This window comes from Hydra viridissima, unplaced genomic scaffold (genome assembly GCF_058129835.1).
Source record: "Hydra viridissima isolate aposymbiotic clone 2 unplaced genomic scaffold, HvirCarnegie_v1 scaffold_7, whole genome shotgun sequence".
Lineage (NCBI taxonomy): Eukaryota > Metazoa > Cnidaria > Hydrozoa > Anthoathecata > Hydridae > Hydra > Hydra viridissima.
Genome location: NW_028324306.1, coordinates 15,092,161 through 15,216,582, shown reverse-complemented (window position 1 = coordinate 15,216,582; position 124,422 = coordinate 15,092,161). Strand labels below are relative to the sequence as shown.

Here is a 124,422-nt window from a genome sequence, read left to right as displayed (position 1 = left end):
GATACTTGAAGGCAATTAACACACTGAGTAAAATTTACAGGCACTAAACAAAGAAATTAAACTAATTGGCAATATATTACCTGGTTTTTAGGCTTCACTTTTATGGGGAGGCACGTTATCTAGATCTGAAGATAGTGTTGGATTTTCTTTTTCACGTTCAATTCCTTCTTCGTTTTTAGTATCAATATTGTTTAGACCTTGTGATGAATGAGCACTTGACTGGCTTGCAAACATTTTCGAAATATTTTACTTTTTTATGCACGTCTGATTTTAATTTCAAAGTTTTAAATTTACAACTTTTCTAACATCATTTTAAGAAACGGAAAAGGAAACAGTTCTAATAACAAACAATGATGCTTTACGATCGATTTTAGTGGTATTTGCTTACCTTGAATTTTCGTAACAACAAACCAGAGTTGACCATTTCAAGTAAAGGGTGAGAGACAGTAATTTTGTCAACCGGATTGCGTGAATAGCATGAGGAAACATATTAAATTTTGTTTAACTGCCAAACGGCCAAGTTTAAAAATGTAACTATTGCGATTAACACTAGATGCCCCAGGTTTTTTATATGCCTATAAACCCTAAAGTAGATTGATCAATCCAACTTAATCGCAACTTAACGCGCATCTCTTAATGTGTTAAGTAGTTTATTCATTTTTCAGTAAATAATATCAAAATAAGTTATAATATATCAATTTTTAAACGTTAAGATTTTGGCTTCGACAAAGTGTCAAAGTCGTGTTTGGATCAATTAATCCACCTGGGCTTCTAGTGTTAATACGATTATTTTCCATTTAGGAAATTTTTTAAAAAGTATCAATTAACTTTGAACGAAATAGAACTTTTTCATAGAATAGCCGACAGAAGCGTTCGGGAATTATTTTTTTAACGGGTAATCGGGTTCGGAAACCGGTAGGATCAATAACTATTGGGTACCAATAAAATTATTTTTGGCTTTTATCAGTGTCTGGTACCCATTCGGGTCGGATCTTATTCGGTTTCAATCGGGAACAAGACATTCTCTAGGACAAAGTTCGAAGTTTTTTGAAGTTGAACTTTTTTTTCTTTATTTTTCAAATTCGAATTTGATATTCATTTTAGGAAGAAGATCCCATGCTTAGTGTTTACTTATATGTCCACTTCCTAAGCACTTGAAGCAAAGTTTTTAATAATAATGATAATAATAATAATAATAATAATAATAATAATAATAATAATAATAATAATAATAATAATAATAATAATAATAATAATAATAATAATAATAATAATAATAATGATAATAATAATAACAATAATAATAATAATAATAATAATAATAATAATAATAATAATAATAATAATAATAATAATAGTAATAATAATAATAATAACAACAATAACAATAATAAAAATAATAATAATAATAATAATAATAACAATAATAAAAATAATAATAATAATAATAATAATAATAATAATAATAATAATAATAACAGTAATAATAATAAAAATAGTAATAATAATAATAATAATAATAATATAATAATAATAATAATAATAATAATAATAATAATAATAGTAATAATAATAATAATAACAACAATAACAATAATAAAAATAATAATAATAATAATAATAACAATAATAAAAATAATAATAATAATAATAATAATAATAACAATAATAATAATAATAATAATAATAATAATAATAACAAAAACAACAACAATAATAAAAATAATAATAACAATAATAATAATAATAATAATAAAAATAGTAATAATAATAATGATAATAATAGTTCATTGACAGGATCCAGGTTAAGTGGGAACAAGTTACTCATTCTAAAGATTGTAAAGCATTTTATTAAATCAAAGTTATGCGAATAAATTTTTTTTTTCTTTAAAAACTTCGAGTAACGTTGCTGTGATAGCTTCGTGTTTGTTATTGCATGTTTATTTTCAGTTCCCTTATGAAGTTTTCTTTAGAACTTATGTAGATAATATCTATATTTTATTGAAATATAATAACTAAACATTGCTTTTTGTTTCAATTAAATCAGTCTTACTTTTTTCCAGACTTTTGAGAAAGTGAGACAGACCATGCGCTCCTATTTTGAAAGTGTTTCCACAATAATGGATAAATCTTACAACGCAAATCTTTGAGTGAGTATAATTTACAAAAATTGGCAGTGTGTTGTTAAATTTGTGCTACATATAACGTTTCTTTTTAAGCTTTCAAGGGTGTTTTTTAAAAAAAGTGTCCCAGCTTTGCACACCCTGGTTGTGATTTTACGTTTAATTGGTTTTACTAAAGCAATTCTTTTGTTGCCAATATTCTCTTTGACTGAGACTGAGGTGTTTCTATACCTAATGTTTATGTAACTCAAGTTCAAAATTTAGTAAAGAATTTTTAGTACTTCAATTGGACTGAGTTCGACAGTTTCAACTTTGTCAAAATCATTTTTCTCTTTCGTTTATTTAATCGATTTGTTCTCTATGAAAACATCAAAGTATCCTCTAGCTAAAATACTTACACCAAACTTACCCCCTATTCGCAAAGCTAATGTTTATTGCTAGTAATATGCGGCATGTTTAAACATTATAACTGGCAGTCCATATTCATAATCCAAAACAGGACCCTTTGAAAAGAATCTTACACAACTTATAAACTGAGCGCAATAAGTTGTTTTCTTCTATTACATTCTAGAAGCAGCTTTTTCTAAATGATGGCTTAAAAAATATTAATAGTATTTAAAATCTTAGAGGAATTGTCAGATTTTGGATAGTTGCTCGGAGAAAGCATTAAAAAAAATATGCAACTGCTTTTTATTCTAGCGATTTATGCAAAAATATAGTAGGACTTGTCTTATAGTGTTTTTCAAAGTTATTTTCCAAGTTTCTACTGCTTCAAAATTAAAACTTTAATCCAAGGTAACCGTGAAAAGTATCCCACAAGTGCGAATTTGCGCAGTATAACTTGCGCAGTAAGCTAAATTCTTTAACAAGCTGGGCCTCGAAGTTCATGCTTTGTGGAGTCTTATATATCCATTTTTTAGTTGAAATAATATTGCCAGGAAGCTGTTCTTAAGTGCTGAATGTAAAGATCCATTCAGCAATTGAACACCTGATAAGTATGAATTACCGCAAGCAGGAACGCATCCGCCTTAAACACCTGCAAACATTTCAATAAACATCTTTTTGTTTTTTCCATATAAATAACCCGATATTGTTACCCTAAATATTAATACTAATATTCATATGATCAACGGTTCGTACCAAGCAACTTTGCTTTTTTAAAGAAAGTTTTTAGGTTCGCACTATTGATATTTGGAGTGGAATGACATTTAAAAATGTGGACATCATGCGTTTAGTGCTGAAATAACTGGATTTGGTTTTCACTGATGAAATCAAGAAGTCCGTAGAACAAACCTCATGAGTTTTACATAATGAGAAAACGCCATTTACCAACGCCATGTAAATATAACCTAAAATGTGTTAGGCTGCAATTTTAAGGCTCTATGTATGTATGTATGTATGTATGTATGCATGTACATATGTGTGTGTATGTATGTATTTATGTATGTATGTATGTAATGTGTAAAAAGATATTCAAAAACTAAAAACATTATTAAAATTGCATTTTACATTCCCTTTTATTCTTTTATAACCATATTTGAGGGCGGGATGCTGCCAGTTTTTAATCATAATTTTTAGTTTTAATATTGATCAAAATCGCGTTACATAATCGATTGAACTTTATTTCTCTCTAATCATTTTATAAGTGACCTTCAAATATAAAAACTACTTTACATGTTTTACCTTACAATAGTGTTACTTACCGAACGTTAAAATATATGTAAAATAGTTACTTCATGTTATTTTAGGATAAAATAAGTTTTAAGTTTCGGTTTCATTCAAACTTCGGTTACAGTTTTTCTAAACCGAATCTTCGGTAATTCGATTGCGGTAAAGCATGAGTTAGAATCTTCTTAAGAATCTCTGCTTCCTGTATGTCTTATAGCTACATCTCTTTTTGACTTCTTGGATTGTCGACTTGGGAACACAAGTTCATTTTGGTACTCAGAACAGAATACTCTAAATATGAATTGACTACCCTAATCACTTTTTGGTCAATTTTTAAACTTGACTGACCTCTAGGTCAGTCAAATTTAGGTTTCTCGAATTTCCTTCCAATTCGCCACCTTCACTCAGCGATTTGATGATGAGACTGATTTTTACCAAAAAGAGTATTTTGACGGAGGTCTTGTAAGGAAAATTAATGTTTTGAACAGATAAGAAAAGACTCGTCTTTTACATTTGGTAATTTATGTTTGAAACTTAAGGCATAAATTACTTACTCTTTCTAAATATATTTAACAGACCAAAGTCTAGTTTACTAAGTTAACTTAACTAAGCATATTTTTTATGGAAAATTTACTAACTTAAAAATTTACAAACTTAACTAAGCATATTTTTTATGCAAAACGGTGCAAAAGACCGTTAAAGAATGTAAATAAAGACCGTTGTGAATGCTGGTTTTCATTTCCCTGGGTACTTTAAAAATTCTGCGCTGCCTTCAATTTCAAAACTTACAACACTCGTAAAAAGATAAAGAGAGTTAATAAAAATATCTAGATATTTTTAGGACACAAGGAGTACGCATTATCAATGGGACAGTTCATAGAGGGAGCTCCAAGTAATAGCTTTGCTTAAGTAGATAAAACTAGAATGTCTTACGGCTATGGAATCTCTTTAGAAAAATCTTTGGATTGCTTTATTTTAAAAAAGCCTTACATATAAAAACAACTTCAAAGTAACAATCATCGTAAAATCCAAGCAATAAACAGGAAAACGCATGCGCAACGAAACTATATAATACTTTGTTATTCACGCAGGGAAAACACTCGGCCAGTTAACAGCATTTAATTTTACCCCTTAAGTCGAAGAGACTAAAAGACAGCTAAAATAGCTGATCTGTGAAATTATTTACAGTTAAACAGGAATTAGAGAAAACAGAACTTATTGTTCAACCAAATAATCTTTTCAAAATACTTTTCGACAGAGAAAAGTTTTGGAGAAGAAGTAAAAAGTAACGTTAAACATTTTTTTCTTCAGATTTTTTTTTGAAGAAAAAAACATCTCATAAAATACTGAAAAGCAGACTTTATGCAAGAGCAGATTATCTTCAAAGAAATTGAACAATGATTTGATTAAATAGACAACCTTAAACTTAAGTCAAATAATCCCTTGACGCTTCATTGTTCTAAACTTGTCTTTGATGGAAACATTTGTACGAGATGGGTGAAACTTGTAGGACTTAAGGATAGCGGCCCAGTTGCCAACACCAAACTTTCCAACACCGTCTATTATATAACTTTCCTCGTTTTTCGAAAATACTACTCGGCTACCGGTACGCGATATTGTATGTATACCTAGTATACAGTGTTATAAATCAAAACTTATTTATGAATGAGCTATTGCTGTTTTATGTGTCATATTAGCATTTAATGGTGAATACAAAAATATAAAAAGTTACGTACCCTACTTACCAACCAAAAGTTAAAACGCCAGTAAAACTTTGCTAAAATTAGTACCATATTTTGGCGAAAAACCTACAACTACGGTTGTAGACTTATTTAAAATTTCAGCGGATTAAAAAGGCAGTCAAAATTTGTCAATTAAAATTTTTTTGCAATTCATCTAACTTTTTTTCGAATGAAATCTGGATTTGTACAATAGAGAGTAAAGAGCGAATACCTGTTTTAAAAAGGCAAGCTCTTAGAGGATTATTTACGACTGGGCTCATATCGCAACAGCTTTGTTAACAAAAATAAAAGATAAGATTTCTATGAGAACACGCGTTTCGAATCCAGAGAAACAAAAATTTAGAACTAAAAAACAAAAGTACTTTTTGACAAGTGTGTCGAGGTTGTTAACATAACGTCATGGATGAAAGTGATAATCTTTTAAAACGAAATCGTCAGAACATCGTCAGTAGCCGGTGAAAAAAAGAAATGCAAATAATTTTGAAACATATTACAAGATAATAAAAAACAAAAGGAGAAGACATGAAAACACATATTCTTTCATTTCCATGAGAAGAGTATGTCAAAAGAGTATTTGACTAGAAATTCTCTGGTCAACTTGGGCTATGCAAATTATAGATATTGAGAAGACAACACCACTATTCTGGGTCATTTAGAAGTAGTCATTTAGATACTAGCTCATGATTGGACAAAATTTCTAAGTCCAGTATTTGAAACTTCAATTATATGAAATAAAATCAACTTTTTTTTTGATTTTCTTCACTTATAGAAAAGCTGAAATGAAATAAAAATGCAGATGGTCAACAATTTAATCGGCTGCAAAATATATGGTTTCGTTATGAAACTGACTTTCTAAGAAATTTCTCTGGACAGGGACTTACTATTCAATTAACTGAAAATAAAAAGAAAAGGGTCTATATATATTCAGCCAAAGATTGTCAGTATCGAAAAAAAATGGAGTTTTTACACCGAAAACACTAAATCCAAAAAACACTGATTCTGATGTTTAGGATGACGAAGACTAAGTTGAACAAATTTTTTTTTAAACATAATTTTTATTTGACTTATTCTCGTATTTTGTTTCAATTAACTGTATGAGCCAGTTACTGTATGCGAGGATAAAAATAACATAAAGTTGCATAAAAAACTGTTCAGGTTTATTTCCTTTATAAAACTTTATTTTTCTTCAAACACGTAATAAATTTAAACAATTAATTATGGAAACTTATTGTTATTTATTAAGTTTTTCAATTATCATAAAGTTTTTTGGACTCTCCTGCAAAGTTTTTTTGGACTCTCCTGCAAAGTTTTAACTTAGGTGTTTTAATCTGCCGAAGCTTGAGATAACATCTTGTAGGAAAAAAATTTTTTTTTTTCAAACGTCCCTTAGTAATATACTAATCAAAATGGTAACTATTATCTTTGTAATAATTATTAGACATTAAAATTAAGGGTCATTTGAAAATAAAACATTTTAAGGATGTTATCTCAATGAAAAAAACCCACAAAATAGAAGACATTTACCTTCACTTTCGTCATCTGACCATACACAACTTGTTCCGGGGTCGTCTGAATTGATTATAGAATGCTTTTTGTTGTTTCCTCCAAAATACAAAGATCGGTTTGTTTTGCTGCTTTCGGTTCTGATAGCATCAATAACAATTTCAAAATTATGTTGTTTCACACGTGGACCTTTTCTTTCTATTGGCGTTGAAGTTAAATTTCCATTATCTTTAGGTTCGGTCGTTTTGGCTGGACTTTCAAATTTGTTTTCGTACGAGTTTTTGTTTCGATCACTTAAGCTTTCACGATGGTTTGTTGCTACATCTTTTTCGTTAGTGGAGTTTTTCACAGCTGTACTTATTTTATCATTTGATCCTTCGGAACTTTCTGTCACAGCGTAGTTGTTCGTTTTATTTGGGCTAACTGGAATATTTTCATTTTTACTTAATTCATCAATCGATTTGGGAGAACCGATAACCAAATTAGTTTTGTCGTGTTCGTTTCCAGGTTTGATTGCATCAGCTTGATGCTTTAATTGTGGACTAGAAAAATCTATTAAATTGTGCGAGCTGTCTGTTTCCATAATGTTTCTATTATCTTGAGGTTTCTTGTGATTAATGATGTCATAACTTGTTTTTTTATTAGTTAATTTTTTGAAACTTCTTGTTATAATTTTCTTGTTATTCGGACTAAATGAAACAATTTTGCCGCTATCTTTCTCAGCTGACGGACTGCAGGATTCTAAATTATTTCTTTCAAGTTCTATTCCAGGTTTGATAAGATCAGATTCACACTTGGCTTGCAGACTAGCTAATCTTTTTTTATCAAGTGGACCTTCACGATTAATAGTAGTTGTATTATCTATCTCATCACACGACTTGTCGTTAGTGTCTTCGTTATTTTTATTTAAAATGGTTTCATTTATTTTTTCATATTTCTGAGGAAGATCTTCAACTGTTTTTATCTTTTTATCAAGCTTTATACGACGCCTTACATAAGGGCTTGCTCCTGGTAAACTGCTCAGCAAGACAGAAGTTGCATCTTTGTCAGGTGTATTTCTAAAAAATTAATATACTATATATACATACATGAAGGTTTGCAAATTTTACTGCATACATGCACATACACAATTTAAGTGTGTGTGTACAATGAGTGCAAAAATTATTGGCCCACCCTTGCATGACTACTGAGTGTTAGTATCATTGTGTGGTCTGTTATCATTAGTATTTTTATTACTAGTGTCAGCTTTTCAGTTACGTTCGTTATTGTTTTATTGACAAACCAGTATAAGTTTGTTCAAATATCACATACAAAAAATTGGCCCAGAGGAAAGAAAAGAATTCTCCTGAAAAGTTCTAGATTTTTTCAGAATGGTAAAGAAATGTGTTGACGTTATATCTTAAACCACCAATCATAGTATAAATACTCGTGGATTTCTTGACTAGATGAACATCAAACAAAATGGCGCCTAAAAAGAAAGAACATAGTAATGATCTTTGAACTTTAGTAGTTCAAAACCATCAGAACAGTGATTTTCAAGGAGCAATTCCTGCTAAGAGATTACTTTCTCAAGAGACAGTACGTTACATAAATAAGAAATACAAACAGTTAAGTCTTATTGACATATATCTGCCAATGCTGTGAAGATCGAGTTCAAGACCAAACTAGGAATACCATCACACTTCAGTACCATTCGAAAAAGACTTTATGAAGCTGGGCTTTTCGGTCGTGTAGCATGAAAGAAACCATTAGACAACAAGCGCAATCAAGGTAAACATCTGAAGTACGTCAAAACAATTTTGAACAAGCTGATTAAGAATTGATCCAGATTGTACTGTGGTAACAAATACTGTTCTAAGATATAACGATAATAAAATCGACCATACTATGGATCAATTTTATTATCGTCATATCTTAGAGCACCATTTGTTACCATCGATCCAAAACTCTAATTTTAGACAAGAGTTTGTTTTTCGTCCTTGATAATTATCCCAAGCATAATTCAGGTCTAGTCAAGGATTGGGTTAAGCAAAGAAATATTCAAATATTAAAAATGAAATACCAGTTTTGCGAAGGACAAATATTTTTTTGTTTCCTCTGATAATAACAGATAACACAATTATATTAACACTCAGTAATTTTCTCCTAACTCTTATATGAAAGTAAAGATAAAGTAGTTATGCAAGGGTGGGCCAATAATTTTTGGACTCGCTGTATTTGTGTGTGCTTGAATGCGAATGTGAGAGAGCACATTTAAAAGCACAGTTGTTTGATTAGACGCACCTTTTCTGATGAGTACTGTCATCTAAAGACTTATTTGAATTCATTACATCCATCAAAGTATCTTGATTGGATAGCACCGTTATATCATGAAGATTAGCAGCTTTTTGGTTCCGTTTTCGATGACTTACTCTATATTTTTTTGAACTTTTCTTCCATTTATTTGAATGACATAGCTTAAGTTGGTTTTCATCAGAATATTCGCTTGTGGCACTATTATCATTATGCTTTTCAGGTATATCCTTTGCGTGATTTTCATCTTCAGTTGTTTCAATAACTGGTTTAGGATCAAGTTGTTTTTTAAGTAGAGTGTTGCAGGTTGTTAGTGCACATGAATTTGGTATTGGCTCTGAAGAGCTGCTGTAACTAAGTTCTATTACTTTTTCTGTTCTGTTGGGTGATTGATTTATAATGAGACTAAAGATGTAAACTACAAAAGATCACTTAAAGCAAAACATGAAAACAATCAAAATTACTAAAATTAAAAAAGCCAGCTAAACTTGAACTTATTCCATTATAGTTGATGCAGGCTGACCAAACTGTAGCAATGCCAAATGATTACAGTTTGATAAAACAAATTAGGCATCTACCTAAAAATAAAAAGTAAGCATCTACCTTTGAGGTAAAACATACTGGGTTGTTTTTGTATCCTTTTCAGTATCACTATCTTCAACAAAACTTTCGTCTAACTTTGATCCTTCATTTTTAATCACTTCTTTTGATTGCTGTTGGTTGTCGTTATTTGGTCTTAAAAGAAAAATCTTAGTAATATATGAAAAGGATTATTACAAATATTAAAATATGCTAGTATACAAAAAACAATTACATTTTACAAAAAGAATAAATCAAAATCTATACCTTATGCTAAATGTTTCCCTCAGAAAAATATCCTTAAAAAAAAATAAAACCAAAACATAAAATTAGTTTTAAAATAAAAAATCACATTATAACAGTGTAATAAAAAATAGTTATTGAAAAGTTTTTTTACTATGCTTCTATTTCGTATTTATCTTATTATTTCTGTCTCATACATCTTGAATCAAAAACGAAATTTGACAAAATTTTTAAAATTAATAGGCATTGAATTTAAAAATGAGAAAGGTTCCAAGAATGTTGATGGCTAGAATGTCACAATGTCTTAGGGATAATAGGGGAAGGATAATGATCCAGCAATTAGTATTAGAAAAACTCTGGGAGATGTTCACAAAACCATCAGAAAGTTCAAATACATTCTCAAAGTTGGTAAAGTTTTGAAGAAAAATACTACATCTTTTGAGATCAATTTCAAATTGCGAGTTGTTGAACCTCAAGACATTGGAACAGTTCATTAAAAATGTTGGCTGTGTTCAATGACATGATGTCAGCTATAAAAAAGGATTACAGGCATAATTGGAATCAGTACTTGAAGCTAGTATTTCTGACTTAACTCTTCGATCATGTAAAATAGAATGAAATAAGTGGCAATCAATTTGATTTGAAAATAGCAAAAGAACCATTTGAATATTTGTTAAAAGAAATGCAACTCTAGCAGAAACCCTGGTTATGTGCCAATAGCTGTTTAGATGCCTGTAGCACTAATTGTCCAATTTACAATTTTATTTAAACTGTTTTATTGTTCAGAGTAATACCAGATAAATAATACCAAGCATTCAGTTTTCAAATTGAAAGGTCTGCAACATAATCATAGTTAACAGAAGCAAACAGTGAACATTTTTTGCACTGAGCTTACTATTTAAATTTGCATGATGAAGGAAATTTCCATTACACTATTTTATGTGATTATTTCTTATACATTTGTCCTGATATTTTTTTTAATCATTTTCCCTTCAATCTAGAACCTATATAACATCACTCTGATTTATTTCACAAAAAAATAAACAATCATGCAATGAAGGGTTAACTGTATTTTATAAAATTAAGTTTATAGAACTTACATAACGGAATATTTAAATTTCTTTGCATTACATAAAAATACAAATAAAAACTTGTTTCAATTATTTTACTGAATTACAGATAAAAACTAAGAACCAGATGCAATCTTACCATAAGCACACTAAGCCTGTTGCATCCTATTTTGACATATATAGACTGAATATATTTAAAGCATGCTTTAAATTGGTCTTCCTCCATCAGATTTTTAGGAATGTCATCTTCCGAATTTATCAACTTTTCAAGCAAATGATGGCAAAACTAAAATATATATGTATTTATGTATATAACTGTATATATATGTTAAATATATACAATATAATGTTTGTCTGTCTTTCTGTCTATGTCTCTGTATGTATGTATGTATGTATGTATGTATGTATGTATGTATGTATGCATGTATGCATGTATGCATGTATGTATGTATGTATGTATGTATGTATGTATGTATGTATGTTTGTTTGTTTGTTTGTTTGTTTGTTTGTATGTATGTATGTATGTATGTATGTATGTATGTATGTATGTATGTATGTATGTATGTATGTATGTATGTATGTATGTATGTATGTATGTATGTATACACACACACACACACACACACACACACACACACACACACACACACACACACACACACACATATATATATAGAGAGAGAGAGGTGAAATAGAGAGAGAGGTGAAATAGAGAGAGAGGTGAAATAGAGAGAGGTGAAATTTCTTACTGTGACAAGAAAATTCTTACCACATTATTATTCTGCAAGTGGCTCTTTGCCATTCTATACCTCCCCTTTGTTACATGTGATAAAACAATCTAATTTTAAAAAACGTTAATATCTCAGTAAAAAAAATTGAAAAATAGTAATTGTAATTGATATATTCTTTTTGATTTTGATTAAAAAATTTAAGTAAATAAGGCACAAAACAAAAGTAACTTGCTATTAAATGTCTTAATGAAAAACTCATAAAATTTTAAAAAAAAAACAACCATAAAATTCATATAAAATAAACTAATTTTATCAAAGTGGCTGTTATTTCAATTTGACAAACTCAAACATTTTCAATGAAAAATTCTGTATATTTTTTTATACAAACTAAATTAAAGTGTTTTTTTGTACTTTTATGCAGAAGCTAAAATATACCATAACCATTGAATAAGGAAAAAGCTGACTAACATTTGTGTGAAGAAACTTATATATATCAGAAACGTCTGCAACTTTCAGTTCTTTTGCTTGGATTTTAACCTAAAGTATACACAAATGGATGTTATATAAAGCATATATAAATATTCATTTCAAGAAAAAAATAATATATTATACTATCATATTAAACTTTTCCAGCAAACGACACACAAAGGTAGCTAGAATAGTGCTTGTAATTTATTTCACTAATGTTATCAATTTTTGTAAGATTTTAACTTCTTGTAGTTTATTAGTTTGTTCATTTAAAAACAAAGTAACATGAAGTAGTGGCTACTTACTAAAAAGACTTTTGTAAAAAGATAGGAAAATTGTGCTGTAAGTATCAAATAATGCTTTTTTTTCAATTAAGTTATGTACCTTACAAATAAAAAAGTGCAGAAGTTTTCAAATTTCTTGTTCCTTAATTTCTTTTAAAAAATTTTGATGACTTTTCATTTGTTGCTTACCACAATGGCACCAGCTGTAATATTTAATCTTTAGCATTTGATTAACATTTATGACAAAAATAAAAAACATTTCAAAGTGTTAGATTTTTAAAGTCTTAAGAAAATTCTCACAGATCTAACATTCATGTTGAATACCTTGATGCTGTGTGAAAAGTTAATGTGGATGAGGTATTGTATACCATAACAATTATATGTAGGGTATATGAATATTTTATTATGAAACAAAGTTTGTGAATTGACTATAAGCCAACAAATGCCTGAACTCTAACTTGAATGACCTCAAAAATTCAACTCAATGGAAGACTTTAATATTCTCATGAGCTCAGATTCAATGAAAAAAAACCTGTATTTTTTTAATCAATATGGTGTATGTTATCATGTTGTATGTTGCTAAAGAGGTACTTTGTTCGGTCATGCAGTAAACAATCCTAAAATGGTTGTTACAACAACTTCATCATTTATGACAAAACCCCTTTTTTTGAAGGTTCAGAATTTATGTTTGAAGCTCAACCTGTTACAAATCTTTTGCCTGACTTCTAATTTGCATAATATCAGCCAATTTTTGATACAACATTCTTTATGGTCACAAAATACCAATAATTACTAATGAAAATCAAGTAAATCAAAAGAAATATCTTTATGTACAAATTTTACTTTTTGCTAAAGAACCATGCACTTATTAACACTCTTAGAAGTAACAGAGAGCCAAGGGTGAAAACACTGATGTTATAATAACTTTTATGAAGTTTTATAACTTATACCTTTTTTTGAAATTTTGCTTGCTACATTTTTCTATCCATATTTTATTTCTTCTTTAGTCTATATAGCTTGCAAGATTTGCGCTCATTCGATTTATTTGTAAATATTTACTTCATAAAGATATCTCAATAAAGTAATGTAAAATAATAAAAGCCATCATACACAAATAAAGTAACTCATCATACATAAAAAGGTTTTTTTTGTATGATGGATTTTTTTGTGGACCATTATGATTGCTATGGTTGTTTTTTAGTTATGCATTCTGTTTGTTTATTGCAAAAAACTGTATTTAAAAAATATTTAACAATGTTTTCAATTATTTCTGCTTTTAGTATTCAAAATATGTTAATTATAACTATGCTAGTAATCTGGCAAAGTAAAATACAGCATAATAGATTGATTTTTGAACAGGCTATTACTTTTTATTTGTTAATTTAACTTTTGTCAGTCATATATGAGGTAAGATTCACTCTAACATAAATTTGTGCATAGTAAAAAATATATCATGCAAAGTTACATGCTTAATTGGCCTTTACTTTCTGCGGCCTCTTATAAAATGTGAAGACTTTTTTAGAAGACTTTGGTCTGAAGTGAAGTTCTCTGATCATTCTTAAGTTAAACTCAATCAGAAATATAAAATAAATAATCTAGTAACAGCAAAAACTTAATATTGCTTATAAAAAGTTTTCAGAGATTTTAATCATTATATGGCTTTTATTTTTTGAGGTCAGGATATTTCATCTAATTTTCCATGGTTTGCTAACTTTTAATTTCAGTTTTCTTAATAGAATAATTTAACAGGATACAATATTTTAACTCTAAACCATACATTATAATAGATCATATACTGTATTAAAGACAAACATACCATTTCCAAAAGTAAAGAAAGCTGCTTGGAATCAATAGTTGAGCTGTAACAAGAAATAATCAGTGATACCAAAACTGACCAATTCTGCATGGAATCTGCAAAAAGTCCATCGCTTGTTTCAAGCAGCACTGTTAGCAAATTGAAAAATACATATATTAAAGTAAAATTTATTAAAAATAGACAGAAAGCTATTAAGATAATATAGATAAGCTATATTATTTAGATAATATAGATAAACTATATTAACTAATTTTAAAAAAAACAAATTTAAAATTTTTAATTGCATTGAAGAATTATTATCTATTCAGTAAAAGTTTCCGTGCAACTGCGATGCACAAAAATAGTTATTCTAAAGCTATTCGTAGTCATTCTAGGGAGATATATACTATAAATATATATATGCATATATATGCATATAGATGTATACATAAATATATATATCCATATATATCTGCATATATATCCATATATATGCATACATATATGCAAATATATATGTATATATCTATATGCATATATATGCATATATATATTTATAGTATATATCTCCCTAGAATGACTATCTATCAATATATATATATATATATATATATATATATATATATATATATATATATATATATATATATATATATATGTATGTATGTATGTATGTATGTATGTATGTATGTATGTATGTATGTATGTATGTATGTATGTATGTATGTATGTATGTATGTATGTATGTATGTATGTATGTATACATATATACATATATATATATATATATATATATATATATATATATATATATATATATATATATATATGTATATATATATATATATATATATACATATATATATATATATATATATATATATATATATATACATATATATATATATATATATATGTATATATATATATATATGTATATATATATATATATATATATATATATATATATATATATATATATATATATATATATATATATATATATATATATATGTATATATATATATATATATATGTATATATATATATATATAGAGAGAGAGAGAGAGAGAGAGAGAGAGAGAGAGAGAGAGAGAGAGTGAGAGAGAGTGAGAGAGAGAGAGAAACTGATAATAAAATGGAAGGAAAAAAAAATTAAATCAATTATTTAGAAAAAAGTTGAGCTGTACAGAAAACATGCTTAAATAAAATGAGTCCAATCAGCAAATGTAGTTTCAAAAAATTTTCAGCTGTAAGATACCCTTTCCTATCATGTTATGTTCTTGGCAGTCTTCTTCTTTTTAAGAAAAATTAGAAAGATAGATAATCTTATTTACTATATATCCTGTTGTATAAGTCAGTCTCCAATTTTAAGTCAGCATCTCTAATTAAAACTGGTAAAACAAAATTTCAGCACTAGTAAAACATGAGAATACAAACAAAATTCAGTAGATTTGATTAGGTTTACTTCTTTGCTTAAAACCATTTGGCAAGTAGAAACTAAATTACAAACCAAATAACCAAATACAAACAAACAAGAGTTTATTTTGGTTTAATAAACAAGTTAGTAGAGCTGAATTAGAAACTGCAAGGATGACCAATCGAGTACCAGCAGGTAAGATCGTAGAAGAGAAAGAATGGATTTCAAATTAAGTTTAGAATGCAGAAAAGTTAACCCTAACTCTAAAAGAGAACTGAATACGACAACACTCGAATATACTGTTTTTTTAGTATATCCTCCACATTTTCCAAGGTCTCAAATGGTTGAATGCAAAAGTGCAAATATAGACAAAAGTGCAAATATGGATGTTACATTAGTGAAATATTCTAATTTCTAGTCATTAAATGTGTAAGTACAATTTTTAAAAAAAGCGAACTTTACTTACCTTTCCAAATTTTTATGTAGAGAAAAAGCTTTTTATTTAGTTTTTTATTCTCTCTTTGATCCAAAAACATTCTGCAAATTTTATTTGCGAAATATTCCAACACAAGGTTGTCTAAGTTATAAATGTCTTCATGCAAGTCACAAGTATGATGAGAAACTTTCGCCGACATTCAAGATGTTAGTTACCTTACGTTAAAGCTGTCAAAAGTTGATTGTTTACTAATGTAAGTGAAAGGAGAAAAATTTTTGTTTGACCATTAAAAGATGCTTTTATCTAATTTTCGCGGCAACTATCGGACTTTTGGCAATACTTTGATACTTCGACCGATTCTAATGTTCCGAGAATGTGGAAAGTGTGTAATTAGCGTATTTGGGAAATGTCCGTACAATTGCTTGAGTTAGTTATATAACCATAGGGATTTTGAGAAGAAAATTTTCTCATTGATTTTAAACATTCTTTGAAATTTGTAAAAATTTGCAACTTTAAATTTATAAAAATTGGATTAAAAGTTTATTGATTTTTTTCGTATTTAAAAACAAAGTTTTGAAAAGAAAAGCAGTTTTTTTAATCAAAACATGGAGATGCATAAGTTTTTGAGGTATTCGGGTTTTTTTATGGATTTTTTGGTCTTTCTAACATTTTTTATCTGGATATTATTATCATACTGTCATCACATTTTGACCGTCTTAGAAGTTTAAAGTTTAAATCTAATATTAGAATTTTAAAAAAAGGATGACCGATTTTTTCTGCCTCGGCAACACGCAGTAAACAAGGATTCTTAAGTGGAATTTGACCTAATAGGAAAGTTTGAAAAACTCAACATCCCACCGAAAATTAAACAACTGTGAAGTTTTTGTGGCATTGCCTTACTTATTCCATGGACGTATAAGAGATGGACGTGCAACTAATTGTTTAACATCAGAGAGGCCGCAGAAATTAGAGAGCCATGCGAGTTTCCGACAAACTCTAAATTTTTACCCGTCAGCAAAAAATCTATTAAAATGGCTGCCGACAGATGTAAAACATAAACTCTGGTTACGTGGTATTAGTTTAAATTTTTATAACATTTGTTAAAAAAGACTGCTCAGGATAAAGTAACTACTTCACGTGTTGACAAATTACTAAATAAATTAGAGCAAGGTAAAGGAAATTAGTTGTCGGTGCGAACAGATTTTATTATTTTTTTATGATGAACATTTGTAAATTTGGAAACTTTTTTCGTGAAAACAAAGTCTGTCATTGATAAAATAGAACTGTAAAGATAATTTTAAAATGATTAAAAAAAGTATAGCGAAATATAAAAAAGCTTAAATAAAATTTTTTGTGGAGATCTGGTTTCATTCAATTCCTTGGTCCTTCATTTACCAGCCTTAATTTTATGTATTTTTGAAATATTTTTTCCGATATGTCGCCATTTTATGCCTCGACTACTCTATAAGCTCCTTAATATATATTCCACTATGCGTTATCTTTTTAGAAGGTGTATTTTCTAATGGGCTTTTTTATAATTCATTTTATGAAGCAAAATCTTTTAAAAAGTTATTCAAGTTATAATTATCTTGCAAAATGCGGCGAGATATTTCGTGTTTTCGTTTTTCAGACTTCATATATTATTTCATGTCATAAAAAGCACATAATAACCCATAAGTTTTTGTCAAACAAAAATTAGTTTATATATAGCTGGTAAATCATATTATAATAATATCAAATTCTTAGTTATTCTTGCTGTTTGTCATAAATTGGCTTTGCTAAATTCTTTAAAACAGTGAGAAATTATTTTTTTCGTTATTGTATTTATATTCATTTTATGTAAAAGTTTTTTATCCTTGACTTTATATAATTCTGTTGTTAAACATAAAAATAGAAAACTCTATTATATTCACAGACTGGAAGTTTACAGCATTATGGTAGATGGAGTAGTTCCCTGAACATGAAACCATTTTGCTCTCGGTAGCTATATAACTAGTTGATATTTTGTATTATTATATCTCTAGTTATACATGTGATAAAGTAAATGATCTCAATTTTTTTTTATCATCCGGGTTTTTCTTAAAATATTCAAACCTCTATTTATACAAAATTAAGCGTAGAACTTGGTTCTATTGCTGTTATCTTTGATAAATAAAAAGAAGTTGATGTCACTGGTTAGACGACACCAAAAATATTCGATGAATTCGAAAGACTATAAAAGTTAAGAATTAAATTTATAAGAATTAAATTTTTATTGTTTAAAACAAAAGATTTGTAACAATGTGCAATAAGCATGGTTCGCAAAAAAAAGACAATATCTTTGCATGTCCATCTCTTACACGTCCATGCTTACTCTTCACTGTACGAGAGCGTGGCTGCGTTACCTTAATATATTCCAACAGTCGGTAACTCACACGTCAATTCCCGCACGTCACGTGTTATTTTACTAAAAGAATGTGCATTAATTGTCACTACTAATTAAACATTTTTCTTACATTTATTTGGTGTCTATCAAGAAATGTTTAATGCATTGCCTGTTTAATATTTTTTGACGGAATTCAGCATACCCCCTGTTTCACAACAAGCTCCAAGTCTTAGAAAGACTTGAAAATTAAAAATCCAAGGACAAATTACATTTTGTTCCTTCCAATTTTAAGGCAAAAAAAAATCGAAAGTAGAGCTTTTTTTTTTTTACACCGTTTTATTTAAATTTCATAACTTTTGCTCGGTGAATAAAAAACTGTAAATATAATTTTTTGACGCTCTTGATTATTGGTTGTTATTTTTAATCGCTGTTGATTATTGGTTGTTATCACCATTGTTATTTAGTGATATATTTTGTCAATTTTGTGGTGCAGAATAGTTTTAAAAAAGCTTTCATTTTGATTGTGACTACAATCCACAGTAGTATGGTCCACATATTGTTATATGATCATTTATAGGTACATATGGTTATATGTACATATGGTCCGCATATTGTTCGGAACTCAATCTCTACTTGATATTTGGTTAAAGACCATTTTCGCCTTTTAAGGCTATGTAAGACATAGGTGAAAAAAGACCTTACCATTTTCGCCTTTTAAGTCTATGTAAGGCATAGGTGAAAAAAAGCGAAATACAAATAAATAAAAGGCGATAGGTGAAAAAAAAGCTCTATGAAGACTAATTAAAGTTAGTCATTAATCATCATCCAATTTTGTTTAAACTTTAAAAAATAACACATCTGTATAAAAATTGTTATACGTCAATAATTATGCACAGAACTATGTTAACAACCTTTAAAATAAACTAGGAGGAAGCTCCTTTTGAAAAAACTTAATTATATACATTATATATGTAGATATATGTATATAAACATTTGTAAAAATATATATGTATAATTACATTTGTATTAACATTCATAAAAATTGAATTTTCTTAGCTTAATGAATTGTTTTAATTTCACTGTAATATTAGTTTACAATGATTTATAGTATTGAAATTCAATATTTTCCATGTTGATATATACATATATATATATATATATATATATATATATATATATATATATATATATATATATATAGTCTTATCTTTCTATTTCCTTTACATGTAAGACTGATTGAATGCCTCTGCCGAATGCGATCGTCCTGACACATGATATCATTTTAACAGGTAGCATTAAGCTATACTTTAATATGTTTACAAATAGATAAACTAGATTTTTTTTAGTTAAATATTCATAAAGCTGAAACAGACTACAAGCCTCTCGGAACAAATTGCATGTACTAGATTCTTCACTGATTCATTAAGTTGGTGAACAGTTGACTTTATTTTGGCACGCGCTTCAACAATCTAATTGTAGTACCGACTTTTATATTATTGAACTCCTTGGAATTAACTTTTTTTTATATAAACTTAGTTGATTGAAATATGAATGCACTTTTATTATTTTCTCAAAGTTCAGTGTGACCAGAAATTTTTTAAGAGTAATAAAAATTTTTTATGATACCGATTTAGTTTTTAAATGAAGTAATTGTCCAACTAAAAGATTTTTTTTAAATACTCTTTTTATTAATTAGAGTAAGAGTTCCTCTATTTATTGGCACCTTTTTTGTATATGTGCGACACTTCCCTCTCTTCTATTAATAATTGATCAATTAATTAACATACTTTTACCTTGGAATAACGGGCCATTAAGTTTAAACGAAATTTGTTAATTTTGATTTATTTAATCTGTCCGACTTCCTTTTCCTCTGAAAATGATATTTGTTATTCATTATTTAACACCAAAAAAAACTTTTATGAAATGTTAAGTAGTTTTTGAACTAATCAATGCCAATCCTGATCTGGTAAAATTTTGAAACAGATGTGCAAGAAAACTATCCCTGAGAGTATTAAAAGGCAAATTAAACCAACCTCATGTTGGTATAGCAAAATTAGTTGATGTTTCAGAGGGCTGCGTTCGAAATGCATTTAAAAAGTTTACAGAAAGTGAGATCGTCAAAGATTCTCCAACATTTAGTAGACCTTTATCAACATCTAGTAGATCTTTATCAACACCTAGTAGACCAACATCTAGTAGACCAACATCTAGTAGACCTTTAAAGTTAACTGAAAGAGACAAAAATGTCATTTTTCGCAAAGCTCGATCAATTCTTAGGATAAGACTTTGTAATTTAACCAGAGAATTCAATGCTTCCTCAAAGTATGTTACATAAGGAAAAGAAACAGTTAGAAAGGTGTAACTCAATAAAGGCATAGAATCATATACCGTCATTAAAAAATCACTTTTGACTGTAAAAGACTGCCTAAAGCAATTGAAATGGTGCCGAGAAAAATCAACTGATCTGTTGAAGAATGGTCTCGGGTAACTTTTAGTGATGAGGCTAATTTTAACGTACTATATCGCAAAGGAAAGGTGTATGTTAAAAGATACAAACGATAGAAATATTCATCATGCTATGCTATACCAAGGTTACAAGGAGGTGGAGGCTCGGCTGGAATATGGGGAAGTATTTCTGGCAAAGGTTCTGGTCTCAGCAATATATATACTGGAAGAATCAATCAATGTAGCTACAAAGATACTCTAGAAAAAGGTTTAAAACAGTCGGCAAGATTGCTTTATGAAAGAAGCAAAAATTAGATATTTTGGCAGGATGACGCTGCACCTCATACTATGCATTCAATTCAAGACTGGTTCAATGAGAAAAGCTAAAAAGCTATTTCTTGGTGTGCTCAGCCACTTGATTTAAATCCTTTTGAGCAATTATGAGTTGGATTGATGGAAAACTTGCGAAATAGAAGATAACTTCAGTTGAAAATCTTAAACAAGTTATTAAAAATTTGGGCAGAATTCATAAAGAAATATTGCATGATATAGGTTAAGTCCATGCCTCATCGCAATCAACTATTCAAAAGGCAAAAAGAGGCTACTTTAAATATTAATTTGTCATTTTTTTATAAAGTTTATTTTAATAAAATTTAATTCGTTTAAATTTAATGGCCGGTTTTTGTAAAACGAATTTAATAGCTATATCTTGCTCTTGCATTTTTATTTATATAAATTTATAAAATTCCATTACAAAATAATTTTACATTTTTAACTAAAGCTTACTAAACGTTGCTTAATAAAAATGTTTAACAAAGCTTTTGTTTTGATAATTTTATCATCAAAAAACATATTCAATATCAATATATGATCAATATCATAAAAAATTTCCCCTCGTATAAACGTTCTGGACGTACTGTAAGAATATTTAACTTCACATGACAAGCAATAGTGTGTATCTTCCATGTTATCGTAAGATCTAATTTAAACATCTCTATAGAAAAAAATATATAAATTAATTGTATTGATAATTTATTTCGTTATTAACTATATTAAATAACTCTGAACAATGTTCTTGGATTCTCTGAAAAAGTTGGAGAATGGTTGGAGAATTCTGCAATATTTTTGGTTCAACTTGTCTTGGAAGATGGCAGAAAGCATTTTGAATTACAGGTAAAAGATGCAATAATATGATATTAGCAATCCTCTTGATTATTCAGAATAAGTCTGGAAGAATTACTTTTATAATTACTATCGCAGAACCTTTTCTGACACTATTTTAATTGTGCATAGGTGGAAACCTTCCCAAACTCCAGCTATGAGTTCAGTTACGTGGTTGACACGTAAGTAAATGAAGATCAGAGGGAGGAATTACTTCCAGGATTTTTTTATGCAGTCTTTTTCTAGAAGACAGTTGTATTTAAATTTCTAAAAGTGAAAGGTTTAAGAAAGTGAAAAATATTTTGCGGATAAAGTTTTAGTTCTCATCAGATTTTTAATTAGTTTTTTTATACTGACAAATTTGTAAACTTCACCTTATAGTGTTGCATATCTTTGCTTAGATAACCAGCCTCTACTTTAAGAATCAGTTATGTAAAGATCCAAAGGTTCTCAGAGGTCCAGATTCCTATGTATTTTGTATTTTGTATGTATATGTATTTTCGGCAGTGTTTTAACAAAGAGGTCTAATCTTTTTTTTTTCTTCATTAAGTTGAAAGAAGGTTTGTTTGATCCCAAATTACAAACTTTGCATGACGAACAGTTTCCCTTAGTAATAAAAATATTTAATTCACCTAATTTCCAATTTCGGTTTACTCCAGGATTTAAATTTTTCTTTTATTCACTTTACATAATTCTTTTTTACAAGTTGGGAAAATTCTTACAAATTGGGAAAATCCTTACAAATTCGGAAAACTTTACAAGTTGGGAAAAAGTTTCCTCTTTTTGTTTTTTTAGAAAGCAAAGGAGACATATTTACTGTTGAGTTGTTGTAAAATTTTTTAAATTGGTGTTGATTTCTTGCATATTGGAAAATTAAAAAAGTTTTTAAAAATTCTTTAGAAAAGAATAAATGTTTTTATTAGGATGCTTAAACTATTTGATAATCTATTTTTCTTATTGATCCTGTAACATTTTGATTTTTCCCAGAAAATGGAACTTATGTCTTAGAAACTGCTAACTTATTCTGAATGCAGTATACAGTTAAAAAAAACGCAATTTTTGCAGATGCAGAACTCATTTTTCTTTAGAAGTTCATAGCTAGACAGCTTTTTTTTTTAAGCTTTGCATATCAGTAGGTTAACGCGGGGCAAAATGAGACAGCGGGGTAATATGAGGCAGTTCGCGTTTATTATGATGCCAGCCCAACAAATTATTATTTGCAAGATTTTTAAATATGCAGGTGTGTTCAAAAACTGTTTTGTGTTAAGAAAAATATATTGAGTCACTTTGAAATAAAAAAGTTGAGTAGAAGGGGAATCATTTCATCCCTCGGCTTCGCGAAAATTACGAATTTTTAAGTGTTGTTATTATATTTTTTTCCTAGCCTTTTTTGATCTCACTGAGTGGAAAAGCTTTTTATGTTAAAGCTTTTCTTTTTTTAGAATCTTTAGGCCATTTTCTATAATTTCCATTCTTTGGTATTTTATTTCTTCAATGAAGTAGTGAGGAAATTAGGCAATTCGATACCAACATTATGCGGGGCAAAACGAGACATTCTGTTTGTATTTGTTTTGCCGATATCTAATATTATGTTTATTTAATGTTTTACATTAAAGCAACAAACATAGCAAATATTAATATTTAGGTGCTGTAGATTTAAATTTGTTATACTGTATTTACTTACTTTTTATTTTATTAATTGAAATTTTTAGTTGTTATCCAATATAGAATTATGTTTTCTATTTTGTTACATACTTATATTTAAACATAAATATTTAATCAAATTGAAGCAAATAATTGCCTGATGTTTTATTTACTATTTTATAATCTTATTGTATTTTATATGTAATTGCAATGTAATAAAGTAAGTAGTATATAAAATATATAGTGAGTAGATTTAAGCATATAGGTTATTGCAGTAAACTATAAACAAAATACAATGAATTTTTTATTCTCAATGAGTTTAAGTGTTGAAGACTGGAAATGTTATGTTTGTAATGGTTTGTGGAGTAAGGCTGCAAAAGGAGAGAAGTGGGGTTATTGTTCAAAATGCACAACCTGGGTTCATTCGAGCTGTTGTTCATTTCAAAATACTGGTGAAGCAATATGTGATTTATGTGACTAGTGACAGTTTGAGTATAGCTGTAATATATTATAAAATGTATTTTTTGCTAATACTCTTAAAGATCTGCTTTGTTTATCTTTATCAATTTAAATTACTAAAAAAAAAATCTGTCTTATTTTGCCCCGCTATGCGGGGCAAAATGAGACAGGATAGGTGCTGTCAATAAATGATTTCTGGTGACCAAACCACTGCAGTTTTGCAACTCATATTTTGTAAGCTTCAAGTAAGATGGTAGAAGATTTGAAAAATATCAAATTATTTTTTCAAAAGTTATTTTTTCAAAAGTATTAGATTAATTAGTGCTTAAGTGTCTCATTTTGCCCCTCGTTACCCTATTAACATAACATTAAGTCTGGAAAAAAAAGTTTCTTTTCGCAATTCCAGAGACAACCTTTTTAACTTCCAATCAATACAATAAAAAGATCCGTTTTTTAAATAATTTTTATTTTACTTTTATTTCCAAAGAAAATTATTATTGCTTAATATGTCAAGTATTTTACTTTTTTTTGGACACAATTTGCTGGTGCAGAAACAATAAACCTTCATAAAGCTTTTATAGCTTTTATTTTCACACAACCCTATGTTTTTCCAAGAGTCGCAAAGTCCAGAACTTTTCTCTTGCTTGCTATCTTCACATGATTCTAGTAAAGAAAAGAAGAAAAATTATTCATTATAGGAACCATTAAAAACCATTTAAGAAGCGGCCTTAGTCGAAGTGATTAGAAAACACACTTTACCAATAGTCATCTTATACTGTTTGAAACAACAGTTTTTATAACTAAGCTTATAAAAAGTCGGGCTTTTTTCTTTAAAAGTCTGCCCTTTTCCAATACTGGTTTTGGATCATAACAGATCTATATTTATAAGATGTAAGTATGTCACCGCTTTTAAAAATAGAAACTATATTTGAACCTTTTCATGCTTTTTGATTCAAAGGATATCGTAAAAATGTGTTTATGAGCAATAACTAAACATTCTTAAGGTTAAACATTCGTAACGCAAGCAATACATACGATGAACTCCATCAATTCCAAAAGCTTTTTTTTTTTGTCTCAAATTGATTTCTTGTAAACTGATTATTTTGTTTATAGCATTTTCACAATGAACTTGTGTATTTGGACCAAAGTGTGGTAGGGATTTACCTTTATCTTGAGTATATACTGATTGAAAATAAAAATTTCATAAAAACAGAATACCATATATATATATATGGTATTCTGTAATATATATATATATATATATATATATATATATATATATATATATATATATATATATCCCAGCCAACATTGACAGACGGGTACCGTATGGGGCCCATACGGGTCCGCAACTGGGTCTCGTATGGGAAGACCAACGGTATCCCGTCGGATCTTGGCCGCGGTTTCCATATGGGGCCCATATGGGTATGCCCGCTGGGTATCCCGTATGGGTCCCAGTCAAATCCCGTACTTTAAAACCGTAAGGGGCCCATTTGGGTTTGCAACTGGGACCCATATGGGAAACCCATCGGGAACCCGCCGGATCTTGGCCGCAGTTTCCATATGGGGCCCATATGGGTATGCCCGCTGGGTATCCCGTATGGGTCCCAGTCAAATCCCGTACTTTAAAACCGTAAGGGGCCCATTTGGGTTTGCAACTGGGACCCATATGGGAAACCCATCGGGAACCCGCCGGATCTTGGCCGCAGTTTCCATATGGGGCCCATATGGGTATGCCCGCTGGGGCTATATATATATATATACATATATATATATATATATATATATATATATATATATATATATATATATATATATATATATATATATATATATATATATATATATACAATAATATTTATCAGCCCTCCAAGTTAGGGTTGGCATTCGGCATTGGTGACCTAATTGCCTACCTTAAAGTGTCTGAGGTTTGCAACTTTTTTCTGACCTTGTTTATATCTTTTATGGCAAAACCTCAGTGAAAATTATTTTTAGAGGACCTGATGCTAACTGAAAACAGAGTGAATGTATGTATGTGCCTGTGTGTGTTTGTGTATATATTGTGCATATTTTGTATATACATACAATATATATATATATATATATATATATATATATATATATATATATATATATATATATATATATATATATATATATATATATATTATATATATAAATTAGTAAAAACACTTATCAATAATACAATATAATGAGAAATATACCCAAAATAAAACAGTTCTTATCCCATAAAGATCTGTGCACCATAGTATGTTCATTATTATTTTCACAACTACATTATTGTAACTCCCTCTACTTTGGAATTGATAAGACACTATTAAAAAAAACTGCAGTCTGTTCAGAATTGTGCAGCAAGACTGGTATTTAAAACCAGAATAGAAACTCAAGTAAATAACAAAGAATATAACAACTTGCATTGGCTAAAAATTAGAGAAATAATATATTTCAAGGTCATTTTAATAATGCAGAAATCTATTAAACAGGAAGCACTAACATCATTATGCAAATTAATTCAATACTCTATGTCAGAAAGAACACTAAAACTAAAAGAAACAAAATACAATAATTGTTTCAGTAATCAAACATTATCCCAGTATGGTCTTAAACTTTGGAATATACTTCTAAATAGCATCAGTGACAAAAAAAACACAAGTATTTTTAATGAAAAACTAAAATCATATTTAATGGTGAATGGAGAACTATTCCACCAGAAAACTCTTGATTATTAAAATTTCTCGCTTTGTTTAATTTGTTGCACAGCTGAGCAAGTGTTTTGCCAACTTCTGGCAAAACACAGTAGTTGTGGGTAAACCCATGTATTTATTATTTATTTATTTATATATATAAAAGCCTGTCTAAGTTATCTCAATCTACAAACTCTAGAACAAAGAAGGCAGTTAGGGGATATGATAGAATAATTTAAAGCATTCAAGGGGGTTAATGAAGTAAACTGGTTTCATATCATTGCACACCACACTCCCTTTTAGCACAAGGACCTGCAAGTAATGTTAAAAGCTCTAAACTATATATATAATATATATATATATATATATATATATATATATATATATATATATATATATATATATATATATATATATATATATATATATATATATATATATATATATATATATATATATATATATGTACTATAAAATATTATAAAAAATTATAATTTTCTCCTATAGAAAAACCTTAACAATGGAAGCTATAATATACATAAAAAATTTTATGCAATGTATAAATGACAAATATTTAATTGGAACCTAACATTATAATAGATAACAATTATTAAAACAAGTATTAAAACAATATCTTACTCACTTTTCTCAAAAAGCTTTTTTTGATTATCTCTAAAGGATTGGCTAATTATCAAAAGTATTATTATTTTTTTTGAAACTTTAATAATTCATAAATGTACAAGTTTTAAGCCAGTAACATAAACTTAAGCGGAGTAACACTAACATAAACATCTTTTGTATGTTAAATTAAAATTATGTAACTTTAAATACCTACTTTTTTGGTTTTGATATACTTCATCAACATTTGAGGTATCTTCTGCATATCTGCATTTTTCTTTTGCTTCAGATTCTGTGTCTAAATTTTAAAAAGTACTTATGATAATTATTGATGTATCAAAATTTCATTTTCAAATTTCAATAATTATGATTAAATGCTTAAATAAATTTATAAAAGATTATCAAAATTATTACTTTACTAATTTTGAGAATATTATATAAACTACCTGCAGTTGACAAAATTCTTCCTGAAAACCTAAGCCATCCAACCTCAGGTTCTTGACATATTGATTTAGCTAAGTCTATTTTTTTCATATTTGTCCAGCAAGGCCAATAAAAATCTGTAGATTTTCTAGAGGAAATTATTGATAACACATTTTCACTCATAGCATTCACTAACCAAATTAGTGGTACGTAATCTGTATTGTTTTCTTCATCGAATGCAACTATTGCATACAACATCTTACTCAGTAACACAGTACAGAAATTACACAGTAAGTTACTCTGCTACAAAATGTAAACGAAAATAGAAAAAATCCATACTCTACAATCTCCTTTGTATAGGAATAAAATATTACTAAATTGCACTTTTTTTAGATTTTAGGTTTTAAAGAAAAATGTTCAATGGTCTTCAAAATCTATTCATGATTCTAAGAATATATGCCACAAGAAAGTAAGACAAAAATGAAAACACTCACGTCAACTTTATAATATTATATGCATTGTGGCGTTACTTTTCATAAACGTAAATATTAATGAATTCTTTAAAGTATTTATTGTTTAAATTGCATGTAAAACTTTGTAAAATTTTCATCTTTTTACTAAAGAAAGAAAAAGAGAAAAATTTATGTATAAAAAACAAAAATAGTTATAACAACTTTGGCGCTACTCGACTTTCTCCCCTCCCCCCCCCCCCCCCTATTTTTATGATTGATTCTGATAGAGAATTTTATGCTGATTAAGAATCGTATAAAAACATGGGTCTCAAAATCAATGGAAAGTGCTCTAATCTGAAGTTGAAAGTACAAAAATATACGACAAATCTCTAATATTCGCCATCTTGAAAAATGATTTCTTTTGTTTTAAAAGTTATCTTTTAAAAGTACTAACAACCTGGTTTTTATATTCATAACAAAAACTTTTAATTATGGAACGTTTTGAGAATTCATTGACATTTAAATTTATCACACAAATTTGGTTTAGCTGGGATCATTACTTTGTTGTCTAGAATATCTTTTAAAATTTTTATCAAATAAGTTGAAAAATCTTTTATTGGTTATATACTAAAATAAATTTAGCATTACTAAACTTTTTGCATTAAAAATGTACATATTTCAAACTGTTGATTTTTTTTCTAATACTTTAAGTTAACCCCCCGTGAAAAATTATTTTCATTGTAACTGTCATATAAAAAGGAATGTTTCAGTACTAACTGTCTAGTAAGTTTATTTATCTTAATATCATGGCCCTTCGAAGACCAACAATAAACGAATTTGACTCTCTTTCCTTAACAGAAATAGGAGCAAAATTCAAATACAACATTGAAGCTACAATCCACTGGTGCAGAACTTATGGTTTACTCGCCGAAAGTATGCGTTGTAGTGTATGTAACGTGGCCTGCACACAGCAAGTGAAGAATGGATCAATCGATCAGTTCATTTGGAGATGTCAAGTTAAGCGGTGCAAAAGAACCTTCAGCATAAGAAAAGGCAGCTTTTTTGAGAAATCCCACCTACAACTTTGGCAAATATTAGGATTAACTTACGTTTGGGGTAGAAGTGCAGGTAAGAGTCGGGGATTATCAATTAGCGATATTAGGCAAGAGCTTAACATAGGAAGCGATGACACCATTGTTGATTGGAATCAATTTTGCAGAGATATTTGTGTCTCATATTTCATCAATAACCCTGATCCAATAGGTGGTCCAGGGTGCATTGTTGAAATAGATGAATCTGTTTTCTGTCGAAGGAAGTATCACGTTGGTAGAGTAATCCCACAGCAGTGGATATTTGGCGGATATGAACCTGCTACTAAAAAAGGCTTTTTAATTCCCGTCCAAAATCGCGACTCTGCAACATTGATTCCAATCATAAATCAATGGATACTTCCTGGCTCTATTGTCTGGAGTGATATGTGGGCAGCTTATAATGATTTGCAAGCTCCTGCATATTTACATGGCACTGTCAACCACACTCGAAACTTTGTAGAACCTCTGACTGGCGTGACAACAAATCATGTAGAAGCTATGTGGTGTCGAGCGAAAGCAAAAATCAAATCAATGATGGGACCAACTAACCGTGAAATGATAGCTGACTATTTGTCTGAATTTATGTGGATGCAGAGATTCCCCGAACATCGGTTTTTTCATTTTTGGGATCAGGTTGTGGCAGCGTATCCTGTTTGACTTCCTCGAAAGCTTACTGTGTGCATTAAACGTTACTAGCATTATAATTCATGCCGAGGACTGGGTAAATCAAAAAAACGGCTATTTTCATAGCCACTTACATTCACTAAAAACATTTTTGCAAAGAACATAAGGAATTCTATTTTTATTATTCGAAGGAAGTTTGTCTTTTCAATTACTCTTTCTTTATTATTAAAGATTTAATATTATCTGAGAATTGTCATAAAATCTCTTATAAATTTAAAATTCATAAAAAGGAATCATGTTTCGCAAGAGTAACACGCTTTATAGCTAGTTTTTCTGTCCGATTACACATAAGAAACGAAGCAAATGAGCTTGTACTAGAAAGTTTCTTATTTTAAGAGTACATTTTTTCAACTCTAATACTAAAAAGTAGTAAAAGTTGCTTAATTATCGAAAGTGAGAAAAAGTACATAAAATGAACTTTGAAAACATGTTATCACGTTTTATTGTCAGCTAAAATAGCTTGAATTCCATCACTGTCATATAATCCTAAGGTTTGTCCCTGAACAGAACACAAATTAGGAGATGTTCCTCGAACCTTAATAAAATAAGTTTCTTATCGAAAAGTAACTAAATACTAATAGTTTCTTAAGATTTAAGTACTACTTTCTTATTTAAAAAAAAAAAAAAAAGTGTATACTCGAGGGAACTTAGCCGTTCATATTAAACCTAAAAAAATTTTTTTTTGTTGTAAAAACCGGGCTGGCATTTTTTGCTTTTGAAAATAAAACCAACCGTAGAATTAGTTTTTTCAAGATGGCGAATATTAGAGATTTGTCGTATATTTTTGTACTTTCAACTTCAGATTAGAGCACTTTCCATTGATTTTGAGACCCATGTTTTTATACGATTCTTAATCAGCATAAAATTCTCTATCAGAATCAATCATAAAAATAGGGGGGGAGAAAGTCGAGTAGCGCCACAACTTTTTATATAGAGTTTCATATAAAACATAAAACGAGAAAACGATTATAACTTTAATTTATACGTTATATTGTAAAAACTTTTTTTGCACAAGGTAAGTTGCAAATGGCGATAATGGTCTGATTGCATAGATTTTTCCGCATATTACTTTCACCAGATGGGTCCCTAATGGGAAACCCGTAAGAATCCCAGTTTTCTTAGCCCTTATAATCACCACATGCGGCCCATATTACTATTTTTGCTTAATTTTTCAACCATACGGGACCCGTCTGGAAACCAGAACACAAACCCTTCTAAATGCCGTTCCCATAAGCCCAGTTAAAAACCATACGGTACCCGTCTGTCAATGTTTGCTGGGATATATATATATATAGTATTTAGAAATTATGTTAATATTTCCAGTAAGAGTGCTCAATACCAGGGCTGTGGAGTCAGAGTCGGAGTCGGAGTCTGAAAAATTGTACCGACTCCGACTCCGTTTTAAAAAAAATCTTTCAAAGTTTCATAATTTTCATAAGGATTTTATAGTTGTTACAAAACTACAAGTCCCAGAATGCTCTGAAAGCTGTAGGATATCCAGACACAATGGAAATTGTAGTTTGCAACAACTGGAGGACAAGGAGTTTGACATGTTATTTTTAGGCCTTTAAAACAGTGATAAGCAATAGGGTATTTTGCTGCTTATCACTGAGAATCATATATCACCTCCCTTGCGCTCTCCTCTAGCTTCCGTTAAACTATATAACTTCGTGATCCCCTAATTCCCGACTTAAATTGTCTGGCACTGTGCTACATATTCTTAGTAGAAAGCTAGGCGTGCCACCACCAAGCACCAAAGAGTTGCTCCACAAATAGAAAGACTGTAAGTATTCAATTAGCTTTGTTTCTCTGGAGAGAGAGAATATTAGAAAATTAGTGATTGAAAAAGCTGTTAAACAAAAAGAAGAACTTAATGAATGTCTCAAGGGACGCTTTGTGTTTCTTAACAGAGTGAACTATTTTGCAATCAATATTTAATTCTTTTTTGAAAAAAAATGAAGCAGTTACCAAGAGATTGGCAGTAAAAGACGCCAAAACTAATCACACCAGCGAATTTCTCCAGGTCTCAGTAGAAAAGATTCTTAAAGAATATGAACTTAAAGAAGAACAAGTTCTTTCATGTTTGAAATATTGTCCAACTGACAATATTTCAAACATGATTTTGACAAATTCATAATGTTATTAGCGACTGCATAAGAGTTTATTGCATAACCAGAGTTCAGAACAGTTGTTTATTCAGAAATTGTTTTCTTATAAATATTGTTTAAAGCACTAAGTGGTTGGATTATTTGTATCATAGTGACGAAATAGCTGATACTAACATTTTACTACAGTTATTTGTTGTTACGAACAAATAACTGTAGTAAAACAAACAACTATTTGTTGTTAGAAATTGGTTACTTATGAAGGAGTCGGAGTCGGAGTCGGGAGTCGGAGTCGGAGTCGGAGTCGGTCCATGATAAAATCAAGGAGTCGGAGTCGGAGTCGGAGTCGGAGTCGGAACAGCAGCTTACCGACTCCACAGCCCTGCTCAATACAGCGCAGAATAAGAAGAGCGAATATATTATTACTATTGTTATATAAACTAAATAATTAGCTTGGTTTATATTATATTACTTAAAATTTGAGGCAATAGCGATCATCGGATGTTATAAACCGTAAAAAAACGTAACGACAAAAAATACGAAAAAAGTGCTATGGAGTGTCTGCTATGATGGTATTAAAGTTTTTTATTCAAATTTTATTTTCATGGCAGCACTTTGATGTTAGTTCGCTTTGTTTATTGAGCAAGTCTAGTTTCGAAGTAATAATGTGGTACTTTTCGGTCAAGCACAAATTACAGTAATTGCCATCAGCCTTAAATGGTTCTGCCTGACCGAGAATGTTCCACGTAAGGATGTGTTCCAAACCTTTACTTTTACACTCCCACACAAATTTATAAAGTTCAGAGGAGTTTGCCTTACTTTCATAAGGTAAAGAATTCCTATGCTTATACCATCTGTCTTTAAAGGTTTTTTCAGTGAGCCCAATATAATAATGTCCCTTTTCTTGCGGCTAATATTTTATATTGCAAATATAAGTAAGGTTTTTCATAAGGCATTTTGCATTTAGTGGGCATGCAGCGGTTTGTTGGCAATTGCATGATTGGCTATTATTATCAGTAGTATTAGATAGAATTCTTTTCTTATGAGCAGTATTAATTTTCTTAATATTTGGGAGGCAGCTGTAACTAACTTTTACGTTTTTCCGGTTAAAAAGTTTGTGCAATTTATGGTCTTTAGGAAAGCATTTATCGATTAAACCCAAAATATCTTTGTTACGTTTGTTCTAACGTTCAGTGAAAACGGAGGGTTAAACCAAATAACGTTTCGTTTTTGAGGTCCTTCATCACGTTTTGGCGTGTTTTGATTTGAAAAATTTTTTTCAACTTATTCAAATGCCTACACTTACTTACCAGCTCTTGTTTTTTCTAATAAATTTGCGCCTTTATAGATGGCAATATCAGTTTTTTCATTTAAGCATAGGGCGCATCATCTTGTGGTTGGTTGATAAGGTTGGCATTTCCTGATAATGCTCCATTTTATTAATGGTTTTCCGTTTTTTTCTTTTATGCGCCACATTTCCTTAGATAGTTCGGTGTCGTTTTTGTATCTTACAGTATTAAACGACTTAATGTGGTTTGCATATCGTAATTTAAAAGGTGGTTCACTATAAAGAAGTTATGAAACCGAACTTAATTAAACGTTATGAAACCTTAAAATAAAAGGTTAAGAAGACAAAATAGAATAACAAAAACATATGAAAGAAAAAGTACAAGAATGAGCATAAATGCAAGAACATCTACGATTCTTGTTTCGATTCACGCAAGAAGAACTCAGCAAGCCTAATAAGAGCAATCGGAAGTTTGAGAATAGATCTCTACTTTATGATGCTCTAAAAAGTGGAAGAATTTTCAAGAAATGATTAGGACAATTAGATCAATCTACATTCTAACTTTCTTTACGATCAAAGATATCTGCGTAATCATGGCTGAAGAAGTTAGACTTTGTCATAAAATTCCTAACCATTTGATCTAACGAATTCAGATAATAACATTGGTTTTAGAGAATGCAGAATTAGTAGACCAGTAGATGAACTGATTTTCAAAGTTTTTGAAGTTTTTTTGAAAGAATTTGGCTGATGGATGTGAGGATGTAGATCTGATATCCTAGACTGAATTCAGTCATTTTTCAAACTTACTAAAAGTATGTTTCAGTTCTAAATGATGAGATGAATGATAATGAATCAACTAAATGAAAAAACTGACTCAACACATTGCTCATTAAACAGCTAAAGTTCACTCCTGAAATTTCATTTGTCTTTTTTTTTTTTTTTTTTTTTTTATTCGCATAATGGAAGAAACTAAAAGTTCTTCCGAAACCCATAAACAAAAACATTCGTAACAAGTGCTAAAATTTAAATAAAATATTTAAAGTCTTTATATTTTTCTTCCGTACAACTGTCATAGAGCGGAAACGCTTCCGGTAAATTTCATTAAAAGTTCCGAAAAGCTGCAGCTATATCCGCACTGACAAATCGATCACAAAGGTATAAGGTCGCGAAATATTTTATTACAAACATACACCTTTAATAAATAATTTTATAATTTTTTTTTTTTTATTCCTAAAATAATAAATAATAAATACTTAGTACTCACTAATATAATCAAATAAATAGTTTATTTAAATATATAAATTTCCTTTCAAAATAAAACTCTTTCTGCTTATTCATAAAATGAATTCGGAAAGGGTCTTTAAAAGTGTAATTGCGAAAGCAACTCCCAATTTCTCGTTTAACATTGGAAAAAGCTTGTGAAAAGCCCGCTTTCGCCTTTTTCTACTACAATCGTTGACTGTTGTCTTTCTAGAGGCCATAAATTATTATTCACTCACGGTTTCATTGTGAAAAAGAGTGGTATCTTCGTTCTTGTCAATACCAAAGTTGATGTATTTCCTTCAATTCCTAATTTCCTCAATACCTAATATTTCATTTCTCTAAAAACCTTTTGTTCACGTGCCAGCTGTCACGTGCCGTTTGTAGATCCACTAGGTATTTGAAAACTTGTAGTAGGTTTTCGCCAACTTTTTTCCGCTTTGGCTAAAAATTTTTATTCCGACTTTTTTTGGACCAGTCACTAATAATCAAATGTAGAATACTCAAATACGCATGTACATTTATACATTTATTATTAAAATGTATTGGCGTTTATGTATATGTGCTTATAAATATACATAAACGCCACACACACACACACACACACACACACACACACACACACACACACACACACACACACACACACACACACACACACACACAAACACACACACACAGACACACACACACACGCACGCACACACACGCACACACACGCACACACACACACACATACACATACACACACACACACACACATACACACACACACACACATTGCACTTGGCAGCTTAGCCACAAGTTACACTTACGGCAAAATCCGCACAACGCGGGACAATTTATTTTCATGAACATCTGTGCATTTTTGAATGATGAATTGCAATCTTTGATGAATTTTGCACAAAAGTCTGGAGAGCGATCTTTGCAAACTAAAAAACAAATGATAAGTGAAATGAGAAATTTAAATATATCTGAATAACTTTGCATGCAAATTTAAATGTGTATGAAGACTTATAGTAAGAACTACAAGGAGAGAAGAGCGTCAGTTTCTATGTCAAGAATGTGTATTTCATGAAATAAAAAGTAAAAAAGTTTCTCAGGGACATGTAAGTTTGAAAATACACCTAATGCAGTAATACATTTTCATGAAATAGAATTTACCGCCGCATTCCTTCTTGACACTAGGATTAGACGTTGAATCCAAACAGCAGTCTGATGCCGACGCCGATCCCGACGATTGGCAAGATATCTGTGGAATTGGTAATCCTAAAAAAGACTGCTTTTAAAAAAAGAAAATTCTTTTTTAAATAAATTTTTTTTTAACATTTTTTTTCCTTAAAAAATTATTATTGCTTAACATGTCAAGTATTTTACTTTTTTCTGGACACAAGTTGCAGGTGCGGGGACAATAAGCCTTCATTGAGCTTTTATAGCTTTCGTTTTCACACAGCCCTAATTTTTTCCAAGAGTCGCAAAATCCAGAGTTTTTCTCTTGCTTGCTATCTTCACATGGCTCTAATGAAGAAAAGAAAAAAAAAAAATCTATAAAAGTTATCATAGAAACCAATAAAATTATCATAGAAACCAATAAAAACCATTCAAAAAGCGGCCTTGAACGAAGGTTATTAACTAGAAAACAGAATTCAGCAACAGTTATTTTACACCTTTTGAAAAAAATAGTTATCACTACTAAGTCGGACATTTTTTCTTCAGTTGTCAAATGAGAAGAAATAAAAATGAAGAGCAAGTGTTTTCTCAGTTCAGATTATTCTAATCCAAAAACACTTGCAAGCTCATAGGCATTGAATGACTTTTTCGTGACAAAATTTATCAGTTAAAAAGATATGAAGAAAAGGTACATTAAAATGACCGAAAATCATTGGGAGACACAACGTTTATCTCTTCTATCCATCTCTCCTCCCTTAGTTCTTACGCCCTAATCTATTACTGATATAAGTTATTTATTCTTTTTTTTCAACGTTGTGTATGTCAAAACCCCTACCTTTAAATGAAATTGCGATAAATAAATAAGAATTGTGGTTGGCTAGTGGTTAAGCTTCCGATATTATTTCAATTAGGAAAATCAAGGTTTGACTTTTTCACAGCAAGCATCATTTTTTTTCATAAATACTCCCGACTTTTTGATGGATTATTGTTGTCTGAGAACTAACCATATTAACTATATTAAGCTAAGCGATATTTGAGGAAGGCTTCACACTTTGTTTATTTCAATTTTTTATCTCCATTAAATTAATCTTTAGTTCTATTCAATCTCTTACTAACTTAATCTAAAGGACAGCAACGTGTTTTTGTTTGCAGCAAATAACAGCAAATAACAGCATGCCTCCTCAAATTAGGAAACCGTAGTTGTTTTGTTGCATGGTGAAGTAGCTGTGGATTTCTGTATTCTAATTTTAACTTTCATATTTTTTTGTAATTTCTAAATGGTTTTTTTTTGTGCATTATTTTCCTTTGTAAATTTTAATGTGAGGTTGAAATGTAAAATATTTTTTATATGCTGTGGCAAAGCTGGTATTTTGGTCTTCCCTGTTTGTTTTCCTATAATAAAAACATGAGAAAATTATTTTTTACTCACAAAGGAAATATAAACATACCATCTACAGGGCATATTCCATAAAATGCTACCGTGACATTATCATCTTCTTTGCAATTGCTATGAAGAAGATCACAATAATCTTCATATGTTACTCCATTTGTTCCGCAAACTTTGCCTAACTTTTTGTATTCATCTTTAAATAAACAATGTGTGGGACATTCGCACTTTGCTTTCTTTATGGATTTGTCAATAACACAAATTTTATCTTTCGAACATTTTAACGCGTCACACTTTTTTTGTTCCTCTTTAAAAGAAAAAGAAAAAGAATTATAATCCCAGCGGACGGTCAATGTTCTTCCAACTCTGAGTTTTAGTTTGTTGCAAAAAGTTGAAACATCGTTTACCGTGAGTCATGTTGTTTGTACCGTGAGTCAATGTTGTTTCAATTTTAAAGAAAACAAAAAAACAGCGTTAATATCACTTAACTTGTCTTACGATATCCTAAATATTTACTCAAAGGACCATTTAAAATACTATATTATTTTATTTTCTTCAAATAATTTTTGTGTTCATAGTGATGCTTCTGCTTTTATATTAAAATCAGACAAATATATATTTTGACCTTAATGAAATGGTCAAAAATCAAACTTAAGCTTTGCTACAAGATTGTGGCGTTGTTTTCAAATCAGGGCTTCATTTTAAGATTGCAAAATTCCATTTGATTGGTACTCAAGTTATTTAAGAAGTATTAGAGGAGAAAATATAAAATTCAAGATAAAATGACGAAATACTTCCGGGAAGTTTTTTTTAAAGTGACATTTAGTAAAATTTTAATTAGCTTGAGTTGACTAAGTGAGACTATATTTTTAATTAATTCAAGTTTGTTTTAGAATGGGTTTTAATAGTTAACTATGCATGGACAGCGCCTCAAAATCAAAGATTAGTGAAGCTGGGCTAAAAATGTCTACTAAGATTTAAGATAATAGAAAAAGTTTAACACACCATTACTAGAATAATCATAAAGACAAAAAATTTGAGGGGTTAAAGCTTCTAAGCTCTGTGGCGCCGCTCATGCTTTTACTAAGGATAAAATTTGAGAGATCACTAACCATAATATCCTCCTCCTTTGGTGTATGAGACAAACTAGGATCAGTAATGCGTACTATGCTGATCTGGTGATTATTTTATGAGAAATTCTATTATATTCATAGTGAAGATTTCTTATGGTGTAAATTATGGTTATTGAAGCTATTAGTTTTTGCTAAGGTTTGCTTCCGAAAGCGAATCAACGCCACTTAAAATTTTAGAGTCTGGTTTTAATTATGTGTGATTTGTCGTTTAATCTAATTAAAGTCAGCCGTTGTATCACAGAACAGCAGACTTTACTCAAAACTTAGAACATATTTAAAGTTGTTGACAGTTATTGAAAAAAAATGTTCAAGCGGCATTGGGTTTTTTATTGAAATGAAAATATAGGGATGTCGTTTGACCAATGATTTTATAGCGTTAAGTCTTACGGTTCTAAGGCGATTTTTAATTCTGAGATTTCAATTTTAAAAAATCTGCGTATGAGGCTGAAGTTTAATTAGGGTTGCGAAAAAATTTATGAAAAGCTTAAAAAAAGTAATGGCAGGGAAATCAGCTTCAAAACTTCACAACCAAAAATCTACTGATTGATTTTTGTTTTTTATATAAAAAAAATGCAAATACAGCAATATAATATGGTAACAAGAAATATCCTTGTAACATTTAACTTAAGTTAGGCACTCACCGCATAATGAGCAGGTTCTTGCGCAGCGTTCAATCATCAGAGCTTCGTGGTTGGAGCAGGCACCCTGGTTTTTCAAATAGGCGCAATCAATTGGTCCATCTTTATCTGTGCATCTGTTTTCTTTAACTTTTTTAAAATCTATGATGTAGAGTAAAGTTAATTTGATTACGACTGTTTTATTGACTGTTAGAAGAAAAGTGCTGTATGTTTTGTAAGGTTCGACAGTATTGTCGACATTAAACTATGTTGCAAATATATAAATTAGTGCAGATTACTCCATGTTATGCTAAATATCAACAAGAAAAGTATATCCTTTAATAAAAAGCTTTAAAAGCTCTGACTCAGATTTGTCAATAAGCAACCACTTTCTTTTTTTAGAATCAAATACTCTCACGTCGTCTTTAAAATCCTGCAATTACTAAGAAATATTAGTTATAAGGCTCACTTATCCCTTTTATAATTGATTTGCAACTTTCATGGAATTTCAAAAGGGAGATATGTTATGAGGCTTAATTTTTTTTAAAAAAATTTTGTTTTAACAATTCAAAATTTTATTTAAAGAAGAAAAAAAATTTTGTAGGTGGTTGTGATTTTTTTGTTTTCACGTTGTCATGTATTAACTTATCTTTGTTGGTATGTTTTAACAAATCATTTTTTTCTGTTTTTACTACAATTTATGAATAAGGAAACTCATTCCTATTTTCATTCATTCGTAACTTCGTGGGACGGAACTGTATTTTCGATATCGTCAGGGAGCAGTTGTTTCTTAAGGAACGGAATTGTTTCATTTGATGTTGTCTGGAAGGGAGTCCTTTTTTTTAAATGCTTTTGAGAAGTTGTAACTTAGTTTCTTAACAGAAACTAAAAATATCAACTCCAAATGAATAAGAAAATTATTACTTGCTTACCACAAAAATTGCACGTTCTGGCACACACGTCGCGCAGATTTTCAGCTCGTTGTTCGCAATAACCAATACTTTTATAAAAGTTGCAATCCCTCCAATCAAAAACATCTTTACAAGTGCCTAATAAAAAAATGATTACAGTTGAACCACAATATTACTCTGTATTGATATAAGAGCTCTTTCAATAAAGAAGTCTAATTATATATATATATATATATATATATATATATATATATATATATATATATATATATATATATATATATATATATATATATATATATACATATATAAATACATATATACACATATATACGCATATATATACACATATATGCTACAAAATAGTATGATATTTGTTTGTAATATAGTATTATATTATTGTAATAAAAATACAAACCAGCTTACTATATTTATCTTGTTCTTTATAAAAACAAATGGCGCCTCCAAATAAAAAAAAAGAATATAATATGGGATGCATTAATAAAAATAAAACCATAGTTGCTGTGAGATTTACATATTAAATGAAAGGGTATTCAAGGGTCTTTTATAGAATCCGCAGTTAGATGTTTACTTTCAAAGCTTGAAATCGTTTTTTAAATATGACATAATTTTTTAATTTGTTAATTTAGTGTTGAGGATATTCAATGATATCATTGTCTGTGTAAAAACGTCTGGAAACCTATTGTTTTGATTATCTACTTTATATGTCGTACATGACGTCAAGAGTAAACTTTAAACAAATTCAGTTTGTTTCAACAGTATGACGAAAACCTCATGACTATCAGATATAAATAGACTTTACGTAAGTATACTACTAATTTTTATATCTAATCATCTTAAAAGCTATACAACCATAAAATGCAATTTATAATTTACTCTTTTATACAATAGCGAAAATATTTTGAAGTATTCCATAATCTCAACCGTTTATTCATCACACGCCCATACGTGAGCGAGTGTTTATTTAAACAATAAATAAAAAATGAAATCGCGCGTGTACAAATCTATCTCAATCACAATATGAGCATATCTTAGAATTGTTATGTAAGATGCTACATTTTAACTGTATTTTAAAAGCATATTCCTATTTTCTGTTACTGAGCCACTTTTTTGTAATGCGTATAAAACAAAGTTTAAATTTTTGATTAATAAAGTTGTTTTTTTTTTTAATCCCTAATTTAGAATTTAAATATACAAGTATATACTCGCGCAACAGTCATCCACGCGTAAGGATACATGTATTCTTAATTTTGTTAAAAGTTGAAGGCCAATACTTTAGTGAAAAAAAAAGAAAAAAAAGCATGTAGTTGAATATCAAAATTATATTTTTCATTTTTGGTATTGTTAGATAATATTACATATGCATTTGTAAATGTGCGCATTTACTAGAATTTGAGCTAAGTTTTGGCCTAAAATCTTGCAATCTTGCTTAAAAAAAAAATAAAGAAGCAGTTGAGGAGTATTAGTAAGTCTCACGTTTATTTTGCTTTATTGGTCCTGGTTATTAAATAGACAAAAAATCAAATTGAATAACTTTTAAGTATTTCTCAGTGTGACTCAAGCTTTGCAAAATATTTGCATATACTTTCTAACATTAGAATATTAAAAAAAAAAAATTTTCGGTGATTCAGCAATAATTTAACTTTTAGGCGTCTGAATTTCTTATTAACACAACTTTGGCGCTAAGCCTAAATTTTTTATTTGGTTTCAGAAGATTTCATTTAATCTGAAAAACTCTGAAATAAAACTATAGATAAGAACCTAAAACAACGGTTATTTCGAACAGTTTCAAGGATATCCTTTTAAAACAAAGTTCTTAAACTATATTCTTATACAAAATATTCTTATGTAGATTCGTCGAGCCACTTCTTAAAAATGATAATATCCCTTCGCTTTCAAAATGTTTCATCAAAATCGAATTTATTTGAAATAGATTTAACAATAAAATAAATTATGACGAAAAAGTTAACTAAAACTTATCTTTTTATCACTAAAAAATGTCAGAACAACTTTGTTAAAAAAAGATGTTATGATACGAAACAGAAATGAAAATATTGGAGCAGATTTTCAGGGTTAAATTATTAATGGAGGACGTTCTTGAGATAAGAAGAAATACTTTGAAATAAGTTTGTTTTTTCCATTACATTGAGTTATGAGCAAAGGAAGTTTTGCCAGAGATGATCTCAGAATTCAAGTAGCCTTAGCTAGCGTAAGTTTTTAACCAGGTTTCCTTATAAAATATAGAAATAATAAATGTCATAATTCGTTTCCACTTCCTTGCTCCATTTTTCGTGTCAAACTTGATGTATTGCGTACGTAACAGAAAAGGCGAAATATATATTCAGCTATATATATTTCTTTAAATGATCGTAATTTGGTTTAAAATAAAAAAGATGCGTAAAGTAAGAATATTTTTCTTACTTTACGCATCTTTTTTTTTTTCTTTTTTCTTTTTTATTTAAAACTTTTTTGCTATGAGGTGGACTTTACTATTTTAGGAAGTGATAATTGTACACTGATTAATATAACAATCACAAATTTTAAAAAACGCCTACTTCCGCTAAACGCTAACTTTTTATATGAATCGATTTTTAGTTAAAGAGCCCAATTCAATTAATGGTAATTAATTAAATAATGGTAATTAAATACTTTTGGAAAATCAAAAATAACCTCTAAAATGTTTTTACCAAAATTTTAACGAAAGCCACTTTCCTGCAAAGTATTCTTCGTTATTAAACAGGTGTGAAAGCGGTAAAAATAAAAACTCAATTTTAAAAATAAAAAAAGACTTACGTCCTTTTAACGAAAATCGATTCCTTTAGCGGATGTTCTTTTTCTATGCAGGTGGAGCTTTTACATTAATTAAGTGTGCACGCCGATAGTGTTGAAAAAGCCATTTGAAGAATATCAATGAAGCTTCAAACTTTTTTAATCCTTTTTTATCAATAAACTTTATATAGTTAAGTAAAACCTTAATCACAACTTAAAAATAAATCTAGGTTGCTAGGCAAAAAAAAGGATGCGCACTCTCCAGTGCTTCACGTGCAGATAGTCTGGAAACGCAAAGGTCTTATGATTTTACTGAAAATGATACCAACATAATTTATTCAATTGTATACTGTATCACTGCGACTCTTCTCTTTTTCCCGATTGGTTTGCAGTCAATCAAAAATACTTTCCAGGTAAGAGTTTCATTATTTTTCTTTTTTAATGTAACCCGAAGAAATACGGGTAAGGGAAATTATGTAATTATGTAGTAATCATGTAGTAAAATAGAGATTATAAAAATTATTTTAAACATAAACTTTTTGTTTGTTCAAATCAGCTCCGTTTTATTGGCAATTAGTGATAGCATTTTAAAAAATTTTTTAAGTGTAAAGCGTTCTCTTCTATTTGTCGAACTATCTACAAACATCTGTTTTTTTAAATTTAGGCATACAACTATGGCAAGAAAGGGCAAAAGACACTTGCGGTTCTTCATAAGCAATTCGTTAAAAATTTACTCTACGTCGCAATTGTGACAGGAACACTTTTCTGGTCGATTTTAGCTGTTATGCTCACAGTTCATATGGTCATATTAAAAAAACAAATTATTTAATCGAAAGTTCTTCAATTTTATTTAGGTAGTTTTAAAATTTTGCTAAGTTTAATACTTACATGTGATTTACACGGGGAAGACGTGAACACTGACGGGGAAGTAAACTTCATTAAAGATGTACAATACATGTATAATATCCTCAAATTGGCGCATTAAGCAACAAGCTTCAATAAAAATGTAACAAGCGGATATCTATGCAGTTAATTTTCGTAATTTTTTTTTTTTTTTTTTTCGGAGAAGAATTTGATTGAAATATTCTCGTTTATATTTTAAAGAAATGTATGTTTAAGAGTTGATGCATCTTTATTAATCAATAACGAAAAATTTTCCTACATAGTGCAAATATAAACTTTCTAAATTAGTAAGTCGATATTGAAATATGAAGATCGTATAATCAGGTACCTTAGGAATTAGAGAAGATATAAAGCACTTGATGAAGATTAAATAATTTACAAAAAAATCTTTTCTGAATATTTAACAAAAATCTTCGAATTTTTATGTAAATTTTACAATTTCTAACATCCCATCCATAAACATAGTCATTCTATACGCAAATATAGTCAAAACCAAGATGGGTGTAGCTGGAATTGTAATACTAACAATGTTAATCTAGCTTAGCTCTATTCATTTTTGAAAGAAGTCATTTGTTGCTGAAAGCGCTTATTTTAATGTTGTTTCTATTGTGCTTCGATATTACACAGGTACAAAATACTCAATAGATTCGCATCCTCAGAGGGTTTTAATGTTTCGTATTGTTTCAGTCAAGGCCTAATTTTTTTCGTCTTATTTCCGCGTTCTTTTTGTTTCTTTTTTTTTTAGTATCACTATTTTTAAATTTATATTATTATTATTACTATTACTATTATTATTATTATTATTACTATTACTATTATTATTATTATTATTATTTTTATTATTATTATTATTATTATTATTATCATTATTATTATTATTATTATTATTATTATTATTATCATTATTATTATTATTATTATTATTATTATTATTATTATTATTATTATTATTATTATTATTATTATTATTATTATTATTATTATTATTATTATTATTATTGTTATTATTGTTATTATTATTATTATTATTATTATTATTATTATTATTATTATTATTAATATTATTATTATTATTATTATTATTATTATTATTATTATTATTATTATTATTATTATTATTATTATTATTATCATCATTATTATTATTATTATTATTATTATTATTATTATTATTATTATTATTATTATTATTATTATTATTATTATTATTATTATTATTATTATTATTATTATTATTATTTTTATTATTATTATTATTATTATTATCATCATTATTATTATTATTGTTATTATTATTATTATTATTATTATTATTATTATTATTATTATTATTATTATTAATATTATTATTATTATTATTATTATTATTATTATTATTATTATCATCATTATTATTATTATTTTTATTATTATTATTATTATTATTATTATTATTATTATTATTATTATTATTATTATTATTATTATTATTATTATTATTATTATTATTATTATTATTATTATTATTATTATTATTATTATTATTATTATTATTATTATTATTATTATTATTATTATTATTATTATTATTATTATTATTATTATTACTATTATTATTATTATTATTATTATCATTATTATTATTATTATTATTATTGTTATTGTTATTATTATTATTATTATTATTATTATTATTATTATTATTATTATTATTATTATTATTATTATTATTATTTTTATTATGGAATTAATTAGAGCTGTACAATAAGAGTCCGAGGATTTTTTGGCGGTTTCCGGAGATGAAGTCAGAGTCAGTAAAAATGTACAAATTTCGACGGGATATATGCTTATGCTTCGTTTTCATTTTTGAAACTACTCATCTAATCAATTTTCACTGAAAATGAACAATATTTTATTTACTTTATTAGCATGACAGCAACTATCCTACTGTAGTAGCAGTACTATTATCGTAAAAGAACGACTTGGCACAAAATGTTTTACATTTGTGTTCCCCTTAATCTTTTATAAAAATATTCAAAGCTTATACTTTTCAATTAAATGAAAGAAATAATATTTTGATTTTAAGAATTGAGATGATTAATAAATATATAAAAATTCTTTATTGAGTTATTTATTGTGTGAGGATGATTTATCAATAGACACATTAATAAAGAATATTACTTTCTATTATTAATCTATATACTTTATTATTATTCAATTACTTTCTATTATCATTCTACATTTCTATTATTGTACTGTTAAAATCAATTAATGTTGTGTAATTTGTAGTAGGTGTGATGTAAGGTGGAGGGGTAGTGTAATTGAAATGTGTTGCAAAAGTACTTCTTTTTTATTGTCCATCTGCATTGAACTTAAAAATCTAAGAACCTCATCAAACTTACACCAGGTGCCAGTAGTTGTTCTGCGATTGATTGACAAACTGTATTGCCCAGTACCTTTGGATTTTAAGAGTTAAGATGATTAATAAATATAGATGCTTGATTGACTTATGTACTCTGTGATAGTGACTTATTACTTACTTAGCAGATTGATGGAAGATGGCATTGAAACGAATCAATTATGAGGATCACTTATATACGCTGGTTCTGCTGAAGGTATTGTTTGTATAGAATATGACGCTTTTTCATCAATGGTGGTTTCATCCATAAATAATTAAGTTCAAAAACAGTTTTTAGAAGTGTTTTTTCTTTGATTGTTACAAGATGGGGATGACGATGTAAACTTTGGACCATCTGTGTTAGTATTCAAACCTCTCACACCATATCCTAGTTTTGATAAGTTGCGGTTTGGTATGAAAGGTTTGAGATCTGAGCTTATCTCGCAGAGATATTATATCTACCCAGGTATTACATCTCTCCCAGAGGCAGAGTGTGATCTGGAGCCCATTACGCACAAATTTTGTTAGCGTTAATTAAAACTGATAATAATTGGTAAATGACAAATATTGTTTGATGCAAGTGATTGATTTTGTTTTTAAAAAAATATTAGCGATAGAGAATAACAGCAAGAAGACTATCAACTGCTTCATCTTTGGTTGATAAATAGGGCTGCTAGCAGCATTTAAGTTGTTGTCATGTTAGTCTTGTTGCATCACGTCAGGAGGAAGTGTCGTGAACACTTACCGATGGTGGACTCTCAGCGGATGAGTTTAAATTACGATGGTGAACTCTCGGCGGACGAATATAAATCAACTCGGAGGTGCAAAAAGCGCTAATTGATGGCGTTGATGGTTAAGAGAATCTCGAAGACAATAGTACTATGGTATGAGCTTAGATCGTCCAATCATCTCTAAATGCCCCTCTGTCTTGCAGGTGGACAATGGTGTTATCTCTGCGTGTGCTTCAGCAAGGCGGGCATTTTGTTAACGCAAGTCAGCACGAGTCTTTTAATAATGAATTCCAGTTATAATAATGGCCGGACCACCGAGTTACAGCATTTTTGGTTCCATATTAAATGCGCTAGCTTTGTTTACGTGGGCTTCGTTCAAACAAACTTTCTCATGTTACGTGGGTTTACTGGCTGTCTTTGCTTGCTCGCGCACAGGTGGTTCTGCTGATTACTACTCTTATGGCTCCTTGTTTGTGATGGACTATCTTAACTGTTTTGAACCTGAGCTGATTGCTATTCCAAGTATATTAGATCGGATTGTGTATAAGTCAGATCCATATTAATTTCTTTTTTCGTATCATTGCCGGGTTGTTGGTTTGTTACCGAAGATTTTTACCACTTGGGTGTTTAAGTGGTTAAAAAAGATCTGCACCATAAGTTAAACGAACAGATCCTCAATGACCACAAGAAATTTAGACGTAAGCAGTTAGCCATTAAAGTCATGGTTAACAGTAGGGAGTTTCGGCAATTTTTATAGCCAATGTAAATCTTTTTTATTTAAAATGCATTGGATTCCTTAACATATTTTATTTTCAAAATAGTTTCAACCACTTCTGTAGCTTATTTAGTTCCAAAGAAATTCGTGTTTTAACATTTTCAATTTATATACATTTTATGAAATTATTTCCTTAAGAGCCATTGTCTGAGAAATGTAGGCAAAATAAGCAAATTTTGGAAGTGATGTCTTCAAATTGTACTCATTTTTAGATATTTTGTAAAAGACAATGAAAGTAGGCCACTGGTAATTTTTTTTTCTAAAATTTTTATTAATTTCGGAGATATTGGGTCCAAAAACTTGGCCAGTTTTGAGAAAATTTTGCGCATTGAGTGCAATTGCTACTTTGAGGAGTAGTTTTAGCAACATGAATATGACAGAAACACTTCTTTTTAATTTTTTTACTAATCTGGGTAGGTTTCTACAGTAAAATTAAAAATTCAACAAGATTACATTTTCAGTTGTCTAGAAATCGTGGTCCGAAACCACAACATTTGAAATTTTACCCTAACTTTGAGCTCTAATATCTCTTCAGGCCAATACTTGTACGTAGTTTTTTTAGGTGTTTTTGAAAGACACTATGACATACATTGACTTTTTGGAACAAAAACCATGTGCATGCAAGGACCTGGGAAGAAGTAACCTGCCAAAAATCACTTTTTGCGTTCAACGCGCTTTGATAGATTACCCATAACAACCGTGGCCTTAGGTCCACCATGAACAGTGTAAGTCATTTATTTTCCTTAAATATGCATCTACAAATATCTGAAAAAAAATAAATGTGCTCGGGTGATAAAAAGCCTATAGATGTCCTAGAAGTAGCCTTATTTTGCCAACTTTTTAACTTAAAAAATACCCTAGCAACGGTATAGATATACTTAGCAACGGATACTTTACAGCCTTATTAATTAGTACTGCTATTAAAAATTTTGACATGATACTTTTTTATAAAGGATCTGTACAAGAGAACTTGAAAAAAAATTTTTTTTTTAAATTTTATCAATGAAAGAAAGAACCATTAAACTTCAACATCGTTTTTTCCGTTTAAAACTGATGGGAAATACAGTTTGCTAAGAATTAAGAAAAATATATAATAAATTTATCAATGGCCGATCTGAATCTCCACGTTGTCAATATCGTCTTTTTAGAGTGAATAATCACCTCTTTCATTAGTTGGTGTTGGTGCATCAATCTTACAAACAACGTCAAGAGACGAACATTGGAGAATATTTTCTTTGGTTGGCCACTTGAAGCAATTCTTTCCAGGTGTAACAGACAATTCCATACAAGAAACATATATTCCATTATCATTGACCTAATGGTTGAGGTAAAGTAACGTCTAGTCATTGCTGCTTCCTAAATATTCCTTGAAATTAGTTAATATGGTTAATAAACCAATAATTTTGTAATAGATCTCAATACACAAAAATACAATATTATAGTGTTAAAACTTCTTACATTTTTAATTATTGCAGGATACCATTGCATAAAGTATGGAACATTAATCCAATCACCAATTTGAAAATCAGCTGCTAACTCCTTTGCAATCAACTGAATATCGTTGTTTAAATCATCTTCTTCGTTTTCAGGTGCATCTTTCATATCAACAGTTTCATCAATCATATCATCAGTTAAGTTAACCTCTTCACAAAAAGTGGTTGCCAACCTTCATGTTCTTTTTTGCTTACTCCATCTAAAAAATTACACTTGAAGGATAAAGGAAATTGCTAAATGTTTATCTCAAGTCCCAAGAAAAGAAAAAAATCACATTTTTTAGCATAATTACTTTGGGTATTTGTAAATATACAAGTTCATTTACTTGCCTACAGAATAATGATTGAGTTTGTTGAGTTGTCACATATTCACTTGGCTTTAAAATTGTACTCAGCTGCTGGTGAACTTGCTTTATCTAAAAGGACAGTGGACTTGCTCTGAATGCTTCACACAAAGAGCTAGCCGCTTTTTTTGATTCTTTGATAGTTTCATCTGAAATGATTGTTCTATCTGGAACATATATGTCATCAGCAGGAAAGCAAGACTTTATTGGTGTTGGAGCTGGTTCTAACATGTCAATATTGTTACCTGTAGAAATACATTTTGGGTAGCTGAAGCAAAATACGGCTCCAACAGGAAGTGATAAATTCTTTTCATTATAAGCAGCAAGGGTGCTCAAAGGGACGGATCTAATTTTTGGTGCTTTATTACCGATTTGAAATTCATGTCTTGGGTGTTGACAACTGTTTGTCTGCTTCCAGCCAATACCAAAAGAAAAACGATGGTACGATCATAATGAGTCATAGCGTAAAAGATAAGCTTGTAGTCGGCTATCAATCAAGCTTTTTTCATTTACTGGTTTGTTGGTAGTAGCTATAAATTAGTAACGTTAGATTTTCCACCTATGGAGTAAGAAATCCTGTTTCTTTTAATAAAAAAGCAAATGATGCTCTAATATTATTCATACCTTTAAAGCTTGTAAATGATTAGTTATATCAGCAGTTAATTCATTAATTTAAAAAATTCCATCTTTGTTCCAACACTTAAAAGGACCACAAGAAGTCTTCTCTTTATTAAAATATATGCATTTCTCATAAGGACTGACTTTATTCTTGCTCTCTGACATGTTTTGTTTATTATTAATTATTTATTGACTAATATTAAAAAAATGCAGTTTTTACTAACAAATTTTAATTCTTCTACTGAAAACTACTGAAAAAAATTTATGTCATGTAACTCAAGCAATGTTCTACCTGATATAATATATTGTATTAGATAGAACATTGTATTTATTTATACACTACCGTGCAAAAGTCTCCGCTCATTTGTAATATTTCAATAAAGTAACAAAAGTTTGCAAGAAAATTGCGTTTATTTTTAATTGTTTATTAAACAATGAATTAGACAGTAAATACAATACATTTTAGGATGATTTTAAATATATAAAATCAAGAAAATGTTAATATACAAAGTTGTAAATGTTAAATTTTATTTTCATCAATATGAGACCCCTTGGAGCGTATAACAGCAGCACATAATCTTGGCATTCGGGCTAATAATTTATTCATGGTTTCCGCTGTTATCTCATTCCAAGCTTTTTGCAAACGTTCCCATAGCATTTGCTGATTAATAAAAGATGTTTCACCTGCTTCTCTGATCTTCCGATCCAGTTCATCCCACAACTTTTCGATGGGTGATAGATCTGGTGATTGAGGAGGCCAAATCATAATTTTGCAAACTTTTCCCCTTTCTTTTAGTTTCAAATAATTTTTGCATAATCCAGATGCATGTTTTGGATCGTTGTCCTGCTGCATGATGAATCCTTTCCCAATTATACGAATACCAGATGGAATCGCGTGCTTAACCAAAATATTATGGTACATGTGTTTATCCATGGTAGATGTGATTTTAACTAAATCTCCAGTTAACCCATTGCCAAAACATCCCCAAAGCATAATACTACCACCTCCATGTTTTACAGTACTTTGTATACATTGAGGAAGCACTCTTTCATTAGGTAAACGCCTAACATGCACGCGACGTCGGGTACCAAAAAGTTCGAACCTACTCTCGTCTGTCCATAGAACTTTCTTCCAATCTTCTAATCCCCAATTTTTATGCATTTTTTCCCATTCCAATCTTTTCTTCTTATTTACTGCCCTCAACAAAGGTTTACGTGCAGCAATGCGTCCAATTAAGTTGACTAATCTTAGTCTTCTTTTTACAGTATCAGTTGATACTGGCTTTACCCTTGTTTTGTTGAGTTCTGCTGTTAAAATTGTGGCTGGAATTTTTCTATTTCTTTTGCTGGACACAACAATAAACGTATCTTCTTGCGGTGATGTAACTCTTGGTCTTCCAGAACGTGATCTGTCACTGTTGGAACCAATATCATGCAATCGTTGTAGAGCATATCTCACACCTGATTCGGATATTTTTAACCTGGAAGCAATTTTTCTATATGAATAACCTTCTTCACGTAAAATACATATTTTGCCACGAAGTTCTTCACAATATTCTTTCTTTACTTTCACCATTTCTCAAATTCTTTATTAAATTCAAGACATTAAATGCGCACACTAATGCCATTTTCAAGTATAAATATAAACATAAGTCTATTAAAAGCAACCAATTAAAATTACTGAAAACATCCTTACCATGCCGGAAAGTATCATGCTACTGTCAAACCTAAGCTTACAAAAAATATTTTGGTTAAAACTTTTGTGCAGTTTTAAATTTAATAAAGAATACTGAAGAACTTTATATGTATTTTACGTGAAAAAGGTTATTCATATAGAAAAATTTCTGCCATGTTTTTAGCAGCAGAACTCAACAAAACAAAGGTAAACAAAATTATTTGAAACAAAAAGAAAAGGAAAAAGTATGCAAAATTATGATTTGGCCTCATCAACTTTTTATATTAACATTTTTTTCTTTTTATATATTTAAAATCATCCTAAAATGTATTGCATTTACTGTTCCTTGCAAATATTACACATGAGCGGAGACTTTTGCACGGTAGTGTATATATTTTTTATTTGTTTTTATTTTAAGTGCTATATGTATTTATTTCAAGTTCTCTTGTACAGATCCTTTATAAAAAAGTATCATGTCAAAATTTTTAATAGCAGTACTAATTAATAAGGCTGTAAAGTATCCGTTGCTAAGTATATCTATACCGTTGCTAGGGTATTTTTTAAGTTAAAAAGTTGGCAAAATAAGGCTACTTCTAGGACATCTATAGGCTTTTTTAGGACATCTATAGGCTTTTTATCACCCGAGCACATTTATTTTTTTTCAGATATTTGTAGATGCATATTTAAGGAAAATAAATGGCTTACACAGGCTTGGACTGGGCCGCCGGGATACCGGGAGATTCCCGGTGGGCCAGTTGGCATAAAAAGTTATATTATAATTTTAGTAAGGCTACATTTTATTTTCCAAATAAAATGTAAATTAAAATTAAACTAAAAATATAATAAATTTTTTGCTGGCCTCTAATTACATCTAATTAAAGGCCATCTGCCGGCTAATTATGTAAATTTTGGCGGCCATCTTGAGCTGATCGAAAGTAGTATTATGTTAATAGTGAGTTTAAGCATGCGCGCGTTATCTTTAGGCGGTGCTAGTACAAGCGTTAGCAAGTATGCTACCACTGGAAGTTTAAAAAACGTTAAGCACCTAAAAACTTCAAGCGCGTTTTAAGTCATTAATTATTCATAACTTATTTTTAAGTTAAAATTACTTCCGAAAAATATCTGTGCTATAAACAATTAAAACGATCTTACAAGAAAATTTGTATCAAATTTTACATTTAATTTAAAGATGACATGTTAGAGAGTTACGAGAGACGCTCTTTTTAAAGCATGAGATGGAAATATTATCGATGACGTAGAATTTGATTTATTATACGATATTAATAGATCTAAAAATGATTACCCTTATTGAAATTACAAACATTTTGAATTAAATGAGCTAGACAACGCTGAAGCGTGGTCAGAGTTTCGATTCCAAAATATAGATATTTGGGTTGCTCAGAAAGTTTGATGCTAGTGTAACGAAAGATCAGCTTCAAACGGAATTATCGGAATTTGCAAGGAAATCGGAAAGTTTCGAAATAACTCTTTAAGATGAATATAATTTGATATTTGACACGAAAGTATCTGACTCTGTCTCGGACAACATGCAACAATATAAATCCGAAGAATCTGAAACTGTCTTTACAATCCCAGAAGTGGAAAACAGTGACAGCCACAGAAATAAATGCAAATCTTGCAAAAAATGTATTGTTTGTTGTTACTTTGTCCTCCAGAAGTTTAACTTACATAGTCTTGCGTATTCAAATTTGTTTCTGGCTTACCAATTTGTGCTGACACTATCCTCATCATAAGTTGCTTGTGAAAGGTCATTTTCGAAATTGAAATATATTTTGAACAGATTAAAAATTTTGATGAGCCAGTCAAGTTTACAGTCATTCATGCTGATGTCTTGTGAAAAAGACCTTCCGAGAATTAATAACGATGCAATAATTGATGTCTTGGCATTGACTAGTCAAACGATGAAAAAGTTGCTATACTAGTCAATATTGAATAGCGATTGTGTCTACTATTTCTAGACTCCAACTTACAACAGTGTTTTAGAAATATTTATTTTTATCAATATTTAGGCTGGGAAGTTTAAATTTTTTTTTATACTTTAAATAATAATAAACAATAATGCGTCTAAAAATAAAAAGTCCTTTACTAATATAATATAGGTAAATTTAGAAAAATAAGGGCGTTAATCATATTCGCTGTCATGGACGGCGTGAAAGCTCTCGGCGCCCCATATATATATATATATATGCATTAAATATATGCAACATACAATGAAGTGGGCCGCTGTTACCAAATTTCCCGGGCCGTTTTTTCAAGCCAGTCCGACCCTGGGCTCACACTGTTCATGGTGGACCTAAGGCCACGGTTGTTATGGGTAATCTATCAAAGCGCGTTGAACGCAAAAAGTGATTTTTGGCAGGTTACTTCTTCCCAGGTCCTTGCATGCACATGGTTTTTGTTCCAAAAAGTCAATGTATGTCATAGTGTCTTTCAAAAACACCTAAAAAAACTACGTACAAGTATTGGCCTGAAGAGATATTAGAGCTCAAAGTTAGGGTAAAATTTCAAATGTTGTGGTTTCGGACCACGATTTCTAGACAACTGAAAATGTAATCTTGTTGAATTTTTAATTTTACTGTAGAAACCTACCCAGATTAGTAAAAAAATTAAAAAGAAGTGTTTCTGTCATATTCATGTTGCTAAAACTACTCCTCAAAGTAGCAATTGCACTCAATGCGCAAAATTTTCTCAAAACTGGCCAAGTTTTTGGACCCAATATCTCCGAAATTAATAAAAATTTTAGAAAAAAAAATTACCAGTGGCCTACTTTCATTGTCTTTTACAAAATATCTAAAAATGAGTACAATTTGAAGACATCACTTCCAGACTTTGCCTAGATTTCTCAGACAATAGCTACCTATTGTCTGAGAAATGTAGGCAAAGTCTGGAAGTGATGTTTAATGTTCAAAAGTTTAACGAGAGACTTTAAGAACTCTTAAAGTATCTCGTTAAACTTTTGGCACCGGAAAAAAACTTTTTTTTTTTTTTTCTTGCGTAAAAAGTTGCGTTAACAATAAAATATCTAAAGACGGGGGAAATTTATAAAATTTCCACTTAGAAAACAAAAAACCCACCCTATTAGACTGCCAAAAACAAACAAAAAAACAACTAATTGACATAATAAGTAAATAGTTGCAGAATCTATTTTTATTTGGGGACGAAAGAATTAGCTTAATTTACTTGTATATAAACAAAACTGAAACTTTGAATTAAATAACTTTATCAATTCTAAAGCAAAGCGACGTCCCCAAAAATATTATTGTAGTGCAACCTTTTCTTTAAAAAATAACATCTATAAATACGTATATACTATTTATTTTCATGGGTGGGTTTTTATTCTTCGACACCTACATAAAATCATTTGTTGCGTTTTTTGGACGAAGTTTTTCAAAAACGTACGATGTATTTTTTCCGCGATAAAATGTCACGTGACAAAACTCTCTATTAGTAATGGGAATGCATATGCAGAACAAGATAATTCTTAGCCTTGTGGACGCAAAAAAGAAGGTTGAAGACAATGGTATAACAATTAGAGTCATGGGTATTATCTCATTTCACGCAAACATGTTGCGGCTGTTTTATTAGCGGGATAATAATCCGGTCTGGTAGTGACTCTGGGTCCGGTGGAAAAACCATCAGCTCTTCGCGAATAGCAATGCCTAGTGGTCCATTAGTTGGGTAATACAAATCAGGCTATTTTCTTTGACAAAAAACATTGTTAACATTACATACTTTTAGAGTCAATGCAGATTCGGTTGCAAGACAACGTCCACCTTCGAGTTCCCCTGGCTGAAGCAAGTATCGAAAGATTGCGATGGAAGTAATGGTTCCTTGAAACCTACAACACGTGTTAACGTAGAAAGAGAGGGTTTTTTTTTGTAGCTGCTTAAATTCTTTTGTCTCTGAATGTTTCTTGTCTGTCAGACGCGTTAGCTTATTGTTGAGTGTACGCCCAACTTCAGGCAAAATCCGCACTCACTCAGTACAAAGCTCTTGTACGTATTGATATTCTAATAATCTCTCAGCAAGTTTTGGGTTGAATCTCTCTATGATTCTTTGGTCTTGGCTAACTTTCCCCAAAACCCCAGTGTGAAATTTGGTCTTTCTAAGCTTATTTGGATTAAAAAACCAGGTGTCTACAAACCCCCAATATCATACTAACTTCTGTTATGAGTCATTTGAAATCGAAGTTAAAGTATTTTTTTTTTTTTTTGTTTTATTTTTTTTTGTTTTTAAAAATACAATTTTATAAAAAAAAGATAATTTAATATTCTAAATAAGAAAATTTTGATATTTTGCTTATCATACATTAATTTATTTCAATCTTTTAAGATATTTCGCAGAATTGCTATTCGATTATATCCGTTAGACGTTTATTTCAAAAATAATAAGTTTTGTACGTTTATAAACCTTTTTAATGAATAAAGAGTTATTTTTTATTAAGCTTCAGAAGATTAGATTTATTTTAAAAATTTACGTTTCAATTACGTCATTTATACTGTGGATACAAAGTTTGTATCTAGTTCGTCTGTTTCAAACATATCAATATCAAAGTTTGTATCTAGTTTGTACTTTTCAAACATACCAATAATATATTTTGAAATAAAAAATCATTTCGGTTGGACGAAACTGAAAAGATAACTTTTTACATTTCCTCTAGACTGGCTGACAGATCGACCGGTATCGAGAATCAAGCTATTTTGACTTTTTTTGTATAAAAATCGGGTGTTAAAATAGGGCAGGGGATTTTGATACCGTTTTGACAGAAGAAGAGTAAAAAAATAGACATTTAAAAAAAAACAAAAACTTTGCGCTCCGAGTTGTAATAAAATTAAAAAACGGAGTGAATATGTAAAAAAATTATAAATTATTTATTAAACGACGATTGGTATCTTCATGCTTTCTTAAGACGGTTTTTATCTAGTACCTGACGTAGAACAACTATCAAGCTTTATTTTAAAATCAACTTGGCAATTTAACTTCTAAATACAATTTTCAGAAGGAATTCATTAATATTATTGTTTCATTATTAGGCTCCTGCATATTTAAACTATTAGTTAATTCCAACTCTTTTAAAGATTGCATAATTGTTTAATAATAGAAACCATCTTCTTTTGCATCGTGATTGATTCACGATGATATCACAACTTTTTGTAATTCTACATAAAGTTTGTTTTGTCAAGCTACTGGAATCACTCAGTGAAAACTTTCTGCATTTTTCTTCCGTATCTACGATACTTTTTTAAAATGGTTGTCAAAGTTAAGGTCACTTACTGGTAATGTTTTATTTTATTTGTGATTAAAAATAGTTTAATGTAAATAAAACTAGTTTCGTTTATACGAAAGAAAGCGTTCTATTTAAACGTATTTTTTTTATAGCGGTGCATGAGGCTACAAATCAAAAGTAAGCATTATTTGTTTTTATATAAAAAATGTGTGTGTCTGTGTGTGTCTGTGTATATATATATATATATATATATATATATATATATATATATATATATATATATATATATATATATATATATATATATATATGTATTTGTGATTAAATGAACATATTTTAAAAAGTAATAGTTGTGTAATGAGTAAACATATTTAGTAAACATACTGAGACAAATGTAGTTAATAATGGAAGGTTTGATGGTTTTGATCAGAGTGCTTTTATACTTACAATATGACTCAATTAAACAATTTATTTTTAGTATAAAAAGCTGAAGAATGAGCTAGAGAAAAAATTTTCTGGAAAGCTTCAGCATGTAAGTAATAGTATTTAAAGTATTTAAAATCTTTTTACAAAAAAAAAAAGAATTTGTTGAAGCTTTTATAAATTCACTTAAATGTTGGAGAAGGAGGTTTAACCTTGTAAAACATCACATGCCTGTTAAAGCTAAACCAATAAAACTGATAAAATAATACCCATGCTGTTTATTCTTTTCCTAATTTTCATCATCTCCAAATTTTAACAATGTGTATAATTTAGGTGAATTTTGAAGTTATTAATTTTATATTGTTAATTTTAAATTATAAAGTTAAGAATGAAGTTATTAATTCTTCTGTAATATGAAATAAAACTCTAGGTCATTCTTTCATTTATTTTATTGTGATGTGTTTAATCACATTAGATATTGTAACCTTTCTATACCCCTTTTACTTTTACAGTAGCTACACTTTACGAAACTATTTTAAATAACTAACCAGTCATTAACTTCGGATACCTAAAGGTTAAATTATAAATTTAACTTGTTCTTAATAAATAAACTAAGCTGGTAATAAATTTATTGTCATTCTGATATTCATTATTTGCCTTTTTAAAATATAGTCAAAGTCATTTTACACATGGAATTTAGCTACTCTGATACTTATAAGGTAATTCATGATGGTACTGTACAGAGGACAAGAAAATATAGCTTCATCATACTTAAGAAATGTTGAACAAGCTTTATTACTGCAATTTGGCAAATATTAATCCAGTATTTGCTTGATGATGAAGATTCTTTAAAGTTTTCTTAGTGTACTATCATTTTTCTTTCATAAGCAGCTATCTCTGCTCCAAAATTATGCATTCTATCACAAGTTAACTTTAGTGCAATGATTTGTTACTTTGTTTGTAACTATGACCAATTCAATTGTTTTTTAGCATTTGCCACAATAGCCCACTGCACAAACATCCATTTGCCACAATTCCCACTGCATAAGCATCCTATTTAAGTAGAATATTCTACTATTACACAAACATTTCAGTCAATTTATGTAGGCTGATATAACCAGAACAAGTTAAGTCATAGTTAACATGAGTTTTTACCTTAAAAGCCTAATTCATAACAAAAGTTCCATATTCTGTAACTTTTTAAATGATAATAACTATGATAAATGTTTAAAACAGAAGCCTAAATTATTGGAAAAAGAACACAATTTTTGAAATCAATCAAATATGAATTACTAAGTACACAAATTAGCATAAAATGAGTCTTCAAGTTTTTAATCTTCAAAATGTTATGCTCTTTTTTAGGAATATTTTGCTACTCCAAATAGAACTGGTTTCTTTGAAGTTGAAGTAAATGGAGTTCTAGTACATTCAAAGAAGGTGATTTTTAGAATGCATTTATTTTGAAAAGTTCTAAAAGTTTATTTTTAAATCATCATTTTAAAGTTCCTGAATTTCACTTTTTATTTCTTTTTGAACAAAGTATTAAATGTTGATTAAAATCAAAATAAGTTTGTAATGAGAAAAAAGAAATGCGCATAAACAATTACTTTAATTTGTAGAACGGTGATGGTTATGTTGATTCAGCAAGTAAGATGAGCAAGATTGAGAGTTCCATTCAGAGTGCTCTTCAATGATCTGAAGTAATGCATGTTTTACATGTTTTTGTTATTGCTAAAATAAGTTTTTTTCTTGTTGAATCCAGTTTAATTATTTTTAAGTTTCTAGTTAAATATTTTAACTTTAGTTTTACCAGTTTTACGCATATCAAGTGAAGAATATTTCATGCAGCATCTGCTCCATGTCCTATGATGACAAACAGTGTAAAGTACCCCGCAAAGGTCACGAATTGTTTGTTTGATAAAAGAAGACTGGGCATTTGTTAGTACTGAGATTTCTAATTAAAATGTTTCTTAAATAACGTGTTTTTTCTTTGTCTATTTATTAACGTGAGGCGTCTGTTTAATGTTCTCAACAGTTACCTATTTGCTTTATAATCTTATTTTTACATTATTTGCTTATATCTTATTTTTAATATTCTTATTTGGGTGATGTATCTGGACTAAGGGTTGGAGGATTGAGTGTGTATGGATGAGGGGATACATACATACATACATACATACATACATACATACATACATACATACATACATACATACATACATACATACATACATACATACATACATACATACATACATACATACATACAATGCTGAAAGCAATTATCTAACGTTGAATTTTTTTTGAATTTGTTACATGATCCTGCAATCTCGGTTACATTGGCCTAAGATGGTATTTAAAAAAATATTTTTTATATCTTTTAACTAAGGAGCAGCATCCATCATTTTATCTTAAGTTATAGATTTTACTGCTTTAGTTTATTTTAGAACCATTTCATTATAATTGTTAGAAATTTTGATTTAGGCATGTCCATCAATGAGACAAATCTTAACAATCTAGAATAGCCCTGACCACGTGATTGTATAGCATAAACAGCCCTGGTATTATTATCAAAACGTTTTTGTTGAATGTTGATGAATAAAATTTAAATAACTACTAACACTTCAGCTAACAGAGACAAGAAGCTAGTCTTTCTTGTTTTCATGTTCAGAAAGATAAAACTCTAAAGACATGCATTTTGGGCGTCTTTGAGTAGAAACTACAGGATTATTTTGCAGAAGAAACCGAAACAGTAGAAAATTCTAGAGTTGAAACTACATGATATTTCTAGATCAATTAAACGGTATCCTGTAATTAAGTATTTCTAAATCAATTATACGGTATCCTGTAATTAAGGTAGATAATTTTGGCTTCGACAGTAAAATATTTTTTATTTTAACAGAAGCACAAGTTTTCAATTTCCGTAAAAAAGCCTAAATTTGACTTACAAATCGCAAAAATCGACTGTTTCACCAAATTTCCATTAAACCTTTGGTCATTTTTTTTTGTAATCTACCAGCCTGAATTCAAAAACGGCAGTCAACAGAAACGCTGGCAAGTAAGCATCTGCGTTACTTCACTTAAAGAATGATTTGAGAATAGTAACTTGAATCGATTAAGTAACTTGATTTCAATTAAAATTTCTACAATAGTTATAATTAAAAATTGATTTCCTAACAAACAATTATAATTAGGAAATCCTCATGATCCCGCACTATATTAAAAACAAGTTATCCAAACTAAAAAAGTCTTGTAAAAGTTTCGGTTCATTTCAGTAGTGATTTGTAGAGACCCGAACTCGGAACCAGTAGTTGTTTCGGGTAATGCCCGAATTTAAATATTCGGGTAATTACCCGAAAGTTATAAAATACCTGTTGTTTTTTTTAAATCGGGTAATACCCGATACTTGATACCCGTAGAATTTTTCGATGAAGTAAAAATATAACTCAATTTATTTATTACATTGAATTACAAATAACAAAAAAATTGAAATATATTTGCACTGAAGGACTTCAAATTTCAGCATTAACAACATTAAAAGTAGCCTGGCCATTTTAAATCTGAAGTTTCATCTAGTAATTTACTGTTCCCTTTCGTCAACACTTAATTTGTTTTCCTTAAGGTGCAAATGAGGTTTCAGGTGATGTGGGTTGCAGTGTGGGATCTCTGTCAACAAGGTCCTTCAATGAGTTCACAAGGGTGTTCCTCACAAGGTCAAAACTTTCCAGTCTTTCTGTCATTGCTCCTTTTGCTTGGGGATCCAAGAAATGGGCCACAGTGTACTCCATCTGTACACTTCCACAATGTGAGAATCTTCTATCAATCTCTAGCAAAAAGTAGTTTGTAACTTCTCGGATTAAGGGATCTTTCATCAAATTTGCAATTGTCTCAAGTCCTAACTTTATTGTAACAAGCATGGGAATAACCTTTTGGATTGTCACTGTCTTGTCGGTAGAAACAGAGTTTTAAAATGCTTCAAATAACTTAAAAATTCTAATGATGGTTTTACCTTTGCTAATCTCAGATTCGTCTGACATTAATTTTTTCAAGAGCTAGATGTGTCACCATCAGGCTTCATGGCTGGAAGAAGCGCAATTATTGATTCTAGCTAGGGTAAGTCTGAATTCCAGCGCGTCGGACAGTTCTTTCCCAACATAGTTGTTACCATTTAAAGGCATTTGCTTTATTGACAATATCAGTTGTCCTCTTCCCTGAGCTGTGAAAATAGTTTACCAAGCCCGTCATCTTTTTGCGAAGTTGATTCCATTGCCGTATGGTCCTCTGGAAAATACTTCATTGCGAAAAGAAATCTTCTCAGGCGGAAATTTTGTCTAGGTAGTCTCCTGTCTTATATATCTGATGTTAAGACAATTCCTTCAAGTCTATCTTTTTCTGCATTCAATAAGTCAATAATTGTTTTTTCATAAACTTACAGATTTTTGGAATTGCTCTGCTACTCAGTGTAAGTATTGAAATTTCATTGTATTGGCCTAAGGTAGTACTTTTGAGCCTGCAAATGAATGGTTTAGTTTCCACTATTGAAAATGGTTTCATCTCTTCTACCACCCATCTAGTGATGTCTGTGATCAGCCTTACTTGATGAATATTACCCTCATCCCAGACCTTTTTAATTTGGGATTTCCTCTTCTCTGATTCTCCTCTAGGCGTTTTGGTGGGTGGTTGTTGTGGTTCAGATGGTCCAATTATTGATTGCAATTCAGAATCGTCAGAATTAACCTTAGAAGAATCATCCACCATCATTCTATCTCCATCTTTTCTTCACAATTCTGTGAGCAAATCTGCATGTTTTCCTTTGAGGTGTTTTCGCAAAACATTTATACATCCTTGCGTTGCTGTAAATTCTTTATGACACTCTTTGCCGGTGGCTTTGTCTTCATTGCCTTTAGTGAAAAATTCCCATATTTTTTCTTTTACTTTTTTCTTCGTCAAGCTATAAAAGGAATATATAAAATATAATATATTACTTTGATGCTTTATACTGAGGGCCTCCGGTCCGGCCGCAACTTGCCGTAAAAATCCGCTTTTACTGATTTGCCGGCCATGCCGAGGGTCTCGGCAACAATATCCTTTTTTTGCCGACGTACAATGAGGTAGTCGGCAAACAATGGTAAAAATAGCACGACAACAGACGGCAAATCACGACAACCCAGGCAAGTTTTTGATAACGTTGGCATTGTCTCGATTTTTTGCTTGTTCATGGTTTTATTTTGCGCATGCGCGCAAAATGAGTCAAGTAACGTCTCCTTTTATGTATATAAAAAATAAATTTATCACTGTTCAACTGTTTTTCTTTATTAATGATTTTGTACTAGTTTAACTTGCTTTGTGTTAGTACTTTTACAATACGCAAACTACTTTTTGAGGTTTAATAATGCGTCACGAGTAAAATGCGCTATTACATATTATAAATCGTCTATTCACAAGTAAAACTCATTAAATGACACTGCAGCTAATTTGAGATAATCAAGTTTTAGTTAGTACGTGTAATATCTCTACATAAAATACTACTATTTCGGATTGATTTACGCACTTAGTGACTTTTTCTTGCAATATGTTGTTAATATTTGGGCATCATAGTGTATTAAAGTCAATTTCCCATAAAACTGTACTTAATGAGTTTTACTTGTCGACCGACGATATGTATATTGCATGATTTAGTATTTAAAGTAATGTTTTAAAAAAATATAGCCCTATTAACTTTTCCCTCAAAAATCAAGAAACTAGTAGACCTTCGTTTTTTTAAACGCTTAGAAAAAATGACTCAACAAACTGATACTGATTCAGAACTTTTAAACGTTAATAGTAGCAATGAAAATGAGCCTCAAGATCTAAGGCTAGTACTAACCCTAAAGTTAGTACTAGCCTTAGGTCTAAAATAATGAAACAAACGACACTTCAAGGTGAGACAAGGTCTTCGAAGATACCCAACGGTATGTCAGACAAACTTAAAGCTGTTGACATGTGGAAACACTTCATCCGACATCCCAAAAAATCTACTGCAGATTTCGTTTTGCTGGAATGTATCGATTGTGCCATAAAGATTCCATAACGTAAAAGCTCTATATCTGGAGTTAGATCTCATCTCTTCTACAATCATCATGATCAGTACAAGAAGGTTGTCACACAAAAGTTAGCCAAGAAAAAGAAGGCTGATGCTGACGCAGTTGAGTTAGTGGAGAACAGGATGAATATGAAAAGGGTAGAGACGAACTTATCCATACAACTGGTACTTCACTCAAGCTAAGAACTAAAAAGCGAAGAATACTGGAGTACCCGACCCCAAGCAATGTGAATCCAATCTACTCCTTCTTGAAGCTGAAATACTCCACCTATGACAGTCGCCAGTTGGCATACGACATGGATTGCATGAAGTTCATAGTGAAATGCAACCTGCCATTCTCAATTGTTCATAGTGAAAGATTTAAGGAGTACAACAACTCACTTAACAACAGATTCAATGTTAAGCATTCAACAACATATTCAAAATTTAAGCTGCCACTACTACACAAATATGTGAAGAGCTCGGTGAACAACAAATCTTTCAAGACTTGGAATATTTGACTGGAGCTGCCATCAATCTCCCCATCCATCTACGCTTTCACATAAGATAAATGACTTAAAAACGATGTTAGAAAGTAAATTTAAAACAGAAGTACGTGCAGAAATGTCAGAATGTAAATGTTATATAACCTTTGATCATTGGAAAGCTGCAAATAATAGCAACTATTTAGTTTTTACGGTTAACTATATAGCTCTAAAAGAATGGAAGCTAAAAATACGTTGCTTATCTGTGGTTAATCTTGAAGATATCGATGTGGATTATACCTCTCGAAAAACTAAAGAGATTATTATTAATCAACTGCAAAGATCAAATATTGAAATAGAAAACCTGCTATGTGCAACCATAGATCCAACAAATGCAATGCCTGCCACTGCTTTTCTTTTAGAAATTACATGGCAACTATGTGCTACACACGTTCTTCAACTATGCATTAAGAGTGCGTTGAATGCTCAGCAGCAAGTTAAAAGCATCATAGTTTGGTACACAAAATTTCAGGTTTTTTCAACAGTTCTTCAGTAGGTCTGAAATGTGTAAAAAACATCAAATGTGTAAAAAACATCAAATTGTAGTCTTATGAGCAGCTTTAAAAAGGAGCTACTTTCACAATTACATGCACGGTTTGATTTATTTTGACTTGTTACGCTAGTCATCTCAACATACTTAGACCCGAAGGTTCAAGGCCGTTATGCACACTGAAGACGAGCTTTGAATTGTGAAAAACCATCGAATTGAAATTTCAGTTGATTTTAAACTATGCGAAACAACTCCTAATGTAAATTCTATAAATGGCAACGTTGAAAACTTAACAAATAAATTTACTTGACGTTGTGTTTAATCAAGTTAAGGAAAAAGGAACCTGAAAAACACTTTCCCAACAAAATATTGTAAAAAACTGCATTGAAGATTGGGTTGTTAAGTAAATGGGTACCTATGGTTGTTTGCAAGCCATAAATAGTGATAATTGCCCACTGGAAAAAAAAAAAAAAAAGGAAAAAATTTTCCTGTCGTTTCGCATTAGAGCATGACAGTTAACTGTTAAACGGTTAATTTTTAGGTTAATCATGTTAAAGGTTAAGGTTAACCTTTAAAAATTATAAGGTTAATTTTAAGGGTTAAGGTTAACCTTAAAAAGTTGAAGGTTAATTTTAAGGGTTAAGGTTAACCTTTAAAAAGTTAAGGTTAATTTTAAAGGTTAAGGTTAACCTTTAAAATTTTAAGGTTAATTTTAAAGGTTAAGGTTAACCTTTAAAATTTTAAGGTTAATTTTAAAGGTTAAGGTTAACCTTTTAAATTTTAAGGTTAATTTTTACAGTTAACCTTAACCTTTAAAATTTTAAGATTAATTTTTACAGTTAACCTTAACCCTTAAATTTTAAGGTTAATTTTAAAGGTTAACCTTAACCTTAAAAGTTTAAGATTAATTTTAACAGTTAACCATAACCCTTAAATTTGTTTATATTGTCACGGATTAATGCCCTTTTCTCAAAATATCATCTTAGTTCCTAAGAATTTTAGGTTTAAAATTTTTATGCTCTTTATATAAATGTAAAAGGTTATTAATTACACTTAAAAGTTCATAACATGTAAAAGTGTAAAGGATATTGGTTACATAGTAATTAGAGCATAATCTTATGGATAGTGCTCTAACTGCTAGGCATAAGCCCCATCGCCAAGCTTTTGTAAAGCTATTCGTCAAGGCTATCCTTTGTGATGGAGGTTTTTTTTTTTTTTTTTTTTTTTTATAACATGTTTTATTTTATTGGATATCTTATCTTATTCATTCTCATTCTCTTCAAATCCAGGCCATGTGATATTTTTCATTTCTTTCATGTTCTCTTTCATGAAAACAAGCATTTCAATGTTGTCAATGCTAAGGCAAGTTCTTCGTTCTGTCAATATATTTCCAGCTGTTGAAAACACTCTTTCTGATGTAGAAGATGATGCTGGGATGCACAACATCTTCCTGGCTAGTCTGGTTAGATATGGAAATTTATTTTGCTGGTTATTTCAATATTGAAGGATATTTGAATCTTTGTGTACACAGCCTTCTTTAACATATAACGTTACTTCATTTTGTGCCTCCTTAAAAGAGTCATCTTTAGAATTTTGTCATTTTTGCTGTTTCCCATAAAGTTTTTTATTTGCCTGTTCCCAAACATCTTCCTGTTCATCTTCTTCAGACTCCAGTAGTGTTGGTGAAGAGATTTCATTACTAGTAGGACTTTCTGAACCATCTCGCTTTTTCATATCAATTATGGCTTGGACAGCAGTTACCTTAATCAATTCATACTTCTCAGGATCTGCAAAATTGATAACAGAGCCCTTATAACGAGGATCAAGAAAATGACACATTACATATTCTGGTGTTTCAATACCAGAATTTGGAAATCGGGCATCTAATCCTTCAACAAGCTTCTCTGAAATCTCACTGACACAAGTAAGAGTACTGTGGTTACCAAAGAATACTAACTTTCTCCTAACATTGACTAGTTGCATAAACACCAAGTTCATAGTTGGTTCTTTGTCAGAACTAAGAGCTCTAGACATTTTTTCAAGAGGTTCAAGACAGTTCAAAACACCCTTCATGATAAGAATTTCATCCAGGCTTGGCAAGAAACCTTCAATGACTGTAGATGTTTCAGCCATTTTAGCAATGCAACCTTCAAGATCAATAATTGACTGCAACATCTTCAGATCTGAATTCCATCTTGTTGAAACATTCTGTACCAGTTTAGTTCGTGACTGCTTAAAATCAAGAGCTATTTTCCTCAAGATACTGGAATTTTTGGGAGAATGATTGAAGTGGCCAACCAATTTAGATAGTTTAGAAGAAAGTTCTTTCCAGGCAGGAACAGCTTTTAAAGCATCAGTGACAATCAAATGAATCTGATGATCAGCACACCACAAGTTGTCATTTGTCGATGGTAATTGGCTAGCTTTGCTGAGGCGCATAGCTTTCAAAACATTAGTACCTCCATCTGTTGTTGCCCATGTGTGGGTTTTCTGTTCCAATTTCAATCCTTTGATCAATGAGTCAAGTTTTTCCAAGATTATTTCACCCGTGTGTTTTTCTCCGAAATAATCAAGTTTGACAAGAAGACGTGTAAGCTCAAACCGGTTATTGATAAAATGAAGAGTTAAAGATTGGAATGAAAGATTATTATACTGAGTAGTCCAGATGTCTGTTGTAAAAGCAGCACCATCAAGATAGGGCCTTTCATCATTCACAATTTTTGAGATGTGGTCCTGAACAAATTGATATAGTTTTGGAATTCTTAAACGGGACAAGGAAGTTGATGAGATAGGGTTATATTTTCCCTTTGTTGTCAGTGACAATATTGTACGAAATCCTTCACTATCAACTATCTTAAATGACAACTGTTCCCTTATGATCCACTTAGTTATTTCTGTAACTATTTGCACATTTTCAGGATGGTCTTTGGGCCATTGACTTACAACACGAGCTGTTCTTGGTGTTTTTGGAGTTTTCTGAGTATTTGTTGATCGATGAGGTAATATTGATGATCCAGGAGTCATTACTAAACGAGCACGTTTACGACAATGAATGAAGTCTTCATCATTATCACTTTCACTATAATTGTGTCTCTTCGCTCCATTGGAATTTAACACTGCTTGAGAATCAGTTCTTTGCTCGAATTCAATTAAACTTTGAGGATGTCTCTTAAGATTATTCCCTATACCTGATGTTGAGCCATTCTTTGAAACAAGGATCGCGCCACACTCATTACACTTAGCATGAGAATCATCAGTTTTTGTAAAAAAGTCCCAAATCATTGATTTTTTTGGCATGATGATTGATGATGATGAAACTGAAAGTAATAAAAGAAATTAATAACTAGAAAGCAATTAAATAATATTTGCAAGTAAAAAAGATTATCTGTTTGACGGGAGGGGGGAGGAGTGGGGGGGGGGGGGGCGGACTAGGTTGTAAATTCCCTATTTGTAGTTTCGTGAAACTGTTGACACAGTTTAAAAATTTTATATTCTGTATAAAAATATTTCAGCGCTATATTTTTAAAAATTCATAAAACTGTTACATGTTAACAAATAGCTATTGCAAATAATCAAGAATATTATAAGTAACCAAAATACTTTTGGATCTCTGAAATATATGGTATATTTTCTAAATCAATCATTTCGGTTCTTTAGTTGCTGTTTTAAAAAAACATATTTATTAGTTAATGAAAAATTGTTATCGAAATGTTTCTCTTCTATATTTATTTGATGATTCTTAATTAGTAATTTTTTGCTAGGGTCACATAAAAAAATGAAAATACAAAATTTCCAAAATGCCAAAAAGAAAGATTTTCGTACTCGCAAATAATATTTTAATTTATTGATAAAAAACATAGCGATCATTTGGAAAGAAATTCAGTGCTTAGTTGAAAAAGATGTTTTAGAAATTACTGTTTTAAGGTGACGCACTTACAGTGGCGAGCAAAATAATAGGTGCGAACCAAAAAACTAACAAATACGAGAATATCTTTGAAACAAATAAAATAAAAATTTGAATTTTTATTAGAACTTTTATTTTATTACATAAATAAACAGAAATTAATAAATATTAAGTTATTAAATATATATAATATATTTTAATTTAAAAAAAATAAATTCCACACCGAGCAAAATAATAGGTGTAAAATAAAAAATGAAGATGGAGGTCAATAGGGTTGCAAATTATTAATATTTTGTTGCATACCCTTTATTTTTTAATACTTCCGTGCATCTTGACGGCATTGAATCCACTAGTTTTCTGCAAACTTCTACAGGAATGCTGTACCAAGCCTCCTGGAGCATCATCCACAGTTCATTTCTATTTTTTGGATTTTGTCCTGAAATTTTAAGTTTTAACTGGCTCCATAAATTTTCAATAGTATTTAGATCCGGTGACTGAGGTGGCCATTCTAAAACTTTTACATTATTGGTCGTAAACCACTCTTTCGCAACTTTGGATGTATGTTTTGGGTCGCAGTCCTGTTGGAAATGCCAAATTATCGGCATATTTTCTTCGGCAAATGGCAACATGACATTATTTAGTATGTCTACGTATGTATATTGGGCCATAATATCTTTGATCCAAAAAAGTGGCCCCACACCGTACCAGGAAAAGCAACCCCACACCATTATATTTCCTCCGCCGTGTTTCACTGTTTTCGCAGTGAAGCGAGGTGAAAGTTCTTGCTTTGATGGTCTTCTTACATACTGTTTTCCATCAGAATTAAATAAATTAATCTTAGTTTCATCACTCCACAAAATATTACGCCATTTTTTGGTCATATCTGGTCCCCGCCAAGCAATATGAATTTTTGCAAAAATTTTTCTTTTCATAATGTTCTTTCTACCAAGTAATGGTACTTTCCTCGGAGTTCGAGCTGGCAACTTACTTTCTAAAAGCCTTCTTCTAACTGTCCAAACACTAATATTTTCATTAATTTCATTTAAAATTTTTGTTGCTGGCTTGAATGGGTCTTTTTTTGAAATAATTGTAATGTGATCATCCGTACGCTGACACGTTTTGCGTGGTCTTCCTCTATTCTCACGTGATTTTTCTGGTTTTAAGGCATTTGTAACTTTATTTTGAGAACATCCCATCGTAACTGAAATTTCCTTGTAAGTTTTTCCTTGTTTTCTTAAATTTCTAATAAGTTTTCTTTCTATCGCTGTGCAATGTTTTCCTCGTCCCATTTTATATCTAATTCTAATTCAATACAAATATGAAATGTTATTATTTTATATAAGTTGCATAAATATTGACCTTACCTTTATATCAACAACAAATAAAAATAATAAAATGTTTTTAATCTTACAGCAAGCAGGTTAAAATAAGCACACACCTATTATTTTGCTCCACCAAATTTGTAGGTTAAATATATAAATAGGGTATTCCCCTCATAAATTTGTAAGAAATTGGAAATATACTGCTCTCTGTTATAATAAAATAAGCATAGTTTGTGTAGCAATCAGTTCCTAGATGTCACTTTATAAAATATACTGTAAAATGTCAATTTAAGTGAAATTTATTATTCACACCTATTATTTTGCTCGCCACTGTAAATATACCCTCAAACATAATGTGATTATAAATAAAAAATTAAATAAATAAATTTCTTACTTGATCAATTTGAATTTGAAGTTTGTTGAAGTTGAATATATATATATATATGTAGAACTTTTCAACACAATTAGTAAACAAGCACTGATTGTAAAAGTGAAAAGAGAAAAACTCTCTCTTACAGATAATTAAATTAAATTAAATTCATTTAACTTCTCTCTTCTAGATAGATGCCAAATTTAAAAAAAAAGGGGGGGGGGGGTTAAACACCACCTCTGCATGAGACTTTGTCGTCTTTAAACTGTTTCTAGTTTATACACTTTAAAAAAAATTCATATTCGGTTAACCGTACAAAAAGTTATTTTGTATGGTTAACCGAATACTTCGGTTAATTTTCTAAGGTTAATTTTAAAGGTTAAGGTTAACCTCTAAAACTTTAAGGTTAATTTTAAGGGTTAAGGTTAACCTTTAAAAATTCAAGGTTAATTTTAAGGGTTAAGGTTAACCTTTAAAGTTATAAGGTTATTTTTAAGGGTTAAGGTTAACCTTTAAAAACTTAAGGTTAATTTTAAGTGTTAAGGTTAACCTTTAAAATTTTAAGGTTAATTTTAAGGGTTAAGGTTAACCTTTAAAATTTTAAGGTTAATTTTAAAGTTTAAGGTTAACCTATTAACCGTTTAACGGTTAACCTTCATGCTCTATTTCGCATGCAGCTCGACATGTATTAGCTGTACAAGCAACAAGTTGTTCTTCTGAAAGAGTCAACTCTAATGGTGGAAATATTCACGTCATTCTCTTTCTAATCACAATGCTGAAACCATGATTTGGGCGCAAAAAAAAAAAAAAAAAACATTTCTAAATTTTTTTAATTCTGTCAAGTTACGATGTTTTGTTTCGTTTTTACTTTTTACTTAAGGCGGTCCACCACAATTCAAATGTGAAGTCCGCAAAATATTACCACAACATAGATTATTTTGTAATGACACGTTAAAAAAAACTTTAAAAGATTTTTAAGATTCGAAATTCAATTCGATTCGCAAATATATAGGTGATTTAATTCAAGATTCGATTCAATGTATAAATTTCTGGTTCGCAAGGGCCTAACAAAAATGTATTGTGAGGTTAATGTTTCCACTTTTTTTCATGACCGGCCATCATTTGCGGCTCTAAAAATCCACGAAATGTATTTCCATCCTGAGACCAGCGAACGCCAAAACCGTCTGTGCAGCGTATTTCCAAGACACAGTTATCATGAGGTAAAACGTGAATGTTAATCCATGCTATGTTATTTAATATCTTTATCAATATTTTAATTGCTAACTGGTTTTTTTCTTTCTCGGTACCAGTAAATGCGCCCCACCAATTATCTTTACTACGATGACAATGTTTTGAGAGTGCGCGTGCACCAACGGTAAGGATGGAATTTTTTTTATTAATTTTTTGAAACGACTTCCAAAGGGAATACAAATCAGGAGGTATTCTTTCTACGCTCCCAATTGTTCTTTGTAAACCAAGAATTTTTAGGATGTCGAATTTCGTTAGTTTAAGAAGAAACCGTCTAACTTGGAAAAGTTTATGAGAGTAGCACACGCAACTTTTCACGCTACATTTAGGAATATTGCATAAACCATTAAAAGTTTTTCGCATCTCCTCAATTTCATTGTAAACGTCTTCAAAAGATTCTTGATTTACAACTAAAACATGATCTATGTGGGTTGTTGGTGCGACGAAATGATATATCCAGTTCATAAGTTGGATTGCCAATCGCTTATAGGCTGGTAGCCACAAATCGTTTGTAAGAGCATTTACAAACTCTACATAATTTTCGTCTTGCAATGAGTCAATATTCACGTCTCGAAGTAAAAGTGAAAAAAATTCGTCTCCGCATTTCTCTTTAAAAATTTCGAGTATCATTTCAGAGAAGTATTCATCCATTTAACTTTCGCTAGAAAATAGATCAATTTTGATATAATAAAAGTAATAATATTGATGATGATGATGATGATGATGATGATGATGATGATGATGATGATGATGATGAAGAAGATGATGATGATGAAGAAGAAGAAGAAGAAGAAGATGATGATGATGATGATGATGATGATGATGATGATGATGATGATGATGATGATGATGATGATGATGATGATGATGATGATGATGATGATGATGACAAAATTATTTGTCTTTATTTAAAGTTGATTAACTTTTGTTTCATTCGTAGATAAAGGCACATATTCAATTATGATTTATTCGTAGATAAATTTACATATTTATCATTTTAAAAAACTAGATAATACATATAAAATTTTTTTACAATATATGCTACAGCTGTTACTTTTAGAAACTATTATCGAAATTTTAGATAATATATATTCATTATAACTTTAAAATATTTATAATTGTAATACTGATTTATTTATAGATAAAATACAAACTACATATACATTCATACAAAATAAACGATGTGCAGCAGTTTAAAAGTTGCAATACGGAGTCAATGAAATTATATTAAACATTAATGTGCACGAAACGAATACGGTTTGTTCTTAAATGTACAACAACACTTGCACAATAAAAGGTCCCATTTACCATATTTATTGTATCATAACCCAGTTAAACTAAAAAGCCAAATAAAAACGCCGATTACCGCCGGTATTACCATTGATACATCCACACATAACTTGTGATATTCGTCATGTCTGTCATACCGTGCATAGCCTTACTTTCATCAGTGACACAAAATACAACACCGTTGTTATCGACCAGGCATTCTTCGTCACTATCAGCCGAACATGTAGTTGAGTCTTGCTATATAAAGATGAAAATTTTAAGTTCGAATTTCATTAAATACGTGATTTCATTGAGTATTTCTTTGAAACCGTGATAGATTTCATTAAATAAGTAACAGCTGGGGACAAACAGTACACCATTTAAACAACCACATTAAAAAAATTTTCTGGAAACTCTTCAAAAATATTTTAAATCATTGCTCTAACCGTGTGAAAAAAAATTAAAGAAGAGAAATTAGAGCCAAGAAGACAGTACCTTAACCTTTAAAAGCAATTTGTGGGTAAAATTGCAGAACAGGAAATTTTGACAAAAAATAATATCTGCACTGTGAGAAAATTTATAAAGTTTTACTGCTTATGACAGCAGCAGTTGAATGAGGTAAATATAGTGCCTTTTCATGTCAGATCATGAAAAGAGCCTAAATTTACTTCACTCAGCTGCTGCTATCAATAAAATTACAGTTGAACTTTACATCATTTGTATACCACAATAAATAAAGCATTAAACTTATATATCAGAGCCAAATTAGCCGAGGATTCTTGAGATTCAGGATTTGAAATTTTTCTAATTCAATATATTTTTGACATCAGTAAAGGAAGTACAAATAGAGCAACTTAGGAGCAAACTTTAAGAAAATTTCTAGTTAATCATCCTCATACTTTAAAAATTAATGGAATCCCCTTAAAATTTTAAATCCTTTGCATTTTTTTACTCAAGGATCTGAAAAATGACAATTTAAAAACTCTAAAACCAGAAGAAGGCCTTGTTTTTACTGTGTCTTTAAAAAAAAAACATGAACTTCAAGATTTGGGTGACAGTCATAATTTTATCTCCAAAAATCGGAATTAAAATGAAGGCTGGAATGAAGTCCTAAGAAAGTTTTTTATTTCTATTCCATTATTCTAAGTACTCCATATAACTATGTTCATGATTTGTCTCACTAATACAAGCAAGCAAAAGAGTTTTTTAGTCAAACAGTTGGTACTTTACAAGAGATTGCATCTCAAAACAAAAAGTAATGTCATAGTGCTAATATTATAATAACACAGCACTCCTAAAACCAAATTATTAATCAACAAAAACTGCTACCAAAAAGGTTATTTTATATTTAAGATAGGGTAGCCAAAATACATCAACTAAAAAATCATAAAAATCCCTACTTTACACTTTTTGTTATTGAGAAAAAAAAAAAGACCTGAAAATACTTTCTATATTGAAATATATTTTATAACAATTAGCATTTAGTTAGTAAAGTATTTTTCTTTTTTATTTCATTATTTAACTTAATTGCAGAGAGAGGATATTTACATTTTTGAAGTTTTCCTTTTATTTAGCTTTTTTTTTTTAAAATTTCTGTAGAAAGTTGAAAGAAAGAATGCTAAGCATTCAGCTTTTTTTCTTTTTCTTTTTCATGCTTCAAGAAAATTAAAATTAAAGGTTTACTGTGAATGCTTTGAAACATTATTTTCCAGATTTGGCATTTTAGGTATTTTTAAAATTATTTTGCAACTTTTGCTTCTCTAATATTCTGTTTTGCACTTACTTCAGAATTTTATTAGGCTAGAAAGTTTTTGAAATTTAGATAAATTGAGAATAAAAAAAATTCTAATGAAATACCTTACATAGTTATTCCAGCTGTGTCTAGTACTTATACCAGTTAGCATTTTGGTTCATATATATTCCAGCTTCTATATCATAATCATACTTTATTTGTATTTGCTGCAACAGTTTATTGAAAACTTCAAGGAAAATAGTAATTCATCATCAAGATTATATTTAATCTTAGCAAAAACCATAATTATCAGCATTAGGGCCTTCCAGTTGAGCAATGTTGAACAAATTCTTGCGAGTGAAAAATATTAGCCAACTGCATAATTTGAAACTAAATTGTTCAGCTAGCTCCAAGTGGCCTCATAATCAATCAATAAATTTATTTTGAAGTGTATCATAAAGGAACTTTTTTTAAGTAGCAGAGCAATATTCTAATAACAAATGTCATTCAGCCTGAATTAGCAACTTTAGATTATGCAAACAGTGTAGTTTTATGCCTTGATAAGAAACATATTTATTTTGTCATAAAAGCTGACAAGCCCCAATCTACCTGAATGCTGATTAATTGAAGATTTTTTAGCTATTCAGAAAAGTATGTTTCACACAAACAGCTGGCAAGCAGCAGATCTCAATCAAGAACATAAATATAGTAAATTGTGATGAACTAAAAGATTTTTAGCATTTATTAAATGATTAAAGCTCTCATTAATCATAATTTGAAATAGAGTATTGGTACTTCACCATAAAAATGAAGTTGGTTGTAAATGTAGAGTAAGCTTAAAATAAATTCTGACATTTTTTGTAGACCTAAAGAAAACGCTTATTTCATCAAATAACTGTTTAAGTTATGAACATTAAAAGATTACAATTTTGACATTTAAAAAATTTTTGTAAAAAACATTCTGTCAGAAAGGTCTTAGAAATATCAATACCAAACAGAGCATTGTTAATATCTGAATATGCTTACTATTCCTCTTAAAGTGGATATACAAAAGCCTAGAGGTTACTAATACGATTGCTTAACCATGAAAGAACATAATTTGAAAATAAAACTTTGCAATCTTTTCATTTTAAATGTAAAATTGACTAGATTTAAGGATTTTGTTTCAAAACTAATCAAAGCTTAATTTATTTATTTCAATTTTGAAAAAATCCATTTCAAAACTAATCAGTAGGTTTACTTAACTAACCAATACGTTTACTGAAATCTAATTTGATGACTGTAAGTTAAGGTTACATAAGTTATATAAGTTAAGTTATCAGTTAAAAATCTAATTTATCTAATGCATCATAAGTTAAGGCTATCAGTTAACATTCAGTTAAACTACTTTTGGATATCTGTTAACTTAAAAGGTTAAAAACATTTACTTATGTAACTAGAGAAAATTTAACAAATAAATAACTAAATTTTTTAAAGAACTAATGATTTTAGAAACTAGTGAACTAGAAGTAAGATGTCTTAACTGTCCTTTTTTTTCATTTCTTAATGCATATCAATTGTCTTACTGTGAGTTAAGTTTCAAAAAAATATATAATTTCTTTTAAATCAAAAAAATAATTCTAAAATTCAGGATAATTAAAGGTTTAATTATTTAAGAAGAGTTTTAGAAGATTTTTTTATGAAATAAAAAGTATTCTTTCCATCCACAACAGTTCTATTTATCTTTTATCGCTTAAAACTAAATAAACATTAGTAATTACCTCACCAGATCTCCATACTAAATGGAAGCCATGATGAATAAAGACTGGATCATCTACAAAAAATTTATAAGCACTCATTGATCCAGGATTATTGATGTAGGTGCAACCTGAGTGATCTGTATAGAAAGGTCCTTTGTTAAAGTAGTAGGCAGAAAGAAACATGTCTTCTGTTCCTGATGATAAATAAGTTACAGGCTTTCCATTAACAACTATACGAAAACATCCTTCAAGATGATAAAAGCTTGTACTTGATGTAGCTAATGTCACCATGAATAATAAACCATCTTTATTTGAAGAAGCAAGGCTCACGTACTCAAGAGGCTTTAAGATTGCATTAGTTTTCTGAAGTACTAAGCGAGATGTTGAGGGAAGTAAAAAATCGCCTAGTTTTATAGGGTAATGCTCAACACCACGTACTATGTACCAGTAAAAGTTTGATCGCTGTGGAATAAATGCAATTCTAATAGATTTTTGAAATGGTATTCTGATTGTTGTATAACGTCCACCATTTTGAGCAGTGTAACCAATCCACTTAGTACCCCAGGCAGGTTCAAAATTAGCTTGATGTATTGACTTATTTTTTATGATTGGCTCATCTCCAAAAAGTCCCATACCATGAAGCATATTTAGGTTTGCTTCAATGGTTGGTAATTCATCTCCATCAATGTAATACCTGAATTAAAAAAAAAATTATCTTAAGATTTATATATTATTCAGTTTGCATTTTTAGGCATTGAACTGAACTAAGGGATAGGTTAATAAACTTACATATAATGAAATCCACGTGCAGAGTGCCAAACAAAAATTGTTTTTCAAAGTTATCTTACACACACAAAAAACTTTATTTAATAAATGGTACCAATATCATGTTGTTGCAATGCTTGATAAAATTATACTAACTTTTTTTTGTGCATTTTTTACATTTGAATTTAAATATAACTCATTTCTTTTAAAAACAGAGGCAATTTGTCAGATTTTGGAGAACTGCAAAAATTCATCTTGCATAAAACCTGAAAACCCTGCAGAAAAAATAATGAAAAACCATTTTTACCTTATTGTAGAATCAGCTGACATACAGTCCTGCCCAGCAAACCATTGCTCTGTAATCACACCTGGTCCAGTAAAGTGTTGAATCAAAGTTGTTTCAATGCCTTTAAAACAGTTTTCTTGCTTTTTTGCATAGGAAAAGCTCTTCCATTTTGTATCTACATTGATTGAAGCATGGCAGATGATAATCGCCCCAATGATATGTGTCCAAAACAGCATTTATTATGCTTCACACAAAAAACAAAATATTATTTTCTAAAAATATGACCAAACTTTTCAATAAATTTATGAAAGCGTTTTCAATGTTGTAAAGAAAACTTTTGTACCATTAAATATATTTAACTTTCAGTAACACCAACAACCTTGTTTGCTGGATTATATTATGTAAAATATTTCAACCAAATGTATAGATATTACTAATTAATTTTATTGTAAATTTTATTGATAATAATGTTAACTTAACATTTAAATCATGTTTGAATAGAACATCAAGAGCTAATTTAAAATAAGTATTTTTCCATCAATTATAAAATATTTTCTAGAAGGATAAACAGAATGGGACTTTTGCTGGTATTTTCAAATACTAACAGAATTGTTTTAAGAATCTTTTTTTTTGATCAAATACTAAATACAATCATACTTTAAATCCATTAATACTAAATATAATCATACTTTATTTGCATTAAATTACATTGGGTCAAAGAAACTATACATTACAAAAATTAATTCCTCTTTAAATTTCTCCTCTCCCACCCACCCCCTCCCCCCTCATAAAAAAACTAACATAACATGAAAAATAATAAAAAATTTATATCATTATGCATACTTTTTTGTTTCAAAATAGATTTTCAGTCATCATTACAAAATATCATTAAACATATAAATTAATATAACAATAAAATTTTTCCAAAAAAAAACTATCCAAAAAAATATATATATTTTTAGTGACTAAATTATAAAATATATTTTATTCAAATTATCCTTTATAATATTAATCTTTAAAGATTTTTCTTTTAAATTCAGGTTGAGATGCCTCAGTGAGAACCTTAGCATACATTGGCAATCTTTGCGTCATTTGAAGACCCCACTGGTCTTTAACTTGGCGACACATATTCAGATCCAACTCTGCAATAATTAGTCCATCATCAATGCGTGATAAACCAGGTGTTCGACACCCATTAGGTGCAGATATGTAACTAGACCCATAAAAATGACCAAAATCCTTGTGTGCTGGCTTACCATCTCCCGATGTGAATTCATTCGGAAAAATTTCTTTTCCCACCCGATTTATAGCAACAGTAAAGTAAGAATTAGCAATGGCAGCACATCTTGCTTCAATTGGCCACATCGGCTCACTTAAAGCACCCACTGTAGCTGAAGGGTTAAAGACAATCTCAGCCCCATTCAAACCAAAGCTTAGCCAGTTTAAAGGATGATGACGACCAAAACAAATATTTACAGCAATTCTACCAAAGAATGTTTCAAAAACTGGATGACCTAAATCACTCTCCATGTAGTATGTAGATTCATTGAAATCGCCTACTCTAGGAATATGATTTTTGCGAGATTTGCCAAGATAATTACCTTTATTTGATATTACTACAGCTGTATTCCATAGAATATCTTGGTGAACTTCATCCCTTTCAAGGATAGGCGAAATGATAACCATATTATGCTTCTTAGCTAGTGCTTGCAAGAAGACTGTTGTTGGACCATTTTCAGTAGACTCTGCAAACTGACACCAAGGATGTTTCTCACGAGTGCAAAATGCAAATGGCATTGTCCAAGCTTCTTGAAAGCACAATATATTTACATTGTTACTAGCCGCTGCCTCGATGAAAATTTTCGCTCTTTCATGAAGGGCATTACGTTGTTCCAGAATAGATGAACTTGTAGGAAGAACTATTTTGTTTTGAATAGCTGCAACACGTACAATTCGAGGTGGACGCTCTTCTTCATGAAGAGCTGAGATTTTATATCCACATATTTCAAAGTTGTTAGCAATAGCACATTCAATTGATTGTTCTGTCAAATCAATTTTATCAACCGGTGCACCGTATAACAATCGCTGAACTTGCTGAAGATCTTCTCCTTTCAAATTCTTCACTAAAATATCTTCTAGACTTCTAACTTCATTACTCATTTTTAAGCTTAATATAATTATATGTGTATAATGTATATGTATGTATGTATGTATATATATATATATATATATATATATATATATATATATATATATATATATATATATATATATATATATATATATATATATATATATATATAAAATTAACACATGATGTTTGAAGTTGCACTAGATGAGTATGCGAAAAATATTGGAAATCATCATCACAGTTGACAGGATTTCCAAATTTCCCGCAGAACGCGGGACTGTAACGGATTTTGCGTTACGCAAATCGTCGCAATTCTTAATCAAATAGTCAAAAATAAAAATAAAAATGAAAAAATAAAATAACACTTTAAATTTCTGTATTTGACTTATCTCTTTGGCGTATCTTTCAAAATCCCTCGTTAAATCAAAGTTTATGGAAAAATATCTTAAATTTTGTCTTTGTTGGATGTTTAAAACTTGTTTAGAATAGTTTAATCGAGGCGGAATTGAATTTATCAATTTCAGCCTAAAATCCAGCTTCACTGAATGAAGGTTCAAAAATATCAACTGATGTATATTTTTGAGAAGACCCTATGGTCTCAATTGGAGTTTTTTTAGTACCAGGTACAAATATGAATGTAATGAGTGTACCTAAAGAAATCGTATGAATCCCAGGTAGCTAACTCTCCTTTTTCTCTATTGTTTATGAGATAATATGACATTTCTCTATTGTTTATGAGATAGGTTACGAGAAGGTTTTGAGAAAATTACGAAAATTGTTGAAAGTGGGGAAGACAAGTTATAGTCATAAGGGATATACGAGTGGGCATTTAGGGTAGGGAGATTTATAGTTGGTTACATGATAAACGACAAAAGAAGGAACAGAAGAATTAGTAAGAAACAGTTTTTTATATAGTGTAAAGTGGAGAATATATTATTTGTTAATAACGAAAAAAAGATTTATTATTCATAAAGAAAATAGGGAAGAAACATATCGCACGCCAAGAAAAGTAAGCAGAGTGCTACCATTACACAGAACCAAGAGGCATCCCTACATCTATACACCCTATCCTCCTAAAATACAAACCATTAAACCCCACCAACCTCATTCTTAAAAGAAAACCCCGTCTCACATTTAGAAAAGCATAAGAAATATAAAAGAGACCCGCCTCACAATATCAAGATATAGTTGGCTGTTTTGACACTCAATTGAGTACAAATAAAAACATTAGTTAAGCTTGCAATTATGTGGAATCGAAAGAAACTTTCCAAGATAGCCAGGAAGCAGTATTTTAGGGTAGCATGAAAAGTATTTATGCCGTTTATTTACGATATAGGAAGAGTGTCATATTATGATGACTAGACTCGAGTCAAAACATGAAAAATAGTTAAATGGTGCATTTAAACAGCAAAAAAAGTACAGAAGATTTGGCATCAATCCCCAGGACCATCAACATCTAAACGTGGACAAGCAAAAAAAATTTTTTTTAGTTTTAGTGAACGCAGGAAACGCCGGATTATTGCAGACAAATATGATAATTCAACCATTGATTAAGTGGAAAAAGCCTTAATGATGGCAAGAAGGAACCATAGAATAACGGGAACTTTAGATTGACAAAACTCATTTCTGACATAGGAAAAATCAACAAGATCCTTGTTATATGTATATATATTTAACACAGGAAGGCAAACAAATAACATTTAAAGGAAGCTTTAGAGTTTTTATAGACACTGAAATGAGCTGAATTTTATAGACACTGAAATTAGTATACAAAAAGACTCATAACAAAGACAAGAAACAATTTCCTTGTTACAAAACTGTTGCAAACGCTAAAAAGAGAAGTGTTCGTAAGGACGAAGACATTAAAGTAAGCGAATCCAGAGTTAAAGTCAAACTTCAAAGTTTGATTTAGACTTACCGCGAGAGAATCGTGGAAGTTGTTTAATCCAAATATATTGAGTGTTTAGAAACCAAAAAAAGAATGACTTTAAAAAGCTCATACTTCTAAGAAGTCTTGATAGTTCTTTGGACACTCTCATTGCCATCAGCAATTTTCTCATCGTGAAGCAAATGACAGTTTAACCATAAATTCCACTCCTTTGCGTTTGTATACGCTGAAAATGATTCAAACAATATTCTTTAGTAGAATTTAATGAGCCCTTTGACCTCAAAGTTGATCAAAGAATGCAAGGATGTGGTTCTAAAAACTAAAGCTGATGTAATAAAGAAAATGAAAGATTTAGAACCAATTAGGTTTATCTTGCAAATGGCTACTATTTAATCATTGATTTCGCCTTTGTGATGTCAATGATAGATGAGAAAATACTTACATTCGCTACAAACACAAAATCAATGCAAGTTTGTCCAAAATGTAGAGCTACAATAAATCAATGACGGACAAACACAAGTTCAATAAAGAATTCAAAGCAAAGCCGGACGCTATGGAACTTGTCCTCTTCACGCATAAATGAGATTCTTCTATTGCCTGCTCCCTGTGTCATATCGTCTTGAGCTAAAAGTCTTGAGAATCCGAAGGAATCAAAAGCCCTCCAACATAAGAAGAAATTTTCTTCAGCAAGAAATCAATGTAGAGTAGTTAAATTCATATGATTTTTATGGTTCTTGATTTATGATTCTAGTTACTGTGCATAAAGTTACATTTAACTGTTCCATTCGCCTGTTCCATTTTAGGAGTAATAAGTGAAAATTTTTAATAGGTGAAAGTTGAATAAGTTGACTTTTAATAAGTGAAAAAGTTGTTGAGTCAAGAAGTAAATTATACAGGAAGTATCGTGAACTCCACGCTCGTAAAATAGGTAGGGAAGAGAATTTAAAAGACATTTTTGTACAGATTATATATATCTGACCCTCTTATAAGCTCTACAAGCTTAGAAACCCAGTTGAAACAAAAGCTTAGACTGCCATTGAATTTCTTGACGTAGTAAAAGACCTTTTAATCTTCAAAGATTTATATGCAGCAAGTGAATGTGAAATCACCCCCTGAAAATATTGAACAGGAAATCTTTAACGAACTCGACGAGATTGACGAAAAATTTGAAAATGGCGAAAACATTTGTGAAAATTTTGACTTAGAATAGATTTAATAATAAGATGATTATGTTATTGTAGTAATACTAACTGTGATATTTAAGTTGTATAATAAAACTAATTCTTTTTTAAGTAATTTGGTATTTTTCTCAATTTTCTCAAAACTTGCCCAAAATTTCTCACAAACTATTTAAGCAAGAAGGATGAAAATTTCGCAGAGGCTAAGTTATCACAGTATAACTAAAAAATACCATAACTTTTTACTTTACAAGGTTTTCGAATTTTAGCTACCACAATTCACTGAAATTCCACACTGTTCTTTGATACATATATATATTTACTAGATATCGGACTTCGCTATTTAAATTTTTGGTGTAAAATCAAGACGTCTATATTTCTATTATGGTTATATATTTCTTTTTTTTCTCTCTCTCTCTCTTTGCTTTTACGTAGTTGTACAATTTATATACTTTTTTTCGGAATTCTATTGGGCGTAATTATAAAATTTCTTTCGCAGTTGTTGCGACATAAGTATACTGAAATATAACAATAAGCTATTAAAACACATGGAATTAGAGATGATAAGTTCAGAGATGATAAATTTGGTGAGAATACAGCAAATATAAGTTTGTGTTGGTCAAAGAGCATTGTACTAGTTGACAAACTAAATCAAACGGCTATTTTTACAGGCACAAAATTGAAAAACGAAAAACTAAAACATCGTAATTTTATTCTTTTACATAATAAATTAAACATTCGTAAATCCTTGAATAATATTAGCCTATTCGTTTATCATTTTCAATCAATTGATGATTTTCTTAGCTCTTTAATGGTATAATCCTGAGCATGGCTGCCGAGAGAGGGGGTGGACGGGGGAGATTCCCGGGGCCCCATCTGTGTACAAATTACTTTTTAAAATAATTTTTTAAAGATTTAAATAGTTTTGACTTTTAAAAGATTTAATCAATTTTTGTTTTTAACTTTCAATGACCAGAACACGCTTCTATAGGTCCTGGGTATATAATTGATCACAATGAGGGACCCTTAAGAAAACTTCCTTAGGGCCCGAAATTTCTCTCGGTGGCTATGATCCTGAGCATATTTGAACATTTTAATTTTGAAGTAGTATTTATATATCTTTCTAAAAAGCCGGCTGGAATCTAAATCTTAATTAACTGTCCAAAGTTTTATTAAGCGTCTGCGAATCGTTTCATCTCCGTATTGTTATTACTTCGATATGGTATTAGAAAAAAAAAAAATCATCGGAATGATAACGACAAAATATCGTTAAAAAAAATTTAACCGGTTTTGTAGTTAGTTTAAATCTCGGTTTATACTGGAAATCTCGTCATTCCAATCAGGGCCTTCGAGGGGGGGGGGGGCCTAGGTGGCAAGTTGACCCGGAAGCCAAGCTTGAAGGGGCGCCGGACGACCTTTTAAAAATCTTTTTCATAGCGCTAACTAACTTAACAGCAATGATGATATTCAGTCAGTCACAAAAGTTTTCGTACACCTTACAATTTAGAGAAAACACCTAGTAAAAACCATTTTAAATGCAAAAAAAAAAAAAAATTATATCAAAGTAACAAGAAATAAAAAATAATTAACTAAACAAAAATATTTATTAGTAAAACTGAAAAAGTTTAATTTTTGAATTTATAATACGTCGCAAAAGTTTTCGTACACTAAACAAAATTTGTAAAATAAACAAGAATATGAAAAATTAAAAAAATCTTTAGTATTTTGTTGATTTTTCCTTTCGCATTTACACAAGCTTTTAATCTTCTGTTCATCGATGACACTAATTTTTCGGTATAAGAAGACGGAATTTTATTCCATTCTTCAAGTAAGATATTTTTTAGCATATTAACATTTGTTATTCTACGTTTCCTGACTTGTCTGTCTAAATAATCCCACACTCTATTGGGTTAAAGTTTGGTGATTGGGGAGGAGAATGCATTTGCTTTGGAACATTGTAGAGCAACCATGATTGTACAATGTAAGTAGTGTGTTGAAGTTATTTCCTAACTTTAATTTAGCAGCATCTGATTTCAAACTACTTTTTGTAATGTCCAAATATACCCTACGATCCATTCTGGATAAATAATAAACTCCCCACTCCAGCTGCAGCCATTGATCCCCAAACCATCACACTTCCATTTCCATGTTTCACAGTCGAAATTAAATTTTTTCTTCTAGTTCTGTATTCTTTTTTCTCCATATTTTTCCACGGCTACTGGTCCGAAAATTTTAAACTTACTCTCGTCAGTAAATAAAACTTTCTTCCAAAATTGTTCATCTCCCTTTTCATACTTTTTGGTGAACTCCAATCTTTTTCGTTTGTTTTCTACGCTCATAAACGGTTTCTTTCGAGGTACTCTGCCATTTAATCCGGATTTTCTAAGTATTCGTCTAATATTTTCTGAATGAAACTATCTTTCCGATATCAAGTTCAATATCTACTGCCAATTTTGGTGTACTAATACGTGGATTTGAATTGACTTCTTTAACTATACTCCTACTATCTCGTGAATTTAAAATTTTTGGTCGGCCACTTTATGATAATGTATTAACAGAATCAGTCATTTCAAATTTTTTAACAACACTTTGAACGGTGGAATGTGTTTTACCAACAATTTTGGCATTTTGACAAGGAGATTTTCTTTCTTTATGCAATTTTATTATTAATTCACGGATGTCATTAGACATGTGATGTTTCGTATTTAAACTCATGTTTATAACAAGTTTGAATAAGTTTTAACCAACTACATATTATTTGGTATTAGTTTTAATAGTGTACGAAAACTTTCGTGACATATTATAAATTCAAAAATTAAACTTTTCTTTTTTAAAAAAACCTGGCTGGAAAAAATTTCCTTCACTGCGGAAGCGCAAGTTAGAAATCCAGTTAATATATATCATTGCTTTTCCATTTCCTTGCTTAACAAATAGAGGAGTAACGGATATGGTTTTTTGTGTATCCGGCCGGATTCGGATATGCCGGATATTTATTTTTATATCCAGCCGGATATGCCGGATATGAATTTCGAGGAATTTATACTTCTACATAATTGGAATTTTGAAATTAAAACGTTTCTTTGAATGAATATTTTGAAATCATTTTTCGAAACAACAAATTTTTATTACATTTTACTATCTTCAAATTGAGTTTCGCAAGAAGTTTTAATTCATTATTTTTAAACTAACATTCTATAATAGAACGTTAGTTACAGAACAAATAGAACTTCTATTTGTTCTGTAATAAAAGAAAAGTGAATACGATATAACGTTATTATCTATAGTATAGATAATAACGTTATATCGAAATTATCATTTATTATTATAGATTCTATACCAACAAATATTTTGGTATCAAATGTGTGTATTATAGTTAAATATTTAATATCAATTGTGAATACGTATAGTTTTATATTTCAGGAAAATTTAATAACCAAGAGCTTTATCTGGTCATTATATAAAATAAATGACTCAAGTGATGCGTATGCAACATGTAATATCTGTAAAAAAAACAATTAAACGTGGAACTAAGGAGGCTGGGCAAAAGTGTTTTAGTACGACACCTCTGCATAACCATATTAAAATAAATCATCCAAAAGAATATCGTAAAGAGAGAAATAAAAGTGAACAGAAAAGAACAGCTCACCTCACACCGGCAGTTTTCTCAACCGGTACAACAGAAAGTGAGGAAATCGCTTGTGAAACTTCTATTAGAAGTTTCTTCAAGAAGCTTCTATTAGAAGCTTGTATTAGAAGTCTGCTTAGAAGTTCTAAGCAGACTTCAATAGATGAGTATTTAAAGTCAAAAAAAGTATGGAACATTAATGATTCTAGATTCCAAGCTATTCATCGTAAAATTGGGTTAATGATGGCCTTAGACAACCAGCCGTTTATTTTAGTTGAAGATACAGGTTTCAATAATTTAATAAATCATCTAGAACCTAGATATTCCTTACCAAGTAGAATATATTTTTCCCAAACAATAACTCCTCAACTTTTCATGGAATTAAAGAATAAAATTTCTATTAAGTTAAAAAAAACAAACCACATAAGCTTTTCTTGAGATATATGGACATGCCCGATATCTCACGAATCATTTATTTCATAGTCAGGCCACTGTATTGATAAAGATTTTAACAGAATTGATGTGGTATTACATCTTTCTCATTTTTCTGAAAGCCATACAGGAGTAAACATATCTGAAAAGTTAGAAAGTATGTGGGATAGCTGGAAAATTCAAGTTGAAAGACGACACCTTCTTGTAAGAGATGGTGCTAGCAAAATGGTTAAAGGGAGTAATCTAGCCGAAATTCCATCAATCCATTGTACCATTCATTTACTTCAATTAGTTGTTTCAGATTCAATCATGAGTGAAAATATTGTAATTAATGTCCTTGCAAAATGTCGTCGACTTGTAACTCATTTCAATCATTCGTCCCTAGCATGTAGCAATTTTAAGAAAATTCAGCAACAACAAAATCTTGACAATCTTTGTCTTGTTCAAGATGTCCCAACAAGATGGAACAGCACTTATTTGATGTTTGAAAGATTAAACAAATTAAAAATTCCAGTTCAACTATACTTAGCAGAACGTTCTGACTTAATGACTTTTTCTACTTTTGAATGGACACTTATATCAAGCATTGTTAAACTTTTTAAAACCTTTTTTTCAATTAACTCAGGAAATGAGTTCAGAAATAACAACTTTGTCCTCTGTTATTCCAAATATATGCGCATTAAATAAATATATGTCCAAATGTCAAGTTGATTTAAGTATTCAAAAAACTCAGAGCCCAGCAAACATGTCAGCGTTGAATCAACGTTGAAAACCGGTCGCAAAAGATGTTGCGGAAACGTTGACAAAGTAATCGATTTTGCAAAGATATGTAACGTTGTTAAAGACACGCTGATTAAACGTTGTTGCGTAACGTTGAAAAAACGTTACTAAAAGACGTTACAAAAATGTCGCAACTAAACGTTGAAAAAATGTTACTAAAAAAGCGTTGCATAAACGTCGCAACATAACGTTGAAAAAACGTTACTAAAAAAGCGTTGCTTAAGCGTTGTTAAAGCAGTCGATTTTGCAAGGATTTGTAACGTTGATAGTAAAATGTCGATTTAACGTTACTAAAAGACGTCGAATCAAGGTTGAAATATAACGTTGAAACAATGCTTATATATGTGTGTGTATATATATATATATATATATATATATATATATATATATATATATATATATATATACATACATACATACATACATACATACATACATATGCATATATATATACATACATATATATGTATATATATATATATATATATATATATATATATATATATATATATATATATATATATATATATATATATATATATATATATATATCTTGAATTGGCAAATAAAACAAAATTGTTTGTTGAACTCTACACTTGCAATATTTCCAAAATCGATTTTTAATACAACAGTAGTATAGAATGATAAATATAAAAAAGCCTAAAATATACAATTCATAGATATATATAAAAATATAAAGGTTTTTTTAAAGATTTATGTGTGTGAGTGTCTGTATATATATTTATACAATATATAAAAATACAATTTACAGGATATCGTATCGATAGGCCAGGATATCATTGAGATACAGAATCTAAACCAAAAAATAAAACTTTTATAATACAATTTATAGTACAATGAAAGATTAAATAAATAAACGTGTATTTTAGAAAAAGCGCTTTACACAAGACACAAACAAAATCATATCACATATCCTAAAATGTCATTAAAAAACTCTAATCTTCCGATTTCTGCTTTCTACAAAAATTTATTGGCGAATATTTCAGAACTGATTTTACAGCTTCATAAATCCCTGCTTCATCTGGGTATCTTTTTGAGACACTCTTTAAAATATAAAACTCAAACTTCTTGCTTAAATACTATTAGTAAAAATCTGCATAATTAAAAAGTTTAAACAAAACATATTACCAATTAAAACACGATACAATTTTGTCTTTGAAGAAACAAACTTTTGTTTGGTTCGTGGAATTGGTTTGCCCCTTCATGTTTAACAAACAGCGCAACTCAATTGTTAACAGCCTAAAAAGTTAGTAATTATTTGAATCAATATTTACAATATTGTACAATACAACATTCATGCTATAGGAAAGAAAGCATATAATGATATGCTTAAAAAAACGTATAATTATATTTATTATAATAAATATATTTTGCAAACACTTTTTAAATAATCCATTAAAAACCATTGTCATTTCGGCTTGGAAAGGTGTAGAAAATTGACCTACCACTCAATAACACGTTTTACACTATCTTTTAAGTTAACTCCACCAATTTTCGCTATTTGCGATACCTGCTTTCAAAAAAATCTTTAATCAATGTTTAAATAATTATATAATTAGAGGCAATCTTTTATAAAATCCCTTACATTTTTAAACAAATTAAAAAACATTGAAAGTTGAAAAAACAAAAAGTAATTATGTAAAGAATGACAAATTATAATAAATAAAATAAAATTATATTGTTTAATCAACTTTTCAGTTAATAATATAAATAAATTTACCATGACAACATAAAGAAAAATTCAAAAAATTCAAACTAGCAATAGCAACAGGGCAACTTACCCATTTAGAAAAAATGACACTGTCATTTAACGTAGTATCTAGCTCAATAAGTTGTTCTATTGAACTCAATGCATTTATTTGCAGATTTTTGGATACCAATGAAGAAACATTTTGAAGATCCTTTACCATATTTTTAATTTCTAAAAGTTGTTTAAAAACCTTTTTCTGAAATTTTTTTTAAAAAAAAGCAATTTATTAAGCATCTATATACATTTTTTTTTTAAATACATACAGTTCTTTTTTTTATTTTTATTCTTTATCATATAAAAAAAAAGAAAAGACAAATTCAAAAAGAAACCAATTATTCACAAACATAATTACTCACATTCTTCTTCAGATTCCTCTGTAATTGTGAAGTTAACTCCTTCACATACTTCTTTATCTATTAGTAATTATTTAGTAAAATAAATATAAACAATCAATATAAAAACTAAAATGTAGAATAAGTGTAAACAGAGGCAATAATAATAAAATAAACAGATTCAAAATATTACTTATCCCAAATTAGAAAGAAAAAAGTTTATTTGTTATTGTACTTCACTATTAATATAAAACATTAATAATAGTTTTTTTTATTCATAATAAACAATTAAAATAGCAATGAATACAGTAAAATTTAATGACCTCCAGTTACTTTAATTCTTTTAACTCTGAGCTTGTTCCAGGAATCATCAATTGGAAACTTATTATAGGCAGCTTTCATTGCATGAACACCAGTTGGCCAAAATAACCATCTTTTACCCAACAAGATGGAACAACTGCCTCTGTTTCAATCTTATTTTCAAAATAAACAACTAAAGCCCAAGATTGTGAAGCCATTATAACAGATTATCTAAATAGATATATATTTTTTTACACACACACACACACACACACACACACACACACACACACACACACACACACACACACACACACACACACACACACACATAATTTACATGTATATATACAAATAGCTGTCATGTTTTGAAAATGTTTGAAAAACTTTTCTACCACAGGATGTTTGCCCACTAAAATACCTCCTCCGACCAAAAGTTTTTTAATGATTTATTACTGCAACAACTAATTTAAAAATGTCCAAAGTTTGCTACTGACTGAGCTGAAATTCATTTTGTGTAGATATATTTATATACATCTATGTGAAATTTAAAAAAAAGCATGTATATATTATACAGACAAACAAACACACAATATGTCTCTAAAATTTAGTCTGTTAAATTACCAAATTTAGTCTGACTTACTATATATTATTAGTTTTAATATTACTTTGTACATCTGAACATTATTAAAATAAAGTACTATTTCTAACTAAGAAATAACATTTTTTTAAAAAGTTGAGTATTTTATTAAAATGGTCAACTTAAATAAAATAAAAATATAGACAAAAATAACCTGAATAAATCGAATTTACCCTGAGATTTATGTATATTATATACAATTTGATATAAAATCTAAAAGTTTTAAATTAGTCGCAATAAAAATAGGTTATAAAATATAACTTTAAATTATTTTTTATACCATCTGCATGCATTTTATTAAGTTTTCCTTGCCTTTCCATTACGGCAAATTTTTTTTGTAATGGCTACATCAATGAGACCAAAATTGTCAATGTGCTACTTCCTCAACGTTGCAAAAGCAACGTTTTATTAACGTTGGCAAAAAAACAACTTTTTCAACATTTTTTAATTACCACATTTTCAACGTTGGTATATGTAACGTTGAATAAACGTTGTTTTATAAATAGCTTAAATACGTTGAAAAAGCAGCTAATGTGTAACGTTGATAAACCTTAAACTTTGCGACGTTTTTACTGTGATTATTTGCGTACTTTTATTCAACGTTGAATAAACGCGATTTTTTTAGAAGATAATATACGTTGAAATTTATACGCTTTTTCAACGTTGAAAATGTAACGTTTAAAAAGCGGTTTATTTTTAACGTTGATAAAGCATAAATTTTGAAACGTTTTTAAAGTGGCTTTTTGCGTAAAGTGATTCCACGTTGAATAAACGTTTCATTTTGAGAAGCTAAATAACGTTACAATTTCAACGCTTATTCAACGTTTCAATTTACCGCGATTTAGTATACAAAAACGGACATTGATTCAACGTTGAAAAGACGTTGTTTTTGTCACTGTAACGCTTTTTCTACGCTGCGACCGGTTTTCAACGTTGATTCAACGCTGACATGTTTGCTGGGAGTCAACTTAAAACTTCTTTAAAAAATCGATTTTTTGCAGAAGCAAACAATGTAAAGTCTTTGCACATCACGAAAAATAGATGCTATGTTATGGCTACATCAATAGATCAAAGATATAAGTTTTCTTTTTTTGATGATGATACCAAAAAACAGGCTAATATTGGTTAATAAATGATGTTTTATTCTTTGAAAAAACAATAGTTTGTTCAGAAGAAGTAGATTTTCATGTAAATGAATCACCACAATTAAAGTTTTCAGTAAATACTGAAAAAGAAGAAGACTCACTTGAATCGTGTTTTAAAGAGATTATAAATGCAACATCTGAAAAAACGATACCTTCCAAAAAAGGAAAAGTAGAAAAAAAATCGAATGAGATTTTGATTAGAAAAGAAATAAAAAAAATTATTTCTGAACCACTGGTAGACAGAAAATGCTGTCCATTGAAGGCTTGGATGCAAGAAGAACGATTTCCTCTATTAAAAGAAATTGCTTTAAAACACCTATGCACTCCAGCATCATCCGTATTTTCAGAAAGAATGTTCTCAGAATATGGTAACATCTATGAGAAAAAAAGATCTAGATTATTACCTGAAACAGGAGAAACGCTTTTATTTATTCATCACAATGGTATGAAAATAGATTAACTCTTTTATTTGCATTTACTCATTTGAAATTAGTTATTTGTTGAAATTTTGTTTGTTATTTTCTATGTATTTTTTCTTTCTTATGTAATATAAGACTTGTTGCTTCATAAAATTTGTTAATTGGAGTTACGAGCCATCCATAAAGTATGTAGACACGCATGGAGTGTGGGAATACCAAAATATCATATCCGGCCATATCCGGCCGGATAAATAATATATCCGGCCGGATAAATAATATATCCGGCCGGATACCGAATACCGGATTATCCGGCCGGATATCATATCCGTTACACCTCTATTAACAAACAAAGCTGGTTTCTATTATTATAATTTTAAAATGTTATAAGGGTCGTACTTTTTTAAATTTTAACTGTGATAAAACATTTAGGAATTAAATTTCAAAAATTCTTCTTTTGGAAACTCATAAGCAACAAAAATGGTTAATTTAAAAAAATGCATTTAAAACTGTTAAGTTCTTTTTTTGTTACGCTTTCATATAACCCCCGTTTTAATATATATGTTAAATACGCAAATACCGATATAAAAATAACACTTTCAAAAAGAGATAAAGATCTAAGCAGCATGGCTCTTTGAAGACCGACAACGAGCAAATTTGATTCTCTTTCCTTAACAAAAATTGGAGCAAGATTAAAGTACAATTTAGAAGATACAATTCGCAGATGCACAAATCATGGTTTACTGGCCGAAAGTATGAATTGTAGTTTGTGGTGTTCCGTGCACACAGCAACTAAAAATTAGTACAATCGATCGAATAATTTGGAGAAGTCCCGTTAAGCACTACAAAAGAACTTTTTGTATAAGAAAAGGCAATTTCTTAGAGAGAGCCCTTTTACATTTGTAGCTGGTTCTAGGCTTGACTTAAGCTTGGTTTTTAATAAGCGATATAAGAGTGCATTGCTGAAATTCATGAATCCGTTTTTTGTAGAAGAAAGAATCACGTTGGTCGCATAACTTCTCAGCAGTGGATAATTGGTGGTTACAAACATGATGCTAAGAAAGGCTTTTTAATTCCAGTGCAAAATCGCGACGCTGCAAAAATAATTCCAATTACTTTCTGTACGTACTACTATCTGGAGCAATATGTGAACAGCAAATAATGGTTTGCAAGTGCCTTTATACTAATACGGCACAGTTAACCACACATACAACTTTGTGGAAGCTATGTGGTGTAGAAGCTAAAGCCAAATTTAAATCAATTATGGGTTCAATAAATAGCGAGATGATAGCAGATTATTTAACAGAAGTTATTAGGATACAAAGATTCAACGAACATCGTTTTTTCATTTTTGGAACCAAGTTGTAACAATATATCCTGTGTGATCACCACAATACTTATTTTGTGCATAGAGAACATTATTTGCATTACAACTTATTCTCTTGTACACCAACTGCGGCTTATTTTCATAGCCACAAAAATTTTTGAAATCATTTTTTTCAAATAACTTAGGGTAAGGAGAATGCAGTTGGATAGTTTTTATTATTTACCACTCGTATTTCCACCTGGCAATTTCTAAGATAATTTTAAAAAAAAATTAGAGCACTTTCCGTTGATTTTCAGGTCTATGTTTTTATATTTTTCTGAATCAGCATAAGTATCAACATAATATTCTATATCATAATCAATCAAAAAAAACAAAAATAAAAAAAAAAAAAAAAAGGGGTGGGGGGTGGGAGGGGAAGGGGAAACTGCGCCAGAATTTCCTTTTTGTCTTATATTTGCAGAAAATATAAAAACTGATGACACAGCATTCAATTTTAGAAGGGGCTTATCATCATCATCAACACTTGCAACATTTTTGTCTGGGATACAGTAATGGTAGTCTGATTTTAAAAAATGGTCGATACAGAAAATAGCTCATTTAAATAAAAGCTTCAGCAAGGTAAAATAAATGATTTCGGGAATTTTCTCTCTGTATTATGAGATATTGACTGTTTTTGTTCGATAAATTAATGACCGATTAAAATAGTTAACAAAAAAATTGGCTTCACTTGCAAATTATGAAAAACCCGGCGTTAGACAGGTTACATATTGTACGTTATTGACTCGTCCCTCTTCAGATCCATAACTGTTTTTAAAAAGTTCTAAAATTTGTTCATGATTCAGATGATGACTTAGATTTTGTTTTTATTGATGATCAGTTCTTCAAATAATTAACCATACAAGTAAAATGTTGCAGAGTGGATCGATGGATTTATTCATGAGCCCTTGTTTGGATTTGGTTTGAAAAAAGTACCTTACTTGGTTGTCTCTCAGTAATCAAAAAGGATGATATCTAGCTTTCTGACGGTGATCTCAAAAAGTTAGTGAACTTAATTTTTTTTGAAAGAGCACATGATATAGTTGCACAATTCTCAACTAAGGTTGAGGATATAATGCATATTTTCATAGCGTCACTTAAGAATTTTTTCATTACTGTAAAACCGTAACAGATCTGTTAATATTAAGGCTGCTCATTTTCAAAAGATTGCAGTCTCTGGCTTCAAAATTAGATTAGCCACCATCGGATGAAACCTAAGCCTAATTTATATTTTACTGCCAAAGCGTCTTGCCTTATCTTTTGAATGAATGACTTTAGTATTGATTTCTTACAAATAACTACCAGAGCTTTTGCTTTGGTTTCAAGTCGTGTTGGTTAATATTGCCTTAGTAAATATAGCGCGCTCATTTTGAGAACGTCATAAAGAAGACTAGAAACTAGTAGGTTTCTATCAATTCTTTTTTGGCGCGTATCACAATATCCTTATGTTATTAGAAAAAATAGCCGTTAAATGTGCTGACAAATAAAATCTTTTTTGTTGAACAGTTTTTATTTTATACTCTGAACGCTTTATATAGTCTACTGAGCCAGATCAGTAAAATTAAAACAATATGACTTTATAGAGTCACACCTTCATAAATTGAGAGTTTAGGAGTGGCAAGTTAGAATTACGGCTAAAAATGGTGGTAAAGACTTAGGTTAACGATAACCGAAGGAATGAAAATCGAAAATAATCACATAAGAATTAACAAGCATAGATAAACTCTTACAGCTGATGAGAGAAGTAAAATAAGCAAAAGTAGAAGACGAACAAGATCAAAATGGTAAGCGTTTATAGTAAAAAGTTGCTGCCTCTAATAAGTTGTTGATATCCAAACATGTTTTTTGCAGGTTTTAGGGTACAGCATTTTAAACTGTAAAGGCAAATATATCTACTTAATATAAAAATGATAGAAATCCGTTAAAAAGCAATAATAATAAAAAAAAAACATCGCGGATACGATGACCTGGCGCGATTACTCTATTCACTGCGAATTTTACTTTCAACCGCGAAATGCGTCATAAAAAACCACGACGAACGTAAACAAACGCAAAAAAACGCGAAGGTTAAAAAAAATGTTGTTTAAAATGAGCCTAAGGGCCTGTTTATATGGACAAGGGCTAGCCCGTTTGCCGAGCTAGCCCGGAAAACGAGCAAGTTTTAAAATTGCGTTTATATGAATTTTCGCCAAAAAAATAAAAAATGATATCGAGGTCAGCCTGGCTTTTTCTAGCAGGGCTGGGCCTCATTATTGGTAAAATAATAACTTTAAAGATGGCGTCTAGCGACAAAAAACAAACACATTGCGTTTTAACAAAATATTTAAATGGTATTATAACACAAATAATGCTTGTTAAAAGCCAAATTGTGTTATATAAGTTTTACAAACTTAAATTTGATAATTTTTAAAATATTATTTTTTTACGAAAACGATCACAATCACTTCAAAAGATGAAACAAGCAAGAGAGAGGCGCTTTTTAAGAAAAAATCGTAGTTGCTTGTTTAAAACTAGCAGAACTGATTTATGGTGGCATAATATAATAACTGGTGTAGCTCCCATTGATCTATGGAAAACAAATTTTAGCCTTTCACAGTTTCTTTTCATGAATTTGGTTTCAGAGTTAAGCCCTTATTTATCTCCTGACCCTTTTTCGCCTAACTCTAGAGCTCTATCAGCAGATAAAAAAATAGCTATTACTTTATATTACTTAAAAGAATCTTTGGTAAATTTTAAAGGCAAAACAACTAAAATTTTAAGTACACGAAAGTTGTCGGTTTTATTATTAAATTTATTATTTTACGCGGAAGCTTTTAAATTTAAAAAAATGTAAGAGTTTAAACGCATGCGTACAAATTTATATAAGAAATTAACTAGCCCGTTTGCCGAGATCTCGGCAAAAAACAGTGAGATCTTGGCAAACGGGCTAGCTCGTTTATTCATATAAACGCAAAATAAAATTAAGCTAAAATATTGATGACGTCGATATCTCGGTAAACGGGCTGGCTCGTTTGCCGAGCCAGCCCGCTTTCCATATAAACAGGCCCTAACATGACTTTTTTTGTATTTAGAATTTGCTCGTATTTCAAAAAATCATCGTTGAACTCTATTTAACGAAAAGATTTCTGATATGCGAGTGGAGAACGTCAATTTTTCACTTTGCAAAATTAAAAACTGAATTTATACGAATTAAAGATTTATCCGTTCTCCTAATTTGCATACCTGACTACCACCTGGCAATACGACTATTCTTTAATATAAACATTTTAGAAACCCAAAATTAGGGATAATTCCGGACGTTACTTTGAATTAGATGGATTTTTGGGACCTGGGGTCGATCTTATACTTCTTCATAATGTGCTAATCACGCATTCTTAATTTCGCTTACCTTTGATTTTTAAACTGATGATAAAAGTGCTTTAACAATTTTCGCATCGAGTTTTTTTTTTATAGTAAAATATGAGAAAGTTTGCATAAATACTTAGGAAGCAGCTTTATAACATCAACCTCTAATTGACCGGTAATCATCGGAGATGTCTGTCAAACAAAAGAAAATGAAATTTATACTGTAAATTCAAGGGTTTTCAATAGCCTAATTCATATCATATTTAAAGAAATTTATAGAGCTCATGTTTTATGTGTAGACAATAAGCAAAAAAAAGAATGTTTCTTTCATTTCATTAATTTCAAGTGTTTTAACTGGCCCCTCTGAGGCAGTATATGCTATTTATACCTTGACACTTATTGGGCAGCTTCTTAACGTCGTTCCTTGAGCGGTGTTAAGAAGTTCCAAAAGAGAAGAGAGAAAGCGGAGAAACATAGCCTATCTCTCTTCAGACAACCTGTCGGAACTGAGTTCTGCGTCAGGGGAAAAAAACAAGTATGTGTTCTCCGTTATAGTTTTTAAGCACACGTTCACAGTTTGTCCTGCATGATGTTATGCATATAAAAATTAATAATGATAAACTAATTCAATTTTCTATTAATCAGAAAAAGGAAGTTTTTTATGTGTAGAGCAATTTGAAAACTAAGTCATCTGATTAACAATAAATGCTTGAAGTCAGAGTTAATAATGCCTCCCGGCGGCAAAGTAACTTTCTGCCAAAAGGCCAACTTTTTTTGGAGGTGGAAGGTTCTGGCGGCCGCCGTCAGAAGATATTTTAGCGGCAAGTTAATATAGAGACCACCTCCAGTGGCTTCCACCTCCCGATTGCCGGTGGTCTCCAAAAAATTCTTCCTCCAAAACAAAGTTCTAACGGCGGCCTCCTATTGGGGACAGAAGCAACTGGAGGTGGAAACCAGAACATTCTTCCGGCAAAAAAATGTCTGGAAAGTGGCCACCATTAGCTGCGGAAGAAACGTGGAGGCGAGAAGATTTCTGCCGTTTATCAACTCTGCTTGAAGTAATACCATGGACCTAAAAGAGATGGACGTGCAACCTATTGTTTAACATCAAAGAGGTCGCATAAATCGGCGAGCCATGCGAGTTTCCGACAAACTCTAAATTTTCACCTGTCAGCGAAAAATCTATTAAAATGGCTGCCGACAGATTTAAAACAGAAACTCTGGTCACGTGGTATTAGTTTAAACTTTTACAGCATTTGTGTAATAAGACTGTTCAGGATAAAGTAACTACTTCACGCGTTGACAAATTACTAAACAAATTACACCAAGGTAAAGGAAGTTAGTTGCCGGCACGAACAGATTTTCATCACAAAGTTCCATCAATAATAAAATAGATCTGTAAAGATAATGTTAAAATGACTAAAAAAAGTATAGCGAAATATAAAAAAGCTTAAATAAATAAAAAGTAAAAAAATTATAGCGAAATATAAAAAAGCTTAAATAAAATTTTTTGTCAAGGTCTGGTTTCATTCAATTCCTTAGTCCTTTATTCGCCGCAATCATTCACAAAATTAAGCCGGTGCACCGGCTTAATTTTGTGTCTTTTTTGAGTATTTTTTCCGATATGCAAAGGTGGGCACTTCCGATAAAAGTTCCGATAATCGATAATCGATAATTATCGGATTAAGAAAAAATTATCGATTATCGGACAAACCTAACTATCGGACTATCGATTATCGGACCGGCAAAGTTGAACTTCCGATAAAGCGATAATTATCGGATCAAAGAAAAATTATCGTAATAAAATTTTTTTTTAAACTATCGGACTAAATTATCGGACAGACTCAAAACTATCTGACTTCTATTTTTTAAAATGTTCATATATTTAATATTTTGCATTTCAAAATTGGGGTATTTTTCACGAAAAAGACGACATTTAGACAGCCTTCCGCGGCATTCTTGGACAGGTGGCGCGTAATTTGAACAATTTATAATAGTAACTCCGCTCTCGCTGGGTCCTTGCTGCATTCATTTCATCGTTCTGAGTATCACCAAAAGAGTCTGAGTGTCTCTGTGCTTTTAACAGCAGTTAAGTCTGCTATTATTAAAATGGACAGATTTTTTATACCTTCTACAAGGCGGCCTTCTAGCGCCATGAGCCTAAGTGATGAAGAGCAAATCTGTGAAGGCACTACCAGCCGGGAAGTCAGCCCGTTAACACAGGAAAATGTTGCTTCTTTAGCCAGGACTGACATATCCAGTCAGGGGGACAACCAGATTGCCCATAACAGCGGAACCAGCAGGACCAGCTTGTCCGAGCCCCTGCCCTTTGTCTTACAGTACATCAAATCCTACTTTGGACCAGGCAAAGGCAGTTTGAAGATGAAGTGCAAGGCCACAATGTGCAACAAGGAGATCAGCTACGCAGCGTCCTCTTACAACAACCTCAAGGTCCACTACAAAACACAGCACCCTCTGGATTATCCGGCCTTCGTTGCTGCCCTGAGCGCCGGCTCCAAGCGTGGCAGACACTCTTCTGGAGCAAGGTATATTTAATTTTAATAGTTACAGGTTTCTTTAGTATAATATCTCCAGTATTAATGTATCTGATGTATAATATCTTCCGTATACAGGTATCTGTTGTATAATATCTTCAGTATACAGGTATCTGTTGTAAAAAAGATTTCAGTATACAGGTATCTGTTGTAAAATATCTTCAGTATACAGTTATCTGTTGTGTTGTATAATAACTTCAGTACACAGGTATCTGTTCAACAGATACCTGTGTACTGAAGTTATTATTCAACAAATACCTGTATACTGAAGATATTTTACAACAGATACCTGTATACTGAAGATATTTTACAACAGATGCCTGTGTACTGAAGTTATTATACAACAGATACCTGTATACAGAACATATTTTACAACAGATTCTGTTGTAAAATATGTTAAATGTTATATGATAAAAAATTTTTATCAGCAACTTCACATGTTTTATGTTACAGAATTTCCCATTTAATATGAAAAGGGAACAATTTTTTTCTGTACATGTTTGTAAAAAGGTTAGATTAAGAGCTGGATCCTTAACTTCGGATATGGATCTATATCAAAAAGTTTCAGATCTGGAACACTGATAGTAAGAAAGTCTCTTTAAATAGGTTTGTTGTAAATTTTTTCTTTTTTTTCAGTGACACTTCAGAAGGCGGGGCCCTTCCTCCTGCGAAGAAACAAAACAGCATCGAGTACGCTTTGAAAGAGAAACTTGACCAGAAAAAGGCCCTTAATCTCTACTATAACTTCTTCATCAAAGACATTGTGCCCGCTCACCTGACAGACTCTCCTGCCTTGAGGGATTTTTTGAAACTGCTGAATCCAAACTTCATCGTCCCTTCCAGGAGGAAGCTCAGCAGGGACATAGCCGTGAGAGGAGAGGAGGCCAAATGCATCCTGACCAATCTCCTGGCAAAAGTCAGCTATGTGGTGACCACAGCAGACAGCTGGAGCACCCACAACAGGGCCTTTATTGGAATGACAGTGCATTATATCGACCCTGTCAACCTCGACAGAAAAAATGCTATCCTGGGCATAAAGGAGATAAAAGTCCAGCAAACTGGTGCCTACCTCGCCAGGGTCATGCTCGACCTGCACCAGGAGTTCGGCATCTCCACTAAGGTCATCAGCACAACAACTGACAATGGTGCTAACTATGTTGCCGCCTGCAAGATCCTGCTGGGTGGAGATGCAGAGGAGGGTGAAGAGGAGTTTGAAGAGGTAGGCTAATCGTTATTGTAAAAAAAAAAAATTCAATGATTTAATTTTAAAGTTTCACTTTTGCTTATTGAACAGCCCAGATTGAGTAAGAAATGTTGCTAAAATGAAAAGATTTAATCAATTAAAATTTGATTAGTATTGGAATTATTTTAAGACAGGAATCTATATATTTGATAAAAAACCATACCCCCCTTCCCCTTTGTGAACTTTTTTCCCCTTTTATATTTAAAAAAATATATATTTGTGTATGGTTCTGGTACCATATTCCCCCTGCACCCGGGGTATTTCCCAATATATAGACCCCTGATTTAAGAAGAGCTCATCCAATAAGAAATTTATTTGAATGTGGATTTCATCCATTCTTTTCTTTTTGAAAGAAATAGATTAGTTTAAACTATTTTAAATGTTGTTATTACCATACATATTAGTTATTATTACCTTATTATTTATTTATTTTCTAATTCACTAATGAATTCAGGAGGATTGTGACCCTGACCTTGACTCTGATGAGGCTGTTGTCATGACCATCTTGGTGGAGGACCTCCTGGAGGAGTGGATGGATGATGAGGTCTGCAAAGAGCTGCCCAAGCACCGCCGCTGTGCAGCCCACACAGTCAACTTGATGGCAACATCAGACATTAGCAAGGTGATTTTTTACACTTAAGTTTTAATAGAATATTTTAAGTTAAGTTAAGTATTATTTAATTATTTGTTACTAACTCTAACTTATCAATTTTTAAACGTAATTTTAAATGTTAATATAATTTCTAAGGTGCCAGGCTGGAACTATGGTGGGAGGGCTCCCTTCACTAAGACATATGGGAAGGCACAGGCATTGTGGAATTGTCAGAACAGGAGAACAGTGGCGGCCAATCAGATCAAGGAGGCCATCGGTAAAAAGCTTCAGACACCAGGGGTGACATGCTGGAACTCATACTACGATTCCTGTGCTGCTCTGCTTGAGGTGCTGGAGGACCAAAATATGATGGAAAAGCTGAATGCTGTAATGCTTAAGCAAAGCTTGCCTTATTTGTACAGTACTGATAAGGACCTGCTTGCTCAGTACTGCAAGATAATGAAACCGGTTGCAACATGCCTGGACACCCTGCAGTCTGAAGTGAATGCCTATATGGGCATTCTCCTGCCTACTATTAAGCTGATGAAGGACCAAGTAGCAGGCTTGAGGAGGGATAATAGCATTGTTGAGGGGCAGGCGTTGATAACATACCTGCTGGAGAACCCTCAAAATCCACGTGTGGCCTTGAAGGGGAGGTTTGAGAAGATGTTTGAGGATAAGGACCTTCTAGTGGCCACTGCCCTCCACCCCCATTTCAAGCTAAGTGTGGTTGGGTATCTTAACCCAGCCTTGAAAGGTGACATCAAGAGGCAAATCGTCAGACAGATGGTGATCAGGGCCAGCCCTGGAGAAGAGACTGGTGGAGAGACTGGCCAGATGCAGAAAGAAGATGAGGAGGACCCCTTCAAGTACATGAGGGATGACGACGATCTGTTGGCAAGAAAGGGTGTCCTTGAGGAGGACATTTAAAAAGCTTACAATGAGTGGAACAGAATCAGAGTGAACAGTAAACTACGTGTCTCTTATGACCAGTTCCCCCTGCTCCACAGAGTTGCCTGGTTGGATATGTTCCTCAAGTACAACACCCCCCTCCCCTCCTCCGCAGCTGTGGAGAGGCTGTTCAGTAGTGGTTCAGATATCTTGAGGCCTAAGCGGTCGAACCTGACAGCCGACAACTTTGAAAAACTTGTTTTTATCAAGGGTAACCTTCCCTTGCTTTCTTAAAATAAATTTTTTGTACGTTTTCTTTTTACAACTTTCTAAAATTTGTTGGAAAAATTACCATTCTCTTTTTTGTCGAAATTTTCTAATGCAAAAATTTTTGTGGTTATTTTTTTTATATGCTGGACAGCAATTTTTCTATATACCACCATGGCATACTGCTTTGGGTGACAAGATAAACTATAACATGCATTTAGTTATTTATGTTTTTGATATTTTGAGATAATTATGATCGGAACATGCATTTTGGAGGTCAACATGTTAAAAAAAAACCTCAGAGGAAATTTTTTTATTCTGGAATTTTTTAACATTAATAGACAAGATCTTTCAAGAGAAGAGATAATTTCATCAATTAATTTTTTTAAGTAAGATTATCGGACTTAAATTATCGGACTTAAAATTATCGGACTGGTCTTTTTTTTGAACTATCGGACTATCGATTATCGGACCGGTGAATCTGGAAAATTATCGGACTATCGATTATCGGATTAAGAAAATAAACTATCGGACTATCGATTATCGGATTAAGAAAAAATTATCGGGTGCCCGCCTTTGCCGATATGACGCCATTTTTAGCCTCGACTACTCTATAAGCTCCATAATATATATTCCACTATGCAACGTTTTTTAGTAGGTATATTTTCTAATAGGATTGGTTAAAATTCATTTGATAATGCAAAACCTTTTAAAAAGGTTATTCAAATTTATAATTCTCTTGCAAAATGGGGCCAGATATTTCATGTTTTCGTTTTTCATATTTCATATATTATTTCATTTGTCATAAAAAGCAAATAACAACCCATTTGTTTTTGTCAAATAAATATTAGTTTGTATATAGTTGGTAAATCATGTTATGTTAATATTAAATATTTAGAGTAGCTAAGTAAATGATATCAATTTCTAAATTATCATCAGCGTTATTTCTTAAAATATTAAGAATATCTAGCTATATAAAGTTAAGCTTAAAACCTGATTCTATTGCTGTTATCTTGAATAACTAAAAAAAAAGTTGATGTGACTGGTTAGGCAAGACCAAGACTTATCGACAAATCCGACAGACTATGTACAACGAGGATGGTTCGCAAAAAAAACAATAGGTTGGACGTCCATCTCTTATAGGTCCATGGTAATACGCATGGAATACATGCGCGAGCGCTTACTTTTTATTTGGAGGAGGAAGGAGGGTGGGTTGGGGTGGTGAGAGCAACGCAACTAATATATATATAGTTATAATAGTATGTAATATAACAAAAGGTCTAGCGCTTGATTATAATTATCATAAATGTAATAATTTTTAGCACACCTTACTTTGAACTGTTTAGGCTGCATCAATACCATGAAAAAAGTATATGATCGTAAGGGAGGAGCTAGATGGTTTAGGACCTCCACCTCATCCCTTTTTTGCTTTAAGGTAACTAATAAAACTATAGTGGTATTTAAAACTTTATCTGAGTTTAAAAGAATGGTTTTACCCAGCAAACATTTAGTCTAAAAAAGACGTCTTAAATATGTTTTTTAGACGTATTAGACGTTTTTTACACATCTAAAAGACCTCTTTTTTAGACTCGATATTTGCTGGGTACACGCGTCATATGATAGGGCTGATCAAAATAAAAAATAAAGATAAATTAATTGACTACATTGTAGCTAGATCATTTTAGAACCGACTTTTCAAGAATGGACCTTCAAAATTTTAGTTTAGAACCGACTACATCAGTATTGATTATAACCAACTTGTTTATTTTTAAGTTTCAACCTTTAGGGTTAGGGTTTTTAACTGACCCTAATTTAAAACTTGTTTAATTATCAGCGGTTCAGGAATGAGTTGGTTGTATATTAGTCCACCAATATGGTCTGCCTTGAACATAGTTATAGTAAGTCGGTCATATTCAAATCCTTAAGTCGGTTCTATTAATGGCCACAGTTTAGAAAATAAGTACCGTGGTGTGACCTATCAAAATCCTATGCTGTAAAAAAAGTCCTAATGTAACAAATGATATATTTTGTATACTATAAAATAAATATTTACTTACATTTTATTATTTTTAAATAATAACTAGATATCTATTTAAAGTAACAAAATTATTCTCCCCAAATATTTATTTTACAATAAAAAATTCATCATTTGTTACATTAGGAGTTTCTCACAGCATAGGACTTAGGACAACATAGGACAACATAGGATGTAGCATAGGTCACACAACCGTACTCGTATTGGAAATTATTTTCAAAAATTTTTATTCATTGAGCACGTGCCGCAAATTAATTAAGAAGCGTGGCTATGTGTTGCTCATTTTGAGTTTAGTGCGCTAACATCTACATCTGAGTGTCGTGTTCGTTCAGTCGCATCCCTGATAGACAGGTAGGTGATTATAATAATAATAAAAATTTTAAACTGTCTTCACTCATTTAGATATGGAAATCTAAGTTTTCACAACTTTGTATAGTTCATTTAGTGCTACATAATTTTCTTTAAATTTCAATTCCAGGAATCCGCCATCATAAAACTGTTTCAAAATGCTTTTGGAGCTTTTCATACCAAGTTTTTTGTTGGCATCGTTTATACTACTAATTTTTTGGTTTCTTGTATCTCCTCCTGGTTGTAAGAAAGTTCGTGAAGCACCAGTAAATGATGAGTTGTATACCAAAAAGCGATTCATACCATCTAAAGTTCCCAACAATGTGGATGTAATTGTAATCGGTTCTGGAATGGGAGGTGGAACAGTTGGTTCTTTATTAAGTAAACAAGGTCTAAAGGTTCTTGTTCTAGAACACCATGATAAACTTGGCGGCTGTACCCATACATTTTCTTGGTCTCGCCAAAATATGGATGGGCAGGGTCATACAACTTGTGAGTTTGACACTGGCTGTCATTACACAGCTGTTGACATGGCTTTTGAAACAGCAAGATCTGGTGCAATTATGAAGTATGTGACAGATGGTAAAGGACAGTGGAATGATCTGGGTGATCCTTATGATCGTATAGTTTTTCCTTATGATCCAAATGTTGACAAGGAATGCCCAAATAATGATTTCTACAACTTTATGTGTGGTAAAAATCGTCTTGTTTCAGAGATATCTAAGCAAATAAATCCAAATGAGCCTCTTGTCCCCATTAGAATTAACAAATTTTTAGAATTTTGTGGCAAGGCTCGACATTCAATTTTACCAATGTTTTTTGTAAGAATGTGTCCTAGATGGTTGGAGTTCCTGTTAAAGTTTCTTACTAAAAATTATTATGCATATGGCAAACTTTCTACTGGTTATTGTTTGAGTGCTATTTTAGAACATGGGTTTACAGAAAAAGAAGTGCTTGCACAGAAACCTTTGCCAAAACCACTAGAATCAAATGAACTGAAGAACACATGGAAACGCCTGAAAGGTATATATTTTTTTGCAATGTTTTATATTCACCAATATATTAACGATTATAAATGTATACTGTGAATTGTTTAACTACACTATATTAGTTTTTAAATATAGTAAAAGCAATGCTGTTTTAGATGTTTAAAAGTGTGGTTATCTGATTATATCATCTAGGATGATTATGAGGCAACCATATTGCTTATTAGTATCCAACTCAAAGGATGAGATTTTAAGGATTATTAAGTAATCAACCTCAGACATATCCTGAGGATATTGATTAGTACTTAAATTTGAGATAGCAGAAAGTAATTTATGGAGAAGTTTAGCTTAATTTAACTTTTATATTATGGCCTCAGGGCAGCAGCCTTTCTTACCTCATCATATGCATAAAAGTGTTACACATTATTGGATCCTATATTTAAAAAAAAAATCACTATGCATATCCAAATTTTATTGCTGTTATGATAACAAAAATGATAATCAAGTTTGAGTATTGGAGTAGTGTTAAAAAAATCCAATTTTCAGGAATAAGTTTTTCTGTAATTTCGGATGTCACATTCTGTGTTAGCGGATTTTAAGTCTTAGCCACAAGATAAATTATGTATTTAGTAGCAATCTACCTATGATTTAAGAATAAAAATACAAACCCATGGATGACATAAAGCTCTTATTTGGTGTTAAGTTTTTTAGATTTTTTAACTTATGGATAAAAAAGATGAAAATATATAGGAAAACTTAGTAAAAAATCAAAAAACAAAGACAAAATCTTGAGTTTTTTTTAACTGAAATATGTAGCAAGAATATATTATTTTCTTATTGTATACTTAATGAAATGGTTGATTCCTTAATGAAATAGTTACTTAATCATTTTTAGAGAACACTTAAGATTAATTTACTGGAATAATGAGTAATTTTTGTCATGTATTTTTAATAATTGAACTCAATTTTAAAATGCTATTCTAGGTGTTTTAGTCCATCCACTTGGTGATTATGCTTGTCAACCTCGTGAATCTACTGTAATTGCACATGCCTTGACTGCATGCTACTATATGAATGGAGCAGCTTACACTAATGGTGCTACACAGATGTTATCTAATGCTTGTGCAAAGGTAGTTAAAGTTTCAGAAATGAAAAAGTATTAACAAACTTTTAACATAAATATCTTTCACATGTTAGTGTAACCTAATAAAGTTTAGCAGTTTATATCTATGGGGTTGTCCTTTGCCCTGAGTATCTTTGCTCTGAGTATCAGTTTTCAAATATTTTAGATCAAAAAAGTATTGCATCCTTAACCACTATATTTTTTTATGATTTGGTCTATGTTCACAAAACTATGCAGCTGCTTCTCAATATCATCATTGTTTTTTTCAATTTGTTTACTTTAAAATATTCTTTATTCTTCTAATTCTTTATTTAACACCTAACATTGATGATATCCCCATAATATCAGCTGATTGTATTTTTTTTTAGTTGTAATAATCTTCTATTATAAATTAATTGGCAGCATGTTTTTTGCCTCTGATCTATGTTGTGATTACTTTATCTAAAAAAAAGTTGTAGCTGCATTCAGATCTCATATTGTACACTAAAGATATAATATTCTGTTTGAATTTGCTTTTCAAATTAAAATGTAGCGCAGACTCTCAAACTTTACAAACATATACTGCAACTATTGACTCTCAAAAAAAGAAACATAATACAGATTTTAACAAATTATTTGAAATACAGCTAGATGGTAAAACTCTTTTTTGTTGTTGTTGTCATTCTCTTCTACCTCTACTAATAACAATATTGATGGTTTTTTTTTATTAGGAGGTTAACTTAATTTTTTCTAAGTCAAAAACTTATATTTTTTTTAGATTATTTATGAGCATGGTGGTGAATGTTTTGTTAATGCTCATGTTGATGAAATTATTGTTGAAAATAATGTTGCTGTTGGCGTACGTGTTTGTAAATCTTCTTCATTAGAAGCTTCAACAGGTGATGAAAAACCTGAAATGACTGAAATTCGAGCACCAATTATCATTAATGCTACTGGAATCCATCGGTTGTACAACAAGTTACTTTCTCAAGACTTACCCGTTGTCAAAGAGTTTCATAAAACAAACAAAACTATTCCATCTTATGGTCACAACTACTTATTTGTTGCTATAAAAGGTCTTTATTACACTCTTATCTATTGTGCAAAACAATTGTTAATAAATTATAAATTCTTTGTTGTCAAAAACTTTCCCTAATTTTCAGATTATGTAAAACTGATCTTTTTCTTCTCCCTTTTACTTATATGGGTGATTTTTGTTAATTTGAGAATGCTGAATCTAAATCTGAACTGTTTGGCTTTCAGATTTGGATTCAGCATTATAAAATTATCAATTTTTATCTATCAATGTAAAAGAGAGAATTTCGGAGCCTACTAAACAGCTTTAAAACTATCCTAGTATTTTGAAAGTGTTTCCTTTTATGTGTGTTTTAATCATTCTTCTTTTTAAAAATAAGATCATCATTTTAAGTACTCAGCATTTAGATAGTTCAGTAAGATCAGATAGTTCAATAAGATCAGATAGTTTAATAAGATCATTTAAATGCATAATATTAACTTAAATATATGTGTATCTGTATAATGCTGTAAATTTTTCCAGGTGATGCAAAGGAGATTGGGATCCCTGTGACAAACACATGGTATTTTAATGGCTACAATACTGATGAATGCTTTGATAAATATTTTGAAAATCCTACTGAACACAAACCTCCTACTTGCTATCTTGGTTTTCCGTGTACTAAGGTATTTTGAGTTGTTTTCATTTTAGAAATGAAATCTTAATTAACCTCTACTAAACTTCTCCTTTACTAAACTGTTTGCTACATGTATGTTTTACAAAGTACTGTTTTATTGAATATAGTCATCATGAAGTATATGTCCATTAAGAAAATGTCATTGCTACCTTAAAGGAAAGGATCTTTAATAAAGATCCTTTTCCCTAATGCATTAATGCATTAGTTTTCCTATTGATCCCCTATTATGAGGCTTTAGTTTTCTAAAAAGTTTTTTAAATTTAAAAAAAAGGATCTCTTTTTAACTTTTATTACCAACCCTTAAAAGACCAAAAGTAAACTTTTCTCTTTTTTCTAAAGGCCTGTTGTAATTTTCTTAATTTTGTTGTTCTTATTGCAGATGAAATGTTATCAAATTTTATTGTAAAATTTAAAATAAAAAAAACCAAAGAGTTAACTTTTCTTTTAAACATTCAGGATCCTACTTGGTCTAAACGCTTTCCTGGGATATCTAATTGTATATTGATATCTGATGCCAAGTATGAGTGGTTTGAAAAATGGGAGGGCTTGCGTACGCATAAACGAGGAGCAGATTATGATGAGTACAAAGAAAAATTTGCTGAAAAGCTACTTGAAATTCTTTATGAGAAGGTGAGAATTGATTCTAACAAGAATATTATGATGCTATCACATTTATCACAGCATCAAGCAGAAATATTTAGGCAATTAAGCAAAAATCTCTTTTCACATAAAATGTTTTGAGTGCTAACATTTATATAAATTATTTCCTTCAAATTCTTTTAACTCATTTGAAGGAAAAAGTGTAGAAACTTTTGGAAATGGTTAAAAAGAAAAAAACTTTCTAAAAATAATGTGTTATGGTATATAAAAACTACTAATTAAATTGTATATGTTTGTTGTCTTTTTTTTTTGATAGTACAATAGCAAATTATACTTCATGTTTACATTAGGTACCTCAAGTGAAAGGAAAGGTTTTGTGGTATGAATGTGGCACTCCAATTTCCGATTCTAACTTTTTACAGTCTTATAAAGGCGGATCGTATGGTACAAGATGTAATCTTATGTTTGCTAATGAAAAGTCATCACGATGGGTAATGAGAGCTGATACAGAAATAAAAAATCTCTATACTGCTGGTCAAGATGCCTGGACCCCTGCAGTTGCAGGAGCCATGTATGGTGGGCTTCTGGCTTCTATTAAGGTTTTTTTTTAATCTTTTGCTTTAGAATTTCGTTCAAAGTTCAGTTATTCAAATGGTCATCAAAAGTGAGGAGTTTCAATCAATCAATATGTTGTTGTTAACTTATAGGTTGTTGGATTTTTCAGAGGATTAGGAATTCTCCTAGAAGTTTTGCGACAACAAGCTAATGATATCCAAAAGAAAACCTCACTAGCATACCCTTCTTGTATTTTGAAAGCAGTGAAGATATTTTTTGGAGGAACTCCGGTAATTAATCTTAATTTTTGAAATAATGAAAGTATTTTTGATATTTGAACATTCTTTTTTAGTTTCGATAATCATTTATCTTTGATATATAACTCTTAAAATTTAGGTCGAATTTAAGTTCGGAAACGACGAATGGTGCTAAGTTCGAACTGGTTGTATATCTAAAAAACGAATCTGTTTTATGGTGTATTTTTTACATTAGGTATCAAACAATGTTCTTTAAAAAAATGTTTTTAATTTTACGTTATAAATGAGAATTTATTATTTTGTAGGCTTTAAGCATTTTTTTTTTTTTTTTTTTTTATATATAGGTTTTTTATTAGAATTCTCGAAATTTCTTCAGATTATTTTTTTTACACGTCATGCATTCGATGTAACTCATTTTTGAAATTAGTTTATTCGTTTTATTTATTCGTTTTTTTTTTTGTTTTATGCTTACGGCTGTTATGTTTTGGTAGAACTTCGATGCATAGAATGGAATTGAAATATCGCGAGCATTAAATCAACTTAAATTTTTGTAACTGCATACGATGACATAATATACAGTTAATAAATTTCTTTCTAATACTGGTTTTTCGCAATCAGACTTATACATCTATAGTATATAGTTGGTGTTAATATAGATTTCGTGTTGAAGAAAGAGTTTTATTTTCAATGTATTCATGACGGTTTAGTTGAAATTGTTAAACAAGAAGAGATCAGTGTGGAATGTTTTTTAACCTTAATCAATTAATGTTAAGTGATAAGCAAGATGAATATAATAATACACAAGCCTTAAATGGTCTTGTATGTCCTAAATGAGACAACATGCTAGAGGACTTGTTATAAATTACCAATTTCAAGGTTAACGTTATTTCATGTAGAGAGTAAAACGCTGATCTTGTTACTCCTTTTTTTTTTCACGGAAAAAAACTTTTTTTCAAAAAAAATGAACGATTTATTGACTAAAATTACAAACTTAAATTTTTTTTTTTTTTTTTTTTTTTTTATAGTTTTATTACGAGAAGATGAAGGAATTACAAAACACCCTTATGCTTTAATATTTTTAATATCTTTTATTTTTTATCTGTTATTAATTTGTACCAGTACTCTGTACTAGTTTTCGTTGAAAGTAGGACAGTCATGACTTCACGTGACAATTTTGGAGTTTCATTAACCTTTTTCTCATTTGGATAAGTCGAACTTCAACTTTGTCCTAATTTTGTTGAATATTGAGTAACTATCGAACTAAGCTTCGTTATCTCGAAAGATATAATAGCTTTAATAAATTTGGGAATGCTTTGTACACATCCCACTCAGTCTCAGTGGTTTTTCCATAATTCTTTGATTGGTCTGTTGTTCCAGGGTCCTATGAGTTTGTGACATCAGTGATTCGTCATCTTCATCACGTTGTAACATGACCACATTTTTTTTTTAATAAAAACTAATCAATAAATGATAATTTTAAATTTAATTAGAAAGAAAAGTTAACCATTTTTAATGTAATCCATTTGAAAATTCAGTCAGGGTTAAAGTAATTTGCTTTTAGGAACATTGAATTGAAGTCTAAACGGAAACAGATGCTCCCTTGATTTTAATTGCCTAAGTTGTTCAAAAGTACTTGCGCAAAGTTTCATATGATTTAGGCTTGAAGAACGTTCCATAATAGCATCGAGTCTTACTTTTTAGCACAAAAAGTAGGTCACCGAACAAAAACTTTAAAAAAGCATAGATCATCAAAAAGTTGAAACCTTGTCACGTGATTTTAAAAGCAATAATTTTTTAATTTTAAGCAATAACTGTTAGAGAAGTTTTTAAGATAAGATCCAGATAAAAGGTTCCACTTTTATCAGAACATGTTATTAATATTCCTAACAGAAAGACAAACAGTTTTTATATTTTTAAATGGCTTAGAAGATTTTTTAATTCAGTAGCAAATACTTCCCTTTAAAAATAATTTATAGAGTGGGCTAAAGTTACAGTACAAGAAAAAAAAAAGCCCTTCTATCTTTTTTTGACATCTGCACAAAAAAATTTAACATCAAAGTGTAGTTGTGATTCGTGTACTGAGGGCCTCCTTGTTCCTAGGACCCCATTTTAATTGATTAATATTGGGTTCTAAATCAATTCACTTTTTCAGGTGGTTGGTAACACAAATTGCTATTTTTTTGATTAAACTTTAAGTGTCGGAGGAGGTTGCTGGAGCAAATTGTAAAATTTTTTTTATTGGTCTGAAGTAAAATTTTGGTGTTTCCTTATGTTATTAGTTTCAAGTACAAAATTTTTTCAAGAACATTGCAGTTGTGCAATATTAAACAATTCTTCTCTCAATGTTGGGTTTTTTAAAAATTTCGTTTTTTATGAGATCATTTAGTCTTGTACAAAGGGCCGTTAGTGTTAGGGCCGTAGTTTTGCAGATTAAAAAATATTTTTGATCACAACTTAGATTATCAGATTCTGATTGACACTTTTTATTCGCGATTTTTTTTAAGATGCCATTTTTTGTGTGGATAACATCAGGTAGCTTTCTTATTTATCTAACTCTCACAATGGAGTGCTCCCTAAATTACGTCACGCAATTTTCGACCAATTCTTGACCCCTCCCCATATAACAAGTCGAAACATTTTTATCAACCACTCAAACCCCCGAAAAGTGCCTTGCAAAACTTTTTACTCTACTTATTCTGTATTTTTTACTTACTCAATATTTTTTACTTAGACCTTCGCGTGATTGGGTGAAGCTTAGGATTTAAAGTTCAAGCTGATTTCAATCGACAGACAAGCAATAAAATGTTTCTCCATCAACACATCAGATGTAAAACATATGCAATAATTTTTGCAGTAGTGTTTCTGAAGAAGAGATTGCACAAAATGGCCATAAGAAATCGTAGGACAGGACTTTAGACACCACTGCCAGATGTAAGACAATATCATCGTAATTCATAGCCCAACAAAAAGAGATGAGTCCTTATAGTTTTTGTGGTCTTGTTTAGTGGAACTAGAAGTCCACCTTCCGGCAATCGTTGAAAATTGGGAAAATGTTGACTCAAATCAACCTATCTTCGTTTATCAAGTTAGTTTCTAGTTTCGATGAAAAAAGTCTTTTGTTATTTTTTACTTTTTTCCATAAAGAATATATCTCTTCTTAACGTCTTTGCTTCAATATTGCATGACCATAAACTTTGACATATCCGTCAAATAACTCTTTGCATTTATTAATTTTTATATAGAGTTATTGATTTCAAACATAATTAGTAAATTAACGAGAAAAAAGAAATTTCTTTTAGAGGCAAGCGAGGAAACAATATGTAAAACAACCAACAACAGTAGAAGATTAGAAGATCTTTGTTTGCAATTCAAATTTGTGTTTTAAGTCTTATCTTAAAAGATCTCATTTTTCAAAGTAGTACATAAGCCGTTACTCATTCTTACATTTTCACGAAAAAAAGTTTTTAAAATCTTATTGATCTTAAATTCAACTCATATTCTTAAACGATTGAGAATAATTGCTACCTGAATTATTATTATTATTATTATTATTATTATTATTATTATTGTTATTATTATTATTATTATTATCATCATTATTATTATTATTATTATTATTATTATTATTATTATTGTTATTATTATTATTATTATTATTGTTATTATTATTAATATTATTATTATTATTATTATTATTATTATTAATATTATTATTATTATTAAAATGTACAATTGTTATTGTATAGTTTATCAAATAAGAATTAATGTCGAATTTATCTAATGAGAAAAAAAATCATTCTACACTATCCTCCAAAATATAAGTAGGGTAAGGTTGCCAATATTGTACCCCCTAAGATAAAATTAAAAAATGTAGACAGTCTACTGAGTAGAAACCTGGATTTTCAATTGGATTTCATAATTTAGGGATTGTTTGTTGTAAAGATGTTTAAAAAGCTCAGAATTTAAAAAGCGTAATGTCTCGAAGAATCAAACTAAAAAAATAGCGCTAAGAGTACAATTAAGGAAACTAGATCCTTAATTGTACCATTGTAATCCAATATTGTACCACTTTCTTGATTTCAATTACTTTACAGCTTTACAAATATTTTATGATTTTAGATTTAAGGGATTTAAAGAACTGATTAAAAGGAATGGTTTTTATAAAATCAGCAATTGGAAATATTCTGATATAACATAACATAACACTTAACTGCCCATAATATTATGAAATGAAGTTTTTTATTTAATAAACTCTATGCAACTTGAACTTTTTTTTCTTCTAGAAAATGCCGAAAACAGGTATCACCACATATGGTACAATTTTTATTTAAATTGTATGTTTACCAGTGGGTTAGCTAAGATTAGAATAGTGGAGGAAGGTAGGTATTAAAGATAGTTATACTAAATAATATAAAACAATATATACTATATCTGTTTTAAAAACAACCACACTAAATATTGTAAAATAAAATACATAAAAACATTATTTTTGGCAAAAGTTTCAGATATATTGTGTCTGTTTTTGATTAACACCTGCACAGTCAACATGACACAAGCCTTGACATATTGGTAAAACTGAACTAGAGAGAACATCTTTTTAAGGACTGCTTGTCAATACAAGAGTAATACTGATATTTTTCTTTTTTTGTTTAAGTGGTGAAGTTCGTTTTGTAAGTATGGATATTTCTCTAATTGGAATCTCAAAAGGAATTTAAACTTTACACGCATTTTTTAGCGGTCAGAATGGATGCGTCGCACAGTGGAGTATTTATGGTAAAAAGTTGATCAAAATTATTTTATGGCTTTTAACAATTAGATAAACAATTAAAAGTAGTTTAAAATCATAATATAATATTTAAATTAATTGTGCAGGTTTTTTTTTTACTCAAAACACACTTTTGCATATAAACCATACAAAAAGAAGTTTAAAAAAAAAAAACTAAAAAAAAAACTAAACAACAATATAAACTGTTAAACTTCAATTAAAACATTAAATGCCTTAAAAGTAAAAATATTTTTAAAAAGTGATGCAAATACAAACAACTTAAACCAAAGGAAATATACAAATACACATACTATAAAGGTGAAATAAACCCTACTATAAAGGTAAAAACAACATAAAATAAAAAAAAAAAAACTTAAAAAACGATAAAAAATAAACATTAGTCTGATTCATTTTCGCTAGATGCCTCCTCTTCATATTGTTGTAGTTCATTCAATGTTTCTGGTTGCAAGAACTCTAATGCCTCACTGGAAATAGCATTTCTTTTATTCTTGAGCCTCTTTCTGACACTGCTCAACAAAGGATCGGAACTTAACAGAAGTCTGTTTATGATATCCCTATTACAAATTTCTCTTGAAAATTTCCTCGAGAAATTCTGTCTATAATCACGGAAGTGCTTGTTTCGAGCCTCAGCCGCCTCTTCCGATAATTGACCAATAGGCAATATAGCTTGATCAATTATTGTGGCACCATGTCTCAATATCTTGTGCATTGTAGGAGCCATTGGATACCATCCATAAATTTCAACATAAAGTTCTGCTGTCAGTTCTGCAAACTTTTCAAATTTTTTGATATCTATTTTACATCCACTTGACAGGGTTTCCAAAATGATACTACAATTTTTAATAAGTCCAATGTTAACTCCTGTAATGCAGGATGAGGTTTGAGGATCTGAGAAAAATCTTCTTGATGTATTGCCATCATTAGTATTCCCAAAACCTGCAGTTGGAATATCCACCAGCAGCCCCATTTTCTCTTTGAATTTGTTTTGAATGTTTTTTTTTGTTTCAGCTACAATTATTTTATCATCTTGTGTTCTCGCTTGCCATTTCTTTATGGGAATGTGGTATGATAAATGTAGTAAAGATTCGAAAAACCTAATCCTTGTATGCAATATCGATAAACCAAATTTAAGGGCATCTGGATTATCTATGTTTTTTATGGTTAAATTATTAAAGTCTTTTGATGTTAGTCCACATATATAGCACCTCATAGTAGATGTCGTGTTGGTTGCAGCATTGCATACTTTTGCATCAACCATTGTAAATGCCAAGGTATGCTTTATATGTATAATACCACCTAAAAACTTCGATATTTCAGTTTTTTTTAAGTTTTTTATTTGATCTTCTACATAGCAGATTTCTTCATTTGTTATGTCTTTAGTTTCATGGATAAAACGAATTCGAATTGGGCGACAATATCTTGTAGAAGAGGGCACAGGGTTTTGCCAAATAATCTTCTGGCTACCAATATGACATATAAGCCGTAGAGGCACAAATGAACTTTGAAAAATGCTAGAGTCACTATCTGTACTATTTTGGAATTTTTGTTTAAATGTTTGCTGCTGTGAGCCATCACAACCCCATTTTGATAACATTTCTAAATTGCTTCTTTCTTCTTCGTTTAAGGTTTCCAAAACTTCATCCAAATATTCACACAAGCGTCTAGTTGTGTGGTCTAGAATATCTTGTAGTTTAATTTCACAACATGTTTCTGAAACCGTCATTGACTCTTGTGGAGGATAACATTGTTTTTTTGATTCTTTCAAAAGCGAATAACATGGATAAATGTTTTTATTAGCTGCATGAATTATTTCATATTGTCTCCTTGTCATATTGGCTTCCACAAAAATTGATAATGCTTCTGATGGTGTGTGTTTTTTTATAACATTTGTCTGAATGGAATTGAAGTTTTCTCTATATTTGTTTGCCTTTTCCGGTGAGCAGCAAATATCTTTCATTATTCTAGACGCATCACAATGTCCTGCATCACGCTGACTCATTTGGGCAGCATAGGTTAGTTGTGCATAAGATAATTGGTCTCTCAAAGCTTTTGTTCTACGCCTCTTGCTTGGCGAACTCAACAACTCGAAATCTTTTGATGGTCGACCAGGCCTTTTTATTATACAGGTGGGTAAACTTATGATACCATTGAGCCATAGTTCATTGTGCTTCAAAAAACGTTCTTCTATGTAGTTAGCAGCTATCCATTTTTGTTTAAAATGACACTTGAAAGTATTTAAGGCGTTTTTTAGTGAACTTTGTTCATTTTCAGTACATTTTGTAATAACTTTGAGATGATCTTCTAAAAACACAAATTTATCATCAATTTTTTTCTTTGGGCATTGTTTCATAACATCGTAGAGTTCTTTTCTAGTCATCTCTTTCACCTTTGGTTGGGATTCTGAAAAAAAAAAAAGAAATAAGTTTTTATACAAAAGACAACGTTTTTGTCGTATTATTTAATCAAAATTAAATTTTAAAAAATGGAAGATTTATGTGGAACATTTTATTTCAAAAATCCTAACTAGAATAACTAATGTTTAAGTTACATAAAAAATCTTTGCTAAATTCGGCTTAATTCATATACGAAAACAATTTTGAATATAGTATTTACAAAAAAAAATCAAACAATCTAAGTCTCGAATATATATTTTTAAAAAATCTCACTTTGTTAAGTAAAATGAAGAAACTATACATTTATTTTGTATGTACATACCTTCTTCTTCAACGTTCATCGTGATTTATTAAAGGTTTTACAGCATACAAGCTTAAATAATACTTTTAAAAGTTGTATTCGACAGGAAGCGTAAAAAACAAATACAATGAGCTCACGCGAAGTCCGAGTTTAAACTTTTTATACCTGGAAGGGGGAGTGGGCAACACTAAAATTGTTGTTTAGTGATGTAGCCTTTATAAATCTTTCATGATATATAGTTAATAGTACACTTTTACAAAATTTTTGTAATCGACTTTTGATCGACTATTACTTTGAAATACTCCACTGTGCGTCGGTACAATTAAGGATATGCCTTGAGGTACAATTTACGCCACTAATCTGACATTCAGTTAATTAAAAGTTTATTTGACGGATTGTTCCAACTCCACTAAAACCAGAAAAACACCCCCAAACAAATTGAACCATTTCTACCACCATGCTTGCCACCATTTCTACATTTTCTTGACCGCTCCTCTTATGTGTTTAGGATTTAAACGTTTATCTTTAAGTTGCCAGCAGGACCTTTTAAATTGTGTTTTGATTATCTCTCCAAAATAATTCCTTTCTAACCATTAGTAGTCCAGTGTCTAGGAACCTTTGCAAAAACAATTTTAGCTTTTCGTTTCTTTGGAGAATTGAAAAGTTCTTTCGCTGCTCTGAAGCTCAGAAGTCCTGAAAGTTGTAACCGTCTACGAACTGTAGGCTGGAAGTTTCAGTTTTTAATGGTGTTATTAGCGTTGCTCAAAGGTTTCTTTTTAACTTGATGAGTAATTTTTCTGTTAGTGAAACAACATGTTTGGTGCAGTCTTTTGTCCTTAAGTTCCATTTCTAAAGGACCGCTTTCATTAAATAGCTTTATTATTTGACGTACGACTTGTTAACCAATTCTTTTTTGTTTGACTCCTTTATTAAAATAGTTCATAATACGTTACGATTTTTCCAGGTTAAGAGGTAACTTTATTGTTATCCATCGCTAAAGTTAGAATTGAATTTCTAAAGTTTCATAGACACTGGAAAAACATCCTTTTTACGAAAATAAAACCTTTTTTAACGAAGTTGCTTCTTCAAGTGAAGACTTTGACCTGAATGCTTGTCTTCTTCCTGTTCTCAAGATAGTCAAAACCCTCAGCCACAACATTTCCAATTACAATGTGCCAGTAATGCATTTCATTTCATCAGCATCTTGCTAACTAACGGGTGATGACAAAAAAACGAGACTGCGTTTAAAATGGCACTACTTTTTTATTTTAAAAGATTTTTTTCAAACTAAAAAAAGGATTTAGTAGAGTAATTTTCAAGCTTTAAAAATTTATACTTATTTATCTTCTAGAACTTCGTTTCTACGAATACTATCTATTCGACCTTTTACAGATCTCATAAGACGTTGTATAGCAGTAAAGTCAATTTTACTCAAACAATAATTGATTCTATTGAAAAGTTGGTCAATAGTTTCTACTTTCCAGTTGTTCATGTATACTTCTCCTTTCAAATCAGATCAAAAGTCTACAATAAGCCTGCATTCAGGTAAGTTGGGAGGGTTGCTTGCCTTTTTCACAAAATTGATATTATTTTGCCTGAAATTCTCTAAAAAAACTACAGTTTTTGCGTAATGTGATTTTACTAGGTCAGGACAGAATATGTAATTGTCATCTAGATGGTTTGATTTGATTAAAAGAACAAGTCTTTTTATGATGCGTTTGCTCAAGCAAATTCTTGCTTGATTGATTGCTTATAAGGTACAAAAAAAAGTTTAGACCACTTGAACTTGTTGAGTTCCTATTCCATCTTCTTTATTTTCATTTTCAACAGTTGACTTTTAATCTTTTTTTTTAATTTGAAACTAAAATAAATTTGTAGTAAAATACACACAATTTATCTATCTAACTAATAGAATTATTAAATGCAAATTTAAATTGAACGCAGTCTCATACAACCCAAGCTTTCTATGAACAAAAATAGGCCTCAGCTAGTCTGAGTGATGAAGAATTTTCTATTGATGAAAAAATTTCTTGTAAGAGGTGGAGTCCTTGCGGCAAGTTCAAGAGCCACAAAAGTTCAATGTCGCAACAACACAAAACATCAGGAAAATTTTTAGTAGGGATTGGCAAACTTTAAAATTGATTGAAAAAGTCCAAGAAGTTTTTTTTCTTCTTATTTTTAACCAACAACAACCAAAACAAAAAAGGAAGATTGGTGCATACCAAGTCATGCTTCAGATATCTAAAAGACATAGAGTTAGCCTATGACTTTCAGAAATTGTTAGGGAGTGGCTTTGTGTTCCAGTAGCATCAAGTAGCAGTGAAAGGTTGTTTTCACAAAATGGCATAACTTCCGAAATGCAGAACTTGGACCTTGCAACATCCAAAAAAATTTACCCAATAAAAGTAAACTATTAGCAAGTGGAGAAAAAAAACGAAAGTCAAACTGTTGATAGATTAAGAAGGAGAAGAAATAGATAGAGAAATTGCAAAATAAAAGAACAAAAAAAAGAAGCAAAACTTGTGGCAGCATCAACACCCAAGTTTGCTAGAAGAAGGAAACCTTCTGACTAAGGATCTCAGCAAAAAAAGTAAGAGTTTCCAGATTATCATTTGGATTAGAGGACCTTTTCCAGGCTCAATAAGATCAAGTCTGTTTTCGAAAAAAATTATTTTATTTCAAAATTCAGTGATGAATTAAAATAAAATTAACTTTTATCCGTGAAACTTCTAAATGAAAAGTAAGAAAAATTAGATTTTTATTGATTTAATAATAATTCTAATGAGTCTAAATTAAAATTTTGATTCAGAGGATAATAACTTATACACTCTAAAAACATTCCGTTAGAAAAAGTAACGGATTGCGTGTCTCCGTTAAATTAACGAAGTAATTCGTTTCCAAAAACAGCAAAATTAACGGAATCAAGTTAACAAATTACGTAATCTTCGAAATTCCATTAATCAACGGATAAAATAACAAAATCCGTTGAAATAAAAATTTTTTTAAAAATGGTTTCCGAAAGAAATTACGAAGTGCTTCCTCTGTAGATTATGTTTTTCATCATTACATATCCTTTTTTCTCATTTTCGAAATTTACATGGATTGACTTCGAGAGGTTCAGAAGTCAAATGCACTTTTGATAAATGCAATAGAGTTTTCATTAGTTTCATAAAAATAAGAAAACATTATGAAAACCAGCATTCAACAATAATTCCTCATGAGATGCGTGTGTGTCTGTGTGTGTGTGTGTCTGTGTGTGTCTGTGTGTGTATATATGTGTATATATATATATATTTATATTTATATATACATATACATATATATATATATATATATATATATATATATATATATATATATATATATATATATATATATATATATATATATAAAAACAGGCAACTAAACATGGAATAAATTCCATTACATATCAGGGTATCCTTTCTTGGAACACTCTTCCGTTCACCCTAAAAACAGATTTTATCCTTAGATCCAAGAATCTGTTCTTAACGTCACTCTATCATTTTTACCTAAAAAGTTACGCTTAACTTTATTCTTTACCTCTATAACTTTTTTCTTTATGTTTATGTACATATTATAATTTCTTATTTGTGTATATGTGTATATATGTATGTATATGTGAATACATTATAATAACTATTTGACCTATATTTTAACTCTTTTAAAAGTCTGTTTTATAAGTGTTACTTATAAATTTTTGTAAAGTTCTACTTTTGCTATGTGACTAGTTTATTTCTTATGTTTTTCTCTTGTCTTTTCTTTATATTATTTAGGTCATTGCGTTTTATTAGTGAATTACTATTTTCAATGACCTGTGTTTTTTGTAATATCCTTAACACAAAATATATTGATATATATATATATATATATATATATATATATATATATATATATATATATATATATATATATATATATTATATACATATATATATATATATATATATTAATTTAAAAAAAAAAAAATCAAAAGATATTCTTTTGATAAATTATTTTTTAAATCTTGTTTGTTAGAGTTTTATTTGTCAGCATATTGAAGTACTTTACATAAAAAATAATAAAGTTTTGAATTTTTTTTTCTATAATCATTTAACTATAAAAAAATATATAGATGTGTTATTATTTTTAATATTTGTATTATTATCTTATATGTTTTTAGCTTTAATATGTAGTTTAAGCAAGTTAAGGACTTACATGGACATCAGCTTACAATGGTTTAATCATGTTCAAGTATTACAGATATCTGTTCCTTGTTATTGTATTTTTTTAAAAATAAATTTGTCAGTTACATCAGACAAATATTGTAAAAAATGAGTTGTTAACAATATTTTTTGTTTACAGGATCTTTAAATCACATTTACATCATAGATAAAAGGTTTGTTGCAATAAGTTTAATTTGCCAGCTTTTTTGTAGTTACACAGTTTCAGTATAAACTAAATGGTTAGTTACACAATTATCTTTATATGGCTTGTTTATATCCTTTTAATTTGCTATTTTAGACACATGGTATGCAATATCACGCTGTAAGTTTAAATTAGTTGTAAAATTAAAAATTAGATTTTGATTTGCATTTCTTTTGATAGGGATATCTATTTAGGTTAGGTACAACTAAGTTTATGTATGCCTTGTTTATATTCGTTTAGAATTTACTACTTAGACACAAGGGATGCGGTATGAAATTGAAATTCTGATATTGTTATTTGGATCTCTTTTGGTGAGCTTATTTATTTTTGTTTTAATTTATTGTTATTTAAGTTGGAGACCTTTTTTTTATTTTGTTCCTGAGAGGTTTTGAAGTATGTGGAAATTATAGAACCTTTCAGTTATCAGATAAGATTATCTTTTGTTACACATTTTTATTAAAGATATTATTTAGTTGTTGCATTGAACTTTATCTTTAGAAAATGGTATCGGAAATAAATAAAATAAAAAAATTTCTATTATCAATTTATAAATCAGGAATTAGAAATAGCAATATTTCTTAAAGGTACTTAGTAAAATTTTATTTTCATTTCATACTATTTATATCATTTAGGTTCCGTATTTTCTTTATTGTATTTTATTTTATATTTATCTTTAGGAATTGACAACACGTTGCTGGAATTGAAGTGTTAAACATGTACTAAGAACAGCAGCGTTAAAACCTAAAACCTAGTTTGTTAACAATTGGTTTAGTTTAAACATCTATTGTGTATATGGGTGTGTGTGTGTTTTATACAGATGTTTTATAACCTCAAATATAATGACTATTAAAAATATATTTAAAAACTATTTTGATTGTAATTTAAAGTTTGTGTACTGAATTACATTATTACAAAATTTGATTAGTTTTCAATGTCCAGTTAAAGAGTATTTGAAGCTTGCTAACAAATTGAGCACTATATTTCTCCCAACCATAGTAGTTTGTATAATTAGTACTGCTTGTATCGGATGGGTGGTAATTATTACATTTATAATGGTAAGAACCAATGTGTATTAAGAATATCATAATTAAATAATCGAAATATTAAAAATGTAAGGATTATTTTATTATCAAATTACAATGCTATGTGGCTTAATTCATCTTTAATTATAATGGAATGATTTTAACTGATTATTCCCTACAATAACGTTATTTTAACTGAATAAAAACAGTGGATAATTTGATGCACTGACGTAATAACTCCTTAATTTAAAAGGATTGTTTTATCGAAAAAATATCAACGGACTTCAATCCGTTAAAACTTTAATCCGTTAACTTAACGGAAAAGCCGTTGGTGCAATAGCGACGGATTGATCTGTTACCCAATTCGTTGTATTCAACGGATTTTTTTTTAGAGTGTAACAAAAAAAAAAAGCGATTTTTTTTCGGAATTTGATAATTTTTTATCGAAGGCAACTTTTCTTCTCAAAAAGTTCGAGAAATTATAGAAAAACTTGGAACAAAAGTTTTTTGTTTTTTTTCGAATTAAAATTTCTTGAAACTTGGATTAAAATTTTAGTTCAGTATCGAACAGGCTTTTAGTACACTTTAGACTTATAGACTTTTGCATTTCGAAAAATCTAAAATCTAAACCTTCAAGTCATCAATAAAAATTTTTTGCTGTGCACTCTTACATTCGAGGTTTTTCTTAAACTTTGCAACTATTTCTCTATTTTTATTTTCGTTCATTCTCTATTTTCATATCAGGCACGAATTTTATTTATTAGTTTGCATGTTGTTGCAAAAAAGTAAATTTAATTTCATACTTTTGGCAACTTTTACCACTTTTTGTCTTTAAGTTAAGTTACAAAAAATATATTTTTTCTAGAGCGAAAAACAATATGCAGGTGATTTAATAAAGATCTTTTTATTACCTCAGTTAAAAAGAAACTGCAAACTCATCACAAAATGAATCCTATGAAACGTGTTCGGCATGAGATTTTCAAAGAAACATTTGAACTGATTTATTCGGAAAATATTTTTCAAAACTTTTTCTATAGAAGCGGCTTTACTTTTTTCTGCTTGATGTTTTGGGAGTGCGTTTGGAAAAAAATAGACTCAACCTTTTTTAGTTATCCATTTTGTTTATCAAAATCTCTTTTTTAATTATCCATTTCGTTTATTACTACCTATTTTAATTATCCATTTCGTTTATCAGAAGAAGATGAAAATCTTGTTTCGACTTAGGATACAAATCTTTTAAAAATGTAAAAAGCCATGCTTTTCGAAATTGATGTACGGCCAGTTACACTGACAAGTAAAGTTTACCTTTTTGAGCCTTTACATGTTTACAAAAATCTTATCTTTTTCAAGGTTTCTTTTAGATGTATACTAGGCTTTAAACCATAGCAAATTACCAAGAAGTTATCTAATTAAGATTGGTTCCCAGAAGAAGGTTTAGTAAACTTCAAGTAGCATTATTTTATACCTTTTTAAAAAGCAAACAAGCTTGAATGTTTGTCTTGTTTACTGGCAACTGTTTGAGGTTCTTTTTATATTTGATTAGTAACTAACGACGTAGTAAGAAGTTAACCAAGCATGCGGTTGGTTGTGCAATAAAATGATATTTAAAAAAAAATAAAGAATGAA

General features: G+C 30.1%; 13 protein-coding genes, 3 long non-coding RNA genes and 1 pseudogene across 25 annotated transcripts; 7 read left to right on the top strand and 10 right to left on the bottom strand.

Annotated features, from left to right (window-relative positions):
- Window positions 1-5,150: 5,150 nt before the first annotated feature.
- LOC145184019 (uncharacterized) lies at window positions 5,151-16,715 on the bottom strand. The gene is made up of 10 exons (XM_090092205.1): window positions 16,385-16,715; window positions 14,520-14,647; window positions 12,420-12,488; window positions 11,990-12,058; window positions 11,360-11,506; window positions 10,175-10,206; window positions 9,932-10,063; window positions 9,320-9,733; window positions 7,058-8,094; window positions 5,151-5,419 (listed from the first exon to the last, which is right to left on the bottom strand). Exons 1-10 carry the CDS (start codon window positions 16,551-16,553, stop codon window positions 5,223-5,225), a joined length of 2,394 nt encoding a protein of 797 aa, XP_089948331.1. The 5' UTR covers window positions 16,554-16,715; the 3' UTR covers window positions 5,151-5,222.
- An 8,065-nt stretch (window positions 16,716-24,780) lies between these two features.
- On the bottom strand, window positions 24,781-28,836 carry LOC149886319 (uncharacterized). Of its 4 annotated transcripts, none has more exons than XM_090094184.1 (3): window positions 28,198-28,836; window positions 27,969-28,043; window positions 24,781-25,091 (listed from the first exon to the last, which is right to left on the bottom strand). In XM_090094184.1, exons 1-3 carry the CDS (start codon window positions 28,430-28,432, stop codon window positions 24,904-24,906), a joined length of 498 nt encoding a protein of 165 aa, XP_089950310.1. In that variant the 5' UTR covers window positions 28,433-28,836; the 3' UTR covers window positions 24,781-24,903. The 4 variants fall into 4 exon arrangements, with proteins under 4 accessions (XP_089950310.1, XP_089950309.1, XP_089950312.1 ...); XM_090094183.1 differs by having other exon boundaries at window positions 24,801-25,091; window positions 27,969-28,049; window positions 28,198-28,823; XM_090094186.1 differs by having other exon boundaries at window positions 24,958-25,091; window positions 27,965-28,049; window positions 28,198-28,814.
- Window positions 28,837-29,432: 596 nt separating this feature from the next.
- On the top strand, window positions 29,433-30,374 carry LOC149886318 (uncharacterized). The gene has a single exon (XM_090094367.1). The coding sequence runs from the start codon at window positions 29,433-29,435 to the stop codon at window positions 30,372-30,374; it is 942 nt and encodes a 313-aa protein (XP_089950493.1).
- Window positions 30,375-34,962: 4,588 nt separating this feature from the next.
- LOC149886317 (uncharacterized) lies at window positions 34,963-40,900 on the bottom strand. 2 transcript variants are annotated; one of them, XM_090094040.1, is made up of 8 exons: window positions 40,699-40,900; window positions 40,294-40,410; window positions 39,386-39,523; window positions 37,673-37,918; window positions 36,432-36,572; window positions 36,219-36,323; window positions 35,870-35,986; window positions 34,963-35,535 (listed from the first exon to the last, which is right to left on the bottom strand). In XM_090094040.1, exons 1-8 carry the CDS (start codon window positions 40,787-40,789, stop codon window positions 35,447-35,449), a joined length of 1,044 nt encoding a protein of 347 aa, XP_089950166.1. In that variant the 5' UTR covers window positions 40,790-40,900; the 3' UTR covers window positions 34,963-35,446. The 2 variants fall into 2 exon arrangements, with proteins under 2 accessions (XP_089950166.1, XP_089950167.1); XM_090094041.1 differs by lacking the exon at window positions 37,673-37,918.
- Window positions 39,958-41,408, top strand: LOC149886316 (uncharacterized). The gene is made up of 3 exons (XR_016454499.1): window positions 39,958-40,018; window positions 40,923-41,095; window positions 41,185-41,408. It is a non-coding gene; the product is annotated as an uncharacterized LOC149886316 (long non-coding RNA).
- Window positions 41,409-42,363: 955 nt separating this feature from the next.
- LOC145184024 (uncharacterized) lies at window positions 42,364-44,646 on the top strand. The gene is made up of 3 exons (XM_090094042.1): window positions 42,364-42,502; window positions 43,293-43,475; window positions 43,727-44,646. Exons 1-3 carry the CDS (start codon window positions 42,446-42,448, stop codon window positions 43,889-43,891), a joined length of 405 nt encoding a protein of 134 aa, XP_089950168.1. The 5' UTR covers window positions 42,364-42,445; the 3' UTR covers window positions 43,892-44,646.
- Window positions 44,647-48,869: 4,223 nt separating this feature from the next.
- LOC149886315 (uncharacterized) lies at window positions 48,870-50,502 on the bottom strand. 3 transcript variants are annotated; one of them, XM_090093488.1, is made up of 4 exons: window positions 50,310-50,492; window positions 49,672-49,757; window positions 49,307-49,541; window positions 48,870-49,163 (listed from the first exon to the last, which is right to left on the bottom strand). In XM_090093488.1, the coding sequence occupies exons 3-4, from the start codon at window positions 49,469-49,471 to the stop codon at window positions 48,993-48,995; spliced, it is 336 nt and encodes a 111-aa protein (XP_089949614.1). In that variant the 5' UTR covers window positions 49,472-49,541; window positions 49,672-49,757; window positions 50,310-50,492; the 3' UTR covers window positions 48,870-48,992. The 3 variants fall into 3 exon arrangements, with proteins under 3 accessions (XP_089949614.1, XP_089949615.1, XP_089949613.1); XM_090093489.1 differs by having other exon boundaries at window positions 48,870-49,214; window positions 49,672-50,502; XM_090093487.1 differs by having other exon boundaries at window positions 49,672-50,492.
- Window positions 50,503-57,134: 6,632 nt separating this feature from the next.
- LOC149886314 (uncharacterized) lies at window positions 57,135-59,627 on the top strand. 2 transcript variants are annotated; one of them, XR_016454249.1, is made up of 6 exons: window positions 57,135-57,275; window positions 57,379-57,403; window positions 57,705-57,758; window positions 59,012-59,086; window positions 59,269-59,349; window positions 59,454-59,627. It is a non-coding gene; the product is annotated as an uncharacterized LOC149886314 (long non-coding RNA). The 2 variants fall into 2 exon arrangements; XR_016454250.1 differs by having other exon boundaries at window positions 57,705-57,982; window positions 58,037-59,086.
- Window positions 59,628-65,753: 6,126 nt separating this feature from the next.
- On the bottom strand, window positions 65,754-70,335 carry LOC145200835 (zinc finger BED domain-containing protein 4-like). Its single transcript, XM_090094182.1, has 2 exons — window positions 70,303-70,335; window positions 65,754-68,677 (listed from the first exon to the last, which is right to left on the bottom strand). The coding sequence occupies exon 2, from the start codon at window positions 68,040-68,042 to the stop codon at window positions 66,342-66,344; it is 1,701 nt and encodes a 566-aa protein (XP_089950308.1). The 5' UTR covers window positions 68,043-68,677; window positions 70,303-70,335; the 3' UTR covers window positions 65,754-66,341.
- An 830-nt stretch (window positions 70,336-71,165) lies between these two features.
- On the bottom strand, window positions 71,166-72,246 carry LOC149886313 (uncharacterized). Its single transcript, XM_090093716.1, has one exon. The coding sequence runs from the start codon at window positions 72,238-72,240 to the stop codon at window positions 71,428-71,430; it is 813 nt and encodes a 270-aa protein (XP_089949842.1). The 5' UTR covers window positions 72,241-72,246; the 3' UTR covers window positions 71,166-71,427.
- Window positions 72,247-72,542: 296 nt separating this feature from the next.
- LOC145184023 (uncharacterized) lies at window positions 72,543-77,689 on the bottom strand. The gene is made up of 3 exons (XM_090093200.1): window positions 77,402-77,689; window positions 76,351-77,023; window positions 72,543-73,116 (listed from the first exon to the last, which is right to left on the bottom strand). Exons 1-3 carry the CDS (start codon window positions 77,614-77,616, stop codon window positions 72,964-72,966), a joined length of 1,041 nt encoding a protein of 346 aa, XP_089949326.1. The 5' UTR covers window positions 77,617-77,689; the 3' UTR covers window positions 72,543-72,963.
- A 454-nt stretch (window positions 77,690-78,143) lies between these two features.
- Window positions 78,144-79,600, bottom strand: LOC145184169 (beta-ureidopropionase-like). Its single transcript, XM_080059783.2, has one exon. It carries the CDS (start codon window positions 79,538-79,540, stop codon window positions 78,389-78,391), a length of 1,152 nt encoding a protein of 383 aa, XP_079915909.2. The 5' UTR covers window positions 79,541-79,600; the 3' UTR covers window positions 78,144-78,388.
- Window positions 79,601-88,002: 8,402 nt separating this feature from the next.
- LOC149886312 (uncharacterized) lies at window positions 88,003-93,735 on the bottom strand (annotated as a pseudogene). Its single transcript, XR_016454555.1, has 5 exons — window positions 89,841-93,735; window positions 89,542-89,598; window positions 88,881-88,945; window positions 88,564-88,674; window positions 88,003-88,228 (listed from the first exon to the last, which is right to left on the bottom strand). The product of XR_016454555.1 is annotated as an uncharacterized LOC149886312 (transcript).
- A 1,169-nt stretch (window positions 93,736-94,904) lies between these two features.
- Window positions 94,905-110,309, top strand: LOC145184030 (all-trans-retinol 13,14-reductase-like). 2 transcript variants are annotated; one of them, XM_090093182.1, is made up of 9 exons: window positions 94,905-95,165; window positions 104,788-105,680; window positions 106,628-106,773; window positions 107,524-107,821; window positions 108,304-108,446; window positions 108,914-109,087; window positions 109,408-109,656; window positions 109,765-109,902; window positions 110,009-110,309. In XM_090093182.1, exons 2-9 carry the CDS (start codon window positions 104,816-104,818, stop codon window positions 110,042-110,044), a joined length of 2,049 nt encoding a protein of 682 aa, XP_089949308.1. In that variant the 5' UTR covers window positions 94,905-95,165; window positions 104,788-104,815; the 3' UTR covers window positions 110,045-110,309. The 2 variants fall into 2 exon arrangements, with proteins under 2 accessions (XP_089949308.1, XP_079915702.2); XM_080059576.2 differs by lacking the exon at window positions 94,905-95,165 and adding an exon at window positions 104,247-104,660.
- Window positions 98,669-102,356, top strand: LOC145191593 (uncharacterized). The gene is made up of 4 exons (XM_090093183.1): window positions 98,669-99,272; window positions 99,918-100,500; window positions 100,979-101,146; window positions 101,273-102,356. Exons 1-4 carry the CDS (start codon window positions 98,836-98,838, stop codon window positions 102,044-102,046), a joined length of 1,962 nt encoding a protein of 653 aa, XP_089949309.1. The 5' UTR covers window positions 98,669-98,835; the 3' UTR covers window positions 102,047-102,356.
- Window positions 110,310-114,503: 4,194 nt separating the features above from the next.
- Window positions 114,504-117,503, bottom strand: LOC149886311 (uncharacterized). Its single transcript, XM_090094011.1, has 2 exons — window positions 117,371-117,503; window positions 114,504-117,055 (listed from the first exon to the last, which is right to left on the bottom strand). Exons 1-2 carry the CDS (start codon window positions 117,387-117,389, stop codon window positions 115,032-115,034), a joined length of 2,043 nt encoding a protein of 680 aa, XP_089950137.1. The 5' UTR covers window positions 117,390-117,503; the 3' UTR covers window positions 114,504-115,031.
- A 3,965-nt stretch (window positions 117,504-121,468) lies between these two features.
- Window positions 121,469-122,690, top strand: LOC149886310 (uncharacterized). The gene is made up of 6 exons (XR_016454510.1): window positions 121,469-121,600; window positions 121,712-121,745; window positions 121,871-121,894; window positions 122,015-122,085; window positions 122,273-122,358; window positions 122,452-122,690. It is a non-coding gene; the product is annotated as an uncharacterized LOC149886310 (long non-coding RNA).
- Window positions 122,691-124,422: the final 1,732 nt, after the last annotated feature.

What these genes read in the sequence shown, in the direction of transcription:
- LOC145200835 (XM_090094182.1), bottom strand. Translation starts at nt 68,042, where the DNA reads ATGCCAAAAAAATCAATGATTTGGGACTTTTTTACAAAAACTGATGAT.
- LOC145184024 (XM_090094042.1), top strand. Translation starts at nt 42,446, where the DNA reads ATGAGCAAAGGAAGTTTTGCCAGAGATGATCTCAGAATTCAAGTAGCC. An exon ending in TTCAAGTAGCCTTAGCTAGC is followed by an intron (nt 42,503 to 43,292) that starts GTAAGTTTTTAA and finishes AAATAAATCTAG; the next exon opens with GTTGCTAGGCAAAAAAAAGG. An exon ending in CAATCAAAAATACTTTCCAG is followed by an intron (nt 43,476 to 43,726) that starts GTAAGAGTTTCA and finishes TTTTAAATTTAG; the next exon opens with GCATACAACTATGGCAAGAA.
- LOC149886319 (XM_090094183.1), bottom strand. Translation starts at nt 28,432, where the DNA reads ATGTTGTATGCAATAGTTGCATTCGATGAAGAAAACAATACAGATTAC. An exon ending in AAGAATTTTGTCAACTGCAG is followed by an intron (nt 28,050 to 28,197) that starts GTAGTTTATATA and finishes TTTAAAATTTAG; the next exon opens with ACACAGAATCTGAAGCAAAA. An exon ending in AGTATATCAAAACCAAAAAA is followed by an intron (nt 25,092 to 27,968) that starts GTAGGTATTTAA and finishes TTTCTTTACTAG; the next exon opens with AATCATGTGAAGATAGCAAG.
- LOC145184019 (XM_090092205.1), bottom strand. Translation starts at nt 16,553, where the DNA reads ATGTCGGCGAAAGTTTCTCATCATACTTGTGACTTGCATGAAGACATT. An exon ending in ACTTGCAGAATAATAATGTG is followed by an intron (nt 11,507 to 11,989) that starts GTAAGAATTTTC and finishes TATATATTTTAG; the next exon opens with TTTTGCCATCATTTGCTTGA. An exon ending in GTCAGATGACGAAAGTGAAG is followed by an intron (nt 5,420 to 7,057) that starts GTAAATGTCTTC and finishes ACTGTATACTAG; the next exon opens with GTATACATACAATATCGCGT.
- LOC145184030 (XM_090093182.1), top strand. Translation starts at nt 104,816, where the DNA reads ATGCTTTTGGAGCTTTTCATACCAAGTTTTTTGTTGGCATCGTTTATA. An exon ending in TATCTAATGCTTGTGCAAAG is followed by an intron (nt 106,774 to 107,523) that starts GTAGTTAAAGTT and finishes TATTTTTTTTAG; the next exon opens with ATTATTTATGAGCATGGTGG. An exon ending in TATTTTTTGGAGGAACTCCG is followed by an intron (nt 109,903 to 110,008) that starts GTAATTAATCTT and finishes CTTAAAATTTAG; the next exon opens with GTCGAATTTAAGTTCGGAAA.
- LOC149886315 (XM_090093487.1), bottom strand. Translation starts at nt 49,471, where the DNA reads ATGATTGATGAAACTGTTGATATGAAAGATGCACCTGAAAACGAAGAA. An exon ending in ATCCTGCAATAATTAAAAAT is followed by an intron (nt 49,164 to 49,306) that starts GTAAGAAGTTTT and finishes CTCAACCATTAG; the next exon opens with GTCAATGATAATGGAATATA.
- LOC145191593 (XM_090093183.1), top strand. Translation starts at nt 98,836, where the DNA reads ATGGACAGATTTTTTATACCTTCTACAAGGCGGCCTTCTAGCGCCATG. An exon ending in AGACACTCTTCTGGAGCAAG is followed by an intron (nt 99,273 to 99,917) that starts GTATATTTAATT and finishes CTTTTTTTTCAG; the next exon opens with TGACACTTCAGAAGGCGGGG. An exon ending in CAACATCAGACATTAGCAAG is followed by an intron (nt 101,147 to 101,272) that starts GTGATTTTTTAC and finishes ATAATTTCTAAG; the next exon opens with GTGCCAGGCTGGAACTATGG.
- LOC149886317 (XM_090094040.1), bottom strand. Translation starts at nt 40,789, where the DNA reads ATGGTTTTATTTTTATTAATGCATCCCATATTATATTCTTTTTTTTTA. An exon ending in TAAAGAACAAGATAAATATA is followed by an intron (nt 40,411 to 40,698) that starts GTAAGCTGGTTT and finishes TTTTTTTATTAG; the next exon opens with GCACTTGTAAAGATGTTTTT. An exon ending in CAACTTGTGTCCAGAAAAAA is followed by an intron (nt 36,324 to 36,431) that starts GTAAAATACTTG and finishes AGTCTTTTTTAG; the next exon opens with GATTACCAATTCCACAGATA.
- LOC145184023 (XM_090093200.1), bottom strand. Translation starts at nt 77,616, where the DNA reads ATGCTGTTTTGGACACATATCATTGGGGCGATTATCATCTGCCATGCT. An exon ending in TCAGCTGATTCTACAATAAG is followed by an intron (nt 77,024 to 77,401) that starts GTAAAAATGGTT and finishes TTTTTAATTCAG; the next exon opens with GTATTACATTGATGGAGATG. An exon ending in TAGTATGGAGATCTGGTGAG is followed by an intron (nt 73,117 to 76,350) that starts GTAATTACTAAT and finishes ATCTTTATATAG; the next exon opens with CAAGACTCAACTACATGTTC.
- LOC149886318 (XM_090094367.1), top strand. Translation starts at nt 29,433, where the DNA reads ATGGCCCTTCGAAGACCAACAATAAACGAATTTGACTCTCTTTCCTTA.
- LOC145184169 (XM_080059783.2), bottom strand. Translation starts at nt 79,540, where the DNA reads ATGAGTAATGAAGTTAGAAGTCTAGAAGATATTTTAGTGAAGAATTTG.
- LOC149886313 (XM_090093716.1), bottom strand. Translation starts at nt 72,240, where the DNA reads ATGGATGAATACTTCTCTGAAATGATACTCGAAATTTTTAAAGAGAAA.